This window comes from Cucumis melo, chromosome 4, assembly GCF_025177605.1.
Source record: "Cucumis melo cultivar AY chromosome 4, USDA_Cmelo_AY_1.0, whole genome shotgun sequence".
In the NCBI taxonomy this organism is placed as follows: Eukaryota; Viridiplantae; Streptophyta; class Magnoliopsida; order Cucurbitales; family Cucurbitaceae; genus Cucumis; species Cucumis melo.
Genome location: NC_066860.1, coordinates 21,082,238 through 21,226,416, shown reverse-complemented (window position 1 = coordinate 21,226,416; position 144,179 = coordinate 21,082,238). Strand labels below are relative to the sequence as shown.

Below are 144,179 nucleotides of genomic sequence, written 5' to 3'. Positions count from 1 at the left end.
ATTTTGGAGAAAGATAAATAATAATTAATTATTTTGGAGAAAGATAAATAATAATTAATTATTGTAGAAGATAATTAATTATTTTGGAAGAAAGGTAAATAATAATTAATTATTGTGGATGATAATTAATTATTCTGCAGAAAGATAAATCTTGATTCTGGAGTGAAGTTGTTATGGTTGGGTTAAGATAGAAATTATAAGTGATTTATTGGAAAAGATTTGATTGATTTAAATAAATTGAGGATTTAAGTAAATTTGAGATTTTGGAGGGAAAAATTAGTTTTGGTGGAATTGTAATTAATTGAGTATATATATATGGATATATATATATTCAATTAATAATTTGGAAAAGTGAAGTTAATTATATGATGGAATATAATTATATTTGTTTGGAAAAGAAGATAATCCATAAAGAGAGAGATGGTTGATTTGATTGGACGAAAAAGATATATATTTATAAGAGAGAATAATGGTTTAAATAAATATATATTTATTGTAGATTTTGGTGAGAGAAAAATAATAATAATAAAGAAGTATTATTATTATTATTAATGATTATAAATGCCTAAGATTAAGGCATTTATTTAGGAAAGATAATGGAAATAAAGATATATGTATATTTTTTTGGTATTATATATATATATATATATCCTAAAAGGAAAAGGAAAAGGAAATAATAATAATAATAATAAATATTATTGTTATTATTTGGGTCTATAAATAGCATTAGAATGCTTAAGATGGAAATAAAGGAAAAAGAAAAAAGTTATTTATCTTCTTCTCTAAGATAACCCTCTGCTGTCGCCGCCTCAGTTGAAGTTAAGATTGGTCTCTTTGGAAGCTTGAGGATTTAAAGTGATGAATTTTTCATCAAGAGGATTTTCCAACCTTCATTTGAGTAACCTTGGTAAGCCAAAGAAATTAAATTAATATTTTATTAATTTAATTTTGGATCTATTTGGGGTTTCTGTAAAGGTTCAATTGACTAAACTTTTTTTAAGATCTAAATCTTGGATTTTTCCCAATCAAGGTTGAATTGGTTTCAACCCTTTTTTTTAGAAAGTTAATTAATTTGGGAGAATTTTTGGATGTTAGCCAATTGCTAATTTCATTAATTAAGATACTAAGTGTTCCTTTTATGATTAGGATCAAGTTAATTGGAGAATTTTACTGTCAACTAGGGAGTACCTTTGTTTGGCTAAAATCTCCAGGTAAGAGATTCTTCTACTAGACCTTCGAACTGAATTCAAGAGACCGCATGTAATTATGATTATGCATTGATGGTAGCTAAAATGCATAACTTGATGCTACTGATAATGACTGTCATTGTATTGATGTTGATGATGATGACTGAGATTATTATGTTGACGATTGATGATGATGACTGATGTTATGTTAATGACTGGTAGATTGATGTTGATGATTGTTAATGCATGATATATTAATCACATGATTAAGGACGTTAAGATTAATATTCATGTCATGTTATGATGTCATGTTATGCTACATGCTATGGATAGGGTGTTCTGTTAACTTTGTCAGAGTCGTACCTGCATGGGTGTCCTTCGGGATCACCACCTATTTAGGACTGTGTGGTCCGACGGGACGCCAGTCTAGCATGGATATAGATATGATTCGAGTGATTCGACGGGGTCCTCGCATCCCGATTGTCTTAGTGTTACCCCCGGGTTCACTACAGACCAGCATGTCCTAGGTGCTCCCTCGGGACACCGAAGACCAGATTTTCGTTCCTACGGGAGCACATGTTGCACGTGTTCGGGAACGTGCCAGAGATTGGGTACCATTTTCAGGACTCTAATGGGAAGTTAACAGACACCTAGCGGGACTAGTAGTAGGTCCCTTACTGAGTATATGTTTATACTCACTCTTTCTATGTTTAACATTTCAGGCGAAGGTAAAGGTAGAGGAAAGCTGGCGAGCGACAAAGAAGGATCCGTGACATGCCATATGGGGACTCAGTTTTGCTTCCGCGTTTATGTTTCAGTGTTTTAATATTCCGTTTTTAATGAAAATTTATTCTTCCCTCGTTTCAAAAAGTGTCTCTTGTCTTAGTTTCCTTTTTAGTAACGACCTCAGCTTAGTATAAAGAGTTGGGTCGTTACAATATATATAACTCGATTATTTGATCTATCACTCCTAACTACTCTCAAATCTTGCAACTTATGACATTAAGAGTTTCAAGACTTTCATACTAATTTTTACTACCCATATTATTCAATTGTTCAAACGTAGAGAAGAAACAACCAAACACTTAAACATAGCGTGTGATAATCTTTCTCAAATTGTGAAAGAGGATTTTTCTCATTAATTAAGAAAGGTTCCAAGAGATATTTATAGATTAAAACTAATTACAAAAACAATCTCTAATAAATTACAAATTAAATTATATATTATTGATCAATATTAACAATCAGATCACTAAGAGTATGTTTTTGTAATCCATTTGTTTTCTGTTCTTTATACTTAATAAATAATATTTAAAAAACGGGTGTGTTTAATAACCAATTCACTTTTGATTTTTTTAAACGAGAAACTTGTTTTTTAAATTATAAAGAAAAATAGAAAAAAAAAGTTTTAGAAAAATACATTTTCTTTCTCAAAAATAGAAAACAAAATTAATTAGAAGGCTATATGGTTTAGGAAGAAAAAAAAACAATAGCAAAGATTTAGGGATTGTTTGATAATTATTTGGTTTTTTAAATATAATCTATAAATATCACTTCTACCTCAACTTCCTTTCTCTATCGTTGATGTTCTATCAATGTTTAAAGAAATCAAGCCAAATTTTAAAAACTATAAAAATAACTTTAAAAAGTTATTTTTTTAAAAAATTAGCTAAAAGTTTTATAATTGTAATAAAGAAAAATGTAAATCATAGCAAAAAAAAAAAAAAAAGAGATTTAATTTAAAAAAAGAAGCAATATGAAAGGAAAGGATGTTCAAAAATTTGAAGAACCAAATTTACAATTTTAAAATGGGAGGAAATTATAAGTAATAAATAAATAAAGGAAAAAAAAGGGAGGAAATGAGTTCCATGTGGAGTCAGTCCCTAAATTATCGTTGATTTAATCAAAGCTTTGTCGGTGACATTTACTACAACTTTCCTTTTCTTTTCTTTTTTTTTTTATTTAATTAAATTAAATGTTTACTTGTCCATCTTTTTTTAGGAAAGAAAACAAAAGAAAAAAAAAAACTAAATTCTCCTTTTCTTAATAATGGAATAGCCTACGTGTAATTATTTCAATTCTTTTATCGCCGACACTTACAAAATTCAAACAAATAATTTAAATATTTTTTTGAGTTATTTTACGCTAATTCCAAATACTCATCTCTCCAATTTTTCTCTGACATTCACATTCTTCTTTTCTTCCAATTTTATTTTATTTTTATTATTTTTAAAAACTAATTTTATGTATGTCACTCTTTTCTCTTTTCATTTCTATCTCCCACAAATTTTTTATGCTTTATATTTCGTTTGACAAAATGTAAAAATTAGAAATTTTTATATTCTCAATCAATCTACATCCTTTACAATCATAAACTGTTCATGTATTACTTCTCATCTGTATATAAATACAAAGTTCTTTAAATATCAATTTTACAAAATTAACAATTAAAAATAAATATACTGACGTTCAAAAGAAAAAAGTTTTGAAAAGAGTTTGATATTAATTTATTTATGAAAGTTTGATCAAGTGATGTAATTATAAATTCTATACAAGATTTTCCAAAATTAAACATAATAAAATATGCAAATTGACATACTATAATCGTTTTTTTTATATTTTTAAATATTTAATTTTATTCTTTTTTTATTTTTAATAAATCTTAAATTTAGTTTCTAATTATTGAAATTTGAATAACTTATTATTTCCCTTTAAAATTTCATTCTAAATTTTAAAAATATACTCATATATTAATTTTTTGTTGCCCGAATTTTAAATTATTAATTATAAAAATTATTAACTTGAAGGGATTAAATGAACCAAACCATCCATCTTATGAATTTGCTGAAGAAAGCATCAAATTCATCAAGAATCTGCCCAAAAATGAATTCAAGTCTTCAATCATTTATACACATGGGAGGTTAATTACAAAAGACACAATTTTTTCTGAATTCACACGATGGTCAATAATTGTATTTTCAGTTGTGTAAAGTCATTTTAAAGTGATTTTATGTTTCATTTAGATAATGGCTTAATATGGTCATAAAAAAGTTAGTCAAGATGTTACCATTTGGAAAAGGTCTCTAAGAAGTTCTATAAATTTTGTTTTGAGGTCTATATAAAGTTATGTAACCTATTCTTTTCAAAAAAAAAAAAAAAAAAAAAACAAAAACAAACAAACAAACAAACTGTAGAAATATAATGAAAATAGCTTTTGCACTTTCTTTTTCGTTTAGTGTTTAGTGTTTTGTATCTTTACAATTCTACGAGACTTAAATTGCATGTTCAGAATCATTCAAAGCTTGATTTGATCAATCTTGCTTGTAGAGTAATTCAAAGATCTAAGAATTTATAGGAGCCAAAAATTTGTCTCATCCGTAATTTTGTTGATCATCTTAGTAATTTATCATCTAGTCATTCTTAGGGGTTGAGAGATTATCTTAATTTGAGATTTTTTGGTTGACAACATTGTTAGATGCAGTTTCCTACGAATTACTTATCATTAAAGTATTTATACACAATTTAAATTTTTTTTCTGTACGTTATAATTGGAAGGGAGATATCAAAATAAATGTGGACGGTATATATCAGTTAGACCTACACTTCTCCAAATTTAATTTTTTAGTCCGAACAATTTTAATAAATTTTGAAACAATTTGATTTAGAATTGAAACTATTGAATGTTAAAAAAGTACAGGAGTAAAAAAAAAAAAAATACAAATTTCAAAACTAAAACTTTTCTTATCAAACAATTTAATATGTTAAAGATGTAAGGGTTAACAAACAATTTAATGTAAATTCACAATTATAAAATATATCGTACACAGCTTTGGAGTATGCACACACTACATAATTTAGTACAACTTTTCTAAATGGTTTAAAATTGCTAGAAACTGTTTTTTCCTTTTTTATCCACAATATATCAATTTACATATTAATTTAAATCCTAAATTAATAATTATCTTAATTTAAATTTTAAATTTTCATAACTGAAACAATCTAAATCTTTTATATCATTTTCTTTGGATAAAAATGGGTATATAATTTTATCAATTAAACTCTTAAAACTTTGGTATGAATCACTCCCTTTTCTGTATTGTGTAAATCTTACTCTTAATTAATAAAAGAATTAAAATCGTCTATACACTGATTATAATAATTTATTTTATTAGAGTAAGAAGCAATTTTAAAAAATAAACCAATAAATGTTTTAAATTGAATTTTGAAGTTTAATAAAAAAAAAAAGAAATTAAATGTCGCATTTGACATTTTTCAAACTGAATTTGATGTGGATACGCTCCTGAAAGTCTCTGATTTAAAGTTTTGTTTTAAATGGATAATTAATCTTGAAAGTTTGTTTCTATTTTATATTCACTCTTTTAGTTTTTTTTTTTTTTTCTAAAAGATATTATTTTACAGGTTTTTTTTTTCTTTTTTTACTTTTGAAACTCATTTCAATTTTAGTTATTACTGGTCTATTTAACTTTTCAAATGAATGTTTCTGAAACTAAAGTCAAAGAAACACAAATTTAAATATAAAAAATAAATTAAAATATCTATAAATATAGTTAAATTTCTCTTTTCATCTACAAAACATTACATACTATTTTAAATTTAAGTTCATTGTAATCTATTCTAAATAGACAATAACGTTTTTAACCATTTTTGGATTATTTTTTTTTAATAGTACTTTTTATGTATTATTCAGCATTAGAAAAAAAGAAAGAAAAAAAATAGTCAACACCGACCGTGAAGGATAAATGCAACGGTGAGACCCTCACATGTCTTTTGTTCACACCATGACAGTGAAACCGCTGTCTATCATTCATTAAGGACAAAAACCAAAGCTCCCCTTACTTTCATCCATCCACAACTAAGTATATATTTGTGTGTCTGTGTCAAAACAAAGTACTAATTCTTTCCCACATCCAAAATATATTCTTAAAATAATATAATCTATATTTTTTGTTTTCTGATTTTAGGTTTTGGATTTCGTTTTTATTTAAAGTATATTAGCATGTTACTTTGAATTCTGAATTTAATTCGACTTAGGTTCTTGTTAATTCTTGTTAATTTCACTTAGGCTTGGAGGCAGAGAGAGAGATCAAAGTATAGAGAGTTTAGAAACCTTTGTAGCTAGAGACGATCAAAGAACGTTGGAGGGTCGATTCTACTTTAGTGACAAAGTTGGATAGTTGAATAACGTCGTTATTTTCCTTTTGTATCTTTAATTATTCTTTTTACTAAATTTGTAATCCAAATGTGGTTATGTCTATGGAAACCATGTTGATTAATTTTCCCTTTCTAGGTTTAGATGGATTTTGTGGGTTATTTACAAAATCTTTTGTGAATTTTGAATTCAATTTAGCTTCAAATACTTATTCGTAAAATTTAAATATAATATGAACATTTGTGCGTCGATTTGTCAAGGTAAAATTTAAATATAATATGATCCGGGTCCACTAGCAAACTGATTACAACTCAATTAGAAACAATTACACTCAAGTTATATGATATAATAAGGTTTAAATATGAAAACAATCAAATACTTGAAAGAAATATAAAAATCTTTGTATACAAACCATAGTCGAGGCACACTTCTGATAAGCGTTTTCTTGAAGGCAATTATTCGCTCTATATGAGCTTGCAAGCAGACTGCAACAATCGTCTCAATAGGATAGAATGACTAACTCCGATAAAATTGCAGAATTGAACCACTCTCAGGTCTAGCAGAACTCTTGAATACTTGTTTTCATCAATTCAACTCAATAACAAAGGAAAGAAAGATAGAGAGAACTCTTCAATTTTGGAATAGATGCTACAAACGAAGGAACAAGTTGTTATTGATAATTAGCTAGCAACTTAGTAACTCTCCGAAATACAAGTCAAATTTAACTCAATTTAGTTGTTATTTGATTAAAATCAACCATAACTCATTCAAATTGAGGAAACAACAAATTTAACTTTCATACATTATAAATTTGTACATGAAACAACATCTTAATTTGATGATTTCAATCCAATTTGAAGTTTCTAACAAATAAATTTAATTTACACAATTAAATCCATTTTTTTTTATATTTCAAAATTCACCAAAGTTTCACTTTCTTTCGATAGCTATATATATTCAACAATCATCCACATGAAAAAAAAAAAAAAAAAGAGAAAATCAAACAAAACTGCTGAGAGCATATATACAACCTATGCATCGGGAGAGGTTTTTTCTAGACTTGAACCTTCCTTAGTGAATATCCATTGAATTTATCAAAGAAATAGTGAGATTGAGTTCTAGAACTATCCCTCTCATTGGTGAATTGAAACAATAGATTCATACATAACTCATCTTGTATCTTTGAGTTCTATGTGTTTGTTTCCATTTTGATCCTGGACAAAATCCTGAATTCTTGAGAGCTTTAGAAAACATACGCCATTTAAAAAGTTTCTTATAGAAGTGATCCCACTTCTACTCTCACATAGATTATATTGATTAAGAGTATTTTTTTTCATTACTCCTATTGTAAAACAAGATATCAATCAAATCTTAACATCAACAGATCACACACTCTAGAACATCATAGAAATGGCAAGAAACTATAAGTTTTGTAGTGTATTAGCTATGAAATATCCCAGCTAGTTTGCCTATTGAACCTAGATCTTGGAATCTTTAGTCAACTAGGTTAGGTTACCACCAGATAACTCATTCGATAAGTTTTAGCCTCATTTCACTCGATGTACATGACTTGCTCTCTTGACAATCCTTTCATCAAAGGATCTAAAATATTCTCTTTTGATTTCACATAATTAATGGAAATTATTCCATTAGAGTTGTAACTTGCCATTATAGATAGTATTCTTGGCACTCATAAAAGTCGCTAAATTGTCACAATAGATACATATTGCTCTTACAGGCTTTAAGGCACATTAGAATATCTTCAAGAAAATTTTAAAGTCATTCAACTTCTTCTCCTGCTTTATCAAGAGCTATAAACTCTAATTCCATAGTAAAGCACGCTATACATTTATGTTTTGAAGATTTTCATGATACGATGGCTCCATCTAAGGTAAAAATATACCCACTCATTGATTTAGTCTTCATGCTATGAGAAATCTAATTCACATCACTAAATCCTTCCAATACATATGGATACCTTGTATAATGCAATCCATAGTCAAAAAGAGTACTTCAAGTACCTTAAAACTCTAACTAACGCATTCCAATGATTATACCCAAAATTGCTAGTGGATCTTGCTAACCTTTCTATTGAATAGATAGTATCTGGTCTTGTACAAGATTGTACATTAAGCTACCAATAACTCTAGAATATTTTAGAGATGACACACCTTCATCATTGTTTTTCTTCAATTTTCAATTTGGACCAAACAGAATAACAGTCATCTTACTCTCAAACTGATCAAATTTTCTTGGTACTTTCTCTATATTAGTGAGATTGAGAAAGTATGTATTCACTTGGATTTCTTATTACTTGAGTTCCAAGGGTAACATTAGCAAGACCAAGGTCTTTTATATCAGAGTTGGATTTCAATATTTTTTAGTGGAATCAATGACACTCCTACTTATGCCCAATATTAACATATCATCCACATACAAGTAAATAATAACATACTCTTGATCAATGGTTTTAACATAAACACATTTATCACACTCATTTATCTTAAACCCGTTTGATCACACATTTGATAACATAGTGTGATCAAACTTTCTATACCATTGTTTTGGTGCTTGTTTCAACTCATAAAGAGACTTAACAAGTTTACAAACTTTGTCTTCAAGTCTTTTAACAACAAATCCTTTAGGTTGTTCTATATAAATTTCTTCGTCTAAATCTCCATTTAAAAATGTAGTTTTTACATTCATTTGGTGTATTTCTAAATTATGTAGAGTTGCTATTGCAATTAATATCCTAATAGATGTAATCCTTGTTATTGGGGAATAGGTATCAAAGCAATCTAGTTCTTTTCTGCAAAAGTCTTTAACTACTAAGCGGGCTTTGTATTTATCAATACTGCCATCAGCCTTTAGTTTTTTCTTAAAATTCCATTTACTCCATTTTTTTTGGTTCAGGAGGAAAATTCAACCAATACCCAAGTATTGTTACAGAAAATAGATTCTAGCTCACTATTGATAGCTTCCTTCCAATAAAGTGCATCAGGTGATGATACGCCTTCTTGAAAAGTTTAAGGCTTACCTTATATCATATAAGTTATGAAATCTAGTTTAAAAGAAGTAGCTAGCTTTTTCACCTTAAATCTATCACAGTTTTTAAATGTCATAAATTAATAATATTTATTAATTATCATTAAATAAAGGGATTTTTGTCAAAAATATAACAAATCGGTAAAATATTTACACCATATAGAACAATTCTAAAAACGAAAAAAGCCCACAGGCTCACAATAGGAAATAACAAAAATGCCCCAATCAACACCCGATTAATCAACCACACGCATGCGGGAGTAATATTCTTTTAAACAATCGTGTACTACAGTCTAAACAAATGATCTACTATCGTTTAGGTTATGATACACGATCATGTAGTTTTTTTTAACGATGGAGAAAAAGACTTCAAATTTAAACGATCGTGTTAACCATACTAAATGATCATGTTGACCACGACAAACAATTGTATTAATCATGGAAAACGATCGTGTTGATTATGGTAAGCGATCGTATAGTCCAACATAAATGATCATTAAGAACTTCAAATCAAACAATCGTGTTGGCCATACTAAACGATTGTGTTAACTGTGGTAAATGATCGTTTAGATCTTAGTAACATGATCATGTAGTTCATTTTAAACGATAGAAAATAGACTTCAAACTTAAACGATCGTGTTGACCGTGGTAAACAATTGTGTTAACCGTGGTAAACAATCGTGTTGACAATGGTAAATGATCATGTAGACAAAGGTAAACAATCATGTTGATTATGGTAAGCGATCGTTTAGATCATGCCAACATGATCACGTAGTTCGTCTTAAACAACGGGAAAAGGCTTCAAATTTAAATGATCGTGTTGAGCATGGTCAACGATCGTATTGGAAACGGTAAACGATCATTTAGATCATGTCAAAATGATATTTAAACGATCTTGATATTCTCGAATATGAGGAAGATGAAGTAGTTTCATAGAATCTTGTCAAAAAAGGCGAATATGAAATAGGAGACAATTTAAACAAAAAAATAAATTGTTTGAAAATAAGAAAGAAAATCTAAAAGAAGAAGTGATGAAATCTGGAAGAGAATATGAATAAATCGCAAGGAAAAAGAGAAGTGATGAATTGTCCGCAATATTCAATGAAAAATATGAAAATTATGCAAATATTCTATCGGCTTCATGGGCTTTTAATTTAACTTTAAATAAAGTTCATTATTATATTTTACAATAAAACAAGAATATGTGACTAAATATAGGAGATGAAACCCTAGCCGCAAATTCTTTCTTTCTCTTTCCCCTCCTCCTTCTCCTTCTTTTTCCTCTTCTCCAACTCCCCATTTACGTGGTGTTGCAACTAGATGGGCAAATCTATAACTTGCAACGACCAATAGCGATACACAGCCACAATGACAAGATTTTTCGTACCACGCAAGCAGTACAAATTATGATCTTTTTGTCTAGTTGCAACCTTTAACCACGAACAACATTCATTAAGACTATCCCACAACGTCGCAGCCTCCTAAGTAGATATATTATGATCTAATATCTAGACATCTACCTAGTTATCAGTTGGACTCATTTGTTTGATATGTTTGGATGATATTGTGTTAACTAAAGTATAAATTGTTCTTAGTGGCAAATATATACCATTAATTGTTTCCATTATATAGTAAAATGAATGAGTGTTTTAACTTTTGATCTATGAATGACGATATATGAGAATGCTTAGACTTAAATGACTGTTGTGATAATTATTGACAATGATGTTTTGAGTTTAACTCTAAAATGAATGTTGTGTCTTCAATAAATCTTACACGAACGCATTGAACTAGTTGAAACTATCGAGTAAGTAGTTGACATTTGGTTAGTGATAGAAATTAATTGTTGTAATGTAGTTATTTAGGACAATATCCTGTTGTATGTTTAGTTTCTTTGTAAAAGTTTTACCAAGTTTTTGTTATTAGTTTGCTTGTATTTGTCCCCTTTGAGAACATTCAATAGTTTAATTTCCTAATATTTTGTTTCTTTGTAAAAATATTATAACTTTATTCTTTTATATATATATATATATATATATATATATATATATATATATAAAAGTTTACATTTATGTTTGTATCAATTTTGTGTTAAAATAAGATTACTTGATGATGAAAATTCATGTGCGTTAAGGTTCAAAAAGTGTCACGATTCATATATTCTTGATAGAAAAAAATGTCACTACTATATATTACTTTTTGATATTTTATAGTTGTCGTTAATAAACATAATGCTATGTATAAAAATTATAAGTTGATTTTGAGCCCATTGATGGCAAAGATATCCTGTCATTGGAAACTTGACAATGACAGTTTATAATTGTCGATAATTGTTAGTTATTTGAGAATTATTTATTGCCATCAATCATTAAATTATGACATTTTTAGTATCGTTGATAATCTTTTATTTACAGGGGATATAAGGACGCAAAAATAAGTATTACCAAATCTGTTCGTGACACTTATTAGATGTGGTTGAATCTAAATTTTGTGGTAGTGCTTGAGTGAGAAGGATGGAAAATAATGAGGATCGTAAAATCATGACTCTCATATTTATCTTCAAAAACTTCTTCCCGTTTCCTATTATTGTTCTATTATATTTACGAAAGTATGTATCCATTGTTATTGTTGGTTATGGACATTTTTCTGTTATATATGTGTGAAAGTCGTATACATAAGTGATTTGAATCACTTACATGCAGATATTGTAATGATTCATTGTGAGCAGGACAAAGTGTTTCAACCAATTTTTTTACGTAATAGTACAACTTTCAGTTCATTTGTCATATACATGAATCAAAGTACGTAGTGCATCCCTATTGATTATAATTAAATGAACCCTATTGAGAGAAGCTTGCAAAAACTAGAACAATATATATGAAACAATGCATGTTTATGGAGAGTTCTATTGATAGAATATTCACAATGAATGAATCGATCAATTTTTACTCATTGTAACGATATGGAATTTAAACAAGATTTTTAGGAGAATGAGACTTTTGTGAACTTAAGGTGTTTCCACAAAATGTACGACCACCAAAAAAACTCAACATTTAGGATATTGAACAACTGTGCTCAACAAGCATCACTATCACACATAGTTTCAAATATTCTAATGCGACAAATCAAATTGTAAGAAACAAAAATGTAAGACACACGTATTCAGACAACATATGAGACTAAAGAAATCAACTTTAATTTTCTGATGGATTCAAATTCTAGATGTGATTACAATGATGAAACAAACTTTTATTTAAAAATCCATTAGGTATTGAGCATTTTAAATTTTGTTTAAGGTTAATTGTGTTAATGCAACTTTTGAAGGTTTAGATTTTTATTTTTTTGGATTCAAGATATTAACAATTTTTATTATTATACTATCCGTACATAATATATTTCAACATAGTTTATAAAGTTAAAAGAGAAATATATTGAGATTGTTGAAAATGTATTGGTATTTTGTAAAGAAATATATTAGGGGACAGGTGGGAAGAAAGCGCGTGGAGATGAGAAAGCGTGAGAAAGAAGATAAGTGAAGGATACCAATATTCTTTGTCCTTTTACTTTACCAAAAAACTATTATTTATTTATTTCTTTTCAATTACTATTATTTTTTATTTTAAACCCTTCACCAAAAGTCTTTAAAATATTTTGGAATCTAAAAACGTACATCACCACCGACACCACCATGTTCCCTTTTTCTATTTCTTTTTTTTCTTTTCTTTATTATTTCTTCATATATTGTTCTTTATTTTATATACAAAATTTCTTTCTTTTATTTTATTTTTTTTAGTTTATATACTTTTAAGCTTAAATTATAAAATATATCCTCCAACTTTACATTTTGTATCAAAACTATCTCCAAAGGTACTTCTGAATCATCGAAAAGTTTCAAAAATACCATTGAACTTAAAACAAGTTAAAAAAGAACTAATCTCACAATTAATATATTAACTAAAACTATTAATATTTGGTTGAAAAATTAATTCTAAATTCAAAATATCTCTATCGTTGGTATAATGATAAATTTATTTGAAGTTGTTAGGTTTTAGGAGATTAACAATATTTTTTTTATAGCTTCAAATAAATTTATTTTTAAAATATTGTCAATCTCATAAAACGTAACTTTAAATAAATTTATCATTATACTAATGATAGAGATGTATTTAATTTTGAGTTATTTTTACAACAAGATATTCATGGTTTCAGTTCATATACTAATTTTGAGTCTGAGGCCCAGATTTGAAAAAATGGAGTCTTGTTGAAAAAAAGCTCTGAAGAAAGGAATGATCATTCTAAATGAAAATGAATGATTATTTTAAAAATAAATAATGGTGAAGAAGGTTGCAATTTGAGGAAAGACGACACGAGGAGAAGTATGTGCGTCTAAAGAGTTGTTGCAGTAAAGCAGGCGTTTTTCGAAAAGGTTAGGCGCTCTATGTAATAACTCGAGATGAAGTCTGGCGAGAAGGAGTAGGCGTTGAATTATCTATCGTAAGGAGAAACCAGGCGAGGAAGAGTTAAGCATTCCAAGAAGATAAGTTTAGGTTCCAAAGAAAGCATTTAATTCTGAGTTGATCGTTGGTGATGTGTTAAGTTTTGGTTGGGTGCATGACCTGACAAGCAATAAGTTGACACATGTAAAGTAATTTGAAACTGACGTGTAAAGATTGGGACGGTCAAAATAATTAGTATAAATAGGAGTAAAAGGATAAAGAGAAGTATTGTTATTCAAAAGTGTTGCCAAGAGGTGTTGAGTGTCGAGTTGCTACCAAGGAAACTAGACAAAAGAAGAGTGAAGTTAGACATTCTGCGAAGAAGGAAGTCAAGTATTTTCTTGAGTGACCTTTATAAGCAAAATAAGTATTTCATGAGAAATCTTCATAAGCAAAATAAGTATTTCATGAGTGACTTTTATCAGTAAAAGAAGTATTATTGTAAATGATGTATTAAAAGTATTCTTTCTAAGTCTATAGTTATGCATAACGAGTTTTGTTATATATATATAAAGATATATTGTTGTGTTGGTATTGATGTTACTATTTGAAAAGAGAAAACTGTTGATTTCTATGTGATGATTGTGATGTTTATATGTGAGTAAATCATTAGTCTTATTCCAATCAAGTGAGCAGTTGTTATGTGGTGTGCACATAATAAGCAAAGGTGTTATGTGGACGACCTGTACAACGAAAAAAGAAGAATCAGGAAAATTACTAGACGTTGTGGATGGAGTGAACATCACAGTGGCCTAAACGCAGGAAACTGGCGAGAGTGAATCCCAGTAGCTTTGGTGCAGGGAACGATTCGTATCTCGATGGAAAAGAATAAAAAGCTAATGTGTAAATTTATGTGATTTGAGAAAAGAGGCATTGTGAGTCTGTGTTTACAAAAGGAAAATGAATTTATGTGATGTATTGTATTTTCCAAAAGATTCTTTGAAAACTTCACTCACTAAGTATTTGACCTGCGTGTTGAGTTTTCCCTTCCCCAGGTGTTCAGGCGTGGAAGGCAAGTAAAGTTGGGTAATATGTGCAGTTACTCGGAAAAGCTGATCAAGTTATCCATTTTCAAATATTTTAGACTTATTATATCTAAAGAGGGTTACATCGCAGTTTTGTGTGAAAGTTAAGCCTTCATCTTAAGATGGGTTGCTAGACGAACAGGCTATGCGAGTGAAAAAATGATTATACTCCTAAGCAAATCTTGAACGCAGAGGAGCTATGGCTCAGAGCTGTAGAAGAGTTAGGTGAATCGTTCAAAGCCTAGGATTTACTTTTGTACTAAGCGAGAGAAGAAAATGAAATTGTAAAGCTTTGGCCCAAGAAATAAAAGATGTTGCATTTATGTATTGTTTTTCGTTGCGTTGTATTAAGAAAGTCTTTTAAGGCCAAGATGGAACCTTTGAGAGGAGACTGAGTAAGATGTACTCCTGCTTACTAGCCGTTCAGCGTTTGTTACGCGGTGTGATAAGCATTGAATGTTTAGGTGGCACGCCTCCACTTCGTCGCATGAAGTGGCAAAGTTGGAGTAAAGCGTGATAGTGAAGTAGTTTTTTTTTTTTTTTACTTTTTTAAGTTCAAGTTTGTTTTGGAATTTTTTTCATAGCTTATGGGTATTTTTGAAACAAAACTTTAACGCTTTCCATCTAAAACTAACGTTAAGGGTGTCATACCCCATCCTCGAGTCACTTTATGCGATCAAGGGAAGATGTGTCTGCCTAGACATTCTATGCGAGTCTCTCCACGAAATACCACATAGAACGCCTAGTAAGCGGAATGAATGAATACCAAATTTTAATGCATGGTGGAAACTCATTTAGAAATAACAAAGACTTCATTAATATTGGATCAAAAGTGCGTTAAACATTAGTACAGGTCTTCTCAAACATCAATAGTACAACATTCTAAAACAAAAGTTGACGCTTTTGCCTAGCTCTACATGCTATGCGAATTGATGATAGCCACTACGACCAAGTGATGCATTCGCAATGGGCACGACAGGCAATCAAGGCTACAGGTTCAACGTTGGATGTCTTTCACTACCTTGGGAAAAGGGGAAGAAAGTAAAACAAAACATTTGAAAAGTTAGACGAAAAACATCTATTGAGTGAGATTCTTTATTGACACTTTTATAAATCAAATATCTATCTTAAAGCATGATAACTATTTTGCCAAATCATGCGATATAAACATTTTACAGTTCAATACTAAATTATTGAGTTCAAAACAAGTCCTTTCAATGCGTTAAACAAATAACATAGTTCGAATCTTATTATCAATATTTACAAATCGCATGGAATATCATTTCCTTTTTAAAATCAAGTGCAAGGCTTATATCACGTGGAAACACGTTCATTTTTATAATATCCTCATTGCGTAGAATCATTCTGCGTATTAATTTATATCTTTGTACCCTTTCCTCAACTCAAGCGTTTACCACACTCTTTTACCAAGTTACAGCTATACGGAGTAGTCTCAACGCATTAAGCAAGTTTCCATCAATTCTATCATGCATAATGCGTCTTCCAATGCTAGATCGCACAGCAAGCAGAGAACATCTCATACCAGATCATACAACAAGTATGAGACATTCTATTCTAGATAAGACAGCAAGAATAGCATATTATCCCATATCATACAGCAAGGATAAGGGATCCCACACCAGAACACAACAGGTATGAGGCATCTCATCGCATAGGGTACAAGGATCATCTTATTCCATCATTTCAAATCATATCAAAACTTATACATTTATAAATCACATGTCTTTGGGAAACATAATGGAAATCATATATTTCTAGGTTTCAAAATATATTGAAAGATCTAAACACATTAGAAATCCTTTTTGTTTTCTTAAAATATTTTAAAGAAGAGCCACTCACAAATAAGTTAGTTTCTTTGTCTTCTCCTTAGCCCTGAACCCTCTTGTACTTCCTTGCATTGCTCATCGAATTCAAGCTTTTGAAAATTTTTAGAAATCGTGGGAATTATCTTAATTCTTTCTTATATGATTATAAAAATAAAGCAGCTTCACAATGGTCAGACTTCTCTTATTTATAAGCCTTTCCAAGGACATTTTCCATGTCTAAATGATACTTTTGTCCGACAGTAAAAGTCAGCCAATGCCAAAATGCCACGTGTTACTGCCAACTTCTTATCTTGACTTCAGTCAAATCAGTTCACCACCTTCTTACGTAAGGATGACGTCAACTACTTCATGGTGAAGTAATCTTATATCGTGGCAAGGATCCTTGCGTAATCTTTTCTCATTGCATAATAGTTTTACCGCATAGATGGTCTTCACCGCATGGAATCCTATCGCGTATAGTTGGTTCGCGATCAGGGTCTTACAAAGGGTATATTTTAATTTTAACCTTTATTTTTTTAAGTTTGAGGATATTTTTTAGACCTTTAAAAGTTTGGAAGTATTTTTTTTACACAAAATGCAAAGTTGAGGTTATTTTTTATCATTTAGCAAACTTTTAAATATCTAATTTTAGTTTACATTCTTTTAATAAATCTTAAGTTTAATATATTAGTGTCGGTTTAGAGTTTTCTTAGTTGTTTAGTCTTTTCTAACGATAAATTTTGAAAACATGTCCACATATTATATTTATTTGCATGAAATTTATTGATATTAAAAAAATTTAATAAATTTAAAAAAAAAAAACTAAAACTAACTTTAAGATTTTAAAGTACCGAAATTAAATGGTATTTGCGGCACTAAATCAATTATTATAGTTTGTGTTTGTGGTGTAGATTCTTTTGGTATGTATTATAATAATTTGTAGAATATAGATTGTTGTAGTCTGGACAGGGGTAAGCACATCCGACTTTCATGTGACACCAATAATTAATTTTTTTTAAGAGGAGAAGAGTGCGATGACCTGCAAAATAGAAAACATGCACACTAATGTGGTGTTTGCCACACAAACTCCATTACCTAAGTCAGAGAGTGAAAAAGTGTGAAAGCGAGAGAAAATTTGAGAGTCGGGCTTAAGTCACCTCATATGAAGTTAAAATGATGTTTTTATAGAGAAGGTTGACCTAGGATGTGTTCTTCAGAGTTTTTGAGTTACCTTAAGATAATTAGATAACCTACCGGCCCAAAGTGTGCACTGATAAGCACTTAAAATATGCTTATTTTCACTTCTTATTTAGAGTTTATTTTATTAAATTTAATGTGTTTGCTAGTGTTTCTCATAATATTATGGCTATCATTTAGGAGCAAAAGAAGTGAAAACGAACAAAACTTGGTCAATTTGGAGCAAAAATGAAGAAAAAATGCAAACTAAAAAAATGCCCCTACAGTAGGATAGCGTTGCACTTTTGACCAAAACTTAGATGCATGATGTATCCCCCAAGTTCGTGTGATAGGTGGCGCTTCAAACAATGGCGGATTTAGCATAGACCCAGGGGGCCGAGCACCCCCTCAACTTTTTTGTCTTTATATAATATATATAAAGAAAACTACTTGATTTGTAATATTTATAGTTAGCTTAGTGGTTACTTTGATTATCAACCTCTTTCCAACCCAAGTTTCAAATCTTACTTATCTAGTTTATTTTTCATATTTTTTCTTTTAGCCCTCTGTCAATATATTTTCTAGATCCGCCACTGGCTTCAGATGGACAATGTCACAACGTTGTGCGGCAAACAAGCCTTCATGGCGCGCGACGGACGATAAATGGGTTAGGGTAGAATATGTTGTAAGCATTGCAATGCTACTTACAACGTTGTGCCCTACCCCTTTGTTTTTTTACTATAAATTGGCTTGAATTTGGCTCCTAAAGACACACCCCTAAAACCCTTCATAATTTTCTCTCCAAAACATCAATTAGGAGGGGGAAGACCTCGAGTTACTATTTTCTATCCCTAGAAACCTATTTTTAGGGAGAATTCTCTAAATTCTCTTCAATTACTTGATGAAGTCTTCCCATAAGTTGAGTTCAAAGGAAAAACAACATTTTTGTGCTACAAAGAATTGACATTTAAGGAGATTTAGTAAGTCGGTGGGATAAAAGATATAGGTATTACAACTCTCTTTCTGTTTTGGAAATTTCATGCTCAAAATTTGGAATTCTTATTTGAAAAATGAGGAACACTTTCTCTTTACCTTTTCTTCTGTCTCCCACATTGCTTCTTCTACCCCGTGGTATCTCAAAAGAACCTTCACTAATATAGGATGGTTTTGTTTCTTAACATTTGCTCTTTCCTATCGAGGATTTGCATGGGCTCTTTGTCATAACTCAGATATTCTCTTAACTCAATTGGTCGCGCTTGCAAAACATGAGAAGAATCCATGTACTTTCTTAGCATGGATACATGGAACACACATGTAATTGAGCAACTTCTGAAGGCAACTCAAGTCTGTAAGCTCTTGGCCCAACTCATTCCACTATCACATAGGGACCAATATATCTTGGGCTTGAAGGAATGGAATTCCCATAGCGGAAGCGTATGAACATCGTGCAAATAGAAATTAATTTGGAAAACTACAAAATTCAGAGAAAACAAAAAAAATCAAAAATCAACATGCTTTTCTAAAGAGGAAAGGAAAAAGAAATCTAACCTTGTAGATTCCTCCCAAAAACACCACGAAATCTTCCTTAGATTACTCCCAAGAACACAACAAAGTCTTCCTCATGATTCTCAAGGTAAAAATCAACTTAACATTCTCAGTCTTCCTTGTTATTCTTAAGATTCTCTCTAATCTTTAGCATTCTCATTCGAAGCTTGCACCAACTCTGAGCCAACTAACTGACGTTCTCCCACTTCATTCCAACACACTGGAGTTCTACAAGGTCTATCAAACAAAGACTCAAAATGTGTCATTCCACTACTAGAATGGTAGCTGTCGTTGAAGGCAAACTCCATAAGTGATAAGTGGATATATCCCAACTTCCTTTAAACTAAAGGACACATGCTCTCAACATGTCCCCTAGGGTCTGAATATAATGGTCCTCTCTGACTATAAAATCACATTTTGACTGTCCATCTGTCTGCGGATGAAAAGCAATATTGAACTTTAACTTAGTTCCCGAGGCTTTATGTAAAACTGCATTTTGTTTTGAAGGATTTCTTAAAGAAGGTGCTTTGAAGAAAAAATTACATTAAAGCTAGTGACACGTTGAAAGAAGTATGTGTTTAGCTCTATAAGCAAGGAAATAGGCATTTTGGGTAGCAATTCGAGAAGGGAAGGCAAAAGAAGTTAGCAAAACTTGAGAAAATTTCCTAATCTTGTTTAGTTAGCAGATAACGTGTTAGAATTAAGTTAAGCATGGTTAGGAATGATATTAAACCCACACGTGTAAAGCACCAAGTAGGAACTAGCAAGCGAAGAGGACCTTAAGAGTGACTAATCCAACTTATTATTAGTATAAATAAGACTCAAGGGTATGAAGAAAGGGATGTTGTTTTGAAATTTCTTAGAGTTTTGCTGCTAAGAAGCCACTAGATGAGAAGACAAGGAAACTTGGAGTTAGGCGTTTAAAAGAAGGAGACTTAGTTTTCATGAGTGACTTTTCTAAAAGGATGCATAGAACTTTAAATCATTCTTTCTAAATATTGTATTGTAATGCAATGTTATAACACATGTATATTTGTTAATGTTTACGAGAAAGCATGAATGTTTGAAAAAAAGTTTCTAAGTTATGTTCCAAGTTTAAGTTTCCATTTTATTGTGGTTGTATGAATTCCTTGTATGTGAGAAACCATTATCTTTATTCCTATCATAAGCTAGCTATTACGTGCATATAATGAGTCAAGGAAACCATGGGGTGTATAGACCACATGGCATTAAGAAACTGACCAATGCGTTAAAAGGAGCATATTTAAGTTAACAGTCTAAGCAATGGGAAATGAATCGAAAAATTCTCCAAGGAATACTGAAGATGATACGGTCGTCACAATAAATTCTCCAAGGGATCCTGAAGATGATACGGTCATCACAGTAGTCTATGCGTGAGAATGATGCATGTTCTTGGTAAAAGGAATAAGAAGAGACTAATGTGTGTTTTATGTTTTGAATGAGGCGTTGTGGAACATGTTTATGGAAAATGAATTTACGCGATTGTATGCTCAAAAAGGATTTTGTAAAACATCAATCACTAAATATTTAACTTTCGTTTTAAGTTTCCCTTCCCCATGCATCAAGGCATTGAAGTTGAGTTAAGAAGGGTCAGGCAAGTAGCTAGGTGTTAAGCCAGGTGTTTTATTATTATTATTATTATTATTATTATTATTATTATTATTATTATTATTATTATTTTATTCTGAGAATGCAACACTAGGCCTTGGAAGCTTGAAGTTTTGTTTGTAGTTATTGTTTATAAGAAAACTTGTATTCTGTGTCGAACGCATCTTGTTAAGTAAATAAAAAAGGTTTCTTTTGTTACATCGTGTAGTGATTCTTATTCGCCTAGTAGTTTAAGATTTTAAGTCCAAATGAAGCGTTTAGTCTAAGGTTCAAAGTTATAGTTGAGCATTATGGAGTTTCGTTTGGAGGCGCCAGGACTGCTCAAGTCACGTTCGTGTCTCACAACGCGAGGGTCAGAACGTGTGACTGGGCGGGACTTGACACTTTCTGCAAACTAGGCTAAAATTTAAAGGTAAACCTCGAGTCTCTGTCTAAAACTATGGAGACTAATACTCCATATTAACTCATTATCTTGTCGACATACATCCTAGCTAGCTAATCTAGCGTAAATGTCGCTTTGATGGGTATAAATTGCGTTGTCTTGGTTAGTCCATCAACAATCACCTAAATATCATCATGTCCACTAGAGGAACGAGGTAATCCAAAGAGAAAATCCATGGTTATATGCTCTCGCTTCCACTCTGGCAATGGCAGTGGATTGAGTAGTCTTCCTGACCTCTATCGTACTGGCTTTACTTGCATACAAATCAGGCATCTATCAACATAATCTACTATCTCTCACTTCATTGTAGGCCACCAATATGTTTTCTTCAAAGCCCTATACATCGTGATACTGATTGGATCCATAACATATGTTGAACTGTGAGCTTCTTCCATGGTAGCATTCTTTAATTTTCTTACACTAGGAACACATAGTCTGTCTTGCTTAACTATGGCTCCATCTGACCTTAACTAAAACTCAGCCTTTTGGCCCTGCTTGGACTTTCCAAGCCTTTTCTAAAGTTGACTATCTTTTAAATGCATTCTCATAATCTCAGCCACTAGAGAAGATCCTCTAACCTAAAATTGAGCTAATAAGCTCCATGAACTCTTTGCAGCCACAACTAGCTTGGAACTCTTCAACTCTCTCAACAAATCTACTCAAGTGCCACACAATACACTCTTTAAAAATCTCGACTTCCTACTCAAAGCATCTACCACTACATTAGCCTTGCCTGGGTGGTATTCTAGCAATCATAATCCTTGATCAGCTCTAGCCATCTTCTTTGTCTCAAGTTCAATTCCTTCTTATCGATATATCTCAATGTCACGCACACTCCAACTTAGTCAAATTTAGAGGAAAAGAAGATGATTGTTCTAAATGAAAAAGATTGATCATTCCTTTCTTCCACTCTTCTGAAGATGATTGTTCTAAATGGAAAAGATTGATCATTCCTTTCTTTAACTCTTCTTTTCAATAGGATTCCCTTTTTGAATATGGGTCTCACAAACTCTTATGATCTGTGAAAATATGGCACTTCTCACCAAACATATAGTCTCTCCATATTTCGAATACTACTCTCACTAGCTCAAGTTCGTGAGTAGGATAATTATACTCATGCTTTTTCAATTGTCTCGAAACATGAAAGAGATTTCGAATAACAAAGATTGGAAAAACCTATATTTATAAAAATGAAATCCCTAGAAGTGGGACAAGCAAAAATAATAAAGAATGTAAACAATAATACATATCGCACATTACAATTGATCAATAAATAACCATCTGAATTCCTTTGTAACATATTTTGTTATCCAAATATTCTCCTTTTTGAATGATGTGGAGCTACTTGTTGGACTGACTTATGTGACGTGAATGTACGTTGGGTGTGTTAGTCTTGCTGACATGGTTTGCTTTCTTTTTTATCCCATGTCGTTGAGCATCTTCCTTAGGTTTTATCTTGGGCTGAAAGTGCTAATTTAGGTCGAGGCATCTGTAAAGCATGCCTTGTCAGGGACATTTGGCAAAGGTCAACCGAGGTTATTGGCTTGGGCTTGGCTTAGACTCGACCCATTTTTCTTTGGCCAACTTTAGCCTTTAGTTGTCACTTTTGGTTCCTATCATGATTCTTTTTTACTTTGTTGTTTCTAAATGTCAATTAAACTCTTTGGCTCAAATTCACCTCTAACAAATAGTATACACTTTAACAAAGAAAAAAAATGATTGAAAATAGTAAATGTTGTAGTAGGAAAAAAAAGTTTTGAAATAGTAATTAGTGTATTTAAATTAAAAATAGTGTAGGTAATGGCAGACTATAAATAGTTGGGAAATTACCAAAAACATACCAATTTTGAGAGGTTATAGGTTTTTGTGGATTGCTTTTTAAAATGTTGAGTTTTAGAACAAAATGAGGTATGAAAAGTTTGAAATGTCCTTATATGAAAATTTTATTTTTTTTCTTTTTCATCCAAAAAACGTTAAAAAAAAAAGTTTTTTTTTTCCATCTTTTCTCTCATCTTTCTCTAACTTCTAAATAACATATTTTCTCTCAACTCTCTTGTCATTTCTTAGAATATTTTATCACTCTTGAACAAGCTCTCTTACTATTTTGTGTTTATGTTTTTATTATTAGAAAATTTGTCAAAAATGGAAAAATGGATGGCATAATTTTTTACATCAAAATTGTATTTTGTTTTATTTTAATAATTATTTTCTTCCCACCCAAACACGTGTCTCCCACGAGGATGAAGGATATGCAAAACGATGCCGTACTTCTACGGCCTCCAAAGAACGAATCTCCCCATAATGTTTCATAAAATACATACATTATTGATATGTGTGTGTGTGTGTGTTTTTTTCTTTCTTTCTTCTATTTTATTTTTATTTATTTATTTGCAATAAACAATTTTGTTAAATAATAAATTTGGTATTAAAGGTTCGGGTTTATTTTAAACTTATTATTTCTAGTTTAAAAATTGTGGTCTTTTTTATGTTTTGGAATTAATTTCCAATTTGATTTTTTAGTGAGATTTTAAAAGACAAATGCTTTTATTTTTAAAATTTATACTTTGTTTCTCCTAAACTTTATTCTTTCATTTTCATATTTTTTAAATTTATACTAACCAGTTGAATTTTTAGTGAGATTTTAAAAGACAAAAACAAGTATTTTTTTTTATTAAAAAAAAACAGTTTAACTTTTGCCTCTGTTTTTAGTGAAAAATGAAAAACTAAACGAAAAGAATTATAGATAAAAGTAGTGTTTATAAGCTTAATTTTAAATACTCGAAGGAATATTAAATGGGTCATGATAAATTTTTTTTTTTTTCATTTTTGTGTTAGTATTCATATTTGTATATGGAATATAGGAAAAAATAAAGTTAAGTAGGTATAAAACGGTTTAGCGACTATATTGGAGATTTCATCAATCATAGAATCCAAGTTGAAGCTAAGTTCTAGCAAAAATGATCAAATTTACGATTTAATCAAATACGTGTAGTCAAAGATAATATTAAGCTTATCTATTATTGTGTTACCCTAGCACAACTGGTTTTACTAAAATTATTAGTGTGTTGTACGTACCCATATAACATTATATCACTTAGGATCTACAACCAAATATCTTCATTTTTTTAGTTCTATGTAAGATATATATATATATGTGGGAGAAGATTTGAACATCCTCTAACATTATAAAGTTATAATACTATTACATAGTTTTATTAATATCATTACCAAATATTTGTTGTTTAAAAAAAACAAAGGTTAAAAAAGGAAGTAATTTTTATTCATTAATTATTTAAGACTTTTGGATTTTATTGTGTTTATTGAAAAAAAAAATTTATCACTTCTCTAAATTAATTGAGAGGAAATCGTGAAAATTCAAAGTCTCTTTGATGAGATTCTCATGATCAATGAAAAGAATTATAGTTGATTTGTAAATGGGGAAAGGTACTAAAAATGACATCTATTGTATAGTTGCTTGATTAACGAAAAAGATCGACCACACCCTCAATTGATACTGTACTTTTCAATGAATTCATCTCATTTAATACAAACATAGCAATCTCAAATAAATCTACTAGACCTTTTATATATATATATATATATATATATATATAGAGGAAGCTTTTAAAAAATTAAAAAAGTAGCATGAGAGGACCACAAAATTTTGCTTTGACAACAATGCAATGAAGTGATTTCCTTTTGGGAAAGATGAGCAAACAATGAACTCAAAAAAAAAAAACATCTCAAATATCTATTTTAAAAGGAAAGATTGGGAAAACAAGGTTGGATTATACCACACCATAGTACATTTACTTAAAAGGAAAGGCTCATCAATTGTCCATTAATTACATTTTTGCCACTTGGATGTCTTATAATTTAATTAAATTTTATTTAGTTTGTACTATGACATATTTTAAGCAATTGGTTTTAAGAACTCATAATACCATTTATTTGGTTAGTTGCAATCCAATATGTCATAGATCTCATTATTATCTTTTTAGGGAGTGCATAAATTTTAATCATGATTGGGTTTTTAGATTTATTTTAACTCGAAGTAAAAGTATTGGAATGGAAGGAAAAAAGAGAGAGTGTTGGGTCAAAAGGCCCAATTTGAAGTAAATTGGGTCAAACGACTCCATTTCCTACCATTCTCAACTGAGGCGAGTTGAAAGTCCAACCTCTCCTCGGACCATTTAGCCTAATTTACCCACCTCAATTTCGAAGGTCAAGGTCAAGGTCGAGGCGACTCTTTTTCCGTTCGATAGGATTTGCTTTTGAGAGGCCATGGATCAAGTCCCCTTGGTCACAACAATTGACTTCTTATTCTTTTTACCTTCCTATAATTGTTTACCTTTTCTAGTCCTCACAATATAAAATAAAGGGTTATAGGCACACCCAAAGGTAAATTATTCTCCCCCATCTTTACCATTTCTAGTTCTCACAATATAAAATAATAGAGGGTTATAGACCATGGTCTGACACTTCGTTAAATACTGACTTGAGCATTGGAGGTTATGTGGTAAACATTATACCAGCGCTTTCTTTTCTTGTCTTGTAAGTTGTCTTCCTTTTTCGAAGTTATAAATTCACTATCAAAGGCACATGAAGGTTAGGTGAGTCTTCTTGTCCCCATTTTGCTATCAACATCTGAGTTTCCCTCCTTTTCTCCTTTTATTCCTAAATAGGTGCAATTTTTCATGTCTTTATAATTTGGTCTCATCTACACAAAATAAGTTAGATGTATATTTATAAAAAAAACAAAATTTTGTTAGAATTTGTGGTCATTTATAAGTTTTGCTCGAAGATAGTTTAAATGTATATTTGGTTGATGTCGAAATTTGGACAGAAAAAACGTATTTGGTCTTTACATGATACCAATAAGGAATTTTTTTTGGATGAATATGGTAAAAAAAACGGTACTTACCATACACTCCGATACATAAGTCAAAGGGGGATTGAATATGTGAAAGAAACATAGAAAATATTGGAATAGATTCAAAGTTATCTCCTATGGAGTTGTAATAGTATTCTAACCTTTGAAATTTTTTATTTTGTGAATGAAGTTATAAATGATGAAATATGAAGTAGCATCTTTTACCACTCAATTTTGATTGTCTAAAAGTTTAAAATTATTGTCTTGAATTTAAGCAATTACTCACATGGATTTTCTATATTATTTGTTGAAACCATTGTAAAGTTCGAGAAATAAAACCAAACATTGTAAGATCTATCGTAGAATTCAAACATATCTCAAATTAGGTAGGTGATGTATTCTGATTTTGATTTTTTTTTTTTTTTTTTTTAAAAAAAAGGGACTAGTTGTAAATTCATTTTATTATCTATAGTTTACTTTTTATTTATGTATTTATTGATTATTATTTTTAGAAATATTTAGAAATCCTTTGATGTTATGTGTCAAAAAGTATTCAATTTTATGTAGATGGAGATTGTCACCTCAATCACATCCACATCTCGGTTTTGCATACTTTTGTGAGTTGGTCTCTATTTTTAATGATATCACGTGGATGATTAAATCTTGTTTTAATGAAAGTAGAATAATATTTTTTTAATTTCAAAACCAAAAATAATATTTTTGAAAAAAAAATAAAAACAAATGTAATAATTATTAGGAATAATTGAAAATAACCTAAGAACAGAACACAAAAGATGTTTTTTAGTTCATTTGCACATATATATATATATATATATATATATATATGTGCATATTTTAACTTTACACTTATGTAATTGTTTGTATTCCAATTGTGAGATTTGCATTAGTAAACATTAACGTCGAATTCATAATTTAGAGTTCTGAAAATCTTAGGCTATTAAGAGAATAACACTTTGTCAATTAAAAAAATAAACAAAATGCCAAATTTCATTGGAAAGAAAAAGACAAGTTTTTAAGGACTAATTCTTTTAGTTTTTAAATATTGGCTTGTTGTTTTAAAGTTTGGGTAAAAAATAGAAAACAAATTAAGAAATTTAGAGGTGAAAAAAGCTTTTATAGACTTTTTTTTTTTAAGTTTTAAATAAAAATCAAACGATTATCAATGAGAGCCTAGTAATGGTCAGTCATGCTCCTCATTGATATTGTGTCCTTCATTTAGTCCATTTGTCTCACACAACTAGCTAATTATTCATCCAAAATCATTCCATAATAAAATTTAAAAGTCAACTTGTCATCTTATTATTATTGAAAACCTCACTATCTTTAAAAGATATTTGAGTTACTCCACTAATTATCGATTGATTTGGAGATAGAACATCATCAACATGCAACTAAAAGAATACCAATTCAAGAACTGTGAAGTCAAATGACACGGTTGAGAAACTTAGGATCTTTATAAGATGTAATGAATTAAGCTTGATTTTGTTTTCTCCAAACAAGAAGTAAGAATAAATTAGGAAAGATTATTGTGAAGAAAAAAAAAATGGTGAAGAGATAAAAGGAAGCTAAAATAATGAACACCCAAATTGTGTTGGTATTATTAAGAGACATGGGTTTTGGGAGTTAGCGCAGCTGTCACAGTTGAAAGAAGTAAAGCGGCGGGCAGATAAAATAGTGCATGCCATGTGCTTGTGAAAATGCCACAGCGCCAACGCCAATCCTCCCATGTGACCATCAAATAAAACACCCCATGACAACTCCACTTCCCTTTTCTCTTTGTTTTTCTCTCTTTCTCAATCGCTAAATCAATCATTCGCTAATACAAACTTTTAATTTTTGACCATTCTTCCTATTTTCTTTTCAGAATTATGAAAATGGGTCGTGCAGAGAAGTAAGGTCGAGTCGAAGCACAAAGAAAATTGGAATCATCACTTCTTGTTGACTCTACGCCGAACACTTTGTGGGCAACACGTCTGTTCTTCTTTCTACTTACATTTTATGGGGTATTTGCCTTCGATCCTAATTCCAATTTTCAACCAAAGAATGGAGCCTTTTAATTCTTACATGACTCAATTGCTTGCTTAAGGACGCGTATTTAGCTTGGTTCTATCAAAGTATTCGTCTAAGTAATAATCAAAATGATATTGATCTAACACGAGTTTGGATAACTCAATTGTTCAGTGGTATGGACAACACGGATGGAAAACCTGTCATCCACCAAACATAATTAAACAACTACTCGTACACTTTTTACTTTTTCTCCATAAAAGATGGAGTCACAAACGTAACAACGTAATTTATAAATATATTTGGCTGAAAATAGAAATTTTGAACTTAAAGATGAGGTATGTACAAATTTATTCTACAATTCTTCTTCGAATACAATTCTAACTTGAGTTTTGGAGTACATGTGGTTTGGTATTATAAGGAGAACAATTTTGAACTTGAAGTTGAGGTTCTGGCATTTTAATCTATGCTTTACCAATTTATAAGTCTATATAATAGAATCTAAAGCTCTCCCTAAAATACAACTATAATTTTAGGTTTAGAGTGTGTGCATGGCAAGAGTTAGCAATTTTACATTCAAAGTCGAGACGTCATGTTTAAGGGTGAGTGTGATAGACCGAAAATTGAGTCAACCGGATCTAACCAAAGGTGATCCATCGGACATAAAGAGGGATTTGACGGACGTCGGTTTGGACAAAATCCAAAGCAACAGACATTTTTTTACTACTTAATAGTTGGGGGTTGGTTTAAACAGGAACAAAATTGACACATCCCTACTGTCAACTACAGTTTATTTTAATCAATGCTTTACACATTTCAATGGAGAAAACATTGTCCATGAATGGAAGTGGGCCTTATCCAATGTTCATTATCTATGGATCATAAGAGAAGGAAAAGGAGATGAGAGATCCTACTGGGCCTTGCATCATCAGCTTATGTGCTTCTTTTTTATAATTCTATTGATTCGTCATTTTTCCCATCCATTTCCTAAAAAAAGTCTTTCAAAAGCCCAATAATAGTCCTACGTTTTCTAAATTGTTGTTATTATTAGTTTATGAAATAGTTCTAAATATAAAAATTATATTCAAATTATTAGTATATAAAGTATCGTTTTAAAAAATTACAAATATAACAAAATTCGTCCAAGTTTATCAATGATAACAATCTATTACTAATAAACTATGTTATAAATATTGGTTTATCATCGATAAATTATAAGTGTCAATAAGTGATAGATATAGACTTCACTATATTTACAATTTTTTAAAATTGTTGCTATATACGTAATTATGTTTCTAAAATTGATACACATTATATTATAACTACCTTTAGTTTATCTCCTCATTTTGCTATATCTAAATATTTTGAACAAATTGAAAAATTATTCAATAGTTATAATTATAACCTTCAACTCTCAATCATAGGAATCGAATTTTTAAAAGTGTATGAATGTTAAAATTGAACCTTTAATTTTAGAAATTGTAACAATGGTATAAGCTTGAGAGTCTAGGGTTAGTTTTTATCATTTTGGGTTCAAATTTCTGCATCTATTATAAGTTTGAGTAGTTTAAGTTTAAGAGTGTAATTGTAACTATTACCGTAGGTACTTTAAGGATAGTTTTGAAATTTACCCTTATCCTTTTAAAACTTGGATTGTACCTTGTTTATTCATTTTCGTTAGGGATGGACATTGTCGACAAAAGAATTGAGACTCGATCAGGATCAATTTTGTAATATAGCCAAATCGGTAAGTCAACTTAAACAAAGATCTCAAAACTAGATCAATCCACTAACTTAAACAAAGATCCAAAAACTACTCGACCGAATTTAAAAATATGTGAGTTTCTTTTTTAAAATCAATATTAAATTAATTCAAAAATTCCATTTAATAATTGTTTTAAATTAATTAATATCAAAGACTCGAGTTAGTATATAATGTTTATGTAAATACAAAGTTTTAAAATTTAGGGAACCAAGAATAAAAATGAGGTGGAAAACCTAAATTTGTTATTTTCATTTTTATTTACGTATCCTAATATCTTTAGAATATTGTATAGAAAATATATAATTTATTTAAAATATGACCCATAAACATTAAAGAACACTTTCTTGTCAAATCGACATTACATTTATATTCTCCTAGTAATCTAATTAAACTATAATTAAAAACTTAATCGTTTGTAAATTTAAATGTAAGAATTTGTAAACTTGTCACATACTTTTTTTTCATTTTGTAGATATGGTAAAAAAAAATTCAATTCAAGTGATACATCGTTACTTGTTTGATAACTATGATACACCTTCCTTTATACACGTACTTATGCATAAATGTTGAAAATAAAAAATATTAAAAGTTTTTAATTTAATGGAAATTAAATATATATGACTAATGACTTAGATAAATAAGACAATATGACTTTTTTAAAAAAAATAAGTTGATCTCTATACTTTTAGAGCAAAAAAACATGATACACTTTTTAGACACCGTTTAAAGTAAGAAATGAGTTATTGTAGTCTAGATTAGTTGAGGTTATAATAGTTTGCATTTGTGTTTGTGGTATAGATTATTTTAGTTTAGGTTATAATAAATGTGTTTGTGATTTATATTTTTACGATGAATATATATTTTTCTTTGTCAATCCTTTAACAAAAAAAATATTTTATCTTATCTCAAAATATTGGATGTGTATATCAAATGTGTATCACGTATATCAAGTATTTACTAAATAGTATCAACTTTATCAATTATATATCACGAATGTTTCAAAAGTGGATATCAATAGTGTATATTAGCAGTTGATCGAGTATGTCGTGTGTATCCAAGTGTATTACGTGAGCAAGACTTTAATTTTTTGTATATCATTTTTGCAAAGGTAAATTAGTATGTATTAGAAGGTTTATTTTTTAAACTTATTTTGTCTGACATGCAAGAAGCCCTGAAAAAATTTAATTGACTAGTTTCAATCATTCCTATATTAGTTTCTAGAATTTTCCATCTAACGCTATTCATCTTTCTAAGAGATCTAGAATATTGGCATTTTCATGAACGTTGGTATTTATCGATATGTTTGACATTTTTGATTGAGTGATTACATACAAAATCTTAACCACTTTGAATATTTGATCATATTGATAGACAAACAAATTTGGTAGCTTTAAAATTCATTCATTCTCATTCTCATGTTTTTAAAACTTATTTTCGTATAGCTTTTAAAAATAGATTATTTTTTGGTGAGAAACGAGCCTTTACTCCTTAATAAATTTAACGTTATTTACCAAATGATATATAACTTTTTTTTTTCAAATTTATAGTTAGAAATTTAAAAACATTGATTTACTCTCGTCTTACGTTTAAGCCACCAATTATTTTAAAAACTACATTAAACTCATACTAGTATTATGCGTTATATTAAATTTATATTAATCCCACACTATATCAAGTTTTTTGGCTAATCAACGATTTAAGATGGGAATCGTAGTGGGTGGTTTAGAGAGGTATTATGATCAAGTATTTGTATTGTTTTTTCCTCCTCAATCAATATTCATTTTTACCTGTAGGATATTTCTTCATATTTTAATCTTATTAGAGAAGAGCGTGTTAGATATTGTATTTATTAAATTTGCTTCGCTAACTTGAATTTTTGGATCATTTATAGACTATTGTCTTTCTTAAAATAAAAATTGATAAATTTTACTTTTTATGTGATTAATAAATGTAAAATAATTAGAGAAACAAAAAGCACCAGTGGTCTAGTGGTAGAATAGTACCCTGCCACGGTACAGACCCGGGTTCGATTCCCGGCTGGTGCATTTCAAACTTGTCCTTGCGATGATGAATTTGGTGCTCAAGTGATCGTGGGTCGATCACGATCGTCTGATTCCCTCGGACGAAAAATCAACGCACATCTGAGCTTGTCAATTTTTTGTGTTTTTCTCTTTTTATGTTCCGACTATGGGGATAAATAATTCATACTTAAAATGAAAATACAATTTTACATTTTATTTCTTTAATTTTGAATTTAATTTTCTTTTGAACTCATTTTTAATTTTGAAAAACTAAAAAATAAGTTTAAAAAATTTGTTTTTTTTTGTTAAATATATAATTCAACAATTGTGTTTAACAAAAATGTAAACTATTGTAAGATATAGGAACACAAAGGTTTAAATCTTATATTAGTTTTTAAACTTTGTATCTTGTTCTATTTTCATCCATTAACTTTTAAAAGTCTTTGTTTTAGTTATTGAACTTTTTAAAAAACCATATTTTGGTCGTTACTGTTAAGACTCTATTAGCTAATGATGAAGTGACTTTTATATATCTGGATGACTAAGATGTAAAATAAGATAATCACTTTTAATAATTTAGGTTTTAATTTTTAGTTAAATGCTAAATGGTAAATTAATGTTTTATTGAAGAACTTAAAAAATCATCATCTTATAGATTTGATCGTCACCATTTTGACACATTATCATTCTACTTTACTATGCTCGATGCTACTCATCCACATATAAATTTGTCGGTGCCTAAAGTTTGAGATATTTTGGTCTTTTTTTTCTTTCCCTCCCAATTGTTTATTCTTCTTTTTTTGGGTTTTATGATTCATTTTGGGCATATTTGTTTACAATTTCGTAAAGTTTATTTTAAACAAGTGTCGTACTTATTTTATTTTTCTAATTTATATTACCTTGTCATGGATTTTAAACATCAATATGTCAGTTATATTAATTTATTTTTTTATTCTACTCAATGTCTTCAAGATTATTTCAATGTGAAAAATAAATAAATAAAAGAAAGGGTGTAGAGTCGAGAGGGGATGTTAAATATTTAAAATTTGAAGAAGGAGAACAAAATTAGTTTTAAATTTGGGTTTAGTTATAATTGAAGTGTTAATTATATTTCCACGTTAGCATAAAAAATTTATAGAATAAACAAACAATTTTTTTTTGGTTATTTATCCATTTAATTAATACCATGAATCCAATAAAAAGTCACGTCAAAATTTAACTAAATTAGGGTTTTTTTAAAAAAAAGTTTGTAGACCAAACCAAACACTATTAAAAGTTCAAACTAAAGTAGAACGATTATGTAAAGTTTATGAACCAAAATAGTATTATAACTCTTTAGAAAAAGCGAAATTATTAGTGAAGGGATCCAATTTTTACTTAATAATTCACACAATTTTCATATTTTTTCCAAACTTTGTATTTTTAAAAAATATAGGGTTTTCTTTAAAATATTTTCAAAAATAAGGTAGTTTGTGAAAAATGACAAAAATAAGGTGGATGACGAAACTATTGTAAAAAATAGGGTAATTTTTAAATGAGGGAAGTCGTATACCCGACCTCCATTAATCCACGTCAACCTAATTTGACCACTTTGCTGATCAGTTTGACAACGTGGATAAATGAAGTCTTGTATCGGTACAAGACTTCCATAATAAAAAAGAAAATATATGGTTTAAATACGTAATCCAAATAATTAGAAATGGAATTTTATGAAAATTTTAGTAGAAATTACAATGTTTGAAATTATGATTGATTTTGTTTTGCATCCAAACATGGAAATTCATTTAAAATCACAATTATTTGTTTCTTATTGTAAATATAATGATATATTATAAATGTAGATATCCATAACCTACATAGATTACAATTTTCATATAACTCCTATTCTATTTCATATTGTAACATTCATCCCATTGAATTCCATAATGTAACCTATACCATGATATGTTCTATAAATAGAGATGTTTGGTGTCTTTATAAGACATACTACAATTAAGTTCAATTGTCCTCTATATCCTCTCTTCTTTATTCCTCTTTTGTGTTATTGCATTGTTGTTATTTAATTTTTTGGTTCTTTATTTTATAACATGTTATCAGCAAGAGTCTTTACAACTTTATTATTTGCAAAAGGTAGGTTAAAATATTAGTTCGTTTTTTTTTTTTTTGTGGTTTTGGTATTTGTGAACATTGCATGCAATAATCCATGAATACATTATGCATAGTTTAAATATTTGATAATGTAATCTTTTATAATTATTGCATGTTGTAATTTTACATATTTACATGATTATTGTTTGTTAAAAATATTATTAATTCATAATAAGATCATGGTTTAATTCATCTTAATTTCTTTATGATTAATGTGATTGTTTATGTTTGTTCTTATTTCAATTATTTTAAGATCTATGTATAGTTTATGGGTTCTTTATGATTTGTGTTTATAATTTAGTTGTTTACTTTCTATTAGTACAAGTTTTGTAATTGTTTTTATGATCTAAATTTTTTTATCTATTTACCTAAGTATGTTGTTTTAACATATTATGTATAAGTATGTTGTAAAATTAACGTTTTTAGTGTGTATTGTTGTTAATTTTTCATAATATGTATATGTAATTTTTATTTGTAAATTTAATTATTGTACATTAACATATATGTTTTGAATTATTATATATGAGTCTCATTGATTTTTGTATCATGTGCATACTATGATATTTATCTAAGTTGTCTCAGAATGCATGTTTATTAAATTTATAATATAAGTCAGTTTCTTTGTTCTTTGTTATAGTTACCATGTCAAGTCTTACCAAATTAGAATTTTTAGTTGTTGGTATCAATGGTGATAATTATTTATCATGGGTGCTTGATGCTGAAATTCTTTTCGATGCCATGAATCTGAATCTTAAAGAAGGAAACACGACTTTAAGTCAAGAAAAGACGAAATTCATGATTTTCCTTCGGCATCATCTCATGAGAGACTAAAGATTGAATATCTTACGTAAAAGATCCCTATAAACTATGACAAAGTTTAAAAGAAATGTATGATCATAAGAAAAAAGTGTGATTCTTCATAAAACTCAATATGATTGGATGCACTTAAGGTTGTAAAATTTCAAATCAGTAAGTGATTATAATTTTACATTATTTAAAATTTGTTCAAAATTATTGTTATGCGGAGAAAAAGTTACAAATGAAGATATGTTAGAGAAAACCTTTTCAACATTTTATGTCACGAATATCCTCATGCTGCAGCAATATCGAGAAACAGGTTTTAAAAAGTATTCTAAACTCATAGCATGTCTTCTTGTGGCTGAACAAAATAATGAGTTATTAATGAAAAACCATGAATCTCAACCAACTGGAGCAACGCAATTCCCTAAAGCGAATGTTATATTTTCAAATAATATTAATTGTCGAGGTCATAGTCTTGGTCGAGATCAAGACCGTGGTAGAGAAAAAAATAATTATACTTTACGTAGTAATAATCATTTAGATGTCAAGAAAACCACAAATGATGATCATAGAAGGAAGACTCCGCAAAATAAGAAAATTAAAAGTGGTGAAAATCTATGCTTCTGTTATGGTATGAATGGTCGTTGGACTCGTACTTGTCGTACATCCAAGTACTTAGTCGACCTCTATCAAGCCTCATTGAAGGAAAAAGGAAAGAATGTGAAAGTAAACTTTGCCTATCAAGACGATGTATTTGACCCTTTCAACATGACTCATTTGGATATGGCGGACTTCTTTGAGTCTCCTAAAGAGAAAAATGATGTTAATAAACGAGTAGCAAATACTTCCTTTATTTATGATAATCTCTATTTAACATTTACCAATTTAATTATTTACATTATTTATATTTCAACGTTAGTTTTTTTCTTTTTACCAAGTGATTTATTATAATCGTTTTTTTTAATGAAGAGTTATGGAAATTTCTCATATTTTGACTTACTCAGAAATGAATAATGAAGACTTATGTTTGGCAGATAGTGCATCTACATACTACTTAAAAGTAAAAAATATTTTTCTACATTGACAATGCTTGAAGCAAATAATTATACAATCTCAGGTTCTACAAACTTGATTTAAGGTTTTGGTAAAGTAAACCTTATTTTAACTACAGTAACAAAATTCACAATTAGTAATGTTTTGTTCTCTAGTAAGTAAAAAAAAAACTTATTGAGTTCCAAAGGTATACGTCAAAATAGTCATCATGTTGAAACTAACAATAAAAATAATATAGAATATCTTTATATTAGGCAACGAGAGTTTAGGAAGAGGATCTGGGCCCACGTAGTGGTATTCTATTCATACGAAAGGGTATGGCTATGGCTCGATCGACGGAGACAGAAGTCTCCTTCTTCACTCTTGGTCTATGAAATTGGTTATACCTCCTTGGGATCCTTCCTCATCAAGATATGAATAATAATACAAGGAAGTTCTTTTTTCCAAGTGAAATCCCCTAGTATATGAAAAAGTGAAAAAGTGCTTGTTATGGATGGTATTTTTTTTTGTTTACATCTTATAAATTTAGGAATTTATCCATCTTCCATAAAGGAGCCGAATGAAACCAAAGTTTCACGTTCGGTTTTGATCAATTTGAATATCTGCCCGAATCTGATTAACAAAGAATCAAGTCTATGGATCCTTTGACTCCCAATCGGCTTGCCCTCCCAGGTCTTGCCGGTCTTGCCTGTACGTCGTGATATGCCTCGAGATGGCCGTCTCCTATCCCCCGCCGGTAGGAAATCCGCTCCCGGGTCCTCGCTCTGCTGCGTCTGGTCCGTCCTCTAGGCACCTTTGGAAGGCACGGAGTGTGACAACGTACACGCTTCCCTTTAGTCTATAGGGCCTTCTCATCAGTTGCAAGGTTTGGTGGCCTGAATCACAAACCATTTAAGAGATAGAGAATAATAGAGGCTTTCGCATTTCTGAAATGCATCATTATAAGAAAATAATAAAGAACAATCACATTCAATCTACTCAGCAAAGGAAAAAAACCCTTAAGCTTACATTTATTGTTTCACATGAGAAGCTTATATTGAAAACACTGCATGCCTTTTCTTCTGGATTATATTATACTCATATAAGAGTAATTGAAACATATGCAACCATGAACCCAAAGTTCATGAATTTAAATATGTTTAATGTTTGATATGATCTATTGGGTCATTCTAAGTCAATAATGATGAGAAGAATTATTAAAAATTCTTATGAACATCCACTAAAGAACCAAAAGATTCTTCAATCTAATAAAATATCATGTATTATATTGCTTGCTCTCAAGGAAAATTAATTATAGACCTGCCAAAATGGAAGTTGAGTCACCTACATTTTTGGAACCCTCATGGTGACATATGTGGATCCATCAATCTACCAAGTGGACCATTTAGATCTTCATGGTTTTAATTGACGCATCAAGTAGATGGTCACATATGTGTTTATTATCAAGTCGGAATATTACATTTGCAAGATTACTTGCTCAAATAATCAAATTAAGAGCATAGTTTCCTAATTATACAAGAAAAAACATTCGATATGATAATGCCGGTGAATTTAAATCCCAAGCATTTAATAATTATTGCATGTTGACTGGGATGAATATTGAACATCATGTAGCTCATGTTTCATACATAAAATGGTTTGACAGAATCATTTATCAAGCGTTTATAATTGATTGTCATACCATTACTTATGAGAGCAAAACTTCCATTATCTATACGGGGTCATGCTATTCTGCATACAGCTTCACTTATACGCATAAGATCGGCATCTTATCATAAGTATTCCCTAGTACAATTAGCTTGTGGTCAGGAGCCAAATATTTCTCATTTGTGAATTTTTTGTTGTGTAGTATGTTCCAATTTTTTCATCGCAATGTACTAAAATGGGACCTCAAAGAAGGTTAGGAATATATGTCAGATTTGAATCTCTATCAATTATTAGATATCTTATACCTCTGACGGGGGATGCATTTACTGCACGATTCACTAATTGTCATTTTAATGAGACAATTTTTCCAAAATTGGGGGGAGGAATTAAGAAGTTGGAAAATGAAATGGCTTGGAATATATCATTATTGTCTCATTTAGATTCTCGTACAACGCAATGTGAACTAAAATTTCAAAAGATAATTCATTTACAAAGTGTAGCAAACCAAATGCCAAATGCATTTACAGATACTAAGAAAATGACCAAGTCATATATTCCAGCTGCAAATGCTCCATCTAGAATTGAAATCCCAACTCAGTAAGTTAATACAATTAATGAATCAACGTTGTGCCAAAATCGTGGTAGACCGATAGGTTCAAAAGATAAAAATCCTCAAAAAATAAAAGTGACCAATAGTCGAAATGTCTTAATTGACAATAGAAACATTCAAGAAAAACTCCTAGACACAACTAATGGTAAAAATATTGAAGAGACTCAAGTATACGAAGATAAAAATGAGATCTTGATAAATTATACCATGACAGGAAAAAGATGGAATATAACTAATATAGTCGTGGACAACATTTTTGCGTATAATGTTGCACACAATATCATTCATGAAAATGAGGATCGTGAACCTAAATTTGTTGACGAATGTCGTAATAGAAAGAATTGGTCCAAGTGGAAAGAAGTCATCTAAGCAGAATTAAACTCACTGATAAAATGTGAAGTTTTGGGACGTGTAAAAGGTGTAAAAGATGTGAGATTTAAATGGGTATTTGTGCGTAAATGAAATGAAAATAATGAGGTCACTAGATATAAAGCATGACTTGTTGCACAAGGATTTTCTCAAAGACCAGACATTGATTATGAGGAAACATTTTCTCCTGTGGTGGATGCTATTATATTAAGATATTTAATTAGTTTGACTGTATGTGAAAATATTGATATGCATCTTATAGATGTAGTTACAACATACTTGTATGGATCTTTGGAAAATGAAATCTATATGAAAATCCCTGAAGAATTTAAGATACCTAAATCATATAATTCAAACGCTAGAAAATTATGTTCAATCAAATTACAAAGATCATTATATGGATTGAAACAATCAGGACGAATGTGGTACAATCACTTAAGTGAATATTTATTGAAAGAATATTATCAAAATAATCTAATTTGTCCATGTGTTTTTATTAAAAAATCACAGTCAGGATTTGAGATTATAGCTGTATATGTTGATGATTTAAATATAATTAGAACTCTTGAAGAACTTTCAAAGGCAAGAGAATATCTCAAAAAGAAATTTAAAATGAAAGATCTTGGCAAAATTTGGCTTGCAAATCGAGCATTTAGTCGATGGAATTTTTATTCATCAATCGACATATACATAAAAGATTTTAAAAAAAGATTCTACATGGACAAAGCACATCCATTGAACATTCCAAAGGTGGTTCGATCATTAGATGTAAAAAAGGATATCTTTCGACCTTGAGAAGATAATGAAGAATTACTTGGTCTTGAAGTACCATACCTTAGTGCAATAGCTGCATTAATGTATCTTGCTAATATGAGACCAGATATAGTATTTTCAGTAAATTTATTAGCAAGATATAGTTATTCTCCAACAAAAAGACATTGAAATAGAGTTAAGCATGTACTTCGTTATCTTCGAGGGACAATTGGTATGGGTTTATTTTATTCAAATAAATCAAAATTTGATCTAGTTGGTTATGCAGATGTTGGATATTTATCTGACCACTACTACAGAAATTGGATTATTTGACGTTAATATAGTGTCAAGTAAACTTTTACTTGACGTTTTTAAAAGCGCCAAGTAATCGACTGTCAAGTATAGTCAGATTACTTGACACTAAAAAACCGTCAAGTATACTTTACTTGACACTAATAAATCGTCGAGTATACATTTACTTGACACTGTATTGACGTCAAGTAAACTACTGTCAAGATCGCATACTTGACACTATTTTACACGTCAAGTAAAATTGTATAGTTGACACTAAAAAACCGTCAAGTAAAATATTATATTTGATTAATGAAGATCGCATACTTAACACTATTTACACGTCAAGTAAAATTTTATAATTAACACCAAAAAACCGTCATGTATTTAACGTTATGTATATTGTTTATTAATATATTAAATATACAAATTTTCTATTTTCTGTTTCTTGCATTAGGTACATTTCTTTCCAACCAGTAGTTACACAACAAAAAATGACAAATAAACCAGTAAACCAACAACAATTTCATTCTTCTTAGTAATGTCATCAACAATTACATAATTCCAATCCAAATATAACTAACTAAAATGTCCTATATGTGGCCTATTCCAAAATCAACAATATTATCTTATATAACCAAAAACATGTGTTGTATACAAAAACTAAAGTCTATCTCTTTGCATCTATTGCCTCGTGTATATAAGCATAATGGCTATGAACAAAACATTTACACAAAAAATGTTATGAGCATTCTCATATGTTAGCCATTTACAAAATTAAGATCATTTCTAAGTGTCTATCATATGTACCAAGCTAAAAATTCAGCTCACTCCACTCATACTTCATTCAATTCAAGCTGTGAGTATGAGTTTCTCGTATCAATCTGTAGAACATAAAAAGTCGAGTAGACATTTTGTTAAAAAAAAAGTCACATATTATACTATTTACAACATTACAATGTAAGTAGTTTAAAAACATACCGCATCAGTAATAATGCTTGTGTCCTTATTCACGATTTCGCGCATGTATCTCATGACATAATATCCACATTCAATAGTACCTACTTGTAAAGGACACTATAACACAAAACCAAATAACAATACATATTAGATTATGTGCTAAATTAAATTGCAAATAATTTTATAAATATATTTACCTTTACCCCTTTCCAAAATGTTTATTCAAAATTTTATAAATAATTCAAACGTTTATTACTAAAGCAATGCAATTAACAAAGAGAAATATTTGATTCTTTATTAAAAGAACATACACATATACTTCTATTAAGAAAAGAGAATGTGTAATTGTATAAGAATTCCTTGGTTATGTAGATGCAACCTTTCCACTTTAGACAAAAAAAAAAAGGACCAGTGGAGCACAAATACCTGAATTCCTTCCTGGTTTATGGCAACTACTTGCTTCTTTGGGGATAGATGAAATTGTGTTGAATATTAAAACAACATCCAGCAATATCTGCACAATAGAAAAAAGATACAAATGCATCATAATCACAAAAAAATTGAAAATAGTAATTATGTTACAATTTATAAAATGACAATCCTTGAAAATTTATTTGTAGGAATAGGTTTTTAACTTAAATACTAACTATGAAAGATTGCTAAAATGTCAAATGATACCTATTTTCTTAAATACTAAATAATAAAAATGGAACTTACTTGTTGAACTAATGAATAGTTAAAATGTAACCCATGTCAAATTTCAGTGCGAAATTTGAAATTTTATTAAATTGTTTCTCAAGGGATTTTTCACAAACACCTTAACTCCAATTGAAAGTTTACCTGCTGAATAAGTGTAAGGCTGATGGAGACGTCACAACAGCTAGATTCTGAGAGGAGGGTGAAAGCATCGGAGTGGTTTAGAAGCTCATTGCCAAGGCCCAATACACGATAGTGACTAAGGCAAGCGTTAAAGTGAAAACGTATAATATAGCCATCTATTTGATGTACTTGAATTTCTGTGGCTTCCATATAGTGTACATAATTTTACTGAAACATTTGGGGTTATAGGGGTTAGAACTTTTGAATTCTATAATAATCATATTTGAAAGTGATAGTGATAAGTTGTTTTTAAATGGCTTGGTTATGAAAGTGATGCATATTCTTGACACTCTCAACCTAAAATAAAATTGATAGAAAATAAAATTAAAGTGAAATGCAGAACCAATTTCTTAGGGCCAGAATTCAAATAAAAAAAAATACAGTCACAGAATGGCTTCTTTTTTGTAAGAGAAAAACATTTGAATTCCAAATCAACAAACATATATCCGAAAGTAGTATTTATAAGTTCTTTATATATATATCAAATAGTTATCAAATGAGGCGGAATTACACACCTTATTATAGGTATCCTAACTTTGAAGCGGTTTAGGTGGCAAGAAGGTCTGCAATCGTCCTCAACCGTGCTCGGTGGAGCGAGTTGGCTCCTACGTGAACATTTATGGTGGAGCGGAATGGGTCTGTAACCATGCACGGTACCTGTGCGTGAAGCGTTTGTAGAGAAAATTGGTGAAGCGTCTGCGTCTCTAGACAGAGCTTGTCCTCAGTCGTGCACGGTGCTTGTACGAAGTTGGGGTCTGGTGGAGCGGGAGCGTCTGAGTGTACGAACGTCTGCCGTCTAGAGGTTGGGTGTGGAGGGAAGATCGCGTAATGGTGAAGGGAGAGAGTCGTAATTGAAGAAAATTGGGGAAAGAGGGAAAAAAGATAGGGTTTTGTAGAAATTTGGGGAAAATGGAAATATGGAGGCAAACGGAGTGTGAAAGAGATATGGAGGGGGAAAAAAGTTAGGCTTTTTTTACAAATTTGGGGGAAAAAGGAGATTTGGGAAAGTTAAATTAAAAGAGGAAAACAATTAATTTCATAAGTTTATTTTAATAAGCTTATTTTATTATGTTTATTTTAAATTTATTTAATGAAAGGATGGAATAAATAGTATTTTTATACTTTTTATTTTTTATTTTTTTATTTTTTTATGTTTAATATTTCCAAAATATTTTTAAATAAAAATGTAAACTATACTTCACGTTCTTTTCACGTCAAGTAAATATTACCTCTATACTTGACGCGACCACAACGTCAAGTAAACTCTGCAATATACTTGACATTAATAAACTATCAAGTACAATCTCTACTATACTTGACGCAAAATAAAACGTCAAATAAAAGCTAACGTAAAATAATTTAAAAAATTTTTTTCTTCAAACTATACTTGATGCGTTTTTCATGTCAAGTACATGTCCACTATACTTGACACGGATACAACGTCAAGTAAACTCTCCTTTATACTTGACGCGGAAAAAACGTCAAGTAAAAGCCGACATAAAATAGTTTGAAAATTTCCATAAAAACTCCGCTTTTTTTAGATTATACTTGACATTTTTCCTTTAAAATTGTGAATACTTGACATTTTTTTAACAAAAGCGTCAAGTATGTAAAAATGTCTAGTGTTGGTAAAGTAGATTTTGTAGTAGTGGACCTACACAAAACAAGATCTCAAACAGGTTATCTGTTTACATGTGGAGGAACTGCTATATCTTGACGGTTTGTAAAGCAAACCATTACGGCCACTTCATCGAATCATACAGAAATTCATACAACTTATGAAGCTAGTAGAGAATGTGTATGGTTGAGGTCAATGACTCATCATATTCGAGAAACATGTGGTTTTTCTTTCAGTAAAAATTTACCAACAATATTATTTGAATATAATACCGCATGTATAGCACAAATCAAAGAAGGGTATATAAAAGGAGATCGAACAAAGCATATCTCTCCAAAACTCTTATATACACATGACCTTGAAGAAAACGGTGACATCGATGTTCAACAAATTTCTTCAAAAGACAACTTTACAGACTTATTCATAAATGCATTACCCATATCAATATTTTGAAAAGCTGGTGCACAACATTGGAATGCCACGACTCAGAGAACTCAAGTGATGTATTCATGAGGGGACTAGAAATATTGCCCTTAAGGAATAAGAATATTGCACTCTTTTTCCCTTGACTATGATTTTTCTCATTAGGTTTTCCTAGCAAGGTTTTTAATGAGGCGGTTATTGATGTATAAAAATGATGTACTCTTTTTCCTTCACTAGGATTTTTTGTCATTGGGTTTCTTCCTAGTAAGTTTTTAACACTAGGGATTTATTTTTATATAATATGAATATCTAAGGGGGAGTATTAGAAATATAATAATATATTATAAATGTAGATATCCATAACCTACATAGGTTACAATTTTCATATAACTCCCATTCAATTTCATATTGTAACATTCATCCCATTGAATTCCATAATGTAACATATACCATCACATGTCCTATAAATAGAGGTGTGTGGTGCCTTTGTAAGACACACCACAATTGAATTTAATTGTCCTCTACTTTCTCTCTTCCCTATTATTCTTTTGTGTTGTTGTATTGTTCTTATTTAGTTTCTTGGTTCTTTATTTTATAACATTTCTTAATTTTTTTTCGTTCCATTTAACACATGTGATACGATTTAACAGATGAAATTTTGGCAATGTTGCATAAAATTTAGGGAAACTTTCCTAAATATAACAAACTAATGAAATATTTATTGTGCGTGTAACAAAGCCCATACAGTTAGCCATTTTTTAAATATTTCAGGTTTGTCCTTCCATCTTTTTCTCCTATTTGCGATTTTTTTATTGTCTTCCTATGTACTCTCCTTTTTACCTTCGATTTCTTCCTTTTTTTTTATAGATTTGGGTAACCAAATCTATTTCTTTTTATCGTCTTTCTTGTTTTTCTCTTTTTTTAGGTGCGTGCATGTCTTTCTTCTTCTTTTTTTTCATTCACTACATGCATCATATCGTCTTTCTTTTTTTTTTTTTTTTTACGTTTAGATTAGGTAACCAAATATAAAAGATGACGTATAAAGAATCTTGAAAAAATTGGTTACGCATATAAATTAGGGTAACCAAAACCAAAAGATTGTGTATAAAGAATATTGAAAAAAATCGTTTAGATTTAGGATAACCAAATCTAAACGATCGTGTAGCCAAATCTAAATGATCGTGTAGTCAAATCTAAACGATCGTATACTAATTTTTTTTTAAAAAAGTTTAGATTTGAGGTGAACGATCGTGTAACCAAATCTAAATGATTGTGTACCAAATCGTGTTACCAAATATATTACGCGCATTGTTGACGATGCATTTTTGGTATTTTACGCAGTAGACCTCTGAATTTTTTCCATTTTCAGAATTGTTCTATATAGTATAAATACTTTGCCTTTTTTTTATATTTTTTAAAAGACCCCTAAAATTTAGCAACTTAGCCCATTTTTTATTTTAACACATTAAATTTGGCACTTAGGTTTTTTATTCCTTAATGCTAAGGTTTTTTTTTTCTCTTTCCATTTATTTTAAATATAAACTAAGGTTTCTTTCCATTTAACACATTTAATACAATTATTTTAATCTTTTTTGAGATATTTTGTTAATACAGGTGGATTGCAAATATTTGTTTAATATTTTATTTAATAACACATTTTGTTAATATAAATCCTTCTAAAAAGATTAGAGATTGGGAAAAAATTGTATAATTTTAATTGAGAAATAATCAAATTAAAATAGGAAATGTGAATTTAATAAAAAAAAAAGAAAAAGAATAAAAATGTTTGTTAATAAAGAAATAGTTAAAATTGGTGATGTTAATTTAGTAAGAAAAAAATATTTTTAGGATTGAAAATTGAAAATTGGGATATTTAATATATATATATATAAAGAAAAAGAGAAAGGTGACTTTGATCCCATCCACGACTTTGCCTAATCATGGATAAGGTATACACTTTCACTACCTTATTTTTGTCAACAACTTTCTTCTTATTCTATTTTTGATATTTCTTTTTAAAATAACATTAATTTTAGAAAAATGACATCAACATCCTCTTGACATTTTTACCTATAAATATTATATCAATGGTTGATTATGATAATTTAGATTCGTGAACTTATTATAATTACATCACCATTAAATTTTCATTGACAAATGAGAATAATTTTTTTTCTACTCTCTTTTTTAGGGAAACTTTCATAAATATAACAAAACACCAAACTATTTACGGTTCGTGTACCATAAAGTTAGCTATTTTTTAAATATTCCAGGTTTGTCATTCCATTTTTTTCTCTTCCTCGCGATTTCTTTCATTGTCTTTCTTCTTTTCCTTCCTTTTTTTTGCTGCGATTTATTTCCATCGTCTTTCTTCTTTTCTTATTCTTTTTTTACGTCGTTTAATCTTTCTATCGTATTTCTTCTTCTTTTTTTTTTTTTGCTGTGGTTTCATTATATCGTCTTTATTATTTTTCTCTCTTTTTTTACGTCATTTAAATTTGGGTTGTTTAACCAAATCTAAACGACCGTATATAAAAAATAGCAAAATCTAAAAGATCGTGTATAAAGAATTTTGAAAAAAAAATCATTTAGATTAGAGTAGCCAAATGTAAAAGATCGTATAAAAAAAGTAAATGATTGCGTAAAGAAAATAAAAGATCGTGTATAAAGAATCTTGAAAAAAATCATTTAGATTGGAGTAGCCAAATGTAAAAGATTGTGTAAAAAAAATAAAACATGTGTATAAAAAATCTTGAAAAAAATCTTTTAGATTGGAGTAACTAAATGTAAACGATCGTGTAAAAAAATGAAACGAGTGTGTAGAAAAAATAAAAGATCGTGTATAAAGAATCTTGAAAAAAAATCATTTAGGTTGGAGTAGCCAAATGTAAACGATCGTGTAGAAAAAGTAAAGGATCGTATAAAAAAATAAATTATCGTTTAGAGATCATGTACCAAAAGAACTAAAAAAATCGTGTACCAAATTTTGAAAAAAAATGTTTAAACGATTGTGTAATCAAATTTAAATGTAATCAAATTAAATGACTATGTAATAAAATTAAACGATAGAATTGAAAAAAATAAATTGTAGTCATACCTAAATAATCATGTCCTAAACTATAACCAAATCTAAACGATCGCAAATATATTACTTGTTAGGGCATATTTTGCCGTTTTGTTATATATTTTAAAAAACTCATTTTTTTTATTGTTTTTAAAGCTAAGGTCGGAGAAGATTTTGATCAATGATGGAACGGACTTGTCCACGTTGCCTCCCCTCCCTTATTTCAATCTCCTTTCCTCCCATGGAATCGGGCTTTTTGCTCAAATTTTTGTTTGTTTGTTTTTATTGTTTATTTTAAATCATTTCTAAATTTATTCTCAGACACTATAAATTTTCTTAGTTAAAAGAGCAAATATTTCATGTGAAAATATATAAATTAAATAGATATTTGTTTTAAAAAAATATAACAAATCGACCAAACATTTACACAGTATAAAATGATTTTAAAAACGAAAAAAATCTATAAATCTACAATAAAAAATACAAAAAATGGACATGCGATTAATTGACCACACGCGAGCGTGTAATCATCTTTTGAATGATCATGACACACGATTGTGTAGACAATAATACATGGTCTGTAGGTAGTATCAACACAATCATTTAGTTATTTTTAATAATGAAAAAATAGCTACAAATCCAAACAATTGTGTTGATGATCATTTTACTATGGTAAACGATAATTTAGATCATATACACACAATCATATAATTTTTTTAAAACGATGGGAGAAGGACTTCAAATCTAAACGATCGTATTGACTAGGTAAATAATCATTTAGATTATATCAAAATAATATTTAAACAATCTTACTATTATGTGAGAGAAGTTGGAATAAAGAAAGAGAAGGTAAAGAAAGAAAGAAAGAAAGAAAAAGAATGAGTAAAATAGAAGAAATAAAATTGGGAATAGGAGATAAAAAAATTTGGAAGAGAAGATGAAAAAATTTGCAAAGAAGAAGAATGAAGAAAAGTGACAAATCATCTGCAATATTAACGGCAAATTTGAAATTTATGAAAATAGTTTATCGACTTCTTAAGCTTTTTGATTTTGTTAGACGGATCATAAATATGTTGTTATTTTGATATATTTATGAAAATTAAACAATTAAATATTCAATCCCATCATTTTTAAAAGTTAAAGTTAAAATTTACAATATTTATAGTCTACTCTTCAACTTAGATATCACAACATTTGTGATTTTAAAGGTATAAAAGTCTGAAAATTATAACATCTTATATCTATAACTTAAAAACAAATTAAAAATATAAAAAAGTTGTGACGAAAATTTAAGAATAGTATTATGAATATTCAATATTAATGTCAAATATTATTAGATGTCCATAACCTCCTTAGGTTACAAATTCATCCAATAACCTCGCTATCAATATCCATAACTTTCTTGTCCCCTATTTATGTTTGATTTTGTAACCATTATTCTCACAACCCTATAAATAGAGGTTGTAGAGATCATTTGTATACACACCAACATTGAGTTCAATTGTCTTTTCTTCTCCCTCTCTTCTCTATTCTTCTTTTGTGTTCTTATTTAGTTTTTGGTTCTTTATTTCATAACACGTTATCAGCACGAGTCTCTACTAATTTGAATGTTTTGTAGCAATTGATTTTGATTCTTGGTAAAGACCGACTAGAATTATTTTCATAGTTTTTGAGGTATTTAGAATTTCGTCCAAATATGGTGAGTATTTTGATTTTGATGATTTTATCATATATATATATATATATATATATATATATATATGTATATATATATATATATATATATATATATATATATATGTATATGTATTTGGTGTATTCATCATTGATCTTCTCATCACCATCATTCATATTTCTTGATTACTAAGTATGCAATATATGTTTATTGTGAAATTGTTTGCTAAGATACATTTGTTATTAGTTTTATAATTTGATTTTATCGAATCGAAAAACTTTATTCATATTTTCATATGTTCGACAAAAATTGCATGTACTTTATCCTCATACTTTGGTAGAATGACTAAATAAAAAAAAAATTGCGATTGCATAGATTTAATGGAAAACTTTCCTTAATTTGGTTTCAAGTTATGTATGACATTTCATGGTAAAATTTTGTGATATTAAATTTTGGGTTCATGAGATATGTATATCATGACATATGTGTTGAATAAGTATATATTCAAACTTAAATGTATATATATGTGTGTGGTTACTATTTTATACCATCAATAATTTTCATATTTGTTGAGGAATAAAATTTATGTTTGAGAAACTTAAATAACCTTGTTTTGAGTGATCAAAAAATAGAAAAGATATTGAATAATCAAGTATTTCTTGACTTTAATTTTTTGGTTAAAACTTATAGATTTGTCAAATATGTTATATCATTTTAGATTTATGTTATAAATGTTCTAATGTTATTTAGATTAAGGTGGTAAATCATGCCTTATATTTAAATATAATTCTTATATTTGAAATATTTGATTGAGATGTTTTTCTAATTAATTTATGTGAAAGTTTAAATTAGAATATTTATTTTCCTAATTGGATTTCTTTTTACTTGACAAATATTGTGGTAATATTTATCTTCTATATATATACACGTTAAGATTATATAATGTTAATGTTGTTTTTCAAATATGAGAATAAATTCTCAATGTTGTCTTTGAAACTTATTTGATTGTTAAATATTTAAATTATTCTCATGTGAATTTTATGAGTCTTAAAAATTTTATATGTAGTGATTATATATATTTGATTAAATTCTCTTATGACAAAGTTTATGAAGCTATGTATAATAGCTAATTATTTCTTAAACTTAATGTTGATTTAATGCACCTGAAGTTGCATAAATCAATTACTGCTCATTGTTTTTGCCGTGCACCAATAGTTGCACATGTCAAAACATCTTTGCTCTTACAATAACAATTTGATAGAGAAAGTTTGAAACATTATATATTGAGCATATGTTTCTATATATATAAAAAAAAAGATGGTAAATTTTGACCAAATAATTTAATAGCATTCCCTGAAGTGAATGTTACAATATTTAGTAAGATCGAAATTATGTTAATAGAGAATAAGGGTTTATTTGATTAGAACCATATGAGAATTTTATTTTCCAAATATGTTTGGAAAAGATACAATAATCTTGTACTTGTCGTACATTAAGAGTCTATTTGAAAAATTAAAATCCTTAACGATGAAAAGGAGAACGATGTATGAAAGCAAACTTTGATAAATTATTTGTATCTCTAAAAGAGATCATAGTTTTTATTTTAACCTTATAAATATGATATTATTTGGATATCACAGATTACTTATAATCTACTGAAGAGATGATTATTCTTTTTGCCCATTTATATATGGATGAAATATTTGGATTTTCTTTTAATCTCTTGGAGAGAATAAGAATAATCTCTTGATATTTATGTGTTGCATATAGTACAACTATGCATATTATACTTAAAACTAAATAATACACCTTCAAGATTTGATAGTCTTGATAGTCTTGATATACCTTACTATCTTTGTAAATCTATCAAAGAGAAGTTTAGTAAACTGAAAAGGTATATGTTGTAATCGATATCATATCTAGAGAGATTGACTATAAGAATAATATATGATATGCATATATTATATATAATCTTTTGTGGGTAGTGCATATAGAAAATTTGCCTACTTTTACTTCTCAATTATATTACACACACATTCGTGTAATTGATATAAATGCAACAATGAACCTGAAGTTCATTGATCCAAACATAATTTTATTTGACATGAGAGTCATTTTGGGTCAATAATGAAATTAATGTATGATTGGAAATATACATTCACATCCATTGAAGAACTAGAAGATTCTTTGATGTAATAAATTGTCAAGGAGTCTCTTGTTCTCAAGAGGTTAATTATTAAACTCTCACTAGCGAAATTTGAAATTGAAACTCTCACGCTTTTGGGAAGAGATTCATGGTTTATTAATTTTTGTTGGCGCATCTTATTGTTGGCCATAGATATACTTATTATTTTGATTTAAGAATGTTAGTGAGTTTGCATCCCAAACATTTGATAATTGATTGAGATAAGTGAACGAACATATTGTAGCATATGTTTGAATAGAAAAGCTTCTAAATTTGTATGAGATCATGTTTAAGATGATGAAACAATTAAACCCCGGATGGATGATATATTTACTATGCAATTTGCTAGTTCTCATTAATGAGACATTTTTTCCAACATTAGGGGAGAAATTAAGAAAATGTTGAAAAAAAAATAAATTGAATGAAATGCATAAATATTGTCTCATTTTGAACATCGTACAAATTATTTTGAACTAGAAGTTCAAAAGATGTCTCATTTGGAATAAAATGTAACGACCCAACTTTTCCGGACTAAGCTGAGGTCACTACCAAATACCAACACTCGACCATTCAAAATAAAATTTAAAACGGACCAGATACGATTCATTAAAACATTATAAACCTTACAAAAGACAGTTTCGGGCCCTATTTTAAATAATTCAAAAAGTCACAAAATAAAATGTCAAGTCACCAGTCCAAAAATCACAATCAAAATATTCTGACAAAATACATAGCGGAAGCGAAAGAAAATCAGACGCGTCCATATGGCCTTCACGCATCCTTCCTGCCTCTCGTCGGTCTGCCCCTCGCTGTACCCCTACCTGAAAAGTTAAAGAAAGGAAAGGGTGAGTATAAACATACCCAGTAAGGGACCCACTACTGGGCCCGTTAGGGAGCAACAGTTAACTTCCTATTCGGGGGTACCCTACATAACAGTCTAGTGGTTCCGTAGAACGCACATATCAGTCTAGTGCTCCCGAAGGATGCACATATCAGTCTAGTGCTCCCGAAGGATGCACATATCAGTCTAGTGCTCCCGAAGGATGCACATATCAGTCTAGTGCCCCCGAAGGATGCACATATCAGTCTAGTGCTCCCGAAGGATGCACATATCAGTCTAGTGCTCCCGAAGGATGCACATATCAGTCTAGTGCTCCCGAAGGATGCACATATCAGTCTAGTGCTCCCGAAGGATGCACATATCAGTCTAGTGCTCCCGAAGGATGCACATATCCGTAAGGTACACTACCCCATAGATGAAGCTAACCGTTACCCCTCAGCCCTTACCAAACTGTCTACATCAGTCACATCTCAACGGCATTCATATTACAGTCCCGCCATAGGCTTTGTCAGTCAGATAGTATAGGTTTAAACTGAAGGGATGAAAACCCTTTACAGCGGAAAATATACAGAAACTCAATTTTAATTAGAACCTTAAAAATACCAATACATTGGCATAAAATATTGATTAAACATGCTTTAAAAAATTACAGAGAATAAAACTTACGCTCGTTGACGACTCTGAATCTGCCAATCACCAAATTTTTGGGGCACCACCACTTGAAAACCTTCCTATTCTCTGATTGAGATGGTTTGTGGGAACCAAAATTGGAATAAGGGAATGGAGAGATTTTTTTTTTTAGAATGGATAGACTTCTTCGCAGAACTCTCTCCCGTTTAAGAGAAAAAAAATTTGTTACGCAAAAAATTCCCTCTTCTTCAGTCGGAAGAAGAGGGAAGTTAGAGAGAATAATTGGGAACGTGGGAAAACCACCCACGTTCCTTATTAATTTAATAAATTAATATTAAATTAATATTAATTAATTAATTAATTATATTAATTAAATAAATAATTAAATAATTAATATTTCATTTAAATCTTATTTAAATGAATATCTCTCACATAACCTATAGTTTTAATTTAATTAATTTAATTAAATCAAATTTAATTAAATCAAATTAAACAAAACTATTAATTAATTCTCCAATTAATTAATTTCTAAATTAAATATCTTATATTTAATTTAATCCATAATTTGAATCATATTCAAATATAAATTTCTCTCATAACTTATAGTTTTAATATGTATCATATACACATTAAATTTTAACTTATAGTTTTAATATGAATCTAATTCACATTAAACTGATATTTGAACTTATTCAAATATTTTATTCTCTCATAATTTAATTTTGAATCATATCCAAAATTAAATTTATATAATAAAGTCTAATTAAAATATAAACTTTATATTATAATGTATCAATATACATTATATTAATTCCCAAAGTAAATTTGAACATTTCAAATTACAACCAATATAAATAAATCTCATTACTCTTTATGAGCTAGGAAGGGGACCTAATGGACCTACAGATCAGAAGCTACAACGATATGAGATTAATTGGCTAAACTCATTAACCACATTAATCAATATTCGTTAACTGTGTGTACACTCCACTAAAGACTCACAGCTGAACTCTTCTCACTGTAGATATATTTCTGTGTCCACGGATATAGACCAATACCAGTAAGTTAGTCCTTCACAAGTGTTCGTAACTCCAGCTGGGTCAAATTACCGTTTTACCCCTGGGTTACCTCTAGTCCTTAAATACCAGTGCTCCTCTAATGAACAACCTGTTTATGGTCCAACCACTAAACAGAAACCCCTCTCGTGCCATTGAGAGGGTAGGGCCCTTTGTTCAAGTCTCGGAGACACCATTTAAGGGAACACTTATCTACTTACCCTAAAGGTGGGAAGGAGTGAATTCCATCTTGTGTGATTATGTTCCCAGCTCTCCACTCGGTATTGTCCCCAAAATGATAAGAATATTGAGTCGGCAATCTGGCCACTCTCACTCGTATAAATCAAAGGACAATCCCTCGCAAACAGGAGTTCATAATACACTCAGGATTAAGACTAAGTTACCTAGGTCATCCTAATGAAATAGCAATCCAACTAGTTAACGGAGTTACATCTAGTGATTACTATTTCGTGGTCCAGTCTTATGCAAACTCATTGCATAGGATACCCTCACTCGCATGTCACATACATGAACGCATTTGATCAATGTGTCTGTATCAAATACAAAGTGAGCCGTATCCATAGTGTTAACAGGATAAGGTACCCAACCTTAACCCTATACTATAGACTCTTTAAGCTGATCTTGAACATTAATCCCTGTATGTCTCTACATACTGTTCAAGACTCATCAAACAGCTTAGGATGTTAGTTTATTGGATTTGGGTTATTAAGACAAAACTAATAAAATAATCAATAACACTTATTGAAATTAAATAATAAAATACTTTATTAATGACGGTCAATTGATTATATTTACTATCTACGAGTTTTAGGACATAAAACCCAACAAACTCCCACTTGGACTAAAACTCTAGTCCTTATGGGATGTACATAGTAGAGTAATCCTCAAACATTGGAAATGGTAAAATGTACAAGTATATTACATAAAACGTATATATACAAATACAATAAACTAGGGCATCATCATACCCATTACACATCTCCCACTTGCCCTAGGTTACCTAATGTACATATCTCGTAGACCTAGACTTTCTAGATGACCCTCGAACACTTTAGCCGTGAGAGTCTTCGTAAATGGATCAGCAATGTTGTGCTCCGAAGCGATCTTGGTGACGATCACATCCCCTCGTTGCACAATCTCCCGTATCAGATGATACTTCCTCTCTATGTGTTTCCCTCGTTTATGGCTGCGAGGTTCTTTAGAATTGGCTACTGCCCCACTGTTATCACAATATAGAGTGATGGGCAAGTTCATATTTGGAACAACTTCCAAATCATGTAGGAACTTCCTAAGCCAAACTGCTTCTTTTGCTGCTTCACAAGCAGCGACGTATTCAGCCTCCATTGTAGAGTCTGCAATGCATCCTTGTTTGATGCTACGCCATACTACAGCTCCCCCATTTAGGGTGAACACTGATCCCGATGTGGATTTCCTAGAATCCTTATCGGTTTGGAAATCAGAATCAGTGTATCCTGTAAGGATCAAATCCTTAGCTCCATACACAAGCATGTAGTCTCTCGTTCTCCTAAGATACTTGAGAACAATTTTAACCGCCGTCCAATGGTCTAACCCTGGGTTGGACTGATACCTACTGACTATTCCCACTGCATAACAAATGTCTGGCCTAGTGCAGAGCATAGCATACATTAAGCTGCCCACAACTGAGGCATAGGGAATACGTCTCATATCCTCAACTTCTTGAGGTGTCTTAGGACTCTGTTCCTTAGACAAGTGAACTCCATGCCTGAAAGGTAATAAACCCTTCTTAGAGTTCTGCATCGAATATCGAACCAACAATTTGTCGATATAGGTTGCTTGAGACAGTGCTAGCGTTTTGTTCTTACGATCCCTTATGATTTGGATCCCAAGAACATATTGTGCCTCTCCTAAATCTTTCATTTGGAATTGGGCTGCTAGCCAAGCTTTAACGTCAGTAAGGTAACCCACATCATTCCCAATGAGGAGGATATCGTCCACATAAAGTACTAAGAAAGCTACTTTTCCTTTGTTGATTTTCTTATATACACAAGGTTCATCAACATTCTGGTCAAAACCATAGGATTTGATTGCAGTATCAAACCTAATGTTCCAAGATCTTGATGCTTGTTTCAACCCATAAATGGATCGATTCAGCTTGCAAACTTTTTGCTCTTGACCTTGGGTTATGAACCCTTCGGGCTGAGACATAAAGATACTCTCTTCAAGAGAGCCATTCAGAAAAGCAGTCTTGACATCCATTTGCCATATTTCATAATCATAAAATGTGGCGATGGACAAGAGAATCCTTATAGACTTTAACATAGCAACAGGAGAGAAAGTTTCCTCATAGTCAACCCCTTCCCTTTGGGTATACCCTTTTGCCACAAGTCTAGCTTTAAAGGTCTGTACCTTCCCAGCTGAATCTCTCTTTCTCTTATAGATCCATTTGCACCCTATAGGTTTTACCCCTTCAGGTAGATCTACAAGCTCCCACACTGAATTGAAGTACATAGACTCCATTTCAAGGTCCATGGCTTTGACCCATTGGTCCTTATCTACATCATTCATTGCCTGTTTATAGGACAATGGATCCTCAACACCATCATCTGGTATGACAACTTGAGTTTCAGTTAAACCCAAATAGCGGTTAGGTTGTGATACAACCCTCCCACTGCGTCGAGGCATTCTCAACGATTGAGAAGGATGAGATTGACCTGATGTGGTGGTTTCATCAACCCTTGATGAGGGACCAACTTCATCAACAACCCTTGTTGATTCATCAGTAGCTTCACTTAATACTAATTTGCTTCGTGGTTTATGATTTCTCATGTGGTATTCTTCCAAGAAAGTAGCATTTGTCGATACAAACACTCTATTTTCTTGTGGATCAAAGAATAGACCACCTCTCGTCTCTTTAGGGTAACCAACAAATTGGCATAACCTTGAACGAGGTTCCAACTTCTTGGGATTTGTCACTAATACGTGTGCTGGACAACCCCAAATTCTGAAATGACTTAAACTAGGTTTACGTCCTCTCCATAGCTCGAAAGGTGTTTCAGAAACACTCTTCGAGGGAACATTGTTCAAGATATGAACTGCAGTCTCTACTGCATACCCCCAAAACGAGCTAGGCAATTGAGCGTAACTCATCATTGAACGAACCATGTCTAACAAGGTTCTATTTCTCCTCTCTGATACACCATTTTGTTGAGGTGTACCAGGTGCTGAGAGTTGGGATTGGATTCCATGTTCTATCATATAGTCCTGAAATCTCAAATCCATGTACTCTCCACCTCGATCAGATCGAAGTATTTTAATCTTTTTACTTAATAGATTTTCAACTTCAGTCTTATACTCCTTGAACTTTTCAAGAGCTTCAGACTTATGCTCCATTAAGTATAAATAACCATACCTAGAATAATCATCTATAAAAGAGATGAAGTATTCAAAACCCCCTCTAGCTTTTACATTCATCGGACCACAGAGGTCTGAATGTATAAGTTCTAAAGGCTCTTTGGCTCTATAACCTTTTCCAGTAAAAGGTCTCTTTGTCATTTTACCTTCAAGACAAGATTCACATGGAGGTAATGAAACATCTTTTAACTTGTTTAGAAGTCCATTCTTTACCAATCTCCCGATCCGATCGAGATTTATGTGACCTAATCTTAAATGCCAAAGATAGGTATTGTTATTTGGAGAAATTCTTTGCCTTTTATTTTGAGTATTAGCAGTTCTAAACATCTCATGATTTAAAACTGCTTTTGCTTCATTAGGTCTTAATACATACAAGTTGTTTTCAAGCTTAGCTGAACAAATATGTACACCATTCTTATAAATGAACGCTTCATTCATAGAAAAATTAATTGAGTACATATGTTCAATAAGACAAGAAACAGAAACTAAGTTCCTTTTAATTTTAGGAACTATGTACAAGTTTTCCAAAAACATGAATTTATTTCCGAAAAACAACTTAGCATCTCCCACTGCACGAGCTGAAATAACATCTCCCGTTCCAACCTTGAGTGTCATCTCACTGTCCTCAAGCTGCTTGAAGGAACTAGTTTCTTGTAAAGAAGAACAAACATGGTTAGTGGCCCCTGAATCAAGTATCCAGGCATTTTGGTCATTTTCCACTAAACATGTTTCCAAGACAAGTAAATCATATTTACCTTCCTTTTCTTTCTTCTTAACAAGGTACTTAGGGCAATTTGTTTTCCAATGCTCATCAACATTGCAGTGAAAACATTTCCTCTTGATGGCTACCTTAGCCTTCCCTTTGTCCTCAACAGCAATAGTAGGACCTTTCCCTTTCCCTTCTTTCCTCTTTTGAATTTTCTCAGATCCAGAAGGTGAAGGTACAAACCTCCTCTTAGAATGGGCAACATTTGCCTCTTGTTTGATCTGAATGGACGGTTGTCCAAACATCTCTCTAAGAGAGTCCATGATCTGACGTGCAGTGACCATGATCTCATGTTTCTTGCTTAGTATGTCAGACATACTAGCCAAGATGTGGAGGCGAGCCTTGTCATTGGCCTTTGTCCAACGGTCATATGCATCCCTAACACTTTGGGATGCATGTTTAGTGGGGAAAGGAGGACATTCCTCCATTAAGACGAAGCTTAGATCAACGATAACTAAAATCATATTCAGTTTCGATTTCCACGTCGCATAATTTTCACCGGTTAATTGATCTTTTTTAAGCAATGCAATAATTGAGGAAGACATGCTGAAATAGCAAACAATTGACCATATTAGTTATCTTTGTCTTAACCCATTACATAAAACAATCCAATCAATTCAGCAAAAACAAACAATCAAAGAACCCTAATAAAACTAATGATTTAGTTTTTGCAACGATACTTCAGAAGTTTAGAACAAAAATCACCGAAGGGTGATCAATTACTCTTCTTCTGAATTGAGACAATCTCAACTAATTACTAATACCAGAATAACTCTTATTCCTATAGTTCTTAGCTATCGTTGTTCGGTCAAGGATTCATTAACTAACTTAATTCATCCCGTAAGTGTGACCCTACCATTTTCAGATCCCAGAGGTACGCTTCAACAGGCTACTGTTTAGGAAAGACAACTGTTGAAGATTAACCTAAGAAATCCTATCCATTTCTGGAGTTTGCGATGTTCCGACTTATATGATCAAGCCCTCCGAAGGGATGGTCGCTCCAGGACGACACGCAGGCGGATCATAGAAATCTCACGGTGCAACCTAATGGAGGAGACCGTAGGATACGTTGACACGCGTCCTTCTCCCACTTACTATGAACATTTCCCCTATTCACCTTGTTATTGACCCATACAAACACTTTCCGAAAGGAGGCCGCGCCCAGGGCGACACGAAGCCGAGTATGGATCTCACGTGTGAACTCTTAGGGACGTGAAAGCAAAAATAAAAATTGATATATCATATATACCATTTTTCTCCCACTAAAATGTTCTATTAATTTAGGTTTAGTTGCACTTAGCTAAATTCCGGCTAAATGAATCTAACTAAGTCTATTCTTATTATAACACTTATAATAAAACTTTACACTAAAGTTTCTAGGTGTATTAAACCATTTAATTTACCTAGTGACATCTTATGCTAATAGGAATAAGGTTAATTCAACGCCGGTTCCGGGTCAGTTCCCAGGTAGGAGGTGTTCCGTAAACCGTCAACTTAAGTACCCCCAGCCTTAGACAGAACTTTACCGGTGGAGTTCCCTTATAACCTTAAATCCTATTTGTCCTATTTAGTTTCATTAAACTAAAAATAAGACTTAATTCTAATCCTATTAGAATTAATGTGATCTTAGGTCTATTTAATTTTAAACATGTTAAAATTAAACCAAATTAATCCTAAGATCCTACGTTTGCATGCAACTCTTTATTATAGGTTGACGGTTTCTAATAATCAAATTTTATAACAATTATAAAATTAGTTAATTAGCCCTATAATCATACATACTATGGTTTAAATAATTAAAAACAAATTATAATTAAATAAAACCATATTACATGCATACATTATATTAATATAACAATTATATTAAACTATGGATGTAATATGCACAATGCAAATTAATTTTCATCTTTTATTAATATAACAATTATATTAAAAAAAATATGAAAAACAATCAAGCATACACAATACATTAATTTAAATATAACAAATTATATTTAACTAAGTAATGTCATGCATCATGCTTATTCAATTTCATATATTTAAAATATCAACATATTTTAAATTACTCATGAAATTCATAATCATGCATTAAAACCATACATTATAACATTTATAATATATAAAAATGCATGAACATGCTTAACCTAAGGTGGGATTCATCTAAATGACATCCATAAAGCATTAAATAACAATTGAACCTGTAAAATTGGCCTCTAGGATAAAATAAAGCAATAATTACAATAATAAAGCCTTAAAAAATCCTAAAAGTGCTTTCAAAGCTCCAAAACCGGCCTCAAAACCTTCAAAAAACTTCAAACCGGCTAAAAAATGCTTGAACCGGCCTAAAATAGGAAGAACCGGCCCAAAACCCCTTGAACCGGCACCATATGAAAAAATCGGAGCCGAACCGAGCCGACCGCGCCGAGCCGTCCGTACAGCCGAGTGAACCGAGCCGTCCGTACATCCGAGCCGAGCCGTCCGTACACCACGAGCCGAGCCGTCCGTACACCCGAAGCCGAGTCGTCCGTACACCCCGCCGAGCCGTCCGTACACCCGAGCCGTCCGTACAAGTGCCGCCGAGCCGAGCCGCGGGCTCCGTCCGTACATCCAGTGACGTCACGATGACGTCATCCCTTCTTCAACCTCCAGCCGCGGATTTTTTTTTTTTTTTTTTTTTTTTTCTCGGTTTCCGTACAGAATCGAAAAACTCTCGTTGATGGCCTTCCGGGTGTCCGTTTTGGGCAAATTTGGTGTCAAAAAACTCAGAAAAACACCCCGAATCCAAAAATTGGACTCTAAATTACAGATTTACAAATTAAAATGCCCAAAAACGCAGGGGCCTTTACATTTTGATCTTATCAAAACAGTAAATCTATGGCCAAAATTACAGAAACATTCAATTGCAAAAACCACATTCATAATGCAGAGATCCCACCTAACCAATGCAAATTTTTAAAATTCTCAATTAAAACTGAGATGGCTCTGATACCAATTGAAGGGATGAAAACCCTTTACAGCGGAAAATATACAGAAACTCAATTTTAATTAGAACCTTAAAAATACCAATACATTGGCATAAAATATTGATTAAACATGCTTTAGAAAATTACAGAGAATAAAACTTACGCTCGTTGACGACTCTGAATCTGCCAATCACCAAATTTTTGGGGCACCACCACTTGAAAACCTTCCTATTCTCTGATTGAGATGGTTTGTGGGAACCAAAATTGGAATAAGGGAATGGAGAGATTTTTTTTTTTAGAATGGATAGACTTCTTCGCAGAACTCTCTCCCGTTTAAGAGAAAAAAAATTTGTTACGCAAAAAATTCCCTCTTCTTCAGTCGGAAGAAGAGGGAAGTTAGAGAGAATAATTGGGAACGTGGGAAAACCACCCACGTTCCTTATTAATTTAATAAATTAATATTAAATTAATATTAATTAATTAATTAATTATATTAATTAAATAAATAATTAAATAATTAATATTTCATTTAAATCTTATTTAAATGAATATCTCTCACATAACCTATAGTTTTAATTTAATTAATTTAATTAAATCAAATTTAATTAAATCAAATTAAACAAAACTATTAATTAATTCTCCAATTAATTAATTTCTAAATTAAATATCTTATATTTAATTTAATCCATAATTTGAATCATATTCAAATATAAATTTCTCTCATAACTTATAGTTTTAATATGTATCATATACACATTAAATTTTAACTTATAGTTTTAATATGAATCTAATTCACATTAAACTGATATTTGAACTTATTCAAATATTTTATTCTCTCATAATTTAATTTTGAATCATATCCAAAATTAAATTTATATAATAAAGTCTAATTAAAATATAAACTTTATATTATAATGTATCAATATACATTATATTAATTCCCAAAGTAAATTTGAACATTTCAAATTACAACCAATATAAATAAATCTCATTACTCTTTATGAGTTAGGAAGGGGACCTAATGGACCTACAGATCAGAAGCTACAACGATATGAGATTAATTGGCTAAACTCATTAACCACATTAATCAATATTCGTTAACTGTGTGTACACTCCACTAAAGACTCACAGCTGAACTCTTCTCACTGTAGATATATTTCTGTGTCCACGGATATAGACCAATACCAGTAAGTTAGTCCTTCACAAGTGTTCGTAACTCCAGCTGGGTCAAATTACCGTTTTACCCCTGGGTTACCTCTAGTCCTTAAATACCAGTGCTCCTCTAATGAACAACCTGTTTATGGTCCAACCACTAAACAGAAACCCCTCTCGTGCCATTGAGAGGGTAGGGCCCTTTGTTCAAGTCTCGGAGACACCATTTAAGGGAACACTTATCTACTTACCCTAAAGGTGGGAAGGAGTGAATTCCATCTTGTGTGATTATGTTCCCAGCTCTCCACTCGGTATTGTCCCCAAAATGATAAGAATATTGAGTCGGCAATCTGGCCACTCTCACTCGTATAAATCAAAGGACAATCCCTCGCAAACAGGAGTTCATAATACACTCAGGATTAAGACTAAGTTACCTAGGTCATCCTAATGAAATAGCAATCCAACTAGTTAACGGAGTTACATCTAGTGATTACTATTTCGTGGTCCAGTCTTATGCAAACTCATTGCATAGGATACCCTCACTCGCATGTCACATACATGAACGCATTTGATCAATGTGTCTGTATCAAATACAAAGTGAGCCGTATCCATAGTGTTAACAGGATAAGGTACCCAACCTTAACCCTATACTATAGACTCTTTAAGCTGATCTTGAACATTAATCCCTGTATGTCTCTACATACTGTTCAAGACTCATCAAACAGCTTAGGATGTTAGTTTATTGGATTTGGGTTATTAAGACAAAACTAATAAAATAATCAATAACACTTATTGAAATTAAATAATAAAATACTTTATTAATGACGGTCAATTGATTATATTTACTATCTACGAGTTTTAGGACATAAAACCCAACATAAACATCTACAACCCTCAGTTGCTATATGTATTACCGATTCGTACACCAATAGGGAAACCCTAGGTCCCATCGACTAACCAACCAAAACCGGACTCACTGTCCTTTCCCGTCCAAACTCCATGAACCACATCCAGCCTAGTGTTTAATACATACTAAACCGTAACTTTAAGGTCCATCAACATATAATTTCAATCCACAAACAGCAGTCACAGAATATTTTCATCAGACACAATATAATATCAGTACTTAACAGTCAACACGCATACAGATATTCAGTACAGTCACTAACGTGTAATCCCCTGTGGATTACTACGGTTTTAGCCTGGACTCGGGGTCCAGTAGTAGGAAAACCCTTACCTGAAACTCGGTGATGCCCCTCGATTGAAAACTACGCTCAACAGATCCACCTAAACGAAACACGAAGGTTTTAGTGGGTGGCCCTAGTAGCAGTTGATTTAAAAAGGTCATCCGTTGACTTACCCAAGGAAAGGAAGCTATCTCCAACCAGGTCTGTCGCGGAACCCGAGAACTTAAGCGTCAACTCTGTACTACCTTCAAGGGAGAAAAGTAGGGCCATATCTTAATCCAACATTCAAACTCGAATCGGACGAGGTAACATTAGGGAATTCATCAAAACAATCCTTACCGAAGACTCACCGTGAACCGAAGTGGAGGAAAGAAGGCTTAGGTGGCTCGGCTCGGCTCGGCTCGGCTCGGCTCGGTTCGGCTCGCGGCTCGGCTCACTCGGCTCGCGGCTCGGCTCACTCGGCTCGCGGCTCGGCTCACTCGGCTCACGGCTCGGCTTGAAGCGGCTGGCGGCTCGGCTTGAAGCGGCTGGCGGCTCGGCTTGAAGCGGCTGGCGGCTCGGCTTGAAGCGGCTGGCGGCTCGGCTTGAAGCGGCTGGCGGCTCGGCTTGAAGCGGCTGGCGGCTCGGGCAAGGATGGCGGCTTGGCAGCGATTGCGGCTTGGCTTGGACAGCCGACTTGGAGCCGGGTCGGGTTGGACGAAGAAAATGGTAGCCGCGGTTTCGGTGATCCTTTCCTCCGGCGAACAACGGCGGCGGCGCTTCGCGGACGAAGCACGAGGAACGGAGCTGGCTGTTTCGTGGAGCGGCGATGAGCGGCGGCAGATCTGCCGTTGTGTGAGGCCGAGAAGGAAGTCGGAAATGGATGGGGAGCCGCGGCGGACGACGACCGGTGAACCTACACACGCCGACGGAGATGGAGACGATGGGTGATGGTGGCTGAGATGGAGAAGAACTCGAAGGAGAAGGAGAAAACGAAGGGAGAGATGGCTGGCGGTGACGGGCGAGGAAGGGAGAAGAAGAAGAAGGAAATGGATGGGCGGCGGCGGGAGAGAAAAGAAATTTCGAGGGGGGGGGGGGTTAGGCGGCGCGCGAGGTAGGGTTTTTAAAAAAAAAATTTGTTATATATATATATATATAAATATAATTCTTAATAATTTATAATATTAATAATTTAAAACTTAAATAATGATATGTATTAAATATAAATAATAATGATATTAATAAAGTAATAATAATGATATATTAATAATATTAATATTAAATAATAAATAATTTATTTTATTATTTTATAAATAAAAAAATATTTCTGTAATATTAATTTATAATAATAATATATAATATTAATATTATAACAATTAAAATAAATATTAATAATAATAATATTTATAATATTAATATTATAACCAATAAAATAAACATTAATAATAATAATAAAATTAATATTATATTATTATTATATCGACTTGCATTTTACGTAAAACGAGAAAAATTTTACCTTAAATTTTCGGGGCGTTACATTCTTCCCTCCTTAGGGAACTTTCGTCCTCGAAAGTTTTATTCCTCGAACAGTTCGGGATAACGGGATCTCATGTCGTCTTCACGCTCCCATGTAGCCTCTTCTACCCGGTGATTCCGCCATAAGACTTTAACTAGGGGAATTTGTTTATTCCTCAACGTCTTCACCTCTCTAGCAAGCACCTCAACAGGTTGTTCAACATAACTCAAGTTTTCATCAATCTCTAATGGCTCGTAATCCACTACATGGGATGGATCTGGCACGTACTTCCTCAACATAGAAACGTGAAACACATCATGAACTGTCGAGAGTGATGGAGGCAACGCCAAGCGGTAAGCTACAGGGCCAATCCGCTCCAGGATCTCAAATGGCCCAACAAAACGGGGACTCAACTTTCCCCTCCTTTCAAAACGCAAGACACCTTTCATAGGTGCGACCTTTAAGAACACCTTATCCCCCATTTCAAACTCAAGGTCCTTCCGCCTCACATCTGCATAACTCTTCTGTCTACTCTGAGCGGTATGCATGCGTGATCTAATCTTCTGAATTGCTTCGTTAGTAGACTGAACTAACTCAGGACCCATCAATCTCTGCTCACCCACCTCACCCCAGCAAACCGGGGATCTACAACATCTGCCGTACAGGGCCTCAAACGGTGCCATGCCAATAGTAGCCTGATAACTGTTATTATAAGCAAATTCCATCAAATGTAAGTGGGAGTCCCAGCTACCTGGAAATTCCAATGCACACGCCCGCAACATATCCTCTAAAACCTGGTTCAGACGCTCAGTCTGACCGTCAGTCTGTGGATGGAAAGCCGTACTAAAGTCCAACCTCGTGCCCATAGCAGTCTGCAAACCCTTCCAAAATTTGGAAGTGAAACGGGCATCTCTATCGGAAACAATCGACACTGGCACTCCATGTAATCTCACTATCTCAGACATGTACAACTGCGCCCACTTACTAGCAGTATAGGTGGATTTACCCGGAACAAAGTGCGCTGACTTAGTAAGTCTGTCCACCACAACCCAAATCACTGTAAAACCCCTCAGAGTTCTCGGTAGCCCTGTAATGAAATCCATGGACACGCTCTCCCACTTCCATTCCGGTATGCTCAAAGGCTGTAATAAACCCGCTGGTTTCTGTCTTGGTGCCTTAACCTGCTGACATACCAGGCATTTACTAACAAATTCTGCTACTTCTCTCTTCATGTTACGCCACCAATAAACTCGCTTCAGGTCCTGATACATCTTCGTACTACCTGGGTGCATGGAAAATGGGGAGCTGTGCGCCTCAGATAATAATTCTGTCTTAATCACACCATCCGACGGAACACAGAGGCGTCCCTCAAATAACAGTCCACCATCAGAGGATAACGAGAACTCAGCCGTTTGCCCTGCCTCTGCTAGGCCACGTTTCTCAACCAGATAAGGATCGTTACTCTGAGCATCAATGATCCTCTGCCTCAAAGTCGGCTGTACCGTCAACTGGGCTAACTGCATAGTAACTGCCCCCACTGACACTGCAATCTCAGCCCGCTCAAGATCCCGATGCAATGGGGCCTGCCGGGTAATAAGTGCTGCCGAATGTGACACTTTCCTACTAAGAGCATCAGCTACCACATTTGCCTTGCCTGGATGATACAGTATCTCACAATCGTAGTCCTTCACTAACTCAAGCCACCTTCGCTGTCTCATATTCAATTCTTTCTGAGTAAAGAAGTATTTCAAGCTCTTATGATCTGTGAATATCTGTATCTTTTCACCATATAAATAATGCCTCCATATTTTCAAAGCAAAAACCACTGCTGCCAACTCTAGATCATGTGTAGGGTAGTTCTGCTCATGACTCTTCAACTGACGAGACGCATAAGCGACCACCTTACCCTGCTGCATCAAAACACAACCCAAACCTTTCTTGGAAGCATCACTATAAATCACGAAACTGCCAGAACCATCGGGTACCGTGAGGACTGGTGCGGTAACTAGCTTCTGTTTAAGGGTCTGGAAACTGTCCTCACATGCCTTGCTCCAAACAAAAGGAGCTCCCTTTCTTGTCAACTGAGTAAGAGGAGTAGCTATACGAGAAAAGTTCTCCACAAACCGTCGATAATAGCCTGCTAAACCCAGAAAGCTACGAACCTCACTGACTGTGGAAGGTCGGGTCCAACCAGTGACTGCCTCTATCTTAGCTGGATCCACAGAGACTCCAGCCTTAGAAACCACGTGGCCCAGAAAGGACACCTGTTTCAGCCAAAACTCGCACTTCGAGAACTTTGCGTACAACTTATTATCCCGAAGTGTTTGCAAAACCATACGTAAATGCCCCTCGTGTTCGGCCTCCGTCTTAGAGTATATCAAGATATCGTCGATAAACACAATCACGAAAGTGTCTAGGAACTCCCTAAACACTCTGTTCATCAAGTCCATAAACACTGCCGGAGCATTCGTCAAACCAAAAGACATCACAATAAACTCGTAGTGTCCATATCTGGATCGAAATGCTGTCTTCGGTATATCCTCATCCTTAATCCTCAACTGATGGTATCCCGACCGAAGATCAATCTTAGAGAACACGGTGGCTCCCTGTAACTGGTCAAATAGATCGTCTATCCTGGGTAAGGGATATCTGTTCTTTACTGTTACTTTGTTCAACTCCCTATAGTCAATGCACAGACGCATCGATCCGTCCTTCTTTTTAACGAATAAGACTGGCGCACCCCAAGGTGACACGCTCGGTCGAATGAATCCCTTATCAAGCAATTCCTGTAACTGTACCTTCAGTTCTTTCAATTCTGCGGGGGCCATTCTGTAAGGGGCTCTGGATATAGGAACCGTGCCTGGCTCCAACTCTATGGCAAACTCAACCTCCCTGTGCGGAGGTAATCCTGGAAGTTCCTCAGGAAAAACGTCCGGATAGTCCCTCACTACTGGTTCTGACGACAGGGATACATCCGCCTCTCTAATATCCACCACACACGCTAAGATACCCCAAGTACCCTGACTGAGCAGTTTACTGGCCCTGATGGCTGAGATTACCTGAGGCAACGACTTTAACCCTCCTCCCTTAAATTTAAAACTGGCCATCGAGGGAGGGTTAAACGTTACCTCCTTACGTGAACAATCTATGCTGGCGTGGTTGGCGGCCAACCAATCCATACCCAGGATTACATCAAAGTCCAGCATATCCAGAACTATCAGCGTTACCTCAATCGCATGGCCTGCTAACTCAATCTGACATGCCTTCACCTTTTCCTTCGACAACATACATTCCCCGGAAGGAGTAGATACTGACAGAACATGGTGTAAGGGCTCAACCTCTAAGCGGGCATGCGACACAAATGCGGAAGAGATAAAAGAATGTGACGAACCCGAATCAAACAAAACTAAGGCGTAATGCCCCAACACTGGGAGCGTACCTGTCACTACTGTGCCCGCCTTCTCTGCCTCAGTCCTGTTGGTAGCAAAGACTCTACCCTGATGTGGAGCACCTGCTCCCTGATTCTGCGCGATCCCCGGGAGTCTCAACGGGCATCTATCAGCTGTATGACCCTCTTGCCTGCACTTAAAGCAGGTCCTGGTCCCGAATAAGCAACGGCCCAGATGGTGCTTCCCACAAGTGGTACACAACGGCTTCCCTCTGGCAGGCTCCCCTGCCTCAAAAGGTTTCTGCTGGAAGCTGCGAAACTCACCACCTGGTCTGAAATTCCGCTGTGGCACTGGAACAGGCTGATGCTCAGCCTTCCTCTTCTGTCCCGACGTCGAACCTCTACCAGCGGTCTTAGACGAGTTGGCCCTCTCCTGTAAACTGAGATCCACTGCCAGGCGCAGTGCATCGGCATGAGTAGCGGGTCTGAAAGCTCGGACCAAACCCTGAATGTCCAGTCGGAGGCCTCTAACAAACTTGTCAGCTCTGGCCGCCTCAGTCGCTATCATCTCGGGAGCGAAGCGGGATAACATGTCAAATTCCGCATCATACTGCTCCACTGTCATGTCACCCTGCTCTAGGTTCAGAAACTCCTGCCGCTTGGCATCTCTCAAACTGGCAGAGAAGAATTTCGCATAGAAACTCTCCTTGAACTGCTGCCACGTGATCTGACTCACATCACCACCTAGCATCCTCTCTGTAGTCTCCCACCAGGCAGTACCTCTATCAGTCAACATAAAAACAGCACACTGAACTTTCTGATCCTCAGGGCATTTCATGTAACGGAAAATGGTCTCCAAGGACGATAGCCACATCTGAGCTCTGGTGGGGTCCTCCAAAGACCCATCAAACGTCGTGGGATTATACTTCCTGAAATCCCTCAGGTGCTTAGCCTCTGCTGACAACTGATCCGGCACAAACTGGGGTGCAACTGGTACCGGAGCCGGGGCTGGAGCAGGAACTGGTGCTGGAGCTGGCGCTGGAGCTGGCGCCGGAGTTGGCGAGGCAGGCTTCTGCTGCTCCCGCATCTGCATAATCATATCTCTAAACCTCTGCTCCATGGCGGCTAGGTCCGCATGAGTAACTGGCGCAGCCGGGTCAGGGGCTTGGGCTACAGGCTGCACCTCAGGCTGAACGCGTCCTGCTCCCCTTCCTCGGCCTCCTCGGCCACCCCTTCGTGCACCTCTCCTTGGTGGCATTTTCCTAACAACCACCAACAATTTCCTTTAGTCACAATTGGTAATTGAATTTGCAGTTTAACTTAGGTAAGGTAATGCACGTAGAGTTATACATATACTTTCATGAGAGCGTACCTGACGAGCGGCAAGGATCGTTTCAGCCATAAGGACACAAAACACAGACTCACATTATAAGTCAGTCTACAGAACCTAAAACTTAGGCTCTGATACCAACTGTAACGACCCAACTTTTCCGGACTAAGCTGAGGTCACTACCAAATACCAACACTCGACCATTCAAAATAAAATTTAAAACGGACCAGATACGATTCATTAAAACATTATAAACCTTACAAAAGACAGTTTCGGGCCCTATTTTAAATAATTCAAAAAGTCACAAAATAAAATGTCAAGTCACCAGTCCAAAAATCACAATCAAAATATTCTGACAAAATACATAGCGGAAGCGAAAGAAAATCAGACGCGTCCATATGGCCTTCACGCATCCTTCCTGCCTCTCGTCGGTCTGCCCCTCGCTGTACCCCTACCTGAAAAGTTAAAGAAAGGAAAGGGTGAGTATAAACATACCCAGTAAGGGACCCACTACTGGGCCCGTTAGGGAGCAACAGTTAACTTCCTATTCGGGGGTACCCTACATAACAGTCTAGTGGTTCCGTAGAACGCACATATCAGTCTAGTGCTCCCGAAGGATGCACATATCAGTCTAGTGCTCCCGAAGGATGCACATATCAGTCTAGTGCTCCCGAAGGATGCACATATCAGTCTAGTGCCCCCGAAGGATGCACATATCAGTCTAGTGCTCCCGAAGGATGCACATATCAGTCTAGTGCTCCCGAAGGATGCACATATCAGTCTAGTGCTCCCGAAGGATGCACATATCAGTCTAGTGCTCCCGAAGGATGCACATATCAGTCTAGTGCTCCCGAAGGATGCACATATCCGTAAGGTACACTACCCCATAGATGAAGCTAACCGTTACCCCTCAGCCCTTACCAAACTGTCTACATCAGTCACATCTCAACGGCATTCATATTACAGTCCCGCCATAGGCTTTGTCAGTCAGATAGTATAGGTTTAAACATCTACAACCCTCAGTTGCTATATGTATTACCGATTCGTACACCAATAGGGAAACCCTAGGTCCCATCGACTAACCAACCAAAACCGGACTCACTGTCCTTTCCCGTCCAAACTCCATGAACCACATCCAGCCTAGTGTTTAATACATACTAAACCGTAACTTTAAGGTCCATCAACATATAATTTCAATCCACAAACAGCAGTCACAGAATATTTTCATCAGACACAATATAATATCAGTACTTAACAGTCAACACGCATACAGATATTCAGTACAGTCACTAACGTGTAATCCCCTGTGGATTACTACGGTTTTAGCCTGGACTCGGGGTCCAGTAGTAGGAAAACCCTTACCTGAAACTCGGTGATGCCCCTCGATTGAAAACTACGCTCAACAGATCCACCTAAACGAAACACGAAGGTTTTAGTGGGTGGCCCTAGTAGCAGTTGATTTAAAAAGGTCATCCGTTGACTTACCCAAGGAAAGGAAGCTATCTCCAACCAGGTCTGTCGCGGAACCCGAGAACTTAAGCGTCAACTCTGTACTACCTTCAAGGGAGAAAAGTAGGGCCATATCTTAATCCAACATTCAAACTCGAATCGGACGAGGTAACATTAGGGAATTCATCAAAACAATCCTTACCGAAGACTCACCGTGAACCGAAGTGGAGGAAAGAAGGCTTAGGTGGCTCGGCTCGGCTCGGCTCGGCTCGGCTCGGTTCGGCTCGCGGCTCGGCTCACTCGGCTCGCGGCTCGGCTCACTCGGCTCGCGGCTCGGCTCACTCGGCTCACGGCTCGGCTTGAAGCGGCTGGCGGCTCGGCTTGAAGCGGCTGGCGGCTCGGCTTGAAGCGGCTGGCGGCTCGGCTTGAAGCGGCTGGCGGCTCGGCTTGAAGCGGCTGGCGGCTCGGGCAAGGATGGCGGCTTGGCAGCGATTGCGGCTTGGCTTGGACAGCCGACTTGGAGCCGGGTCGGGTTGGACGAAGAAAATGGTAGCCGCGGTTTCGGTGATCCTTTCCTCCGGCGAACAACGGCGGCGGCGCTTCGCGGACGAAGCACGAGGAACGGAGCTGGCTGTTTCGTGGAGCGGCGATGAGCGGCGGCAGATCTGCCGTTGTGTGAGGCCGAGAAGGAAGTCGGAAATGGATGGGGAGCCGCGGCGGACGACGACCGGTGAACCTACACACGCCGACGGAGATGGAGACGATGGGTGATGGTGGCTGAGATGGAGAAGAACTCGAAGGAGAAGGAGAAAACGAAGGGAGAGATGGCTGGCGGTGACGGGCGAGGAAGGGAGAAGAAGAAGAAGGAAATGGATGGGCGGCGGCGGGAGAGAAAAGAAATTTCGAGGGGGGGGGGGTTAGGCGGCGCGCGAGGTAGGGTTTTTAAAAAAAAAATTTGTTATATATATATATATATAAATATAATTCTTAATAATTTATAATATTAATAATTTAAAACTTAAATAATGATATGTATTAAATATAAATAATAATGATATTAATAAAGTAATAATAATGATATATTAATAATATTAATATTAAATAATAAATAATTTATTTTATTATTTTATAAATAAAAAAATATTTCTGTAATATTAATTTATAATAATAATATATAATATTAATATTATAACAATTAAAATAAATATTAATAATAATAATATTTATAATATTAATATTATAACCAATAAAATAAACATTAATAATAATAATAAAATTAATATTATATTATTATTATATCGACTTGCATTTTACGTAAAACGAGAAAAATTTTACCTTAAATTTTCGGGGCGTTACATAAAATGATATCAAATCAAATGTAGATGCATTTACAGAACATTTATAATTGTAAGAAAGTGACCGAGTTATAGTGGTTACAAAGATACCATCTAAGAATGATATCCTAGTGCAACAAGTTGTCAATACTACACGCTTGAAGCGTGATAGGCAAATGTGAGTTCCAAAGAGAAAGATCCTTAAAGAAGAAATAGTCAATTAATGATCAGTTAAGAATATGGATATTCTAGAAGAAATCCTGAATATGAGTACTCATAAGAATCTTGAAGTAAAAAAAAATGGTAAAGAGATCTTGATAAAATTATATGTCATGACAAGAAATGGAACCATACTTAAATAACTTGACAACATTTTTGCATACAATGTTGCTCACGATATTATTTATGAAAATAAGTAATATGTACTTAGACATATTCAATGTTGCGACAACACAAAAAGGATTGGCTTATGTGAAAAGAAACAATCCAATCAAAATAAACTTATATGTTTCAAATCGTGAGAACTAGTTAGACATTTAGAGAATGTTGAACATGATGAATACAAGTAAAGTGTTTGTAAGAAAAACAAATAGAAAGTGGGACAAGTTCCACACAAAGAATTGGTATTGGTTATATGAGAGATACATATTCTCCTATGGTGGATACAATACCATGAGATATCTAACATATCTTAGTGTGTATGCAAAGCTTAACATACACCTTATGGATGTAGTCATTATACATTGGTATAAACTTATTAATAATTATATCCTTGAAGGATTAAAGGTTATGAAATCATACGATTCAGTAATAAGAGAGTTATAAAATATTTCAGATGAATATCATAATCTCTCATTACATTTTTGTTGATAAGAGGGTATAAACATAACCCCTATTTGTCCAATTTGATGATTTGAGTAGAAACTCCTGAAGAGATTTCAAAAACAATAGAATTTCTTTAAAAAGAATTTGAGATTATATGTTTTGTCTTAACTTGCAAATAAAGCATAAACAAATGAAATTGGACTAGTTATATCATTGAACTTTCCTAGGGTGATTCATTCACTTGGCCATGTGGAAAAAAAAGGTTTTATATAATTTCGTATCAGAAAGATAACGAAGAACTTGAGGTCGTGAAGAACCATAATTTTGAGAAATCAGTGCACTTGTATCTTTACTAGTTTATCAACTATCTGTTATAATATTTTTAGTAATTTTGTTACATAAAAATAATATTTCTCCAAAAAATATTGAAATAGAATTATGTTTAATTTAAGAATTATTAGCTTACAATAATTTATTCTAATAGATCTAATTGTGATCTAATTGATTATGAAGATACATGTTATTTATCTAACCTATGCGAGCTAGATCTTACACGAGTTACTCAATACATATAAAAGAATTTTTTCTATATTATGGGAGCTTATGAAGCAGATCAGAACAACTACTTTAAATCATGCAGCGATATTGGTGATGTATGTACAAAACTAGCCAATAGTGTTCTTATGTGAAGACAAAGCATCAACTGATGACATAAATATTCAACAAAATTCTTCAAAAGACAACATGACAGACTTATTTACAAAGGCAATTACCAACTCCGTCATTTGAAAAGCTTAAGCACAACATTGAAATGTGACAACTCGGAGAATTCAAGTGATATACTCATGAGGGGGAGTAAAAATACTGCATTCTTTTCTTGACTATGGTTTTTCCAATTGGGTCATCCTAGCAATGTTTTTAATGAGGCAATTATTAAAGTATATAAAATGATGTACTCTTTTCCTTCACTAGGATTTTTTCCCACTGGGTTTTTTCCTAGTAAGATTTTAACGAGGCATTTATTTTATATAATATGGACATCTAAAGGGAGAGTATTATGAATATTCAATATTAATGTCAAATATTATCAGATGTCCATAACCTCCTTAGGTTACAAATTCATCCAATAACCTCCCCATCAATATTCATAACTTTCTTGTCCCCTATTTATGTTTGATTTTGTAACCATTATTCTCACAACCCTATAAATAGAGGTTGTAGAGATCATTTGTATACACACCAACATTGAGTTCAATTGTCTTATCTTCTCCCTCTCTTCTCTATTCTTCTTTTGTGTTCTTATTTAGTTTTTGGTTCTTTATTTCATAACAAATAGCTAATTGTTAAAATTATAAGTGTGTTTTTGTCTAATTTGTACATGAAGAGACCTCCTTCCCTCTTTTATTGTCCGCCAACAATAATAAGAAATTTTCCATTTTATTTGAAATAGATTTCCACGAGGTTTTAGTTTTGGTTTTTGAAAGTAAATTAAGTAAATGGACATTTCTACTTTATAGCTTGAAAGAAAAAACTCAATAATCTCAAAATATGTAGTCTTTTTCTATTGCAACTAAAAAACATTAAATTTAATTCATTAAAATCCATCTAAAGACAATGTAACAACGAAACTCAATCCTCATATTTACCAAAAAATAATTCTAAAGTGACCTTAAATGGAACTCATCTTTTTCGCTTTAGTCATATTAACAAGAAATTAATGAAAACAAATGATTGTACATATGTGTTATAGTCTCACATTGTTAAAAATAACTAAATGATTGTTAATATGACCCAAAATGTTTCCTTTTTATTTATTTATTCTCCGAGATGATTATTGATTATGTCAATTTCTTTTATTTCCGCTCTTTGTTCTATGCTCTTGATCAGCATAATAACATTGACATTGAGTGAGAAGAAAGAGCAGTAACATTTAATCTATCACTGAGAAAAGAACAAAAGTGAGGGTGGGAGCAAAACCACAACCCAAGTAAATAAGGATCTATTTTAACAATTTTGATACAAAATAATCAAAAGATTAAAAAAGAACACAAAATATTAAAAAGAAAAATTATAAAATGGGTTATCCGTATAAAAAAACCCAAAAAAAAAAAAAATGAAAATGAAAAAAGGAATTAGTTGGATAAAGAAGAGAGAGAAATTGAGAGGAAGAAAATTGGGAACGATAAATTTGAAGTTAGAGAGTACACAACAACGAAGTTGAAGTTTGGGGCTGTGGCGGCGTGGGGTCCTCTCTCTCTACTTTCAAATTCTCAAAATTTTCCCATTTCTCCCTCTCCCGTCTCTCCATTTCTCCATCCATCGCTTCATCTTCCCCCTCAGGTTTCACTCTTTTTCTCTCTAATTTCCTCCTTTTTCTTTGATTTTCATTCCCCCCCCCCCCAATTTCTCTTCCCATTCACTCCTATATCCCCTCATAAACTCAATATTCAACTTATATTTCGCTTCTCTTTGCAATGCTGTCTGATTTCTAACTTTTTTTTTTCTAAAAAAAAATCTGAATGGAATTGCATGTAATCTGGCTCCACCCAGTTCGCAATTTGTATTTTGGATTAGATTTGTAGACTTCTTTTTCTTTCTTTTTTGGAGAAGATTGAAAATTCGTTTGGAATTGAGAAACTTTTAATTCCGGTTTCAGTTTTTCTTTCTTGCAGCCATTATCTACTCACATGTAAAATCATTTCATCAGAATGTCCCTCCTTAGTAGATTCTTTTACCGAAGACCTCCAGATGGGTTGCTGGAATTTGTTGAACGAGTCTATAGTAAGTGAAATTGGCGACTTTATTTATTTATTCGTTGTGATATAGGTCATTGTGAACTTGCGTCAATAGTTCCTCATTCGGGTGTGTTGAATTTATGAAATTGTGCAGTTTTTGATTCGTGTTTTTCGACTGAAGCTTTGCCTGATGGTATGTACCAAATATATCTGCATGAAATCATTAATGAATTACATGAAGAATTCCCGGACTCTTCCTTCCTTGCGTTTAATTTTCGTGAAGGGGAGAAAAGGAGCCAATTTGCAGAAATGTTGTGTGCGTATGACGTCACTGTCATGGATTATCCTCGACAATACGAAGGTTGTCCTCTTCTTCCACTGTCGTTGATTCAGCACTTCCTCCGTGTTTGTGAAAGTTGGCTTCTGCTTGGTAACCAACAAAATGTTATTCTTCTTCACTGTGAGAGAGGAGGTTGGCCTCTTTTGGCATTCCTTTTGGCTAGCTTTTTGATTTTTAGAAAAATGCACAGTGGTGAGAGGAAAACTCTTGAAATTGTACATCGAGAAGCTCCGAAAGGGTTTTTGCAGCTCTTGTCCCCACTAAATCCATTTCCATCTCAGCTCCGCTACTTGCAATATGTAGCAAGGAGAAATATAGTCTCCGAGTGGCCACCACCTGAGCGAGCACTCTCTTTAGATTGTGTAATTCTTCGTGGCGTTCCAGGTTTTGATGCTCAGAATGGCTGCAGACCAGTCATTCGTATTTTTGGGAGGAATCTTTTTAGTAAGGGTGGGCTTTCCACGCAGATGCTTTTCTCCATGCCCAAGAAGAACAAGGCCCTCCGTCACTACCATCAGGTTAAAATTTGAAATACTGATTTTCTACTTTAATTTTGTAGAGACCTCATATACTTTTTATATGCTAACCATGAAAAGATGGACGTTTTCGCTGCAGGCAGACTGTGATGTGATTAAAATAGACGTGCAGTGTTTGGTTCAAGGAGATGTAGTGTTGGAGTGTTCACATTTGGAATCGGAACCAGAAAGAGAAGTTATGATGTTTCGTATTATGTTCAATACAGCATTTATTAGATCAAACATACTGATGCTAACCTCTGAAAATTTGGATATCCTTTGGGATTCAAAGGACCGTTATCCAAAAGGCTTTCGAGCTGAGGTGTGTACATTGACAGTCATTTGTAGAATCTCAATTTGAAGCTCATGGATTTTACTATTTATAACCATGAGAAATAAGCGTCCCACTCTGAGTTAATAATTTATTTTTTCTCTCTATCTGTTTCTGTCCGTCTAATTAATTACCTCTAAATTAGGTTTTGTTTGGGGAGATGGAAAACATCTCCCCTCCGAGGGCTCCAACCTCCATTTTGAATGGTGAAGAGAAAGGTGGATTGCCAATTGAAGCTTTTTCCAGGGTTCAAGAACTTTTTAGTGGTGTCGAGTGGATTGATAACAACGATGATGCTGCCTTGTGGCTACTTAAGAATCTTTCTGCCTTGAGTGATGTGAAAGAATTGTCAAGATTGCAAAATAAAACAAGTTCATACTCCTCACCAGTAGATTCTGAAGAGGAAAATAATACTTCTAGCACTGCCGATAGTTCAGATGAAGTGTTTGATATTATTACAAAGCCTTTTGTGGATCCAACTTCTACCAACTTTACAATTCCGGCCACGGTACATTCTTCTGAATTATTGTCTGAGAAGATTGTTGTCAATGAAGTGAATATTTCATCAGAGTCTCCTCAATCTTCTGATGAATTTCAAGACAAGATATTTTCAAATAAAGAACCTTTACCGACTTCATCACCTCTGTTGCCTCCATCTAATCTACTATCTACCGATGCTAGTGAGAAACTTGACTCAAATAAAATGACACCCACTGTTAAAGTGATTCCTCCACCACCACCACCACCACCACCGCTGCCACCTTTTTCTCTATCACATGATAAGCCTCAAGTAGAAACTTCCTCTAGTTTGGATTCGACCACTGTAACAATGCATGTGAGACCCCCTCCACCTCCTCCATCTCCACCGCAGTATCCTACTATTAACAATCCTGTTACAACCTCGACTCATTCACTTTCATTCGTTCCTAAATCTTCTGGTGCACCCCCACCCCCACCCCCACCTCCTCCTTTTGTTCCAAAATCTTCTAGTGCTCCTTCACCTCCTCCTCCACCCCCAATTGCAAAATCTTCTGGTGTTCCCCCGCCTCCGCCCCCTCCCCCTCCCCCTCCAGTAGTTTTGAAATCTTCTAGTGCTCCTCCACCTCCGCCTCCACCCCCACCTATAGTTCCAAAAGCTTCTAGTGTTCCTCCGCCCCCGCCTCCGCCCCCGCCTCCGCCCCTGCCTCCGCCTTCAGTTTCAAAATCTTCTAGTGCTCCTCCACCTCCACCTCCTCCTCCGCCTCTAAAATCTTCTAGTGCTCCTCCACCACCTCCTCCTCCGCCTCTAAAATCTTCTAGTGCTCCTCCACCTCCACCTCCTCCTCCGCCTCTAAAATCTTCTAGTGCTCCTCCACCTCCGCCTCCACCTCCATTTCCAAAACTTTCTGGTGCTCCTCCACCTCCGCCTCCACCTCCTTTTCCAAAACTTTCTAGTGCTCCTCCACCTCCGCCTCCACCTCCATTTCCAAAACTTTCTGGTGCTTCTCCACCTCCACCTCCTCCACAATCAAATCGTGGTGCACCAGTTCCACCTCCTCCACCACCGAAACCTCCCAGTGTTGAGCTGCCTAGTCATGGTGCTAAATCAACTAGACCTCCTCCACCTCCTCCACCAGCAAAGCCCTTCAATGCCAATTCTCTGACAAGTCAAGGTGCTACACCAATGCCACCACCTCCCCCCGGACCAAGAGGATCAAATGTACCACCACCGCCGCCACCTTCTGCTGGAAGAGGCAAAGCTGCCCTAGGATCAACAACTCAAGGAAGAGGCCGAGTTGCCACAACAGTTGTAAATGCTCCAAAAAAAACCACCTTAAAACCATTACACTGGGTGAAAGTTACTCGAGCAATGCAAGGGAGTTTATGGGCTGACTCACAAAAGCAGGAAAATCAATCGAGGTGCACTGTGCATTATTTTTTTTTTCTTCTGATTGGATGATTCATGTTCATTTCTTAGATTGTAGAGCCTATACTTTAGCCAATAGCCAGTTTACTTATTAATAAAACTCTCGTAGTTTGAGGTAAAACTCTCTTAATTTGATCCTCGCAAGCTATAAAAAAAAGGTTTGTATATAAGGTTTGATCCATGAATTTCCTAAAAAGAAAAGTCTTGTTGTGCAGTTTCGTTTTGGAACTTATTCTGGATTCTCTGTTTTGCATTTTCTGGTTGCCTTTGTTCCACATTTTCTATATTCACTCATATCATCTTGGCTGGTTCATTATTCTTGAGTTGTATTGCCTGAAGTTTCCTATATTTCTCATTCCAAATGATGGTCTTATAGGGCCCCAGAAATTGACATCTCCGAACTTGAAAGTCTATTCTCAGCAGCTTCTGCTTCTGATGGAAGTGGCAGTAAAGGTGGAGGACGACGTGGTTCCAACATCAATAAACCTGAAAAAGTGCAACTGGTTAGTCATCTTTCGTTCCTTTGTATTCTTCCTTAGCCATTCCTTCTATGTTTCATATTTTCTTCTCATGATTTTGATTAATGGACTCCAGGGTGGGGAGGTTGGCAGGGAGCATTTGATTGTTTTCCTTCTTTTATTTGGTTTATTGGTCAAATTTGTGATCTTGTTCTCTTTCATTTTGTCAGATTGACCTGCGGAGAGCATATAACTGTGAGATAATGCTCTCAAAAATAAAGATTCCCTTACCGGACATGATAGTAAGTTTATATGTGTGCGTGTTTGTGCGTGTTAGAAGGATATTGTTTTTTTCCTCTCTAAGGCTACAATCTCACTGTACTAATCAAGTTTACTTTTTGTAGAATTCAGTTCTTGCATTGGATTCTACTGCTCTCGATATTGACCAGGTTGAGAATCTCATCAAGTTTTGTCCTACTAGGGAAGAGATGGAAACGTTGAAGGTACTTTACTTGCCTCCTCTTTCACTGTACATATAGTTACATATTGTCGTTAACTCATTCCAGAACTTTGGGGACACTATCAATGTTGAATATAGTGAACCTTAGCTGTTATAATGTAAGAAATAAAATTTTGTTGATTAGTTATCTAGTAATAGTTCATTAAACATGTGAAGGTTGGTTTTTTTCCAAACCAATTCCCTTTTCCCCATGTTAGGTTTTGCACTCCCAACTAGTCATGATTTTATGGTCTCTACTGATAATTAGTGGGACGTGGTTTAGAATTTTTATTAAAACAAAGGATCCTTACATTTAGTGGCTAGCGTAAAGGAGCAACCATTTTTGTGTTAGACCACCGATAATTTTACAATACAGTAGAAAAGGGAAGAGGGGAGTAGTACTTGTTAAGGAGGGACCACAGTGAGAGAAGTCGGTGAGTATAAATAGAAAAATAAATGAGAGGGAAAGTTAATTAGAATTTGGAGTAGAAATTCTGTTTCATCTTTGAGAGAGAAGATAACAGAATAGTGGGAGATTTTCTGTGTTTCTCGAATTGATATTTCTAATTCAATCTTTCCTTTTGATTGTAATTCAATTTTCATTATTGGAATAAAAGTGAATTGTTCTTTCTGTTCAATATTTTGCTTTCCCTTTTATGATCTCAGGACCTTAGGCCCATTATTAGGGAGGTTTTGCCTGTTGTATGTTTAGGAAATTTTCTTCTTATTTAATGTAAGTAACGTAATGCATATACAAAGCAGTGTATCTTCATTTTTTTCCCCTTCAAGGAGGATGATTTTCTCCCCATATTCTTTTTAACCTTATACCAGAGAGCAGTTTATCATTATTGTTTTAGGTATCATGCTTCATGCAATTCTACTTATTGTTCTTGAGATGTGTTTGGTTTTGGTATTTTACAATATTCGGCATCCCAAAGCTCGTTAGATTTTAAATCACGAAAACAGAACGTTGGGGTTTACTGAGTGTAATTTGAGTCGTGCAAAATAAGTAAAATTGTTGCATCATCTCTGATTTCTGGACGACATTGGTATTAAGTAAAGAGATGTGGTAGTCTGATTTGATATTTTGGCTTCTTTTATATATTGAGTAAACATGTTAAGAGTTTGCTGAATTAGATGTCTAGTTCGCTTCAATAGATCATCAAAATCGGTGCAATTTTAATTCTTTCGTTTTTTTTTTGCAAATGGTTTATGCACATATTACAGGGTTATACAGGTGACAGAGAAATGCTTGGAAAGTGTGAGCTGGTACTTCAATTGCTTCTTATCTCCTTACTAGGTATAAAGCCTCAATGACATTCCTGAAGCACATGCTACTTCTTTCATTTTCAGTTTTTTCTCGAGCTATTGAAGGTCCCACGAATAGAGCCCAAGTTACGAGTATTTGCTTTCAAAATCACCTTTTCTAGTCAGGTATAATATCAAAATGTTACACGTGATTTTTTATGCTATTTACTTGTAGTAAACGGTTATAGCTCTTATTTTGGTCAGGTGAATGATTTAAGATATCATTTGAGCACAATAAATGATGCTACAAGAGAGGTACTCTTTCACTTATTAATGTTTTCGAAGTGACCATATCAATTATTTCCAGAGTCCATTTTTATGTTGTAATTTTAAGCCACAGGTCAAAGAATCTGCAAAATTGCGTCAGATAATGCAAACTATTCTTACACTGGGAAATGCGTTAAACCAGGGTACTGCACGAGGTAGAGTTCCCACCCTTGTTGCCATCTTAATCTATATAGTTTTGTTAAAATATGTTCTTGAAGTTGTGATAGACGAGCTAGGAAGGCTAACACAATTATCTGTCTTCAAAGACTCTTTGAATTCTTTCTAACTGGAGTAATCACTTAAAAGTTTCTCCAATTCTCCAATTAACTAATTGTGTAAGCTGTTTAGTCCGAACTTGACAGCATGTGTTCATTTGTTTTTAATTATTTAATTAATTGTTTCTTTTTTGTACTTACACTGCAGGCTCCGCTATAGGTTTTAAGTTAGACAGCCTCCTTAAATTGTCTGACACTCGGGCAAGAAACAACAAAATGACTTTGATGCATTATCTATGTAAGGTAGGAATCGAGATAGACTTTCTCTGTACTTGCACTATGATATATGTATCATCTGTTTTACCAAAATATGGTTCTATAACGAATGATTTCAAATGAGTATGTTTTACTTATTTGGTAGATAATGGGGTTGTGTCTGCAACTGTATGTAGTGTGTCCACGTCCACATCTTAGCTGAATCATTGTTACAGTTCTTTTATTTTTTGGGAGGGGACTGTCTTCAAATTTCTTTCACGCTTCTGGGGTATTTTTAGTCTTGAAGTCAATACTAATATTTGAAGATCTACCTTTTCACGTGTGGAAAATAATTCATTCCTGAGATCAGCATCAACAAATACTGCTATTATTTTTTTCCGTATACTTTTCTTGTATCCGTTATTAATCTATTCATTTTCTCGATTATATTATCCTCATTCATGCCACAGATATTTTTTTTTCCACAAAATGGATATATGATATGCTTTTAGTGATTCAGAGGTATGTTAGGATCAGCTTTGACCCGTTACAATTTTTGTTCAAGTTCAACTCCTTGATGCATTTAACGTGTTTCTGATGAAACTTTCAAAGAAAAGGTTGAAATTAAGTGATATAGAATTTTTACATTTTATTTCTATAATTAAACATTCGTCTCAACTCTTGTGTAAATAATTGTGTAAAAATTAACTAGCTATGAAAGAACGACACTTTAGATTACGTGTCTGAGAAAGTGATAGGAGGTCAATAACCAAATAACACTGAAGTGTATTGAATTAGGACAGTGTTAGTCGCTAGAGAGGTTATGGTTTAGATAGTTCGAGGAATTAGGACCTACAAATCTCTTCTTGACCTGGCTGAATTTAGAGGCCTCACAAAAGATCCACCTCACGTCATTGGCCCCTCTATATATATTGATTATTTTGACAATCTTGCAGTTTTTAATTTCGTTGATTTGAACTTTTTGTATTTAGATTTTATCAGTTCGGCTAACAATCCTCCCCTCCCCCTACCAAAAAAAAGCTCATTGCAGAGAAAATGCCAGAGTTACTTGATTTTGACAAGGACCTTGTTCATCTAGAAGCTGCCTCTAAGGTATGTTATTGTGCTGCAATCTAGTTTGAAATATAGATAATCTATTGATTAGATGTCCATTCCTTTGATCCTTTTATGTGATGCAATTGAATTTTGTAAAACTAGATTCAATTGAAAGCATTGGCTGAGGAAATGCAAGCAGTAAGTAAAGGTCTTGAAAAAGTGGAGCAAGAGCTAACTGCCTCAGAAAACGATGGTGCGATCTCTGTTGGTTTCCAAAAGGTGTGATATCTTATGTTCATTTATCATCTGGTGCTTTGCTAGGAATCTGGTTACTCTCTCTCAACACATATTTGTGAGTTTAATACTCTTGAAGGTTGAAATCATTTACTGCTCAGATTTGTAATTTTGTTCTCATGAAATAATAGTAAGCATTCTAAATAGTTGAAATGATCTGGTGAATTATAAGACAGCATCACACAGTTCGACATATTAAAGTCAATGCTAGTTCTCTAATGCACGCCTCCTTATGATTATTATACAACACTTTCTACAAATATCCTTACCGTGTATCGAGTGTCCAAGTGTCATTATTCTAATGAGTAATGTTTTTGATATTTCAGGTGCTGAAGAATTTTCTTGATACGGCTGAAGCTGAAGTAAGGGCACTTATCTCCTTATATTCTGAAGTGGTGAGTTCTTCCTTTTCAGTAAAAATCTCATTCCAGAAAGTGTTCTGCTTCCCCCCTCTAAAGCTGGCATATTGTTATACAGGGGAGAAATGCGGATTCTCTATCACAGTACTTTGGCGAGGATCCAGCTCGGTGCCCTTTTGAGCAAGGTCTTCTGAATTTTATATTTCAGATGCATAGTCGTTTAATCAGGGGTAAAATTGGTTTAGTTGAGCTTGCTTGTGGTAAAAATCAACACCTAGTCTACTACATCAGTTGGGATAAAAGTGAAAACCAGCGGAAACCAAAACTAATTGCCACTTAAAAATCATCAATTACCCCATTTGACCATCCAACCAAAACTAGCCTCCTCGTAATTACTGCCATGCAACCTTAACCACAAGAGAACAACCCAAGTTTAATCAGCAAAAATGTATACACAACTTGAGTTTGTTTCTGTACGTTGGGTCAGGTCTAAACACAAAATTTCTACTTAAGTCCGCTCTTCCTGGAAAAGCAAAGCTACGGTAGATAGTATCCCTTCGAAACAGATGCATGGCTAGTTGGGCACAGAGCTCTCTGTTTCAATTTTTTCCAGTCTTATTTTGACAGTTGCTAAAGTGCTCTAGCAATTGTTCGAACATTAAATTAGAGTGCTTATTTTTTTTTGTGGAAATCACGATTGACTCATTTATCTTAGAATAGTCTGTATAGTTCGTTATGTATTCAAATGCCCCACCCCCATTTTGTAGTCAAAAAGAAAAGAAAAAAGAGTTTTATAGACAATTAGTTTCTATTCTCCTTCACGTGCATTAAGTAAGTAGAGGTGACATGAATTGTGACCTCTTGAACATGGGAAAGCAGCTTTAATAATTCATGGATTGAGATTTTGTTTTAATGTTTCCTACATCGTGGAAAATTTGCGTTGAAAATATGCCTAATGAATTTGTTGGCTTTTTCTTGGCAGTGACTCAAATTTTGATAGTCTTCGTTAAGATGTTCAAGAAGTCACGAGAAGAAAATGAAAGGCAGGCTGATGCTGAAAAGAAAAAAATAGAAAAGGAAGCCATGAAAGAAAGAAGTTCAGTTAAAGCGAAGTGAGACCGTATTATGTTTTTAGTAAAAGGTATTGCCAGATTAACCTCATTGATTTGGTTCGGTCGAACACCTGAAGAGGTGTGAATGTGAATATCTGATTTAAGGTTCATGAACTTCCATCAAGGTAAGGCTTTGAGTGTCTTAAGAAAATGGCATAGTAATGGAAACCATCTCAAGATTTGGTATGCAAACTTAAATTTTTCCGTTTTATGCTTCTAACAGCTGAACATGAGGCAATTTTGTTCCCAGGTTGGCTCTTTCGCCTCCCTGCACTGCCAGTTTCATCATCAATATTGTGCCTTGTAAATACACTGCGATGCATTTACAGAATCGGGAGTGGTTACCATTGGACAATAACAGAGGTTCGAGTTCTTTTGATCTCAACTTGACAGTCATTATGGTAACAAAACTTCTGACATAGCAACATCTATAGATATTATATCAATGTTTAGATCGTTAGAAACGTAAAGTAGGGCTATGACCATTGTACAGGTAGATATCATTTTCTAGAATCCATACTTTTGTTATTGGATCCTATTTTGATATTTTCAATTAATTTACTCATTGTGGCTTTTGCTGCATATTTATTGTAAAGAAATGATTAGAATTCCTAGTTAATACTATTATGCACCATTAGTTCCTTTACATACATAGTTAAACATCTTGAAGACTAGTGCTCTGTTCCTCTTTGAACAACAGTGAATTGATCTTTCAAAGTTGTCGAAAACTTCTTTTGAGACCCATTCAATTCAATATTTGCTGGCTACATTTGACTTGATATCCTATGTTGTTGGTAATATAAAATCTTTGTTTAGAGATGGATATCTTATGTTTTAGTGGTAATTGACATGGCCTTCAAATGGGTATGTTCGAGAATATTTTGCTGCAATTTTAAAATTTATTTTTAGACTACTTGTTTTCTGTTTCAGGAATTGTTTGGATTCCCTTTTTCTTTTTTTTATCATTTTATTTGTTATTTTGTTTTCCCTTCTCTCTCTCTTTAGGCATGTGAAGAATCGTTTGGATTCTTTTTTCTTTTTTAGTATTTCCTGTTCTTATCTCTCGACATATGAACTAAATATACAACCTATTCGGAAAAATGTCGTGACATCAACTAAAGTAATTGCTTCAATTTTTAATTATAAATTATATTTTTCTTAGATTTATTATTGAGACAATTTTTAAGATAAAATTATTTTACGAAAACAGAGTAAAATCCACTTTCGCTATCCATAACAATTCCTCCTTATTAAACCCTACCATATTGATTATTTTAAAGAAATTAAAATTACTCCCTATTAATATTCAATAATCAATTTTGTAAATATGTACACACACATATATGAATCATTATTTTAATGTACCTATTTTAGTTATTGAAGCTAAGAACACAGTAATTTTACCACAATTTAACCGGTTTATTTAGAAAGTTAAATTTACCACTATTGCAACAGATTTAACTCCAAGCACGTAGCCGTCACCCAAACGACGTTAATCAAACAAAAGTGATAATTTTAATGCAAGATAAGGGATGAAATTTTGAATATCTGAGATCATTATACACCAAAGACATTATTGTTATTATTATTGTCGTTTGTGTTGTTATAAGGAGAGGCTTTTTGGATGTTGAACTATCAATAATTCAATGTGAAAGAGACAACACCAAAGTGCTGGGGTCAAGAAATGACTCCCTCATTCATGGGGGAAAAGTTCAATTCGTCCTTGATTGACCCTTTTCCAATTTCAGCCTTCGTCCTATATATTATGATTACTATTTTCTGTCCCTTGTATTATTATTACTATTTTCTTTTCCAAATGTGATGTCAATTACTTTATTGCAGTACAATTACTATTAGGCCAAACCATTTTCGTATTAACCTGCAGTTTAGTTAAAATTCAATGTTCTTTAAACACTACCTTTACCAACTGAATTATAGTACTTTTGGCCTGATTACAAATACCCTTAGAAAGTTTGAAAATATAGCAACTCAAACATCATCTTATCATAAATTGCCTTCACTTCAATGGTGTTATAACGACAAATTTGAGAGTACACACACGATTGAGTCTCTATATAAAGTATCGTGTATAATTTGATCCTTTTTCTTTTTCCGAGAAAATTTCAAAATGTTACTAAAATGAGTAAACATTTCATTCAACCAAAAGCTTACTATAAAGTATAAACAGCTTTCGGATATCTTTTTCTTTTAGCCTTTTTGATTCCTCCACGGAATTTCAATGCCTTTTGTAAAGGCACCAACAAACTGTTGTAGAAAGATAGACATAACCCTACGTTAGGAAGGAAATTTGACATTACTATAAATATAACCATATGAAATACTAACGTTATAAATATGCTACAACTATTTTCCCGATAATATATAGGATGAGAAAAATTGAATCTCAGCCTCGAAATCAATAATACACCAATTGTTGATTGTTAACAAATTGACTGTGATGAAGTTTGATGAGGCATTATGTCAAAAATGGAACAAATAAATATATATGGGTCCAGCCACTAAAAATAGCAAGATAGCTACCCTATAGCAACAGCTGTGGCAATTACCTTAAAACTTCACGATCACGTCAACCTAAACATAGTTTGATGGGTGAAAAGTATACTTTTGATAGAGGGGTTGGAGGTTCAGATCTTGTTGTTGAACTCAAATATTTAGGATCAAGAAGAGAAACAAGAGGACGAAATACATTAATTAATTAAAACATGCCAAAGAGCGTTCGGCTTTAAATTTTAGTTTTGAAAGAATAAGCAATTTATATTATTCAATGGGATTAGGATAACCATAGTTAGTTCACGTGACACTACAGATCCAACCTTCATCCCGATTCACCAATTATCACCTTGGTGCTTTTGGCATAAGAGTAAGGTTGTTTGGTCCGAGAAGTTGTTAAGACAGAGACAGATGGACATTTTAGTGGAATAGTTTAAGGACGGTGGATTGTTGAATTCGAACGTTAACCTATAAGAGATCTCAACAAGCACTGCTACTAATTGATGCTTGATTTAAGGAAACTAAGATTGCTTCTTTTTCGTTTTTATATTTATCATCAATATCATTCTAAGACTAGGATTATAAATGTGATTATGCTACAACTTAAGCACATATCAAACAGAAAGAACTTACAAGATCTTGAGTCTGCCATTGAATCAACTGATATTGATCTCCAATGCGCCATTATCATCTCAGAATGAGTCTTCCTTTCTTTGAAACCGAATGATCAGTGAAGTCCTGTTAATATACCAAGGTGTCTGGCCGGTCTCGGTTGGCAAAATGGAGATCAGGGAGGTCAGCACTAACAGAGAATTTGAGCCATCTCTTCTTTTCTACATACTTGAGACCGGGCTGCAACAATAAGCCAATTGCCACAGCGGCTAGACTCACAATCATCACTTTGACTGTTGAAAGAGCCAATACTATGCATATTAATATTGTTGGAGGAATGCACATCAGGATTGATCCAGCGGTTCCCACAGGAATCTTGTATGGCCGAGATGCAGCTGGGTGTTTAATCCTTAGCTTGATAAAGGCTAAGAATTCCAGAATCATTCCAAAGCAGTACAAGAAGTTTTCTGCAGCCACGATTTCTTGAAAGCTTAACCATGAAAGCAAAACAACACCTGAGGCTGAGAATAGAATCCCAATCAATGGTGTCCCATGACGAGACCGTTTGCTGAAGAACTCTGGTAACATACCACGTTCTGCCATTCCAAGAAGTTGGAAAGAATCACTGCTCATCTCAGCCACAAACATTCCCATATTCGACATTGCAGCAGCACCTTGGATCCACCAACCCAACCAAGCCCCTCCAATAATTTTAGCAACATCAGAGAAGTAGCCATCAGTCCACAGTTCGCGATTAAGCGCAATGGCTCCTGTCCCACTTAAAAGAGGCAAAAAGTAACTAAGAACAACCAAAATCAAGGCATAAAAAAGTGCTTTAGGGAGTGTTTTGTTTGGATTTTCCACTTCTCCAGCCAATGTGCTAATAGAATCCCAATAATTCAAATTCCAGAAAAGAGTGTTCAAATACAGATTCCAGTCAACATCCTTTAGGTTCACCACAACCCATCTAGCTGGCCTTAGCTTGGGAATAGACACAAGTCCCATAACCGCAAAAGGAAGGATTGAGAAAACACCAAGTATTACAGCTACCCAACCAACAATTGTTAATCCTCTATAATTCATGTAAGTGAGGATCACTGTCAAAGCCAAAACTGCAGCAACTCTTGGAAGACCTCCACCAAGAGCTGGGATCTCTGACTTCAAATAATCAAGAAACAAGACAGGATATAAAGCATTATCAATAACTCCACTAAGCCATTTCATCCAACCCTGTTGAAATCCCCAAAATGGACCTAATGCAGAAGAAACCCAAACAACATAACCACCATTTTCGGGGAACATAGTCCCCATCTCAGCAGTAATCAATGCCTCAGGAATGCTCCATATAAGTGGAAAAACTAAGAATCCAAGAAGAGCCAACAAAGGACCAGCTGCCCCAACACTATCCTCAACTCCAAATGGACCGCCTGAAACCTCATAGAAGATGAGAAACACAAGTGGTAATACAGAAACTTTCTTCGCATTACTGACGACTGCAGGAGAAGGTGATTCGCCAACCGAAACGTACTCTGCACGATTTATCTCTCCCATTGAAACAGAAGTTTGTCTGGCTGGCGAAGTCCTCAATTTCTGCTCAATCCGCGAAGCAACATCATGAAAAAGAAAGATAAAACCGATATGTCATACTCAAATTCAAATACAGAAGAAACAAGGAAAACACAATATTCTCAGTCACTCAATTCCAATCAGTTCATAGAATACTTCCTGTTTCGTAAACAAAGAAAGTCTCAAACCTACATCTTCTAATTTCAGCCACAGGAAGTAAGTCCCTATGATTAAGGTCTCCAAAATACATATCGAACTCATGACTCACACCAATCAGAAACCACCAAACTAGATGCCGTTCTTCACATTGCAAAAAACAATAAGAACCCCCCCAAAAAAGTTAGGAAAACACAACAGAGTATCCCAAATGAAATACAAAACTAAGAAAAAAAAAACCTAGAATCGAAATATTAAAACAAAGAAAGAAACCAGGATCTTATACGAAAATTCAAAGGATCTTGGGGGTAAGATGGATATAGGAAAGAATAAGAGAAGAATGAAGCAGAAGAGAGAACAAACCATCAAGGAAAATCGTTGGCCGGAGGAGAGGGATGCATTACTGCAAAAGCACCTCCACCGTGGAAGAAACCGGAGAAAACTACCGCCGATGAGGCCTCAAAAATACAATCACGACGGTGTTTCAGAATCTAAGATATAGAAAAGAAATTTGAGAAAACAATAAAGAAAGATGTTGGAAATTTACAATTTAGAATTATTATGTTATATATATATATATATATATATATATATATTAATAAGAGAAATAGTTTATTTTATTATAGTAAAAAAAAAATGTATTTATTTTATTCTCTTTGTTTTTGTTAAAAAAAGACACAAGTGGCATTTTCGAAATGAAAGAATATTTCCTTTGCAGGTTTGCATTTGCAAGGTGTTCCGCTTTTGAATCTCTGTGTGCCACGTCATTCAACCACTTCTTTTTCTCTTTTATATTCACACACACACACATACATACCACTTCACTTTGGATCATTCTAAGGATAGATTTCATAAATTTTCATCGTTATCAAACTTAAATCTAAAACTTCCCTTCATTGTTAGTTTAAGTCGATTGACATACAAATACCTCAAATATTGAGAGTGAAATAAATGAAAAACTAGAGTTTGAAGGGTAACTTTTGAAATATACAGATTAAATTGACAAACGTTAAACACCAAATTGTAACATTTTAAAATATTCAATCTTAAAAGATTAAAAATGTAACAATTTATGTATTTTTGGTTCTTCTTATTTACTTTTTACTTTCTAAATCATTTTGCCCAATGTTTGTCTCCAACTTATTTACATTGAGATCATGCTTGTATTAAGCTGCCATTGTGGTTGCTATTATTAATTTGTTAAAATAAGGGTAAAAACTAAAAAAATAAAAGGTTAATGTCAAAAAACTTTGAGGGGGCATACTAAGTTTTTGGAATCCATATAAAACAATTTAAAATGGTCTACATAAAAATTTCTCCAAATTCAAAGTTGAATTACACAAATAACTATTCCGCCATTTTAATTTGTTGTTAAAGGAGTGAAATATATTTGAACTTTGCCTTTTTATGTTAATTAGTTTTTTTTAGTGAAAAATGGAGAGAAGATGTATATTAGTTCAATGCTAATTAAAATATGTTTATATTAGCTTCTAAAAATTATATTTAGTTAACCAACTTTTTTTTAAATAAAGAAAACTATTGTTTTGTATGACTGTTTTCATGAATTTTGTTATACACAGAGATGATATTTGACCAAATGTGAGGGTAAATCTAATTTTTGAACATAATTGAAGTGAAAAATGTGATATATTCATTTTTGTGCGTCTGATCCAACTATCTGATCATAATTTACCACAAGAGAAACTCTTCTTAATTACCTTTTTTTTTTATTATTATTTTTTATGAAAAAAGTAAAGTTTTATCGGGAGATAAAAAAGTAAAATAATGCATCCCAACATTACTCAACTATGGATTAGTGCCTGTTCATTGCGGGTTTAATGTTGTATTATCATGCATGTAATTATTTGTCACAATAGATGATTTTATTGTGTTAGGCTAATTTTTAATTCCATTAATAATATTATTGATGGGATTAAAAATGAAGAAACAAATAGGAAAATGCTCATAATTTTGAATTAGAAAAGTATCTCCGAAATGTCTAGAAACATAACTCTTTGAAAATATATTTTGATCAGTTTCATTTCTATTCCTAAACAAATGCACAATGTTTATCTTTACTCTAAAACTTCGACCATTAAAATATATAACAATGTAAATTCGATTCTCATACCGCATAGCTTAGATGTGATCACTAAGCAAGTGAAAATTACAACAACAAACGACAAAACTATTACATTAATTTAAAAATAGAGAGTTTCATATAGACATTTAAAAAATGAAAAAAAAAAATTGTTATAAAAAAATGGAACTACTCACAAAATATAATCAAAGATTTTGACCTTGAAATTTTGCTATTAAATAGTTTCAATATTCTAATATTTTTTAGGATGTTCCATTAAAAAATTGTAAATAAAATAGACATTAAATGAAATGAAGTTAAATGTTTAAAAACCAAAATAAATAAATAAATAAATAAACCACTATTTACTGTTTTAATTTCAAATTCCATATATAGCATGAAATATAAAGATATAAAAGACAGTTTTTAAATATTTATTTATATATATATATATATATATATATATATATAAAGAAGATTATTCCATTGATGTTTAGTTTTAAGGAAACCAAATTCAACAACAACAACGTACAACAACTTTATCTTCTAAACAAAAAATCATTCCAACTTTATAACTTTACCTTCTGAATTTGTGGATAGGAGGACATTTATTTTTACAATCCAATTTATAACTTTATCTTCTGAATTTCTGGATAAATAATAATAAAAGAAAAATCACAGCCTTGCCTATATAATTACCCCATTGAAACTTCTCATCAAAAGAAGGCCCATCCTTTCTATATTTATTATTTAAATTAAAATAAATAATAATAATAAAAAAAAACCTTTCCTAAATACACAAATAAACCATAAAAAAATTGGACCATAGCGAATTATGTATAACTTATTCACCCTTTTTCAAAATCATTGAAATTGAGAGTTGGAATAAAATTTGACTTCACTATAACTTTTTTGAAAAGATGAAAATAATATTTTTATCTCAAAGGATAATATAAAGATTTTTTTTAAGAAAAAGGAAAAAATAGAAACAACGTTTCTAAAGCAATAAGCATGAGGTGCTTAATTCATAGCTAGTTAGATCCGCACTGAAACAAAAGTGATATCCGATCTCTAATTCTAACTCTCAAACAGATAATATTTCATCTTCCCACCGGTGTGGATCAATAAAATTAAATTCAAACGATAAAATTAAAAAAAAAAAAAAAAATCTCAAGCCAAAACAAACACAACAAGAATCGAAGTTCAAATTTTCTAAATTACAATTATGAGTACCGATTGATTGTTACCTGATGGTCGGAATCGGAAACGAAAACGATGGGCGGTTCCTCCTTGGCACCGTTACAGTGAGCGGAAGCGGCGGCGGCGGCGGCGGCGGGGAGAATTGACTGAGGTTGTAATTCCTTGTGGTCAAGCTCCGCCGAGTGGATCTGAGAAGCAGAAATTGGCGGTTCCTGTCGGTATGTCTTCATGAAATTATATTATATATATGAATAAGAGAGAGGAGGAGTTTGTTGAAAGCTTTTAATTGATGATTGAAGTTGAAGTAGGGTAGAGAAGTGGTTTAGGATTAGGAATGAATTTTGGATATATAGAAGAAAAATAGAGAAGAGAGGAAGTGAGTACTTAATTATTACTATAATTAACGTCTCCAAAATACATATCGAACTCAAGACTCACACTAATCAGAAACCACCAAACTACATCTAGATGCCGTTCTTACATTGCAAAAAACAACAAGAACCCCTCCAAAAAATTACGAAACATAGCAGAGAGTCTCAAATGAAATACAAAACTAAAAAAACAGAACGAAAATTCCAAAAAACCTAGAATCGAAAAATAAAAACAAAGAAAGAAGCCGCAATCTTCTACGAAAATTCAAAGGACCTTGAGGTAAGATGAATATAGGAGAGAATGAAGCAGAAGAGTTTAACAAACCATCAAGGAAAATCGTTGGCCGGAGGAGAGGGATGCATTACTGCAATAGCACCTCCGCCGTGGAAGAAACCGGAGAAAACTACAGCCGATGAGGCCTCTAAATTACAATAACGACGGTGTTTCAGAATCTAAGATATAGAAAAGAAATTTGACAAAATAATAAAGAAAGAAGTTGGAAATTTAAAATTTAGAATTATTATGTTTTCTTTATATATATATATATATATATATATATATATATATGTAAAGAAAAATAATAATATTAATAAGAGAAATGGTTTACTTTATTTTAGTTAAAAAGGTTTTTATTTTATTCTCTTTGTTTTTGTTAAAGAAAATTCATATGTGACATTTTAGAAATGAAAGGGTATTTGCTTTGCAGGCTTGCATTTGCAAGGTGTTCCACTTTTGAATATCTTTGTGCCACGTCATTCAACCACTAATATATATATATATATACATTTATCACAATTGCTGCCACGGTTGATTTTAGCATATATATATAGAGCATATGATATAAAGATATAAAAGACTTTATATATATATAAAGAAGATTATTCCATTGTCGCTTAGTTTTAAGGAAACCAAATTGAAGAACAAAAGTTAATAAATGATTAAAAGATGAAATTTTATTTTATTTGTTTATTGTAGTTTAAAAAAGATGCAATGTAACTAAATAGTAGATAACCAAAATACTATAATTTAATTTATATTAAAACTAAAAAGAATGGAGGTACTACCAATAAAGAGGGATTTAGGATCATCCTCTTAGTATTTAACATATATAATATTAATAATAATAATAATAGTCAAATTTTTCTTGTAATGTTTTTTTTAAAAAAAGAAAAATGGATGGGGAGACATGTTACTTAACAAAAATAGAATCTGAATTTGTGGATAAATAATTAAAAGAAAGAAAAGATAGCCGTACCTAAATAATTACCTACGGAGAATGGAATGCAAAAATTCAACACCAAAGTGGGGCCAAAAAATAAATTAAAATATCTTCCTTTTTTCCAAGAGCACCCCCTCCCCCTTTCTTTTTACTTCTCATTGAGCAATTCTCATCAATTCAAAGGCCCACCTTATCTATATTTAATATCTATTATCTAAATTAAAATACGAATACTTTCAAATGTTTAGTTTAATTTCTAAGTAACTTATACTGCATCATTCATTTCACATATTATATTTTCTTATAAGTTTCCATAAATTTATCTTTATTCAACTTTGTTTTTTCAAGCATTAAAATTTAAAATACTAGAATTGAATAATATTGACCTAAATATTACTATTCGAGTAAAATAAACAAATAGAAATAAAAGACAAAAGAATACAAAATTTAGATAAAACATCATATCGAATTTCCCAAAAAAGAAAATACAAAACATTTCGTACACTTGTAAACTTTTCTTTTGAAGTGAGATACAAAACAAACATTAAAAAAAACGAAACATTTTAAGTGTTTTTAAAAAGTGAATTTACAAATGGATTTTTTTTTTTTTTTTTTGTATTTAAAAGAAAAAACGACATTTAAAGTGTGAGACTCACAAGTGGTTACACCTTGAAAAAAATGGACATAAAAGCATTCTTTCCAATAATTTCAAAAAATTTCAAAAATTACTGTTTTATTTTTCTTTTGGTTAAGAAATACTTTTAATAAATTAAAAGCATTTTACACCTACCATCTACCCTTTTCAACGCTACTTTTTTTTTTTTTCTGTTATTTTATTTTATTCTTTAAAAAAAGAAAAACTACTTTTACAATTTCATCTAAATTAAAGGCTTTGATTCTTATAAGATAAAATATATTTTGACGGTTGAGAGAGCTTATTTCCCCATTCTTATTTGAATATATATATACCAAACTTACATCTACTTACAAACAATGTATCAAATACTATTTTGGTTAATTTACTTTAGATTTTAGTTTATTTTGATCTCTATGATTTTAATTTTTTCTAATTTTCATATTTATTTCATTCTTAAGAGACCAAAACTATTACATTTTGAAAGTTCAAGACTAAAATAAATTAAAGTAATCTACCATACAACAAGTAAATTAAACCTTTTTAAAAATATAAGAAAAGAAAATATATCGAAAGACTATAAAACTTTCCTAAGTACAAAAAATAAACCAAATAAAGAAAATGGAGCATCGCAAATTATGTATGATTTATTAAGCTTTTTTCAAAACGTAGAAAAATGAGAAATTATTTAAGTATATTAAAATGAGTTTTATATTGGAGTAGAATTGTAAGTTAGTTTCAATGGCACTTCTGCAATTAAGTTCATCATTTTCTTTAGGTCTTTTTCATTGAGAAACAGAAGAGGGAGAGGGACGCAGCCCACAACGCAAAACAGGAAAAGGGAGAGAGGGGGAAAGCAGCCGGAAAAATACACTTCGGTTGACGGCGTCCGGTATTGAGTCGACGGAAAGGAAGACGTTGGCGTTGACGGCGTCGAACGGCAACCAGGTTGTCGACGGTAATCTGTGTACAGAGGGTTGACGGCGTTGAACGGCTATTGGACGGAATATTGACGTTGAACGGTGGTGAGTACCGACGTGTCGTTTTTCCGGCGTGTTTATCACGGTGAAGGGGGTTATTCTGCCGTGGGTTCTTCAGTTGTGCGGTGGTTGTTCGACAGGTGGGCCTTCGATAAGGATGGGTTTTGGGTCTCGGTATCAGAAATAACAGCCGTCGTGTGGGTTTTTCAGTCTTTTGGTGTTTGGTCGACCGTATAGTCAAGTTCGGTGCTATTCATTAGAGATTCTTGTTATCTTTGTTGATATTGGTACTTGGAATTGTAGACCAAATTAATCGAATCGTATTATGGTTATCTGAATATCGTGTTTTGGTTTGACATTGTTTTTTTGATAACAAGTGGTATTAAAGCCGAGTAATTTCTAACACAAAATCATTGAATTGAAAGCTTGAAGACAAATTTGACTTCACGAAAATAATATTTTTATCTCAAAGGATAATATAAGATCTTTATTCTTTTAAGAAAAGAAAATAGATGGAACGTTCCAAAATGCAACAAGCATGAGGTGCTTAATTCGTAGCTAAGTTAGGCACTGGAACAAAAATGGTTTTCAAATCTCAAATTCTAACTCTCAAATATATTTCATCTTCCCGGCGGCGGATCAATGAATTAAATTCAAACAATAAAAAATAGCAAACCAAAACAAACACAACAAGAATTGCATCAATAAGTAAAGAAGATTAAATTTTCTAAATTACAATTATGAGTAGCGACTGATTGTTACCTGGTGGTCGGAATCGGAAACGGAAACGATGGGCGGTTCCTCCTTGGCACCGTTACGGTGAGGGGAAGCAGCAGCGGAGGGGATTGAGTGAGGTTGGAATACCTTCTGGTCAAGCTCCACCGAGTGGATCTGGGAAGCAGAAACCGGCGGTTCCTGTTGGTGTGTCTTCATGAAATTATATTATATATGTGTGTGTGTGTGTGTGTGTGTGTGTGAATAAGAGAGGGAGGAGTTTGTTGAAAGCTTTTAATTGATGATTGAAATTGAAGTAGGGTAGAGAAGTGGTTTGGGATTAGGAATGAATTTTGGATATATAGAAGAAAAACAGAGGAGAGAGGAAGTGAGTGAAATTGAGAAATGAAGAAGGAAGATGAAGTTGGGATTTGAAAGTTTGTGGAGCAATGGCAATTAGTTTGCTTGGGTTTATAGGAATCTTTAAAATCATATATTCTATGGCCAATTTGGACGATACAAACAACCAATTGAGGACTCTTAAACGCACCTTCTTTTTTGTAAGTTTTAAATCCATTTTCTTTAATTTACCATAACCCACATGTAACGTTTAAACTATCATTTCTCTCCCTCATCTTAAATTTAGTACTTAATTCTTTTTTTCTTTTTTTATTACCGTTTTTATTCAAACTTTTGAAAATTACCCTTTTTAAACCTATCAAATTTAAAGATATTTATAAAATTATTTCATCTCTATATAGTCATCAATGTATAGTCATCTATGATATGATATTGATACTTAGAAGTCTATTTAGTTTCTATATGTGTTTACTTTTTTAAAAAATATATTAAATTTTTTCATATTAATATATTTTTATTATATATTTAGTAAATATTTTTCATAGTTTTGGTATTTACAGTAATTGTCCTTTTAAGAACATATTCACGTTTTGCATTTTTTCAATTAAAAGCTATTAGTATTAATTTATTTATTTTGATAAAAATTAATTTTAAGAGATAAATTTTAGATTCATTAAAATATATGTACTAAAACTCAACAAATTTTAAGGATATGAACCACGATGGTTTTCAACTTTACTTAAGATATGGTAAATAACGTGCAATATGTGTTACCTATTAACAAGTTTATAATTTTGAATCTCTCACTTTTATAATAATGAAGATGAAGAAGATAAAAAGTATTTAAGTAACAAACTTGCGTTCAATTCAATAATTATTTATGTTTCTTTTTAAGTTTAGATTATAAACATTACTTTCGCGTATAATTATTTTTTACTTTTCATTGATATTTTGAAAATCAAACGAATAATTTGAATACTCAAAGAAGTAGCTTTTGAAAAATTACTTTTCTGTTTCGTAAATATAAAAACCGTCTGTGAGAAGCATGGATAAATTTTAAAAATATAAAACTAAGAACCAAAGGAGGCTTTAGTTATTAAGTTACTTTTACAATGTCATTCATTATTTGAGTATTTGAATTTTCAATTTCATCATCGGTTTCTAAACCTATCTAGTGGTGTTTTCATTGAACACCAAAAGTAGATTACAATGGAGAGGGTAATATTTAGATGTATTATGTGTCTTATCCATTCTTGTGTATTATATTTTACTATTTACATAAAAAAAAAAATAGTATCTTCCAAAATAATATAACAAAGCGATAAAATATATATTTATATTGTTTAGAACAATTTTGAAAACTGAAAAACTTCACCAAGCCACAATGAAAAATACAACCCGTCAATCACATCGTCAACAACGTTTAGATTTAGATAGCCAAATTTTCAATTCTCTGTACATATCGTTTAATTTGGTTACTCGATTGTTTATATTTGGTCTTAATCGATTGTTTATATTTGGTCTTAAATCTAAATGATTTTGATTTGGCTAAATGGTTTTTTTTTTCAAGATTTAGTACAATATCGTTTAGATTTGGCTAAATGGCTAAATGGTATAGCTTTGCCTTTTACGTCTTCCTTCTTCTTCTTCTTCTTCTTCTTCTTCTTCTTCTTCTTCTTCTTCTTCTTCTTCTTCTATTTGGTTACTCGATTGTTTATATTTGGTCTTAAATCTAAATGATTTTGATTTGGCTAAATGGTTTTTTTTTTCAAGATTTAGTACAATATCGTTTAGATTTGGCTAAATGGCTAAATGGTATAGCTTTGCCTTTTACGTCTTCCTTCTTCTTCTTCTTCTTCTTCTTCTTCTTCTTCTTCTTCTTCTTCTTCTTCTTCTTCTTCTTCTTCTTCTTCTTCTTCTTCTTCTTCTTCTTCTTCTTCTTCTTCTTCTTCTTCTTCTTCTTCTTCTTCTTCTTCTTCTTCTTCTTCTTCTTCTTCTTCTTCTTCTTCTTCTTCTTCTTCTTCTTCTTCTTCTTCTTCTTCTTCTTCTTCTTCTTCTTCTTCTTCTTCTTCTTCTTCTTCTTCTTCTTCTTCTTCTTCTTCTTCTTCTTCTTCTTCTTCTTCTTCTTCTTCTTCTTCTTCTTCTTCTTCTTCTTCTTCTTCTTCTTCTTCTTCTTCTTCTTCTTCTTCTTCTTTAATTTTGTATAATTAATGCGGATAATTTTAGCAAATCCAAATAAGTATATTTATTTTCTTTAATAATTGTCAGCTTTCTTTTTACAAAAAAAAAAAAATAATAAAAAAAAAAATCAATCTGAATTCAATTCTATGGTGAGTGAGAACATCCTTTTAAGAGTCAAAAAGTGTGTACCCATCTCTACATTTCTAATGTGGGGAGGTTAAACAAACAATATTTCCAAACCAATAATAATAATAATAAGTCTCAATTATTACAATTATATCTTTAGATTTTTTAAATTAAAAATTTAACCTTCAATTTATCTAAATTTTAAAACTGATTACTCAATCTCAACTCATATATAATTCTATCAACTCTACTATTTCTATCCTGAGTTTAGAATTCAATTTTTATCATTTATATGAGTTTAATTTTTAGGATTATTGTAAGTTTAATAGTTTAATGTTAACATTTTTTAGAAATTTAGGTGTCTATTTGTTATTAGTGAAAACTTAATAGTGTAATTATACTACCATAATATTTTAAGAATGGTTTTTGTGATATGTCCATAAAAGGTTTATAGTTGGATTACTACTTCATTTTCTTTAAATTGTGTGTGTACGTTTTTTTTTTTTTTTTTAAATTTCTAAATCATAAATTAAATGATAAATTGATTGAATGGATTGATTTAAAATTATATGATTCCAACCTAAGAAAAACATAGTTTGATGGGTTAGAAAAACATTTGGAAATTACAAATGTTGATGGGTTAGAAAAAAAAAAAGAGTAGCTTTTAATTCGAAAAAACAAAGAAGAAAGGAAGTAGAGGTTGTTTTTTGACCACCAACCGACGACGCAGATTCTTCCATTATTCACTTTACACCACACCATTCATCACCATGACATCTTTCCAATGTTCACAATGTGCCCTAATTCCTTAAACACACACACACACACACACACACACAAAGAAAAGAAAAGAAAAGAAATAATAATAATATATTGAAAAAAAAAAGGTCTTATATTTATTTTTAAATAATGTATCTTTATCTATCTCTATTTCACACATATGTAGAATTAGAAAAAGTATGGAAAAAGAAAAATATATGGTCCAAGCAGGGTGATGGCTATGTCTGTTTGAAGTATTTTATGTGTATATATATATATATATTTCAACACTACTATTTAATGGGTGAATCAAATATTTTATATTAATTCGTCTTAACCTATTGGAAGTATTTTAATTGGGGGAAAACAAAGTTTGGCTCAAATTTTGGTGCATTTTAAAAAAAAAAAAAAGTGTTTAATTTCTTTTTATGGAGAAGAATTAATAATTGAGAGCAAATTTTGATGAATAATGAGTGTTGAGTGGGGTTGGACTGATTGTATGATTATTTTTATTTACAATACTGACTCTTTTCTATTATTTGTTTGTTATTACAATAATTGTGGTTAATAAGTAGAAGCGTGTGTTGTGTTCTTATTGTCACGCTTGAAATTATTTGTTATTTGGTCCCTACAAGGGGACATAAACATACAAACCAAATCAAGAACCAAACCTCCATTTTATTTATTATGTATTGAGTTTACCAAATTTAGTATATAGAGAAGCATAATTATATGTTGTGTTTATCAACAATTCAGTATGGAATAATATATCATGTTTGAACTTGCCTAAAATAATATTTATCTGGTCATTGAATCTAGAAGAAATCTGAGCATGTAGTCACTAATGTTTCAATAAAAGGTTTAAAAGCTTCACTCATTTTTTTCCCTCCTATTTTGTACTCGCTCCTCCCTCTCATTGTCTCCCATTTAAGTCCAATTGTACTGAACCTAAATAAAACCTTAATCTAAAACCTCAAAGTGGAGATGGATGGGAGAGAGAGAGAAAGAAAGAAAGGGAGGAGAGAAAAAAAGTAAAATATTTTAGGATTAATTATATAATTGGCAAAATACAAGGTTTACTTTAGACAAATAAAAAAAAAATGGCAAAACCAAAAGAATATTAAAAATAAAAATGCATAATGGTAAAAATTAACCCCTATCTAAATTAAAGCTCCCAAATTTGAATAGTTTCTAAAAAAAATTACCAAAATACACTATAATTTAACCACTTATATAATTAATGAACCTACCAAACCTAAGACCTAATTGGCACTCCACCTAAAAATACTTTATTGAAAAGATTTGTACGCAACTCAATAATCTTGTCTCCCAAAACAAAATAATTATGAATTTGGATGAGAAAGAAAACCAAGAAGAAACTAGAAAGAGAAATTTGTGAGAGAACTAGAGAGAGAAAATGAGATCTAAAGGGGAAAGAAGACCGATGGTAGCTTATCGGTGGTTGGGCCACTATTGGTAATCGACCTTCAGTTGAATGAAGGGCAGGTGACAATGATTGCAATGAGCGATAGGTTATGGCAGAGACTGAAGATCAAGTAGGTTGGATATATTAATCACAATGAGCGACAGGTTTGGTAGCAACTAGACGAGAAAGTGAGACTATGTCATGAGTGAGGGCTGGTGTGATGAGAATGAGAAGATTCTCTATCTCCCTCTCCCCCTCTCCCCCACTCTCTCTCTCTCTCCCTTTTCTCTCTCTCTCTTTCCCCCTTCTCTCTATTCCCCTCGTTAACAATTGAAGAGGGAAAGACTTGTAAGACCCATGGTTAAGAGAAGAATTAAAGATTTGATTAAGTGTCGTGAAACATACGTTTTGGGTGGTAAAGATTTGATTAAGTGTTGTGAAACATGCGTTTTAGGTGGTTTACACTAGGATTACGCCGCAAGAAAGGTTATGCGACGAGATTTTTGGAAGTTGTGTTTTTATGCAATTAAGGTGTGTCGCAAGATAAAGGACTAGGTGAGAAGAAGTAAGGAAATTTCTAAGTATGCTTAATGCGCCACGTGTAGGGTTTAAGTTAAGCATGGTTAAGTTAAACCTTAAATTTACATGTGTGCCACTAAAAAGTAGGAGTTAACGACTTATTATGGATTTAAGGGTGACTAAGCTATTTTAAGACTAGTATAAATAGAGGATGAGATTAGAAAGTTGAATGTTGTTATTCTGGAAGTTTGAAGGGAAAAAGGCAAAGTGTTGAAGTTTTGCTGCTAAACAACGTGAGAAGAGGAAGAAGAAAGGCTTTTCGGGTTTAGTTCATAAAGTGTAGCGAGTGTTTCTTCAAAATGACTTACATGATTTCAAGCTTCCTTTATAAAGTTTTTACTGATTAAAAATAATGATTTCAATATGCATGTTTTCAAAGAGATTTCCATGAAAAGTTTTTGTTATGTTGAAAGCATGTTTTATGTGATTTCATTAATGATTGAGGAAATTGTGTTCAAACCATTAGTCTATTTCCTATTAATGAGATGACTGTTATGTGTACATAAGAAGTAAAGGCAGCCATGTAGAAAAGGACTACATAGTGGAGTGAAGCTGGCCAATGTAGATAAGGACTACATTGTGTTTTAGCAGCCTTAGCAATAAGAATAAATCAGGATATTCTCGGATGTTGATGATGAAAAGGCCATCTTCAGTAGTCTAAATGTGGGATGATGAGTCCTTGCTAAAGAATGATTCGAGATTCTTGGTGAAAGGAATGACTTGACTAATATGTGATATGTGAATTGTATATTGATGTGATATGCGAAATGATATGTTTATATAAGAGATGAATTTATGTGATTTGATTGGCGAAATGATGTTTACAAAATGTATTTCATGATAAGGTTTCTTAAAACCTCACTAAGTCTGTTGAATTACGTTTTAAAGTTTAATCTTCTAGGAATCAGGTGTTAAGGCCAAGTTAAGAAAGTTAAAGGACTTGCTGAGCGAGAAGAGCTGTTGGGCGTTTAGACCTTAAGTTTAAGTATTGATTATGTAATTTTGGCTAAGTGTTATTATAAAGTGTTATAATTGCGTGACTTAAAGTTAACAAAAGGAATGTTTACATCTTATTCTTCGTGTTAAGTGGTTTATATCGTCTAAGACATATTCTCTAAGTTAAGTTTAAGAGGTTGGGCGATTAAGCAAGGCTTAAAAACTTCAAGACCGAGTGTCTTTGGCGTTTACACTATAAGAAGTAGGGAGATTCCCAGTGTAGAAAGGAACGTCAGGAAGACTGTCGGAAGAAACGCGTCAGGAGACCTTTTCTCGATGCGTCACCAACAAGGCATCGAGAATAACCTTCTCTCAACGTTTTCTTCATCGATGTTCCTGATGCATCAAGAATAACCACTCCCGACGTGTATATATCTGACATGGGCTATGCATTGGGAAAAACTATCCTTAACGCGACGGTTGCAGCATATTTTCGACGTTTTCAGTGCATCAGGAAATATTTTTAATATGTATTTTTTATATTTTAAATATATAATTTTTATTTTTTCCTAAAATATTTTCCTGTAATGTTTTTTAATCGAGTCTCTATTTCCTAAAATATTCACATTCGTTTTCGATTAAATTAAAGAAAATTCAAAATAAATTAGTAAATTACGAAATACAAAAAAGTTTGATGTTCATAATACAAAGAAGTTATTGTTCATAATAAAAAAAATTAATGTTCATAATACAAAAAAGCGCAAAGAAAGCCATATGTCTCCTAATGAGCCTTATACGCCATTGTACACTGTGGGTTCTACAATGATACAAAAGCGGCTAAGTTTAGTACATATATATGCATATCATCACTGAATACTGTCATTTCAAAAACTTAAGAATAATGAAAACATATATACGTACCGCAAAAGCTAGGGATTATCATGTGGTGGTCCTTGTTGTTGTCCGGGAGTCATGTCTTCTATTAGCTTCTGCATTCGTTCCACTTCTGAAACTAACGCTTCATGATTTCTTGTCTACTCTTCAATCTGTTGTATAGCTTGATCAAGCTTAGTTTGTAATTGAAGCTCTACTGTAAATTGCGAACATGATGTCATTGAACTGCTCGTACTCGTTGTCTTGCGAACCTTCGGCTTGGGTCCCCAATCAAGGCCTTTTAAGTAGCCCGATCGCCTATCCAATACCGTCTCGCATATCTTATCCCTAGAGAGTGGCTGATTATTCTCTAGGGTAGGTTAAGACTGGAGTTCTAACATTTGATTATGCAACAAATTTAAAAACTATCTTAGTAAGTAAAAAATATATTGTATATTAAAGATGACAAATGAAAGCAGAAGTGTTGGTTGGATAACTTATATGCGTATCCTCCGCAGCTTGGGCCACAAACATCCCGTCTCGAATGTGTGTTTGTCGAAACAACTCTACATGATCGACCGGCTCCTCTGTTTGCTCAGAGAGCTCGTGCTGTCATTATAGAAACGACTTTAACTCGTTACTATGATTATAAAGCTGCTTTTGTCTTGCAACCTTATAAGTCTGTGATTGCTCATGTATGAAAATAATTATATTGTTTATTTCATATAAATATTAAAAATTAAAATCATAATTAACCATGATAAAGAGTTCAGTTGCTCACCTGGAATGCACGACTCATGTAGTGGTCACAGAGGAAGTGTCAATCCTGATCACGTCCCACTAATAGGTGTAGTGGGTTGGCACGAGCTTTCTTGGGGCCGCTGTACTTTTTAAAGTGTCTATGACAGTCGCCCCCAAACTCTTTAAAGGTGGTGAGCATCTATGCTCAACGAACCTATTCAATGCTTGATCATTGAAATCAAGCACAAAAAATCGCTACACATTAAAAAAATAACACATTAGCTTGGTAAACTTAAATATTTTTCAAATGAAATCATAAATGTATAGTGGACTTACCTGGAGGTCGCCCTTGACGACCTCGATGTATTCTCTGTCTACATCCACCCACTTAAGGCAGCGGACGGGAAATGTCTTTCGCATACACATGCTTATCACCTGGCTGAAGCGAACGACGTGTGGGAAAATAGGTTTCTTTGCGCCAGGGGCAATCATCATCGGAATCTTCCCATTGGTTGCATTGTAACGCTCCAACTCTAGGAGTTGAGACTGCACACGTCTCCTAGGAGTTAAAGTCGCAAATGGTTGAGAAGACGACCCTGCTCGATAAGTTATAAGAATATATAATGTTAGAAAAGAAACTTGAAATAATGCTAAGTTAAAATAACGTTATTAGACTCACCCGAATTGTCACCCATGGACGACGACCCTCCTGCAAGGTTATCTAAATCGTCTGCAAACTTGAGGAACATAACATCCATCTTGAGGAAATTAGTGCGTGGGAATGACATAGTGTCTGTGGACATAGAAAACAAATATTCAATAACAAATACGAACACATAGCTAGAATCGAAATATATAAACTATATAAATATGTGGGTAGGTGGTTCATCACTATAATTCATCGTCGTTGCTTGTTCCGCTTGCATGTGACAAGTGTTCATCCACATCGACGATGAAGTCGTCAGTGACATGACACACAATTGATCCTTCAACGATTGTGGGATCAACGTCAGTCTTGCATAGAGTGTCATTCTCGATGTGCTCATCCACTCGATGGTTGATAACGATTTCTAGTACATTCAGGTCCTCATTCAAAACATCGTCCACTTTTGGCACATCCCATATATGCTTATTCTGGACGTCTTGCACAACTTTCTAATTGCTATCATTTTTTGGGTCATCTAGGTAAAGAACTTGATGTGTTTGCATCGTAAGAATTATAGGTTCCTTCGCGAACAAAAAATAGGACGTGTTGAGAGATTTGTACCTTAGTTCTTTGACTTTTGTTGATATCCGTGTCATATCACCGACACTTAAATAGTCAAACATTTCTTTTCAATGGATATTGAACATGTTGTCCAGAACACCGTAGAAATTATTGGCGCCACTTCCACTTGAATCGCTTTCACCAATGACTATCAGTCCACTATTTTTTGTAGTACATCGGAAATCAAATTCTGACGTGTGAAATCTCAACCCACCCACGATGTATCCATTGTAACAACGAACGTTATATGATGGTCACATCGCAAGTGAGAAGAAATCATCCACAATAAGGCTGCATGTAGCTGAAAGAACTAACCTGTAAGAGAGTCATACGTACGCACTCGAAAGTTCATAACCCTTTAAGTTTCTCAATCAATGGTTGGAGATACACATCGAATTTCCTACCAGGAGATCTAGGATCGGGTATGAGTAGTGACATGAAGAAATTTATCTCTTTCATGCATTTCTATGGTGGCAAATTGTAAGGAAGCAACACAATAGGCCACATACTGTACGGGGTACTCATTTGACCAAATGGGTTAAATTCATTTAAAGCCAACCCCAAACGTACATTTCGTGGATCAGAAGAAAAATTTGAAAATTCAGAATCAAAGTGCTTCCATCCCTCTGCATCAGCTGGATGTCTCAACACATCATCTGTTTCAACACCCTTATGCCATCTCATGTTAGCAGACCCTTCCTGCGATACAAACAAGTGCTGTAATCTCGGTACCAAATGAAAGTGGCACAATACCTTATACAGAATTTTCCCCCTCTATGATGATTAACCTTGTACTGAGTCTTGCCACATGCAGGGCAATGTTGCAAATCAGTAAACTCTTTTCAGTATAATACATAGTCGTACTTACACGTGTGAATAGTCTCGTATCCTAAGCCTAAGTCACGAAGTTTTCGTTTGGCTTCATAAAATGAACTAGAGATGGTACTACTACACATTGGAAACGCTACTCTTAAAAGTTTTAACAACATGTCGAACGACTTGTTACTCTAACCATGTAAAATCTTCACATGCATCAACTTAATCAAAAAATTCAAGGATGAAAATTCAGAACAATCGAGGTACAACTCATTTCGTGCTTCATTCAATAAGTCCTGAAATATGTTTGTTGTATCTTTAATTATATCTACTCAATATTCCTCGACATTTCATCTTCCAAATGACATTCCTCTGTTTCCTCTTCCTATTCAATTAGGGCTTGTAAATCATTCAGCATGCCAAGCATATCATCTTCTTCATTAAACCGCCTACTACTAGTTCCTTCGTCAAAAGGGTTACTACTAGTTCCTTTCTCAAAGCTTTCTGTACCTCTAAAGCTTAATGACTCTCCATGATACACCCATTCTGTGTAGTAGGGAGATATTTCAATAGTCAGTAGATATCGTTCCACACCCTCTAGTGAGTTCCAATTTAAGTTTATACGTCTCTTGCATGGACACCTTATTCGTTCATAGGCATTAACGTGAAACTTGACAGATTCCAAAAATTGGGTCACTCCTTCTTTATACTCAAGAGAAAATTTATTCTTAAGTTTCATCAAACCTTTGTCCATCGTTTAAGTCCCTTAAATATAAATAGGTTTGATTAGAAGCATATTCCTCTCCTCTCACATCCTAAACTTACTCCCCTGAATATACAATCTCTCAAAATTTCCACTAAAACTAACTTCAAACTACAGAGACTACCATAACTGCAGGATAACCAACACAACCTAATTATTAATCACAAATAAGTTCAATCTTTGCATCCTACCCACCCCTTTACGAGCTATTCTATTACCACCCCTTCAAACTCTCAGAAATACAAACAAACTCAAAATAAAAAAGGCTACCATAACTGCAGGATAGCCATCTCAAATGAACAACAAATTAGTTATTCAAAATTACTAAAAAAATAAATATTAAAATTGAACTAAAGGCTACCATAACTGTAGAATAGCCAAAACGAATCATAACGCATATTACAGAATTTTTAACACAATAATAACTATTGCCCCCTTCCCCATCAAAATTTTCAACCATAATCCTTCATTTCAAAATTTCAATTCAACCCCCCCCCCCCCCACACACACAAACTTCAAAATTTCAATTCAACCCCTCCTCCCCTTCAAAATTGCAATTCAACCCTCCCATTTAAACTTTCAATTCAACCCCCCCCCCCCTCAAAATTTCAATTCAACCTCCATCCCCTCTAATTTTCAACCCACCCCCTTCAAATATTCAATTAAACCTCACTCCCCCTCTTCAAATTCAACCCACACAATCAAAATTTCAATTCTCTAAATCAATTTCTCAAATACCCCCCTTCAACCCACATTCAAAATTCTCATTCCAAAACAAAAAATCTATTCCTAAACAATATCCTACAACTAATTTTTAAAAACAAAAAACTAAACTAAACTAACATTCTTTTCAAATTTTGGATTTTAAACTTACCTCAACTAGGAATGTGCGGTGTCAGACGATGGAAGAGGGACAGCGGCAAGCTCACGGCGGCGATGGGCGGACGCTTCTCTTCTCTTCGATCGTCGGTCGAATCGATCTCTCGTCGCTTCTCTTCTCTTTCATTTTGGTTCTGTGTTTTACAGAATTGAAATATCAATTTATAGGAGAACTCTCGACGCAACACGAAAACGTTGTGAGATTCTCTTACTTCCGATGTAGTTGCCGACGAATAACTAATGGCATTGAGGATCTCACCTTACTCCCGACGCTATGCCCGATGCACATAAAATGCATCGGGCGATCCTCTTACTCCCGAAAAAGTCTCTGACGCCATGTAAAATGTGTCGGGAATATTTGTTTGACATAATTAATGTTCAATAATTTTTTACTACTGGTTTCCGACGCTTGTATGTCGCATCGAGATAAGTTATTATTCTCGACGTCTTTCTTGACATCTATATCATGACGTCATAAAAATGATTCTTTCCCGATGGGAGTAAATTGGCATTGGGATAATGGGTCGTTTCTGACGTTTTTTCTTCCGACTCCTTTTTCTGCATCGGGATAACCTCGATTTTTTTTAGTGTTAGCACGTCAAGGATACTCCTAAGTCACATCACGTCTCGCATAGTTTTTGGGTCTCATGTGGAGTGGGGTGTGGCAGTTCAATTGGAAATTCATGTTGTTCTCTACCAAGATGTCCTCGAGATTGCCCAAAGATTTAACATATAATACTGATTGTGCTTTGTTACATATGTTTTCTTTGTTGCATATGCCTCTTGTCACAACAATAAACTCCAAAGACTTTTTCTAGGCCAACCTGACATGTTGTTCGCACTTAGCGAAAACACTGTCAAACATAAAAAAGAAGCTTATACCAAAGCAACTACACATGTTCAGGAAAACCCTATTTGGTCATTTCTTGGATGTGAAATAAGTGTTCAATGGGTTGCTTTTCCATTACATTCTCTTTAGAGAGGTGGAAGACGAAAGAAACGACATTATATCTTTTAAATTACTCGGTCAAAAGTTCTCCTTTGGACAAGAGGATTTTGATACCATCGAGGTTGAGGTTTAGATCGAGACTTCCAATTCATTTGAAGATTATAAAGCCCGAAGGTTAATACGCTTGTCCCTAGGCGATAGGTCCAACATGAATGGGTCGAAATTAGACAAAGAGTACCCAACCCTAAATTTTGAGAGCAACGAGGATGCCATGAAGATGTCACTCTTCTATTTCGTTGAATTGGCCATGATGGCTAGGGAGGGAAGACAGTATATGGACTGAACCATGTTAGGCCTCTTAGATGACCTTGAGGACTTTGTGAGCTATGATTGGGGTGAGTTGATCTGGATCAAGGCCCTAGGTAGCTTGAAAGAGGCACTAAGGGGAAAGGTGACCATGCATAAAAAGAAGCCCCCAAATAAATTCCCAGAGTCTTACAGCCTATATGGCTTCCCCTTTACCTTTCAGGTTAGTAACCCAATTCTAGCTTGTTATGTTTTTTTAGTTATATGCTTTGTGATTATCGTTCTTTTGTTAATGTTATTCTTGCATATTTAAGTTTAGACGTACAAGTTAATGTTGTCCATAAGTAGGCAGGTGGCTGCTAATAGGGCTTGGCGTGATGCGGTACCACGCATCATGCGATGGAGTTACACTTACTCACCTGGATTGAAGGTGATTAAGTCATAAGTCGTTAGGTCCCAAACAGTAAGTCCTGGGTTCTTTTGTTATTCCACTATCACATTTTGGTTTAGGGTTTAAAAACTAATACTTGTTGGTTGATGTTTCAAATTCAGGCCCGTATACAAGCAATTGAGCCCATAGATGAGGAGCTTGTATACCTAGATCAGGTTCTTGATATCCCTTTTACGGAAGGTTATGAGGATAACCCCGATGCTCCTCTTCAAGATCACGATGCCCCTCTTTCCCATCTCATGGCCAGTATGAAGATCACCCATCCATCCTCAGACCACTGTCAATCTCCACTACCCATCTATCCTTGTAAGGATAATTTCGATACACTACGAGAAATCGGGAGGTGCACAAATTGTCGTCGAAAGATGGAACATCAGGATAAACTGCTAATCCCAACACCGTATTACATACGTCGAAAAATGGCAAAAACATTATATTAATATCATCTTTTCTCGACGTGCCATGAAGAATGTCGAGAATAAACGAGCCAGTCCTTATGATTTTCAACCGATGTTGGAAATAGAAATATAGTTCCTGACGGGTTGAACAGGACGTCATGATAAACTCAAACATTTTTTATGTGTCAGAGCAAGATCCTCGACGCTCCATGCATGACGTAGAAAATAGATATATAGCTCCTGATGGGTTGCATGGGATGTTAGGTTAAACTCGAACATTAATTATGTGTCAAAGCAAGATCTTCGACGCTCCATGCATGGCATCAGAAAAGATTTACCTACTCTTGACGCCATTAGTGATTTGTTGGGACTGTATTTAACTATTCCTGATGAATAGCTAATGGCGTCGGGAGTTTTCCTATATATTTCATTTCAGTTCTCTAAAAGACAGAACTAAAATTTCGAAGAGAAAGAAATGAGAAGAAGGAGGAGGAAAGGAGAAGACGTCTGCCACACCCACTATGCCTTACCCTTGCCGCCGTCTCCGTCGTCGCCTTGCTGTCGTTCTTCCTTTTTTGGTGAGTTTCAAACTCTTTAGATTTTAGATTTTAGATTTTAGTTTCAAACTAATGATAAATCTTCCATTGTTTATGTTTATGTTTATGTTTCGACATAAATGTTTATGTTTATGTTTCTATTTGTAATTCAAAACCAATGATAGATTTTAGTTTATGTTTCGACTAGTAAATATTGAAGATAAATACTTAGTTTGCACAAGTTGTAAGTACACTAGAACCATCATCTTAATGAAGACAAAACTAATAATTTGATAGATCAACAACTTGTAATAACCTCCGTTTATTGACATAATTCTTGGATGTTTGTTTGAATTTTGGAGGTTTAATTCTTGCTGAATGTAATTTATGCATTGAGTGTAATTTAATTCTTGCTGAGTGTAATTTGCTGAGTCTAGTTTACACATAATTCTTGTTTGAGTGTAATTTAATTCTTGTTGAGTGTAATTTTTGCCGTCTCCCTCCGTCTATGTTTTGGATGTTTGTTTCGACTATTAAATCTACCCATTGAATGTAATTCTTGCCGAGTGCAATTTAGTTATTGTAAATCTTGATGGGTGTTTATCTATTTATTAAGCCTATCACGAGTAAACTTGTGTCACCGAATGGTTGTTCTATTGCATGTATATTGATGCTTTTGAATGTATATTGATGGTTCTTCTATTGTATGTATGTTGATGCTTTTGAATGTATATTAAAGGTTGTTCTGTTATTTTCTACAAATATATGTTATGTTGTATGTATATTGTATCTATTTTTTATATCAAACTAGTTGTGTATATCAGCATTATGTCCAATGGAGGAACTTAAATAGAGGAAAGGAAGTTGAACATTATTTTAGCTAGTTTTGATCATAGAGACATGAATGACATGTGTAAAGAGGGTAGTTGGATATTATTACGAGCCGCATCCGGAGAAATATGAGCTTGCTTGAAACAGAAAGAACCCTAACTTTGGTGTTTCAAAAAATTGATTTAGAAGAGAGGAGTAGAAAATGACAAGATCGAGGATCGAACAGGTAAGTCATTAGGATGACCTAGGTAACTTAGTCTTAATCCTAAGTGTATTACGAATCATGTGTTTGCGAGGGATTGCTCTTTGATTTGTATAGGTGAGAGTGGCCAGATTGTTGACTCAATATGCTTATCATTTTGGGGACAAGATGAAGTGGGGAGCTGAGAACATAATCACACAAGATGAAATTTGCTCCTTCCCGACTTTAAGGTAAGTAGATAAGTATTCCCTTAAATGGTGTCTCCAGGTCTTGAACAAAGTGTTTTACCCTCTCTATGGCATGAAAGAGGTTTCTATTTAGTGGTTGAACCATAAATAGGTTGTTCATTAGAGGAGTACTGGTATTTAAGGACTAAAAGTAATCCAAAGGTAAAACGGTAAATTGATCTAGCTAGTATTACAAACACTTGTGAAGGTCTAACTTACTGGTATTGATCTATATCCATGGACACGAAAATATATCTACAGTGAAAAGAGTTCAGTTGTGAGTCTTTAGTAGAGTGTACACAGTTAACGAATATTGATTAATGTGGTTAATGAATTTAGCCAATTAATCTCATATCGTTGTAGCTTCTGATCTGTAGGTCCATAAGGTCTCATTCCTAGCTTTTAAAGGTTAATGAGATTTAATTGTATTAATTATAATTTGAAATGTTTAAATTTTGGGAATTAATATAATGTATAGTGATACATTATAATATACAGTTTATATTTTAATTAAATTTTATCATATAAATTTAATGTGAATTAGATTCATATTAAAACTATAGGTTAAAATTTAATGCATATATGATACACATTAAAACTATAGGGTATGAGAGAAACTTATATTTGCATATAATACAAATTTGGATTAAATTAAATATAAGATATTTAATATAGCAATTAGTTAATTAGAGAATTGATTAATAGTTTAGTTTAATTTTACTTAATTAAATTAATTAAATTAAAAATATAGGTTATGCGAGAGATATTCATTTAAATATGATTTATATGAAATATTAATTAAATATGATTTAAATAATTATTAACTTAATTAACTATTTAATTTAATTTAATTAATTATTTTAATATTAATATTAATCTATTAAATTAATAGGGAATGTAGGTGGTTTTCCCACGTTCCCATTTTTTTCTCTAACTTTCCACATCTTTCGTCTCAAGAAGAGAGAAATATCTGTGTAAAAGAAACAGAGAGGTTGTTTTGTGAGTTACGTACTGCAATTCTTTAAAAAAAGAACTCTCTCTATCTCGCTCTCTCTAAAAATTTTCTTTTCCAATTTTGGTTCCCATAAACCAAATAACCTAGACAATAAGAAGTTTCCAAGTGGTAGTGCCCTAATTTGGAGTTTTATAGATCCAGAAACATCAACGTGAGTAAGTTTACTGTTCTTTATATTTCTCTGTAATTTAATTTTAGAAGCATGCTTAGCCTAGTAAGTAAATTAGATTTTTTCAATGTATTGGTATTTTTAGTTTCCAATTAAAATGGGGGTAATGGTTATGTAATTCTTCCGCTGTGCAAAGGCTTTCAACACTACAATTGGTATCAGAGTTCTCAATTTTAATTGAAAATTTTTCAACTTGATTTGAGCTGGTTCTCTTCATGTTTTGGGTCGGTTCAAGCATTTTTGGGTTGATTTGGTGCTGTTTTTTACTAGTTCAAGATTTTGGGGCTCGGTTTGAAGCTTTTTGAAGGTTTTGAGATTGGTTTTGGAGCTTTGGTAGCACTTCTAGAATAAATTTAAAGCTTTGTTATTGTCTTTTTTGCTTTATTTTATCCTATGGGCCAATTTTACAGGTTCAATTGTTATTTAAATACTTTATGGATGTCATTTAGATAATTCCCACCTTAGGTTAAATATGTTCATGCATTTTTTATATATTATAAATGTTAAAATGTTTAGTATTAATGCATGATTGTAAATTTCATGAGTAATTTAAAATATGTTGATATTTTAAATATATGAAATTGGATAAGTATGATGCATAATTAAATATAATTTGTTATATTTAAACTAATGTCTTGTGTATGCTTGATTGAGTTTTTTTTTTAATATAAGTGTTATTAATAAAGATGAAAATCAATTCGAATTGAGCATGCTACATTCATAGTTTAATATAATTGTTATATTAATGTATTATTTTGCATGTAATATGATTTTATTTAATTATAATTTGATTTTAATTAATTAAACCATAGTATGCATGATTATATGGCTAATTAACTAATTTTATGATGGTTATAAAATTTGATAATTAGAAACCGTCAACCTATAATAAAGAGTTGCATACAAATATAGGATCTTAGAATTAATTTGATTTAATTTTAAATTGTTTAAAATTAAATAGACCTAAGATCACATTAATTTTAATAGGATTAGAGTTAAGTCTTATTTTAGTTTAATGATACTAAGTAGGACAAATAGGATTAAGGTTATAAAGGAACTCCACCGGTAAAGTTCTGTCTAAGGCTGGGGGTACTTAAGTTGACGGCTTACGGAACACCTCCAACCTGGAAACTGACCCGAAGCCAACGTTGAATTAACCTTATTCCTATTAGCATAAAATGTCACTAGGTAAAGTAAATGGTTTAATACACTTAGAAACTTTAGAGTAAAGTTTTATTATAAGAGTTATAATAAGAATGGACTTAGATTCATTTAGCCAGAATTTAGCTAATTACAACCAAACCTTAAATTAATAGAACATTTTAGTGGGAGAAAAATGGTATATATGATATATCAATTTTTAGCTCATATCCCTAAGAGTTCATACATGAGATCCATACTCAGCTTCGTGTCGCCCTAGGCGTGACCTCCCTTCGAAAAGTGTTTATATGGATCAATAACAAGGTGAATAGGGGAAATGTTCATAGTAAGTGGAAGAAGGATGCATGTCAACGTATCCTACGGTTTCTAACATTAGGTTGCACTGTGAGATTTCTATGATCCATCTACGTGTCATTCTAGAGCGACCATCCCTTCGAAGGGCTTGATCATTTAAGTCAGAATATCGCAAACTCCAGAAATGGATAGAGTTTCTTAGGTTAATCTTCAATAGTTGTCTTTCCTAACGGTACCCTGTTGAAACATACCTTTGGAATCTGAAAATGGTAGGGTCACACTTACATGATGAATTAAGTCAGTTAATGAATCGTTGACCGAACAACGATAGCTAAGAACTATAGGAATAAGAGTTATTCTTGTATTAGTAATTAGTTGAGATTGTCTCAATTAAGGGGAGGAGTTGTTGATCATCCTTCGATGACTGTTGCTCTAAACTTCTAAAGTATCATTGCAAAAACTAAATTACTTGTTTTATTAGGGTTTTTTGATTGTTTGTTTTTGTTGAACTGTTTGGATTATTTTGTGTAATAGGTTAAGATAAAGATAACTAATAAGGTCAATTGTTTGTTATTTCAGCATGTCTTCCTCAATTATCACACTGCTTAAAAAAGAAAAATTAACCGGTGAAAATTATGCAATGTGAAAATCGAAATCGAATATTATTCTAGTTATCATTGATCCGCTTTGTCTTAAAGGAGGAATGTCCTCATTTTCCTACTTAAAATGCATCCTAGAGTATCAGGGATGCATATGACCGCTGAACAAAGGCCAATGACAAGGCCCACCTCTACATCTTGGCTAGTATGTCTAACATACTAAGCAAAAAACATGAGATAATGGTCACTGCACGTCAGATCATAGACTCCCTCGAAAAGATGTTTGGACACCGTCCATTCTGATCAAGTAAGAGGCTATTAAATACGTTTATAATGCACGTATGAAATAAGGCCAATCTGTTAGAGAACATGTTCTCAACATAATAGCCTACTTCAATGTAGTAGAAATGAACAGAGCGGTCTTTGATGAGAAGAGTCAAGTGTCCTTTATCTTAAAATCTCTTCCGAAGAGCTTTCTTCAATTTCGCAACAATGTGGAAATGAATAAGATATAGTACAACATGAATACCCTTCTAAATGAGTTGCATACTTTTCAGTCTCTTACAGATGTTGGCCATTCTAAGAGGTTTGCACCTTCATCTTTTGGATCTAAAAAAATTCAGAAGAAGAAAGGAGGGAAGGGGAAGGGTTCTACTGCGTTGCTGAAGGCAAAAGGAAGGCTAAGGTAGCCATCAAGGGAAAATGTTTCCACTGCAATGTGGATGGACATTGGAAAAGAAACTGCCTCAAGTACCTTGCTAAGAAGAAAGAAAAGGAAGGTAAATATGATTTACTTATCTTAGAAACATGTTTAGTGGAAAATGACCAAAATGCCTGGATACTTGATTTAGGAGCTACTAACCATATTTGTTCTTCTTTCTAAGAAACTAGTTCCTTCAAGCAGCTTGAGGAGGATGAGATGAAGCTCAAGGTTGGAACATGAGATGTCATTTCATCTCGCGCAGTGGGAGATGCTAAGTTGTTTTTCAGAAATAGATTCATGTTTTTGAAAAACTTGTACATAGTTCCTAAAATGAAGAGGAACTTAATTTCCATTTTTTGTCTTATTGAACATATATACTCAATTAATTTTTCTATGAATGAAGCATTCATTTCTAATAATGGTGTACATATTTTTTCGGCTAAGCTTGAAAACAACTTATATGTATTAAGACCTAATGAAGCAAAAGCAGTTTTAAATCATGAGATATTTAAAACTACTAACACTCAAAATAAAAGGCTAAGAATTTCTTCAAATAAAATACCTATCTTTGACATTTAAGATTAGGTCACATTAATCTCGATCGGATCGGGAGATTGGTAAGAATGGACTTCTAAACGAGTTAGAAGATGATTCATTACTTCCATGTGAATCTTGTCTTGAAGGAAAAATGACTAAAAGACCTTTTACTAGAAAGGTTATAGAGCCAAAGAGTCCTTGAAACTTATACATTCTGACCTATGTGGTCCAATGAATGTAAAAGCTAGATGAGGTTTTGAATACTTCATATATTTTATGGATTATTACTTAAGGTATGGTTATTTATACTTAATGGACCATAAGTTTGAAGCTCTTGAAAAGTTCAAGGAATATAAGACTGAAGTTGAAAATATATTAAGTAAAAAGATTAAAATACTTCGATCTGATCGAAGTGGAGAGTACATGAATTTGAGATTCCAAGACTATATGATAGAACATGGAATCCAATTCCAACTCTCATCACCTGGTACACCTCAACAAAATTGTGTATCAGAAAGGAGAAGTAAAACCTTGTTAGACATGGTTCGTTCAATGATGAGCTATGCTCAATTGCCTAGCTCGTTTTAGGGGTATGAAAATTTTGACGCGAAAAATCTCTCTTATACTTGATGCGAAAAAAACGTCTAAAATAGTTTGAAAATTTTCGTGAAAACTCCATTTTTTTAGACTATACTTGACGTTTTTCCTTTAAAATAGTCAATACTTGACGTTTTTTTTAAATAAAAACATCAAGTATGTAAAAGTAGCTAGTGTCAAGTAAAGTAGATTTTGTACTAGTGATACCAATATATTGGCAAAAGAAATTACAAAACTAATTTCTATGGTTATGGCTAAGCATGTTGTATTAAAAAATTACAGAGAAAAAGGAAGAAACTTACTCACGTTTACGTCTCTGTATCTACAAAACTCCAAATTGGGGTACCACCACTTAGAATCCTTCCTATTCTCTAGATTAAGAATTGGTTTGTGGAAATCAATTGGGAGAGAATTTTTACAGAGAAAATTTGTTTTCGAAAAGAATATGCAGAAGCAAAGTTTCATAACAGTTTTGTCTATTTATCTGCCTTCTGTAGGGAAGTTGGAGAGAATCAGGGAACGTGGGTTTAATTAATTAATTAAATTATATTTAATTAATATTTCATTTAAATTATATTTAAATGAATATCTCTCACATAACCTATAATTTTAATTTAATTAAATAAAATTAGACTAAACTATTAATCAATTCTCTAATTAATTAATTACTAAATTAAATATCTTATATTTAATTTAATCCAAATTTGAATCATATTCAAATATAATTTTCTCTCGTAACCTATAATTTTAATGTGTATCATATACGCATTAAATTTTAACCTATAATTTTAATATGAATCTGATTCACGTTAAATTAATATTTGAACTAATTCAAATATTTTATACTCTCATAAATTAATTTTGAATCATATTCTAAACTAAATTTATATAATAAAGTTTAATTAAAATATAAAATTTATATAATAAAGTTTAATTAAAATATAAACTTTATATTATAATGTATCATCATACATTATATTAATTCTCAGAGTAAATTTAAACATTTCAAATTACAACCAATAGAATTAAATCTCATTATCCTTTACAGGCTAGGAAGGGGACCTTATGGATCTATAGATCAGAAGTTACAATGATATGAGATTAATTGATTAAACTTATTAACCACATTAATCAATATTCGTTAACTATGTGTACACTCCACTAAAGACTCATAGTTGAACTCTTTTCACCATAGATATATTTATGTATCCACGGATATAGTCTAATACCAGTAAGTTACTCTTCACAAGTGTTCGTAACACCAGTTGGGTCAAATTACTGTTTTACCCCTAGGTTACTTTTAGTCCTTAAATACTGTTGCTCATCTAATAAACAACATGTTTCTGTTTAGTGGTTGGACGATAAACAGGTTGTTCATTAGAGGAGCACTGGTATTTAAGAACTAGAAGTAACACAAAGGTAAAATAGTAATTTAACTCAGCTCGTGTTATGAACACTTGTGAAGGACTAGTTTACTGGTATTGATCTATATCCGTAGACACAAAAATATATCTACAGTGAGAATAGTTCAGCTGTGAGTTTTTAGTTGAGTGTACACATAATTAACGGATATTAATTAATGTGGTTAATGAGTTTAACTAATTAATCTCATATCATTGTAGCTTCTGGGATGTAAGGTCCCATTCCTAACTTGTAAAGGATAATGAGATTTAATTGTATTTGGTTGTAATTTGAAATTTTCAAATTTACTTTGGCAATTAATATAATATATATGGTGATACTTTATATTATAAAGTTTATATTTTAATTAGACTTTAATATATAAATTTAATTTTGAATATGATTCAAAATTAATTTATGAGATAATAAAATATTTGAATAAGTTCAAATATTAATTTAACGTGAATTAGATTCATATTAAAACTATAGGTTAAAACTTAATGTATATATGATACATATTAAAACTATAGGTTAGGAGAGAAATTTATATTTGAATATGATTCAAATTTGGATTAAATTAAAAAATATTTAATTTAGAAATTAATTAATTGGAGAATTAATTAATAGTTTAGTTTAATTTGATTTAATTAAATGAATTAAATTAAAACTATAGGTTATTCGAGAGATATTCATTCAAATTAAATATAATTTAAATGAAATATTAATTAAAAATGGTTTAATTAATTATTAAATTAATTAATTATTTTAATATTAATATTAATTTATTAAATTAATAGGGAACGTGGTGGTTTTCCAATGTTTCCATTTTTTCTCTCAACTTTCCACTTTTTCCATTTGAAGAAGATGAAAATATCTGCGTAAAAAACAGAAGGGTTGTTCTGTGAGTTGCATGTTGCAATTCTTAAAAAAATAAAAAACTCTCTCTCTCTTTCTCTATGAAAATTCTCTTCTCCAATTTTGGTTTCCACAAACCAAATAACATAGAGAATATGAAGGTTTCTAAGGGATGATGCCCTAATTTGGAGCTTCTAGATCCAGAGACATCAAAGTGAGTAAGTTCATTGTTCTTTGAATTTCTCTGTAATTTAATATTAGAAGCATGCTTAGCCTAATAAGTAAATTAGATTTTGCAAATGTACCGATATTTTTAGGTTTCAATTAAAATTGGGTAATGGTTCTGTAATTCTTCTGTTGTACAAGGGATTTCATCCTTTAAAAAAATATGATTATAATTTATGTCTCTGCTTATATAATCATCTTATGATTATCAATTATAACTCATACTAATCTTAATTTATTATTGTTCCCACAATAATAATCGATTAAGGGCATTTAGAATATTCTTGGATATCATTATACAAAACATGCAATTGAATAATAATGAGAATAATAACTTTTATTAAATAATTAAACAATAAACCAATTCTTCATACAATTATTATAGACCACAATAAAAAACCAATAATAAAAACACAAAATATGTAAAAGATCCAATAGTATAACCCAGATTCATTAGATTTCGTAACAGACCTAATTAAACAAAACTTAAAACACAGACTAAAGGACAAAATTTGTTAAAAGTAGAATACCTCTACAAATTGAAGCTGAAGGATGCACCAAATAGGTTTGAGAATGTGGAAATTAGTGAATTTTAGTGATTTTGAATAGAAATAAATAGAAAAGTTGGTTAAAATGACACGTAGATTTGGAAATACGAAGATGAATGGTTTTTTTAACAATGGTATTTTCGTAATTGCGTAATAGTATTTATTTTGGATTTCAAAGGATTATATTGAAATCTCGCTATCATCTAGGTCGCAACGATCCGAGAAGAAGCAGTCTGACAACTTTCCAAAAAGTGTGCTATTTTTGAAATATAAAACCTGAAGTGCTAGTTTTTGACAATTTTCTCTATAATTGCAACTATGAGTGTTCAGGTAGACTAAAAAAGTGAGCAGTTTAACCAAACCAAAGTTGGTCGGTCGGAAAATGAGAGAGGTCGATCGATGAGAGAGTGGTTTTAAAAAATTCCACATCAAGAAATTTCAGAAAATATTTCTTAGTGTTAAATTGGTCGACCAACATTTAAAAATTAATGTTGACATCGTTTTGAATATTTACTAAATCGACCAAAGTCGGTTTGGTTGAATACAAAGATGTCTACGGGACAGGGCGAGGCCAGAAATACCATTCCCCGTTCCTCATTCTTGCTCACTATTTCATTCTCTATCCACATGAAATTCTCAGGGGATGGGGGCGAGATTCCCCATGAGGAATTTGTATGAATCCGATTCTTCTGGGGAATTTTCCCATGATTTAAAAAATTTAAATAATTAAAATAATTATTGTAGGAAAATTTCAATTGAATAATTAAATATATCACTAAATTGCTTATTATTTAGTTATAGGTCACAATTTGAATTTGGAGATAAATTAGTTAAACTTTGGTCTAAAAAACTAATCAACTTTTTAGTAGAAAGAAATAAATATGAAGCGTATATAATTTAAATTTAAACACACTTATTATCTTGGCCAATAAACAATCAAACTTGAAATTTAAATGTATTTATATAATAATAATACTATAACCTTACATAACTATACTAAATAAATAAATAAATAAAGTGTAGTTGGGGTGAGTACGAGGGATGGGCAACGAGGTGGGGTGTTGGGCCGTTCTCGATCCTCATCCCCTTTAGATCACTGATTTTTTCCCCACTGCCTCTCTCATTTTGTGAATCCTTGCCCTGTTTGGGAGGGTCCTCATGGAGTTGTGGGAAACTTGGACATCTCTAGTCGAATAACCTACGACTCAGCGATGATCACCTTAATTTTTTTTTTATAAAAAAAACACTTGTCTCTAAGTTTGTAAAATGCTTTTAAATGGTCCATCCATTCGTTTGACTGTTAGTTGACTAAGGGTCAATGTTGTCAATAGTTTGAAATTACCCTTGTAACAAAAACTAGTAGAAAAGTAATAATTTAAATGTAATCGTGGTCTATATAATCTTGAAATCATCTCATATTCTTGTGCTATATAATCACAATTGCAGACCATTTGTTCGGAAGTACCTAGCATCATTTATAGACCACCATTACCATTATAGTAACTTACTTACGAGGAGAGGGTTCAATGAAGTGAAGTTGAAGTGGAAGGAATAAAATGGGGAACTAAGAATTGAAAGACATAGATCGATTTTTAAAGATATTGAAATTAGAATGATAAATTCTATTTTCAAGAGTGAGTTGCAAGGAAGTAAAAAATGAGAGTGAGAGGGAAATGGAAAAGAAAGAAAGAAAGAAAGAAAGAAAGAAAGAAAGAAAAAGAAATATAAAGAAACCATTTAATCAAGAAGAACTATTTAAAATTAATAATAATTGCCACCTCAATTAAAATTTGTCCATTAAACTAAGGTAAAATTGTTTCTTTTAAACTTCATGATCTAATTGACAATAACCCAAAACTTAAAGAAAAAAAAAAAAAAAAAAGTATTTTCCATCCCAATGTGTTACACGCGCCAAGAATAATACTCACCCGATTTAGAACTCGGTAGGGGCGAATGCGACGACGGTAGGGCAGCCACATTCCGGCGAGGCGATCGGCGGAAACTCTGCAAATTCTTCTGGGTCCAGAACTCAGAACCTTGCCAATTTCGTAAACGTCGGTTCGTCTTCAGGCGTCTTGGGAGTCAATGGCGGTTGCTGTCTCGACCTTCATTTCCATCATCCACTTCTCTGAGCTCCTCACATTAATCTGACTCTACAGGTTCCGTTTTTATTACCTTCGTTCAAAAGCTGGACTCTTATTTGCGATCTTGAGATGAACTCTGAAGAGGTATTGGAGGAGCTTCTCAACGTAGAACTGCAGATAAACGAAGTCCAAGGTTCTTTGATTAATCATCATCCTCTCTCTTTTTGTGGTCCTTCATTTTTTATAATGTATGTCTAAATGTCTATTTTTTCATTGCTGCTTCTGTGGTTAACTCGTGCTAACTCTTGCGTATGGAGTTGAAAGTTCGAGAAAATCTTTGCATGAAGTGGTGGAAGTCCTTAATGGAGCTGAAAATTTGTGTTTTGTTTTGGTTGAATCAATCTGTTACTTCCATGTTAGTGGTTATTTCGCATTGTATGTCTCGCAGCAGTTAGAATCTCTCACACTGCCGAAGCTCGCATTGTTTAGACTATCTTTGTGATCGAATGGATATGGTCTTCAACAGTTTATTTTTGAAGATTTATGAATTTCTTTATGAACCGGGTGCCTTATATGTTGTTTATATCTCAGTATAGAGCTTACATTTTAGAAAATTGATCGATTTTAATGTTAGCACAATGGGTAATGTAATTTAGTTATTTTGGGTTGTCCTCGTGTTTCGGGTCATAGTCATGTCTTATCTTTCTGCAGCTGAAATAAATGTACTTCTGGAACGCCAAGACAATTTGTACCAAAGAAAGTCAGAGCTGCAGTCTTTGTTAGAACTCTGCAAAGAAACGGAAGATTCCGTTAGCCAGGGTACAGGGACTTCTACGAATTCAGAAAATTGGTCTGGTTCATTTAAATGGGATTCTGAAGCGGACGACATTAAATTGAACATCTTTGGCATATCGTCATATCGTGCAAACCAGCGAGAGGTATAGTTATATTTGGTTTATATTCTCTCATATGTAGTTATAATTTTGACTCTGTTGTTTATTAGCTAGAAATGGTTAAAGATAAAAAGTGAAAATAGAACAAGCCATCTCGTTGTTAAATGCAGGTTTACTTTGGCAAAGTATGTACTATAGTTTCACTGGAATAAAGTGAAATCACTTGTAGTCTAGCATAATATATGAATCAATATAAGTAACCACCTCTAAGCCTCTGACAGACTACCATGATGACCACTTACATGGCATACTCAACCAATGGACCAATAATGATCGTGAGCGAGCTGCTGTATACTTGGAAAACAACACAAACCTATCTATGCTATTCATTTGATTATTCTTATTTAGAAGAACAACCTTGATTTTTCCACTATTATTCAAGTCTACAAATATTTACTTGTAATCAACTTAGGAAAATATGTTTGAACTATAAAGTTGTCTTTGTGGTGCTATTTTTTCCATTCTTTGTTAATAGATTTACTAATCTTCGCATAAAAGTAGATTGTCAATGCTGTCATGAGTGGGAGAGATGTTTTGGTGATTATGGCTGCTGGAGGTGGGAAGAGTCTTTGTTACCAACTACCGGCTCTTCTATATGATGGCATTGCTCTGGTTGTCAGTCCTTTGCTTTCTTTGATTCAGGATCAGGTACCTTCTAGTTATATTTTTCGTGTTTTGATGTCAAGTTCTGCGTGTTCAATCAAAACAAAAAAATGTTGAATTCTGTAATTAGTGTAAACTACAATAGAAAGAAACTGAAAGATTGACCAAACTGGCATACCAAGTAGGTTCTGTCAGTTTGGCTAACTTTAAGTTCTGTTAGTAGAGGCGTAAATTACAATGAGAAGCAACTGAAAGATCGACCAAACTGGCTCACTGAGTAGGTTCTGTCAAGTTTACATTCTTTCAATTTTATTTGTGTTGGAACAGATAATACCTCAGCCTGCTGGTTTTGATTTGTTTGATCTAGAATAAATTCTATACTGTTGGTTGTTTTTAATTTTTCCATAAATAATATTTTTGTTCAACATTGAGTTTTGAAAAAAAAAAAAAGGGGAAATACATAGGTATTGGCTTGATTATGAACACCTATATTTCACTTCTTGTAATAATTTCATCAGGTAAATTATGTCTTCTGATCAAGAACACCTTTTCTTTTTCTTTTCAGGTTATGGGTTTGGCTGCTTTAGGAATTTCAGCATCTATGCTTACATCAGCAACTAGTAAAGAAGACGAGAAGTTCATATACAAGAATCTTGAAAAGGGTGAAGGGAGTATGAAAATATTATATGTCACACCAGAAAAGATATCAAAGAGCAAGAGATTTATGTCTAAACTTGAAAAGTGCTATCATGCTGGTCGTCTTTCTCTTATTGCAATTGATGTGAGTATATCTATTAATAGCAGACTTTTTTGCTTTAGTACCTATGAAAATTCCCCAAAAATGGACCTTTTAGGTTAGAGTTAATATTTTTATTAAGTTGGGTCACATTTCAATGAATAATGAGTTTTGACATGCAAGAAAGAGAATTTTTTGGACTTATTTGTCTGTCTCTGTAGGAGGCTCATTGCTGTAGTCAGTGGGGCCACGACTTTCGACCTGACTACAAGAATCTTGGTATTTTGAAGACTCAGTTTCCAAATGCTCCTGTGATTGCTTTGACTGTATGTTATTATTCTACCTTTGTGGTAAATGGCTATCTTATATATTCGATCTTTTAAACTGACTACATTATTAATTAAATCCTTTTAGGCAACTGCCACTCAGAGGGTCCAAAATGATCTGGTTGAGATGCTTCGCATCCCCAAATATGTTAAATTTGTCAGTACAGTCAACAGACCGAATCTCTTTTACATGGTATAGTGTAAACCTTGTCAAGAAAAATGGTCTTTGGGAGATTCCTACTTGATGATTTAGTCGAGATTCCTACTTAATGATTTAGTCAATGTACTACAGGTAAGGGAAAAGTCATCTGTTAGCAAGGTGGTCATTGATCAAATAGCTGAATTTATACAAGAATCTTATCCTAATAATGAATCAGGGATAATATACTGCTTTTCCAGGAAGGAGTGTGAGCAGGTCTGTATCTAAATCTCTATGCTCCATCTGGACTACTTCGATTGTAGTAAACCTTTACATATTGGATTAAATGAAAAATAGTTCTAGAACCTGTTCAATCTGACTGATATAGAGCGATATATTAAGCAGTCAACCCATAAGAAAATGATCAGGATTCACACCCTAAGAAATAGTTAAGGGGTTATCAGCTAACTATAAAAATTAACAATATAAGATGAAACTATTTGGAACCACCATGGGTGTGCCTAATGGTCAACAAAAGCCATATAAATAAATTTAAAAAAAAGGCATAGAGGAATGAGTTCAAGCCATGTTCCCTTTAATGAGTTACTTGACAACCAAATGTTGGGTTAAATGGTTGTCACATGAGACGTCTAGACCATATTCTCAAGAGTTGTGATTTTGCGAGTTTTGTTTGGGATTCTTTCCTCCATACATTTGATATGATGTATGCTCGTCATAGAGACATTAGTGCTATGTGTTAAAAGCGGTAAAGTAAGGTAGACACCGAGTTGTGTGGAAACCTGATTATCGAGAGAAAAATCATAATTGACTTTCTTATTAATTTCTCTTATTAACAAAAGATACAAGAGGGAAGATAAATAGGTTACACTTATGATAAAAAAGGGAAAGGATATTAGGGTAAATCCTTCCTTAGGCCAAGCCTACTAATTCTATCACTCCTCAAGTTGGGACGTAGATTTCAATGAGACCCAACTTGCTAACACAAAAGTCAAAGTTCTGTCTGAGAAAACCCTTGGCAAAATATCAACAATCTGTTGGCTCAAGGGAATGTATGGAATGCATATGCTTAGAGATGTCCACGGGGAGGGGCGGGGTCGGGGATGCCACTCCCTGTCCTCGTCCCCATTAATTTCCCCGTGGGGAATGGGGCGGGGATTCCCCACGGGGAAATATTCCCCGTTTTGTTTTTTTTTTTAAGTTTTTATCTCATTGGTTTTTTTTAGGTTTTTATCTCATTTTTCATTCCACATCTACTTGAAATATGTATAGATTTCCAATGTTTTATTTTCGACAGAATATTATGAAAAATTCAACTATTAGAAGAAGCATTTAAAAATCCATCCATAAAATCCAAAAATCCATAAAAGAAATTAAAAGATCAATCAATACCTATTCTAACAAAGTGTTCAATTACACCAAATTTTTTAAGAGAAGTTTACAAAATAACAATTCAAGGTGCAATACATATACTTTTTAAGAAATGGTAAGAAAAGGTTCACAACATAGCCAAAGTCGACTCAAGCCATCAACGAATTTCATCCAACTTTGTAGGAAATGGTTCTTGAAAAAGATATTATACACATTAGTATGAATAAATATTTGAAAAATAATAGTAATATGCAAACTTATTACTTACATCGTCGTCTAAGTCTCGATCGTAAAGAACATTTTCCAACACTTTAGCATCAATAGGAGTATGCTTGTCTATGTGAGCCATGTACAAAAAAAATTAGATCTCAAATTGTAGTTAATAAAAGTTTGTTAAAGAATCTAAACAATAGTATTAACTCATACCTTCGGCCCATAGCCAATCTTGAGCACACATCAAAGCTTCCACTAAGTTTTCATGAATTTGAGAACGATGTGGACCCACATGCCTACCACCAATACTAAATGCAAATTCAGAAGCAACAGTAGTGATGGGAACAACTAGAACATCCTTTGCAATTTTATACAAAACATTATACTTGACTCCATTTAATTTCCACCATTGCAAAATGTTAAAGTCTTCCGTTCGTGGTAAAAGAGACTCATCCAAATAACGATCAAGCTCTGATTTGATTTTGTCTAACATCATTCTCCGCGTTACTAACAAACTCTTTAAACTTGAGGTGACGATCTTTCCTATTAACAAGAGAAGTTTTCCTACTACTTCCATCTCGCATTGAAGTCAAATAAGATGTAGATGTAGAACGTTGAGGTTCTTCTATTGTACTTGATTTTGAATTATAAAACGTCATCAAATCACAACACAGTTCTCTAATACGTTTAATTCCTATAGTGTAATGAGATCCATAGATTTGAGGAAAATAAAACTTGATCAACCTCATCTTGAATCTAGGATCTAATATTGTAGCTATTGCCAACACACCATGAATCACACTCCAATACTTTTCGAACTTGGAAATCATTCTTGACGCCATCACTTGTATCTCCTCAACATCAGAATTAAGCCACTTAGAAAGTTCCAACCTAATTTCACAAACTATTAGAGGTTGGATAACTCTACCTAGAAAATAATTAAGTCATCAAGTAGAATGGTTCTAATCTATCACACAATTCTTTTGCAAAATACCAATCTGTTTCTGAATGAAGACAAGTGTATTGTGGTTCAAGTTGTTTTAGACGAGGAAACACATCCTTGTATTCCAAAGTAGTTTTGAGCATCACATATGTTGAATTCCATCTTGTAATACAATTAAGATATAGTTTTTTAGTGCATGGAATTTGTAATTGACGAACTCCTTCCTTCAATTTTTCTTTCCTTTTTGGAGAAATGGTCTGAAAATGAAACCGTACCTCTAATCTTCTCTATACCATCAGAAATTACAGTCAAACCATCTTTCACTATCAAGTTCCAAATGTGTGCACAATAACGAATGTAAAACAAACTTCCGCGCAACCAAAGTGTCCTTAAATGTAACTTTCTTAATAAAATCTCATCCATTGCATCATTTAATCTTCTGGGAGATATGATTTGAATTGAAAGAAAGAATCTTCAATGATAAATTTTGAAACTTAGGAAATTGGTATGGCCCATTCGATAACTGTTATCCTTTCTAATAAAAGAAAATAGACGTTTTTAACAGCCATTTTTATTTTTGAACTTTTATTGAAAATAGACAACAAAAGGAGAAAAAGAAATTAAAAAAAAGGTTATGACATGGGCCAATCTTTGGCTAATTGGTGTACCCTCCGCAGTTTTCTCTTCATGAAGTCTTAATGCATCGCTTGCTCTTTTATTTTATTTTATTTTATTGGATTTTCCGGTACAATCCTTTGTCCATTTCACATAGTGAATGAACAGTTTTATTTTCTATAAGAAATAGTTTAAAGGGAGATTTGCAAATCGTTTTGTCATCCAAGTGCTACTATTTTTCACGAGTGTTTGCAATTTGACTGTTGTGTGCATTGTCTGGCTCATCTGTTTATAATGTGAGATCTGGTTTATTTGTGACACCAGAAGCTTGTGTCTCTCTTATTTCTTCAAGACTTGTAGGTTGCGAAGGAGTTACGTGTGAGGGGTATTTCTGCTGACCACTATCATGCTGATATGGATTCTGTTGCACGTGAGAAAGTTCATATGCGGTAATGTCATTCTCATGCTGGTCAATGTTTATGGAACTGTATTTTGTATGCGGAGTTTTGGAGAAAGCAGATTGGCTTGCCATTTTCGAAGACAGGATACGTTTAATAATAGTATAGAAGGATAAAACTCAGACTTAAGCTTGGCCACTGATCACTTTCTAGAAAGCATGAGCATCACTGCTCTATACGAAATGAATTTAGATTGCAAATACACTGCTTGATTGCTGATTCCATTTATCAAGTTTCTTCATTATGCTGTGAATGTTTTCTATCACAGGTGGAGCAATTCTAGGCTGCAGGTCATTGTTGGCACGGTATGCATAATTGGATTTTTGTTTCTCTTTTGTGTGTGTTGGTGGGGAGGGATTGGGCTCTGATTTTATTCCAAAAGATAAAGAAGATGCATTTTAAGTATTCAACCAAAGGTATCTCCTTCCGATGAATAAAAATGGGATCTTATGATAATCTCTGCTTTTGTGAATATGGGTTGGGCGTTTGTCAAGCATTAATGGATATAGGAAACCTGTACATAGAATGGTGGAAACTGGAAAGTGAGATGACTATGTAAGGTATTGTGTATGGTTTATCTAAAATGTGATTGAGATTCTTGTATGTATTAAATTTTGGTTATATATTTAATAATGATAATTTAACTAACTGTATAAAGTTTACTTTTTTTTAAAAACTTTTGTTTCCGTTTTTAAAAAAAGTAAAGTTAAATTTAATCTGTGATAAGGCCTTGGGAATAAAGGTTTTTACATGTAGGCACAAGAAGGGATGAAGGGAGAGAAAAAAACCGTTATGGTGGGCCCTTAGGAGTTTTGTTAGATATGGGGCCATGAGTTTGTTATATTTGTTATGTTTGTTTTCTTTATAAATACTCTGTAATTCTAGGAAGGGAGGCATCTTTTAGCTATCATCTTGTGATTGGAATTATGGAGAATTGGGAGATATTGGGAAGCTCTCAAAACTTCCCCGTTATTGATAAATAAAGTTCAGGCTTAATAAGTTTTCTTCAACAAATGTAAATACTGATTGCTCATTAATTACAATAAAGGAAATTGATGAGTAATTAAATTTTTTATTAACTATTTCTGTTGGGCTTAGGATGGCAATGCAATGTCCAACAGTAACATGAGTTTTTTTGAACCCATTCTCCCCCACTTCATACCAAATGTTCCATATCCAATGCCAATGAACTGAACCCAGTTTAGGTGACCTGTTGAGATCTTATTATAAAGAGTGAACATTTAATCTTGCAGCAACTTTTCATTTTCTAGCTTCTTAAAGGCATTGCATTTGTCGACTGATCTGATAGCTTGAAGTGCTTTGGCATTTCAGGTGGCCTTTGGTATGGGAATCAACAAACCGGATGGTTAGTTTCTTTGCTAATTTTTGCCTTTGACAATGCGTGTGACTTCTTTCTATTTTTCTCTTTCATCCCCAAATTTTCATGAAAAATGTTCGTTTGTGAATTTTATGTTTGATTTTGCCCCATGCTTTATACTTGGATAGGCGCTAAGTGATAATACTTTTTGGTCATTTTCAAAATCTTGCAGTTAAAATTTGTGCGAATAGGGTATCCATTTTGCACTTGGATTATATTTCATGTTTCATCTCTTGAAAAAGTCAGGACAAAAAGGATGAACTCTATTTAATGGTCCTTGCCATTAAAAAGGTGAAGGAAAGAGGGGCAAACATAGAGGTGAATAGAAGGGAGAAGATGAGAGAATAGGAAGGTCAATGGTCTGTGTATGTGTATTTGTATGTGTATGTGTATGTGTATGTGTATGTTTTTCAATTTTAATTCTTATGATGCAGTTTTGTTTTTTTGTTAAATTTTATCTGACATTTAATACTTATATTGAAACCTAATTATCAATTACTGTTTGTAGTCAGGTTTGTTATCCATCACAGTCTGAGCAAATCAATGGAAACATACTATCAGGTCCTTCTCTTACTAAACATGCATTGTATTCAATGCTCTCCTTTTGTGACTTCTTCTGTTGCAGGAAAGTGGACGAGCTGGACGGGATGGGCTTCCATCTGAATGCCTACTTTACTACAGGCCTGGTGATGTCCCAAGACAAGTAAGTAGTTTTTTAGGCATTGGGATGAGCTTATGTGTATTATTCAACTTCCCTTAGATTTACTAATATATGCTGTCATCCTTTCCAGAGTTCGATGGTATTTTATGAGAATTCTGGATTGGAGAATCTCTATGGTATTGTTCAATATTGTCAGGTATTATCTTTACAATTAAATCAAGAACTGTTTGATTACTTTTTTAAAATTGTATTTTTAAATTAATAAAAGAATGATATAATTGCAGAGGTGTTAGTTCAATTAAAAAAATATTTTACCTTTTCCCTTCTCTTTCCTTCTTTTCAAATCTATTTGTTTGTAAATAGACTAGATAATTTTGGAGATTTCTACTTCAGATGAGAGAAGGAAAATTTAGCATTAAACATCTTCATTTCAGTTTTTTACTTCATGTTATTTGACAGTTGAGATGATATTAAACATCTTCATCTTCATTTCAATATTTTTTTATAATTATAATTGTAATTTTTTTTAATTATTGCAGTCTAGAAGACAATGTCGCCGCAGTGTCTTTTTCCGACATTTTGCTGAGCCACTGAAAGACTGCAATGGTGCCCCTTTCCACACTTTTTATTTTTTATTTTTATTTTTATTATTATTATTTTTTTTGGGGGGGGGGGGGCGTGGTGTTCTGTCAACACTTACTATTTTTCTTTTTGGAAAAATGAATAATAGTTTAAAATTTTCAGGGATGTGCGATTTGTGCGCAGTTGCCAGCGAGGTTAAAGAAGTGGATGTCTGTAGTATGTTCCTTCAACTTTTGTTTCTGATGCCTATTTAAGAGGTCATTATTTGCCACTTTATTTTCCTTGCAGATTTCTCTAATTGAGGAAATTTCCCAAACCATCCTAAAGGGCTGCTACATTGCATTACACCCCTAATCTTTCAACTATAAAAATTTAACCTCGAACTTGCATAATTGTAAAAATTGGACTCTGATGCTTTTTATTTTGAAACAAGAAACAAGTTCTTATTGATGTAATGAAAAGGACTTTAAGGTTTAGGAGTAGAAACCCTCACAAGGAGAGAGAAAAGAGAAGATGCAAACAAAACTATTCAAACTCCCACAAGCTTAAACTTTTTATTGTAAAAACTGAACCCCTAAACTTACATAATTGTAAGAGTTGAGCCCTTTCTATTAAATTTGTTCATTATTTTCTGTAGTCGGCTTTGTCCTCCAATTTCTCCTTCTGCTGACCTGCAATAGCAGCACTCACTCAATCATCAGCCTTGAACTGAAGAAGAGGAAGGTGAAGGGATTTCATTTTTATACTAAAATTGGAAGCAAAGGCATCCACCTCTGAGCTGGTAGGTACTGTCGTCTTCTACCTTGGAGGCTCTACTGGCTGGTTAAACTTCCCAGAATTGTGTTTGAAGAGGAACAACTTCATAATATGTCTGCCACCTCCATACTAAAGCAAGCCTGCATTTGGTGCTTGAATGAACAGTCATGGTATATTCCTAAGTTCCTAGTGGAAGGAGAGAGGGGTAGCCGGCTGACAGAATGGAAATTATGTAAACAAAAAGGGCCAGATTTTTACAATTATCAAGTATAAGGGGGTTTAATTGTTATCCAAAATACACCGTCACTGAGGCTTCCCGCCAAGCGACAGATGATTGCAAAAACGATAGTTTTAAAGTTCCTTGCTTTCTTCTTTCTCTCTGAGGCACCACACCCTATTTTGTAGTTTTCTTTTTCTTTTTTTTCTTTTCCAAGGAGGACCTTTCTTTTTGTTTTGATGTCCCATACTCCATCTTTTTTAATAGGTCATGCTAGAGTTATTATTTCAATGTTACAAGATGTACAGAAGAGCAACCAGAAGATGACGATGTTGCAGTTAGTAGACAAATTGAAAGCAAAACACAATGATCTAGGTTGGTTTTCTGATTTATGATATTGTTCACTGTCCCAAGTTTCCATTGATTGCTAAAAGACCTGTATGTATAGATCTCACATGGTTTTACGTAGTTTTAGAATTAAAACTATCCAATTGAGGCTGTTGTTGAATTTTCACATGCTTGTGTTACACCTAATTAGCACCATTACCTAGCATACATGTACGCGCACAGACACACACATATATACATACCATGTGTTGGAAAGTGAACTTTATCTATTGGGTATTAGGTATTTTACGCTAGATGGCAGATGTTATGTATATTTTTTCTTTATATAGAAACAAATAATATATCATTAAAAGAGAACGAGATGTGTGTGAAGGCAGATACACATTAAGAATTCCTCCCAAGTTTAAGGTCACAGGAGATTAGAAGAAAGCTCTCTAATTGGTATTTATACAAGTGTTCAACAAATAATGGGGGAGGACAAGAGGACACACTTTCTTTCACTTCTGCTCCAAACTATAGGAATCAAACATTTGTCCATGATACGGTCAAGAGCATTATAACAAGATTTATAAGTGTGGGCTTCAGTTGCCATACTTGCAAGCATGTCCGATTGCTTTGTGAGATTAGTCGAGGTACGTGTAAGTTGACTCGGACACTCACATATATAAGAAAAGAAAAAACTAGACATTAATAGAAAGTAAGATCTAACTAACTTACATGATGAAAATTCAAGAATCAAATAAGTAAATTGCAGCAAGTATTTGAAAAAAAGAAGAAGAAGAAGAAGAAGAAGAAGAAGAAGAAACAAGTTTATTTATTAATAAATATAATGAGATGAAAGGTTAAAGTGCAAGAGAATTATATAATGAGCAAAAATCTAAGGATCAACAAGCGCACCCGGACATCTCAACTAAGTTGACACCCTCTTGGCACCCTCATCATCTCCAAACATCACCTTTAAAATTGCAGCAAGTAGTTAGAAAAGATCACCTTTAAAGTACTCCTTGACTGCTTTCTATTTAACTTTTGATTATTCATTTAGTTTTAGCTTCTTAAACTAGTGAAGCTTCTCCTCTCTCTCCCTCTCTCCCCCTTCCTATCACGTGCATTTGAGTGTACTGCCATCGTTTTATTATCCAAGTTATTTCTTGTTGTCTGATAGAAATTGTTTTGCTTGGCAATACAGTTTGGAGTACTTCATTATTTGAAGTCTTAACGTGCATTTTTAATTTCAGTTTCTGACCTAAGGAAAGAGGAAATAGAGCAACTTATCGTACAACTTTTATTAGATCGTGTTTTGGTAAGGATTCTTTCTCTCTATCTAGCTTACTTTAATACATTGAAGACCTAGGGGAAGGTGGGGGGAGATGGAACCATGGAGGATTTAGCATCTTATAGCATTCTTGAGGTTCTCCATATAAGATATTCTTCTCCTGCCTTTCCTAATTGAGACAAATAAGGAGCACTGCTGTAACTGCTTTACGTTCTTTTGGGATTGGAGACCCTTCCTTCTGTATTCATTTTTTCATATATCTATACAAATTACTCGTGCTCTAAAACGTTCCTCGGGTCCCCTCCAAAGTTAAAATATAGAATGAAACTTATGTCACGTTACTCACGGTATGAAACATTCTAATTGTTCTTTAAGATTAATACTAAACGCTACTTGTGCTTTATTTGTTTGATTGTAAATCTTCTTAGCTATCCGTCTAATTTCTACGTCATGTGGCTACTTTTTATGTTCGTTGTTGGCACATCTATCCTGCTATAGTCTCTCTCTTCTAACCCATTGTGACATTGAAATAATCTTCTGTTGCTTCAGAAAGAAGAATTTCAGCATACAGCTTATGCTACTAATGCGTATGTTTCCATTGGGCCATTGGCTCGGCAAGTACTGCAAGGTCAGTATTTTTTTTTCCCAACAAGTGATGGCCATATGAAAACACTGGAAATTAAAAGAATTATTTTCTTGTTATTGCTCTAAAGCCAGAAGTAGATATGATTTTTGCGTTCTTTCAAGTTTCAACATACAGAAATTTAAGACCACTGTATTCTAATTTCTAAACAACTTTTCAGTTGATTTTCTTTTTCTAAGAAACATGTATATTCACATAACAAAAGAGAACAACCTAAGGGCAAGGGATAAGAGGACTCTCCCACGGAGAAACTAGAAAATGATGGCCTTCCAGTTATTGAATATCATAGAAAGGCTACATAATTACAAAAGTGTTCGGTGTAATTCGTTCTCCACCAAGAAGTTGTGTGTTGCAACACAATTCAAAAAGAATCAAAAGAATTATAGCTATCTTAAAAAATTCTACTATTCCTTTCTTTCCTAATACACCACAAAAGGGACCAGGTAGCACGTCTCCATAAGATGTTTCCTTTCAGGCTATAACCTCTAATGTTGAGCCTTTCAATCAACCAACTAACAACTTTTCGGTTAATAATATCTATCATCAAAAGTATGGTTTCTTTCTTTAGTCCAATGACCTGATACCACAATTGAACTTGGACGGATCCAATTATTATAATTTTCAATTTCAGAGAATGAGAAACACACTTCAGTTATCGAAGTATAATTATTATTCTTCTTACTTTACTTGAAAAATTATGAAGCTGGAAAAGGATTACAACAAGGAATATAACAATTGACTTTGCTGACATTTTTCTACTTACAGGGAAGAAGGTCGTGAAAATTGAGATTTCCGGCAAACAGAAGGTAACTGGTGTTAAATCTACAAGAAAAAGCGCTGCTCCGTCAGGTTTAGAGTGTAAGCTTGACAAGCTACGCAAGGAACTTGCATCCATGGACGGAGGCATATTCCCTCATTCAGTGCTCTCAACCCAGCAAATCAGCGTCTTAAGTGCCCAAAAGCCTACTTCCTTGGATCAGGCAAATCTTCTTAACATCAATTTTAATCTTTGATTTTGAAAAGGGTGCCTGCTGGTTGCTTAGGAAGCCTTAATAGGTGTCTTATTCAATTTAAATTATAAGCAACTGAATGGAAGGATTACAAAAAGTTCCCACTTGTCCAGATCAAGTAGACCTTTTTTTATAACTATTTTGTTTCTAGTTTCTTTTTAACACATTAGACTGCAGTTGTCATTCAAAAATCTAAAATTCTGAAAATGTTAAATGGTTTTAATTTGCAGTTGGAAACAATGATTGGAAAAGTGAAGGCAGAGAAGTATGGGGATAGAATTCTCGAGGAAATAGACAAGTGGTCCATTGGTCAAAATCCAAATGCTTCCGAAGAAGAGCAAGAAGAAGATGAAAATAGGACTCCAAAAAGACCAAAAACCATTAACACTCACGTTGTTATTGAGAGCAGCGATGAAGAAGCCTGATGCATTCAACTGACAATTTTGTCGTCAAGATCCAATATAACAACTAATCCTTTGGTTTGTAGCTTTCTTCCTCATCTCTTATCTTTTAATTGCTATTTATGAAATAGATCCTGAATTCTGAGAGGAATTCACTTATCCTTTAAGTTGCTCCCTTCCTGCCATGTGCTCTTAGTTGCTTCGAATGATCATAACTTGATATGATCGAAAGTGTATTATTCGCTGTTAATGGATCAAAACTCAATTCTTTTAATACAACAAGTACGAGGTTGAAAGATTGAACTTCTAACCTTTAGGGAGAACTAAACTCAATTTGGGACTAAATCATTTTTTTTTTTTTTTGACTCCCACCTTGTGATCTTGAGGTTGGCAGTCCATACTTTATAGCAGCTGTGTTATGTTCACTCTGATCAATTACTCATGCATTTGATATCTATTTTATGAGTTGAGTTTAGGAATTTGCTGCATTCAATTACTTTTCCTCAATAATCCTCTGTTTCATAGGAACTATTTGAGAGACTGGAATATATTTAGCATTAGTGAGAACCGGGATTACGATGAAATGTTAAAATGGCATGAATCACAAACTAAACATAATGTAATTGGGATTACAAACTAAACCTAAAAGTCTTGAATCCAAAACGTCGACTTGGTACAATCCATTACAAGTCTATTACATTCTAGTTTCTGAAACAAACTTTCTTTTTACAATGGAGCACAGTCTTGAATCACCGTTATTTAAAACCTTTTAAATAAAAAAATTATTGTTGTAAATGAGCTTTATGATATTATATACAGAGGGTACAATTTTCAACTAATTATTCATTTCTAATATATTAACAAATATTAAGAATCTTGGATATGGACAAATCCTTCCCTACTTTTTAGGAAATACCAGCGGTAACAAAATAATTTTAAAATCTTTATCATGTTATCTATTTTTAATAAATTCAATAAATTTTAAATCTCTAATTTCTTTCGACACTGTGACAAAATAACTAATGTTACCATTGTTTCTTGATCTTTTTTTTTTTTTTTTAAAAAAAAATAACAGGGTCGTACTAAAATACACAAGGATCAATCATATTTAAAAATATTAATTATCATAACTAAATAAATGTGAGAGATTAGTGGCTCTTCATCCATTGTTGTTAGCTGAACATGAAAAAGCAAAATTGATCAAGATGGCCGAAGAAAGGGAAGAACAAAGGGAACGACCAAAAGAGAAAAAATATAAAGTGGAAAAGTCTTCTAGAGAAGAGCAAGCAACTACCAGTAAATGAATAGACGCTGCAAGAGAAAAGATACGTCCACCCAACACTTACGTCTTACCCAAACATGAAACTGTTTTGATGGGCTTGAAACTTTCAATTTAAACATCTCTGATTATGTAGTTTTATAAAGATTTAGTTGTTAAGTTTAGTCTAGTTAAATGAAATGTCTATGAAACTGATTATATCTTTTAGTTTGGGACAGTTATAAATCTGAATATGTTTATGAACTGTCTAGGAAGCATATGGATATTTAAACCTTTGCTTTCAGAAGATTATAATTTATCTTTCTATAGGTTACTCTTTTAAGCATGCTACTTTATTATAACTTTTAAGTGTTATAAAATACTTGTCAAAATCTATTCAATTTACGTAACATGTGTGTGCATTGGTATTAATACCATTTTTCATATAGAAATATGTTGTATTCTAAAGATTCAAGACTTGGAATTGTTAAAACTCACATACATACATAATGTATCTTGTCCCTAAATGATAATGCAAGCTAGCAATATTCAATTGGAGAAACATGTAAATGTATAATAGCAAAAGAATGAGACTTGAATTTAATACAAAAAAAAAAAAAAAAAACCAAAGTATCCTCACAAACTAATGTAATTACTCAAGCCCAAAATGACTAATTAGATGACTCTCACACATCCAAAAGTACATTATTAAACTTTAGTAAAAGAGACCATACATTCATAATTCATGACAAATGGAACTTATTAAGAAATATATAGATTCATCCTACTTAAAATTGAATGTAGTATTACAGGTTTAAAACAAATTTGTTATATTAAAAAAAGAACAATTGTACAAACCCGACAAAATATCTAATGTATGCACCCTTGGATAAATATCTACAAATACTATGTAATTAGATAGACTATCTCTTGGTGTGTAATTAGATAGAGTATCTCATGGAGTCCAACATGATAAACAACGAACAATAGATATAAAACTGTTTTTAATAGATAACCAAACAAACAAAAAAAATAAATAAATAACAATTTCAATAAATTAATTTACTTAAAATGACAAAATAAAATTCATTATTGAAATAGGACAATGATATAAACTTCTGAGAAACACTACGGGAGCGTTATAGGTTCTTTATAAGTCCTACAATCATGACCTCTCCCACCACACCTATTGTAATAAAAAGTAGTTTTTTTTTTTTTTTCTAAACAAGAAGTAATCATTTTTATCTTAGATCTTTGCTGGAAGAAGTCCATCATCTTCGACCTTGTCCATTTTTCTAATTTGTTCTACATTTCTAATACAACAAGTAAGATATACCTTAAAAATATATAGAAAAATAACATGAATTCAATCAAATTGGTTTAGTTTGAATTGAAAATAATAAGAAGGAATAAGATAAAACGTAACCATATATTCCTAAACCAATTAAAAATTAAATAATGTTAGATATTAACTAAGAATAAACAAATAACAATGGTTTAATTTGAATTTAAAATTATAGCAAACAAATAAGATTATATTAAATAAACCAAACAACTAATAAATATATGGGAAACTTACATACATGTAACAAAATACCAAACTATTTATAGCTCGTGTAATAAAGCTTAAACTTAGTTATTTTTTAAATATTTCCGGTTTGCTCTTCCATCTTTTTTTCTTCCTCGCGATGAAAACATCTTCTTCCTTGTGCGATTTCTTTCATATTATTCCTCCTGCGATTTCCTCATGTCTTTCTTATTTTCTTCTTCTTTTTTTTTTTTTTGCGCTTTCTTTCATATTATTCCTCCTGCGATTTCCTTCATGTCTTTCTTCTTTTCTTCTTCTTTTTTTTTCTGCGCTTTCTTTCATATTATTCCTCCTGCGATTTCCTTCGTGTCTTTCTTCTTTTCTTCTTCTTTTTTTTTCTGCGCTTTCTTTCATATTATTCCTCCTGCGATTTCCTTCATGTCTTTCTTCTTTTCTTCTTCTTTTTTTTTCTGCGCTTTCTTTCCATAATCTTTCTTATTTTTCAATTCTTTTTTTACATCATTAAATTTTTCCATCGTCTTTCTTATTTTTTTTTTTCGCTGCAATTTCTTTCCATCGTCTTTCTTCTTTTCTGATTTTGCAATTTCTTTCAATTCCTTTTCTTCTTTTTTGATTCTTTTTTACATCATTTAATATTTTCTTCGTCTTTTTTCTTTTCTGATTCTTTTTTACGTCATTAATCTTTCCATCATCTTTCTTCTTTTCTTTTTCTTTTTCGCTGTGATTTCTTTCCATTATCTTTCTTGTTTTCCTTTTCTATTTTTACGTCGTTTGAATTTGAATAACCAAATCTAAACGACCGTGTACAAAAAATAACAAATCTAAAAAATCGTGTATAAAAAATCTTGAAAAAAAATCATTTAGATTGAAGTAGCCAAATGTAAACAATTGTGTAAAAAAAATCATTAGGGTTTCCAAACTTTTCGTTAAAATTTTCCTCTCAAACTTTTAATCTCAAAGTTTTCGTCGTTCCCACAAAATGAGGTTCAAAATATTGAGATTCAAGGTGCTGCTATTTGGACAAAGAACAACAAGGTCCAAAAGAAAAAGGAAAAAACGTACAAGTTGTGAATCTCCATAAAAGACTATGGTATGCTCTCATTAACTTCCTTCAGGAGAGAATCTGCTTCTCCTTTATCTTCGAATGTCTAGAAATCGTGATGGTGATTCTGAAGATATTTTCATGAAAAATATTGCAAGCTCTTACATGTCAAGTTTAGCCGACTCCGGAGCTTCCATACCAAGCAGATAACATTTACATGTAAAGCATGTATAATTTTACATGTTCCGTAACATTGGCATCCTTTTCTTCACCCAAACTGTGATGGTGATTCCGAAATTGTCTTGAAAAGACTATGGTAAACTCTTATATATTTCCTACATTCTGAAACTTCCAGATCCTGCCAAGAGAAATGTAAAGTTGACTTCACAATAGATCTTGGCTTCGATCTGCAAGACTCATTTCAGAACTTGTAGACAAGAGCTCCACGAACTCTGGTATTTTTGAACAAATTGGTTGGATGATTTTAGCATGGTCAAGATTCATTGGAAAATTGGTACACAAGAGCTCCAAAATTTCGATGTTCTTTAATCAAATGGTTGTACGATTTTTGGATGGTGGAAATTATAAATACATTCTGATTGAACATTTACATTTTATGAATGTCCATTTTACATGTACTGTAACATTTACATATAATGGAAAGTTGGTTAAAGGAAGGCAGATAACATTTACATGTAATAACGTTTACAATCAATGTATAAGAACTTTTTAGAACTTCTCTGGTTTATACTTCTTAAACTTTTACATTTAATCGTTTTGGATTCACTATGAGATCATTTAAATTGTATAATATCATCATTGACATATTGTAGAACGATCGTTTAATATAATTGACGTTATCGATTAGATATTGTCGAACGATCGTTTAAAATAATTAACATTATCACTTGAATGTTGGAAACGATCGTTTAAGACAATTAACTTTATTGTTTATATCTTCGAAAAACATTTTGTAAACATAAACTTTCGTTTATATAACATTACAAGATCGTTATATAACAACCTCATTATTTATAGATTGAAGATCTTTTGAGTTTATTATCAAATATTTTGCTCACATAAACGATCGTTTATGAAGTACTATAAGATCGTTTATCATTAAAAACATAATCTTTTATAGTTTATGTATAATAACAAGATCGTTTAGATGTACCCAATAACATTTCTAAGTACATGATCGTATAACACATACAACCATCACGTAAAACGTATAACAGTATCATTTAGATTTACTACACGATCGTGTAGGTTTATCAAAGTGATCGCTTAGATTTATTATTGCATGATTTTAATCGATTGTTTACACTTGTGTAATTAATGAATGTGATTTCAGTTATAAATTAAGGTATTATGCCCACGTGCCAAGCATGTGTAGAGTTTAAGGTTTGTGGGTCAAAATGGTCAATACACATGTTGTAAGTAATAATCTTTGCATTTATTAACCTCTCAACTCTTCTTTATAAACTTGTCAGCGAGTATAAAGCAAGAAAACGTTTCCTTCTCCTTTATAACCTTCTCACAAACAATTAGATTTATCAACTTTTTGATTCAATCTTTTCCTCTAAAACTTTTCCTCTTTCTATCAAAATAAGGTTGTAAATGCTGAGATTCAAGATGCTGCTATTTGGACAAAAAACGATAAGATCAAGAAGAAAAAAGAAACGACGTGCAAGGTGCTTTAGAAAACACCTGTAAAACACTATGGTATGTATTGAAAGCAATAAATACGAAACCAAGCTTATGTGGAAACCTGAGAACTAGGAGAAAAACCACGATTTTTTTAGATTTATTATTTTCTGATAATCATACAATAGGTACAAGAGGGGAATAAATAGAAAAGTACAAAAAGATAAAAAAAGGAAAGAATATTTAGGGTAAATCTCCACAATGGGCTAAGCCCACAAATTCTAACACTCCCCCTCAAGTTGGGATGTAAATATCAATGAGGGCCAACTTGCTAACATAAAATCGAAGTTTGTTCTGAGAAGTCCCTTAGTGAGGACATCAGCAACCTATTGGCTTGAAAAGATGTATGGAATGCATATGCTCCCACTATCAAGTCTTTCTTTGATGAAATGTCGATCAATCTCAACATGTTTAGTTCTATCATGCTGAACTGGGTTGTTAGCAATACTAATAGTGGCTTTATTATCACAAAAGAGCTTCAATGTAGTCTCATATTCCTGATGAAGATCATACTGGACTTTCTGGAGCCAAATTTCCTCACATATTCCCAAACTCATAGCTCTATATTCGGCCTCAACACTGCTCCTGACCACAACACTTTTCTTCTTGCTCCTCCAAGTTACAAGATTGCCCCAAACAAATGTACAATAACCAGAGGTAGACTTTCTGTCAACAACAGATCCTGTCCAATTCGAGTCAGTATATGCCTCAATGGTCTTTCTGTCTGTCTTTCTAAACATCAACCCTTTACCAGGTATCATTTTTAAGTATCTCAAAATTCTTTTGATAGCTTTCATGTGTTCTTCATAGGGAGCCTGCATAAACTGACTGACAACACTCACAGCAAAGAAAATATCAAGACAGATATAAAATAAGTCAATCAATTTACTCACAAGGCACTAATATTGTTCTTTATCAACTGGAACTTGATCCTCAGAGTTTCCTAGTTTACAGTTGAATTCAATAGGAGTATCAGCAAGATGACATCCCAACATACCTATCTCGGTTAGCAAATCAATGGTGTATTTTCTTTAAGACATGAAGATGCCTTCTTTAGATTTGGTCACCTCCATTCCAAGGAAATATTTCAGGTTTCCTAAATCCTTGATTTCAAATTCTTTACTCATTCTCTACTTAAGTTGACTGATTTCTGTCTGATCATCTCCAGACAAAACGATGTCATCCACATAAACTATCTGAACTGCAATCTTCCCTATCTTAGAAACTTTTGTAAATAAAGTATGATTAGAATGTCTCTGACTGTAACCTTGGGACTTGACAAAGGTAGTGAATCTGTCAAACCGTGCTCTTGGTGACTGTTTCAGACCATATTAAGATTTCTAGAGTTTACAAACCTGCTAACCAAATTGGACTTGAAAGCCAGGTGCGGGGATCTTATAAACCTCCTCTACTAGATCTCCATTCAAAAAAGAATTTTTAACATCCAATTGATATAGAGGCCAATCTTTGTTTACAGCAACAGAAAGAAGAACTCTAACAGTATTCAACTTAGCAACAAGAGACAAAGTTTTTGATATAATCAACACCATAGGTCTGAGTAAACCCTTTTGCAACTAACCTTGTCTTGTGTCTGTCAAGTGTTCCATCTACTTTGTATTTGAGAGTGAACACCCATTTGCATGCCACAGGCTTTTGTCCCTTGGATAGAGTACAAATCTCCCAAGTGTTATTCTTTTCAAGAGCTTTCATCTCTTCCATGACAACATTCTTTCATTCAGGACACTCTAAAGCAATGTGAATATTTTTCGGTATTGTGGTAGAGTCAAGGCTGGCAGTAAAGGCTCTGAATTGTGGTGAGAGATTCTCGTATGACACATAATTAGATATAGAGTGCTTTGTAAATGACCTAGTACCTTTTCTCAGTGCAATAAGAAGATCAAGAGAAGGATCATACTTGTCAATTTTCCCTGTATGACCTTGTTCAGCTTCATTGTTACTGGTTTCTGTTCTGACTTCAGTCTCATCACTACTGTCTTTTTCTTCCACATTTTTAAGAACAACAACATCAAACCTGTCATTCTCACTAATTGTATTATTATTACAAGGTTCAGTAGGATTTTCCATACCTTAATCTCGAGGAGGTTTTGAGTCTTGGACTAGAGCCAAGGACTGACTAGTAGAGGACCCAACTTCCTTTTTGAAATTTCTCCTATAATATGTTTTCCAGGAAACTTGGTTTGTTGGTAGGATTATAGGATGAGGATCAATGTCAGACACGATACTAGGAATAGGTTCGATAAATTCAAAGGTGCTGTTAGACTCTTCACTTACACTCTCCCCTTCAAGATGGCTAACGGAAAAATAGGATCGATTTTCACAAAAAGTAACATCCATAGTGAAAAAGTATTTCCTGGACGGTGGGTGAAAACATTTATAACCATTCTGGTGAAGGAGATACCCAACAAACACACAAGCCTGAGCCCGAGGGATAAATTTGGCCTGATTAGGGCAAAAATTGTAGACATAAGCAGTACACTCAAACACATAAAGAAGAACCTTAGAAACAAGACGAGTAGAGGGGTAGGACTCCTTAAGACATTCTAAGGGAGTCTGAAGGTGGAGAATACAAGAAGACATTCAATTGATTAAATGAGCTGCTGTAAGAATAAAATCTTCCCACAGGTATGAAGGAAGGGATGTGGAAAGCATAAGAGAACGGGCTACTTCTAGAAGGTGACGGTTTTTTCACTCGATCACTTCATCTTTTTAACGAGTGTAGGCGCACGAGTTTTAGTGAACAATCTCCTTGGAGGCTAAAAATTCACTAAGATTATGGTTTTGGAATTCTCGACCATTATCACTCCGAAGAATAACAATTTTTTATGGAATTGTGTTTCAATGGTGTGATAGAAGTTTTAGAAAATAGAGGAAACTTCAGATTTATCGGTGATAAGGTAGATCCAGGTAAGATATGTATGATCATCAATGAAAGTTACA

The 144,179-nt window shown here is 32.9% G+C and overlaps 5 protein-coding genes, 1 long non-coding RNA gene and 1 other non-coding gene across 24 annotated transcripts; 4 read left to right on the top strand and 3 right to left on the bottom strand.

Moving 5' to 3' along the window:
* Positions 1 to 32,266: 32,266 nt before the first annotated feature.
* Positions 32,267 to 32,356, top strand: LOC127149156 (small nucleolar RNA snoR114). The gene has a single exon (XR_007820560.1). It is a non-coding gene; the product is annotated as a small nucleolar RNA snoR114 (small nucleolar RNA).
* Positions 32,357 to 51,332: 18,976 nt separating this feature from the next.
* LOC127149039 (uncharacterized) lies at positions 51,333 to 63,112 on the bottom strand. Its single transcript, XM_051083747.1, has 3 exons — positions 62,886 to 63,112; positions 62,763 to 62,812; positions 51,333 to 51,525 (listed from the first exon to the last, which is right to left on the bottom strand). The coding sequence occupies exons 1-3, from the start codon at positions 62,980 to 62,982 to the stop codon at positions 51,364 to 51,366; spliced, it is 309 nt and encodes a 102-aa protein (XP_050939704.1). The 5' UTR covers positions 62,983 to 63,112; the 3' UTR covers positions 51,333 to 51,363.
* Positions 63,113 to 69,187: 6,075 nt separating this feature from the next.
* On the bottom strand, positions 69,188 to 70,637 carry LOC127149038 (uncharacterized). The gene is made up of 3 exons (XM_051083746.1): positions 70,411 to 70,637; positions 70,288 to 70,337; positions 69,188 to 69,380 (listed from the first exon to the last, which is right to left on the bottom strand). The coding sequence occupies exons 1-3, from the start codon at positions 70,505 to 70,507 to the stop codon at positions 69,219 to 69,221; spliced, it is 309 nt and encodes a 102-aa protein (XP_050939703.1). The 5' UTR covers positions 70,508 to 70,637; the 3' UTR covers positions 69,188 to 69,218.
* Positions 70,638 to 74,712: 4,075 nt separating this feature from the next.
* Positions 74,713 to 84,829, top strand: LOC103499238 (formin-like protein 14). 6 transcript variants are annotated; one of them, XR_007820258.1, is made up of 19 exons: positions 74,713 to 74,873; positions 75,206 to 75,314; positions 75,423 to 76,126; positions 76,224 to 76,445; positions 76,600 to 78,353; positions 78,737 to 78,863; positions 79,049 to 79,120; positions 79,223 to 79,321; positions 80,545 to 80,586; positions 80,671 to 80,751; positions 80,830 to 80,880; positions 80,966 to 81,047; positions 81,316 to 81,410; positions 82,404 to 82,475; positions 82,581 to 82,697; positions 83,039 to 83,107; positions 83,190 to 83,256; positions 84,054 to 84,308; positions 84,434 to 84,829. XR_007820258.1 is itself a non-coding variant. In XM_051083745.1 (19 exons), the coding sequence occupies exons 2-18, from the start codon at positions 75,242 to 75,244 to the stop codon at positions 84,185 to 84,187; spliced, it is 3,861 nt and encodes a 1,286-aa protein (XP_050939702.1). In that variant the 5' UTR covers positions 74,713 to 74,873; positions 75,206 to 75,241; the 3' UTR covers positions 84,188 to 84,212; positions 84,434 to 84,829. The 6 variants fall into 6 exon arrangements, 2 of the variants coding, with proteins under 2 accessions (XP_050939702.1, XP_050939701.1); XR_007820255.1 differs by having other exon boundaries at positions 84,407 to 84,829; XM_051083745.1 differs by having other exon boundaries at positions 84,054 to 84,212.
* Positions 84,830 to 86,163: 1,334 nt separating this feature from the next.
* On the bottom strand, positions 86,164 to 96,677 carry LOC103499237 (probable polyamine transporter At1g31830). Of its 11 annotated transcripts, none has more exons than XR_539743.3 (4): positions 96,276 to 96,675; positions 92,356 to 92,532; positions 87,328 to 88,896; positions 86,164 to 86,473 (listed from the first exon to the last, which is right to left on the bottom strand). XR_539743.3 is itself a non-coding variant. In XM_008462195.3 (3 exons), exons 1-3 carry the CDS (start codon positions 96,444 to 96,446, stop codon positions 87,436 to 87,438), a joined length of 1,797 nt encoding a protein of 598 aa, XP_008460417.2. In that variant the 5' UTR covers positions 96,447 to 96,677; the 3' UTR covers positions 87,206 to 87,435. The 11 variants fall into 11 exon arrangements, 9 of the variants coding, with proteins under 9 accessions (XP_008460417.2, XP_008460416.2, XP_008460418.2 ...); XR_539742.3 differs by having other exon boundaries at positions 86,164 to 86,448; XM_008462195.3 differs by lacking the exon at positions 86,164 to 86,473 and having other exon boundaries at positions 87,206 to 88,896; positions 92,356 to 92,520; positions 96,276 to 96,677.
* Positions 92,391 to 95,851, top strand: LOC127149037 (uncharacterized). Its single transcript, XR_007820254.1, has 2 exons — positions 92,391 to 92,526; positions 95,312 to 95,851. It is a non-coding gene; the product is annotated as an uncharacterized LOC127149037 (long non-coding RNA).
* Positions 96,678 to 121,795: 25,118 nt separating the features above from the next.
* LOC103499236 (ATP-dependent DNA helicase Q-like 2) lies at positions 121,796 to 136,010 on the top strand. 3 transcript variants are annotated; one of them, XM_008462191.3, is made up of 20 exons: positions 121,802 to 122,214; positions 122,733 to 122,959; positions 123,476 to 123,622; positions 124,143 to 124,358; positions 124,535 to 124,639; positions 124,728 to 124,832; positions 124,932 to 125,054; positions 128,299 to 128,387; positions 128,665 to 128,701; positions 129,729 to 129,762; positions 130,283 to 130,335; positions 130,400 to 130,477; positions 130,566 to 130,631; positions 130,975 to 131,041; positions 131,180 to 131,233; positions 132,258 to 132,365; positions 133,574 to 133,638; positions 134,161 to 134,239; positions 135,020 to 135,234; positions 135,495 to 136,010. In XM_008462191.3, exons 1-20 carry the CDS (start codon positions 122,151 to 122,153, stop codon positions 135,687 to 135,689), a joined length of 2,127 nt encoding a protein of 708 aa, XP_008460413.2. In that variant the 5' UTR covers positions 121,802 to 122,150; the 3' UTR covers positions 135,690 to 136,010. The 3 variants fall into 3 exon arrangements, with proteins under 3 accessions (XP_050939698.1, XP_008460415.2, XP_008460413.2); XM_008462193.3 differs by lacking the exons at positions 124,728 to 124,832; positions 124,932 to 125,054 and having other exon boundaries at positions 121,801 to 122,214; XM_051083741.1 differs by lacking the exons at positions 133,574 to 133,638; positions 135,020 to 135,234; positions 135,495 to 136,010 and having other exon boundaries at positions 121,796 to 122,214; positions 134,161 to 134,229.
* The last annotated feature ends 8,169 nt before the right edge of the window (positions 136,011 to 144,179 follow it).

What these genes read in the sequence shown, in the direction of transcription:
- LOC127149039 (XM_051083747.1), bottom strand. Translation starts at nt 62,982, where the DNA reads ATGGCCCTACTTTTCTCCCTTGAAGGTAGTACAGAGTTGACGCTTAAG. An exon ending in AGATAGCTTCCTTTCCTTGG is followed by an intron (nt 62,813 to 62,885) that starts GTAAGTCAACGG and finishes TGTTTCGTTTAG; the next exon opens with GTGGATCTGTTGAGCGTAGT. An exon ending in GGGGCATCACCGAGTTTCAG is followed by an intron (nt 51,526 to 62,762) that starts GTAAGGGTTTTC and finishes TTAACTTTTCAG; the next exon opens with GTAGGGGTACAGCGAGGGGC.
- LOC127149038 (XM_051083746.1), bottom strand. Translation starts at nt 70,507, where the DNA reads ATGGCCCTACTTTTCTCCCTTGAAGGTAGTACAGAGTTGACGCTTAAG. An exon ending in AGATAGCTTCCTTTCCTTGG is followed by an intron (nt 70,338 to 70,410) that starts GTAAGTCAACGG and finishes TGTTTCGTTTAG; the next exon opens with GTGGATCTGTTGAGCGTAGT. An exon ending in GGGGCATCACCGAGTTTCAG is followed by an intron (nt 69,381 to 70,287) that starts GTAAGGGTTTTC and finishes TTAACTTTTCAG; the next exon opens with GTAGGGGTACAGCGAGGGGC.
- LOC103499238 (XM_051083745.1), top strand. Translation starts at nt 75,242, where the DNA reads ATGTCCCTCCTTAGTAGATTCTTTTACCGAAGACCTCCAGATGGGTTG. An exon ending in TGCTTGGAAAGTGTGAGCTG is followed by an intron (nt 80,587 to 80,670) that starts GTACTTCAATTG and finishes TTTCATTTTCAG; the next exon opens with TTTTTTCTCGAGCTATTGAA. An exon ending in TAAATGATGCTACAAGAGAG is followed by an intron (nt 80,881 to 80,965) that starts GTACTCTTTCAC and finishes TTTAAGCCACAG; the next exon opens with GTCAAAGAATCTGCAAAATT.
- LOC103499237 (XM_008462194.3), bottom strand. Translation starts at nt 96,446, where the DNA reads ATGAAGACACACCAACAGGAACCGCCGGTTTCTGCTTCCCAGATCCAC. An exon ending in TTTCCGATTCCGACCACCAG is followed by an intron (nt 92,533 to 96,275) that starts GTAACAATCAGT and finishes AATTTCATGAAG; the next exon opens with ACATACCGACAGGAACCGCC. An exon ending in TTTCCGATTCCGACCATCAG is followed by an intron (nt 88,897 to 92,355) that starts GTAACAATCAAT and finishes CGGATTGAGCAG; the next exon opens with AAATTGAGGACTTCGCCAGC.
- LOC103499236 (XM_008462191.3), top strand. Translation starts at nt 122,151, where the DNA reads ATGAACTCTGAAGAGGTATTGGAGGAGCTTCTCAACGTAGAACTGCAG. An exon ending in TTTCTTTGATTCAGGATCAG is followed by an intron (nt 123,623 to 124,142) that starts GTACCTTCTAGT and finishes TTTTCTTTTCAG; the next exon opens with GTTATGGGTTTGGCTGCTTT. An exon ending in GGCTCGGCAAGTACTGCAAG is followed by an intron (nt 134,240 to 135,019) that starts GTCAGTATTTTT and finishes TTCTACTTACAG; the next exon opens with GGAAGAAGGTCGTGAAAATT.